Raw genomic sequence first — 144179 nt, 5'->3', positions numbered from 1 at the left:
TGGGTACGCGACACACGGGGGCAACCACAGTTGGAAAATACGTGTGCGACTCACCGTCTGCCTGGAAAAAGAACATGAAAAAGACGCGCTTGTGCACATTGGCAACACCCCCGCCAAAAGAAGAATTGAACGCTGCCTGAGTAAACAGGGAGTACGAACTGGAACCGTTGTGAAGTTATCGCGTGTGAACTGACAAGAAGTACAAGAATCACCCGCACGCTCTCCACAAAAAGCACGTACAAGAAAATGGCGTCCTACGCGTACCTTTCAAGCCAGCCCACACGTGCAACGTCACTTACGCGTGTATGCGCTAAGGCCCTTTCCTCCAATGCAGTCACACCCGGACGTACAGTTTTTGCACGTGTACAATCAACATGCACCCGTGTTGAGGGAAATGCCCTTGCGCATCACGTCACAGATGTGCTTATGCGCTAAGGGCCTTCCCTCGAATTACACGCTGACGTGCAGTTTTTTCACATGCCAACTCACTCCGTATCAAGCTGGCCAGGCAACAACACATGGAAGACCACGCTCAAGCCCAGAAGGACATTTTACTGCCCCCCAGAACCCTGAGCACGCTCCCACCTGCCATCTGCTGCTGCCTGCCTGCCTGCTGCCCACGTGCCCTGCTATTTGGTGCCTGCACGTCAGCCATCTGCAGGGGTGCAGTTGCTGTGACTACCCCTGCTGGAACTGAAGACTCCCGACTGGGATACCATCGCTCCACAGCCCAGCCCCAGGACCCAGTTGCCCACCAACACCTACCTCTGGGGTTGCCATGTCGGACACAAGACCATCTGGCACCACTGGCAACCCCCAGCCAGAGAGGCAGAGGGCTACCAGCTTCAGTGCCAGTGAAGTTGGTATCCTGGTGGAGCAAGTCCTGGGGCAGTATGACGCCCTCTTTGGAAGTTTGCGTGCCGACAATGAAGGACGGAAGAGGATCTGGATGGACATCGTGACTGCCATCAACGAGGAGGGGGTGGCAGTCCGCGACGTTCAACACGTCCAGAAGCGCTGGGAGAACTTCAGGTCCAGGACCCACAACAAGGCCCGGCGCCTCTTGAAGGCAGCGGATGCCAAGGGGTACCGGGTCCGCCTAACCAACAACCAAATGAGGGTCCTGGAACGTATGTGCCCAGCGCTCCACCTCCAGGTCCTTGAGAGGCAGACCCGTCTGGAGTCGAGCGGTAAGTGTATATGTGTACTGATTAGACGCTGTGCATGTTGTGGTGTGGCAGTAGTGTGCAGGTTGTACATATGTCTGTGTAGGGCCATGTATGCATGTGTATGAACAGGGAAATGAGCCAGCTGCATGTGAGTCCTCTCATGTGTGAGACACATCTATGGTGTATGTCTTGGTAAGCATGCTTGGCAAATGCAGGTGTGGTTGCACACATTTTTTAAATCCTGTGTATGTACTGTGGCATGGTTGTGGTGTCACACATGGATGCTGCTTCTACCTACATGTAACTACACTATGTACATTTGCATGTGTGTGTATTTGACAAGTGTGCAACTGTGATATACCATGGATGCATGCGACACTGACATGTAGGAGGCTGATTGCCAGATGTGATATGGATGGGGATGTTATCACAGCGACAGGTGGTGGAGATGTACAGATGCATGTATGTCTGGTGGCGTGTGTGCATGTGTTCTGCACTCCCTGTGTTGCATGTGATGTCAGGCTCACCTTCAGCAGCTCATGCTGTTGTTTGAGTATGGATGGTGCTGCCTGGTGCAACATTCCTTTCGATGTGCTAATGTGTGTGAGTTGAAATTACATGTGTGTTGGGGAGTGTGATGCCATGCTTGAAGTTTGACACTGCCACTCATGTACAACTGTAATGTGTGTATCAGACCATTGTACAGTGCCCTGATGCATGTGTTCTATCTCTCCCTGACTGCAGCGTCAACTGATGAAGAGGGCGGAGACGGTGCTGTGGAGCAAAGCGGCAGGGAGCGCACCGCCAGCCAGAAACTCAAGGCCCAGCTCCCCTCCCAGGTTGTCATCTCGTCGGGGAGTGAGGAGTCTGGTGCCGCATCCATGGCCGCTGCTGCCGAGGGTAGGTCCAAGAGGCGGAAGTTGGAGGTGGACTCCTCGGCAGCAGAAGGGGCAGCTGAGGCCCCACAGGGTCCGATGGAGGAAGATGGCACGGAGTCATCCAGTTTGGTGGGGGATTTGGTTGAGGAGGATGCCGTGGAAGGGACACACACAGGGTCTGGAGGGGGGGATTCCACTGGTGCTAGTGGTGCAGTCCAGGGGCAGGGACAGGAGGCAGCACAGGCCGCCGTGGAGGTGCCTGTGTGTAATCCTGTTCCCGATCCTGTGACTGCATCATCCTGCACCAGCAGGGATGCCTACGTCCAGACCCGTTTTCAGGGAGAGGATGAGTGCACAACAACTGGCCTTCCTCTCCCTGCGGACGTAGCAATCCGGGACCGGATTGAGCCTGTCCTGGCTGGGATGGCGTTGCGTCAACGGGGAATGCGAGGTGACCTGCACTGTTTTCGTGAAGACACTGCACGTCATCTCGGATGTCTCTTTGACCACGTTGACCTACTGGGACGGGTCACCAGGACTGGATTCCTCCATCTGCTGGACCTTTTTCCGACCCCCTCCTCCCCTGAACCCCCTATGCACCAGTCGTACTCCGTGCCATCTTCCGGCCCATGTATCACCTGGGTACCCTGTGGAGCTGCCTCTGACCCAGCGGCCAGGCTGGTGGAGGACACATCCCTGCCACAGTCAGGAGTCGGAGGTCCAGCAGGGGTGGCCACACCAACAACTGCACCCCAGGAGGAGGACATGCAGGCATCAAGAGCCAGGGCACAGGCACAGCAGCAGCAGGCTCAAGGTGGTGGCGATGATGGCTCGGGGCCATCAACATCAGAGGGGCAGGCATCGGCCAGAGGGCAGGAGAACCGTGTATTGGGAGTGTGTTCAGTGTGGCAGCGGTTGGGCCAGCACATAGATGCGGAGCGGTGGCGGGCGGAAGAGGCACGGCTCACTATGGTCAGGGTGGAGAACTCCATGCGCAGGCCACTGAGGCGGGCTGAGTGCCTCGAGGCAATTCGCAGGGAGTTGGAGTTGGACATGGCGACATCCCTGCGTAACCTCGGGGCCATGGAACAGGCCCCTCCTCCAGGACATAGAACAGGAGTTTGATGATGCCCTGGCCTGGGAAATCGGCAAGTGAGCCGTAGGACTTGCCCGCCGCCATTGTATATAGTTAGTTAGTGTTAGGTTTCATTTATGTTTTTCTTTCATTTGGGGTGCTTGGACTATGCCCCACCTTTTTGTAGATAGTTCTTCATTAGGTAGTATTTTTTGTAGGTTTAATTTCAATGGTTGCGCTCATGGACCCTGGATTTGTTATTTGTATATAGTTGAACAGTGGATTTATCATCATTTTTATTTTATTTTTCACCATGGAGCAATGGATTTTACTTAATTCTTTCCGTTTTGGATTTGCTTTGTTGGACAGTGACTTTGGACACATTTTCATTTGGATTTATTTGGATTCTGATTCCATATTTTTTTTCATTCTGGAACATGCTGCATTTTATTTATTATTTCCATTATTGTGTGATTTCATTTCATTCACTTCATTTTGTGTTGAATACATTTTTGTATCATACTTCAATGTGTGGTATTCTCTCATTGGTTTCATGCATGTCACGATGTGGGTTTTCACATTCACTGGCACCCATTGTGTGTGGGTGACGGACATGTGTTGATGTACATACATGCCATGTGAGTTGTTTCATGTAATGGGCATTTCAATGTGGGGTGGATGTAATACTTGGTTGGTTCTTTGGGCAGGGGTGGTGTGTTTTGGGATTTTGGTGGCCATGAGGGCCATAATTGTGGATCATGATGACGTGTTGGTGGGGCACATGAGTCGGGGCCTGCTGGCAGGTGCTCCTCACTGCCGGGTGGGTGGGGGTGCAGGAGGACATGAGTCGGGACCTGCTGGCAGGTGCCCCTCACTGCCGGGTGGATGGGAGTGCAGGGGGACATGAGTCGGGGAATGCTGGCAGGTGCCCCTCACTGCCAGGTGGGTGGAGGTGCAAGCGGACATGAGTGGGTGCTCACTGGTGCATAGTGACATGTGGGCTGGCTGGGGGGCATGCCCAGGGTGGATGGGCTACCTGCGGGGAATTCCCACGGTGGATGGTCTGCCTGCGGGGCATGGCCTGGGGTGCAGGGTAGTCCCCTGTGGTGTCGGCTGCCTCCAGGGCCTGGGGAGGGGGCAGAGGGCACACCTGGGAGGTCCCACACTGCCAATTCGCGTGTGATACTTCCTGCGTACCCCCAAGATACACGTACCCCGCTCGCCCAAGGCCTATCGCGTGTAATACTCTGCGCGCACCCCTCCGAATACACATACCCCGCTCGCCCAGCTTAATACGCGCACCCCCCAAATGCACTGTCCTGGCCCTGTGAACTGGTGCAGGGTTAGCGCAGCCCTTTGCGCTGAATTGGGGATTTCAATGCCTTATCCTTGTGCAAGGGGCGTTCTTAGGGGTGTAACTGGCGTTGCGGGATGTTCTCTGCGCCAGCGCTCAAAATGGCTTTGATGTTCTATGAATACGTGGTGCGCCAGAATGCTGTTTAGCGCACACGGCTGGCGCACGTTACCTCTCTGCGCTGCTAGTGTGTGCTGCCTCTGCGCTGAAATCTATGAATTACCCTGATAGTGTCATCCTCCATTTAAGGGTCCAATGCTGTTGTTTTGTTATACACATATATACCCCGACAAACAGGACATGCAGGTCCCCACAGGTAGTGCTGCGCAAGAGAAGTACTGCAAACAGGCCAGGGTCACTTTCTATTTACTTTCAGGGCCAACACAAAATAAAACCAAAAAACAAAACCTGTCAAAGTTACATGAAGAGGCCCAATTTTCCACGTCCATTGGCACAACGCGACACAGCACCAGCAAGATCTGGACGCTTTAGGACCCATAACTAGTCAATTTGTTGGGTTTTGTTGTTTTGCGTTCCATCACTAAAAGTATTTTCACTGAATTTCATTTATTCTTGGAAAGGTAAACTTAACCATAGCATCCCTTTAATATATTTATTTGCACTGAATATGCATGTTCAGTGAAACATGTTTGGTTAAAGGGGCGTTTGGGGTGCACTGCAAAAGATGAAAAACCTCCCAACTTTGCCAGGTATGGGTCCTAAAGGCACAATGACTTCGCAGCGCTGTGCTCTGCTCATGACGTCTCGGGTGTGCCCATTGATGCGGCTCTTCACAATAATCCAGGGAGTCCACTTGGGCTTCTTTTGCATTTGCCCTGAAATTAAATTAAAGGGGAGCATAACCGGCCTGGGGTCTCCCTGCTTTTCCTCGGCTCTTTTTGTTCCTATTTCCTGCAGGAACTGTGGACACTTGGATGTCATGTGTGATGTCGTGTGGTGCTATGAGCAGTGCATGGAAGAGGCTGCATTATGTATGATTTATAATTGTGAGGTTTGCTTTTTTGTGGTGCAACCATACGGCCCTTTAAACCGTTCTTTTTCACTGAATTGCAAAGTTTTTTTTTTAGAAAACAAACGAAATCAGCACATCCCCTCAACCAAATGTCCATAGATTGTGTTTAAAATAAGCACTAACATACCACACTGCCAAGTGGCTACTTTGCCCTGGGCTATACCCCACTACCCCCAAGACACCACATTTGCATAGAGAGGCATGGCCTGCAGCCATTTTGAATAGACATAATGCCTCCGACATGGCCTTCGCTCCAGCCCCTAGGCTCTTCCAAGTGCCACAGTGTGCACAATCGGTACTGTGTGTGGCCACTTTATACAGGGGCCACACTAATGCCCCGATGTGGTCAATATGAATGAACTGCAGCCATTCCCAGTGTCCACTTTGACCAGGCCATGGTCACCCCCAAGCCACCCATTGCATGGAGAGGCATGGCCTTTGGCCAATCTGAATGGACATTATGCCTGCGACATGGCCTTCGCTCCGGCCCCAGGCGCCTCCCAGAGCCACAATGTGCACACTAGGTAGATATGCGGCCACTTTACCCAGGGTCCACACTAATGCCCCGATGTGGCCAATATGAATGAACTGCAGCCATTCCCAGTGTCCACTTTGACCAGGTCATGGTCATCTCCAATCAACCCATGGTATCCACTTGGCAGTGCCTTTGGCAAGTGCCAGTGGAAACTATGACCTTCAACCCTGTCATGGGCTCCTCTAAAAGCCTCAATGAGCACACTTGGCAGTGGCAACTCTGCCCAGGCACCTCATGGCACATGCTACGGCCTGTGACCATGACAGGCCTGGGGCCTATCACTAGCCCTGTGGACCAGGACTGCAGGTTAGAGCCAGGTTTGTGGGTTTGAGCGAATCGACCATTCTGACCTGGTCATAATGCATCCTTCTATGAACCCTAGCCCCTGTCTAGTGTTGGGGTGAGCTCGAGAGACAGAAATAAGCCCCTTTTAAACGTCCACAGGACCCAAGAAAAATGCGTGGGGCAGAATTGGGGGGCGATTAGAAAAGTGTACCAGCCCCTGCTAATCGCAATGGCTGGCTTGGTTTCCCTCCCCAAATATTCACAAGCCTAGTTCATGTCGGTGAACGTGAAAATGGTCAATCAAGGACCCAAAACGTGATTGTGGGCCCGCAGTTCGTCTCAGGCTAGTTTTGGACAAAATAAATAAAACACTGGATGGATTTTCTCCAGACCAAGTGAAAAGTGTGCTGGGGACCAGTCTCCAGCTTTTCACAAAGGAGTGGGGCAAATCTGTCCAGTATTTATTCTGTACGTGGGGGCAATGGGAAATGCAAGCTTGGGACACCCCTTACCATACAACTTTGATCCCCAACGAAACTTCACAAAACTTTCCAAAAGAGTACCGAATATATTATAGGGCCTCGGTAGCAAGTTTATAGTTCGGGATGCAGTCCACTTTCCATAGGAAAATAAGAGTGCTCTTTGCTCTCTAACGTATGACCTCATCCACGAATGTTCATTACATTTGGCAAGTAACCTGGCTACATCAGACCCACCTACAGAATTTGGCGAAGTTTCATGGATGCTTTCATGTAAAAATAAAATGTTGAACTATAGGTGTTTTTGGCTTGAGGTTTTCCATAGACAAAATAACACACTTTCAGACACACATCTTAAAATTGCCCATTTCTAATTTCTAGATGTTTGTCACACACCTGACTCTTACCTGGAACTGGTGCATGCCACAAAAGTTTTGAAAACCAATCATTCAACATCGAGATACTCCTGTTTGAACCTCTGAAAATGTATCTATATATTTGGACATGTGCTGCAACTCCAGCATAACATTATCCATCTCATCTCTCTACTGTTACCAAATCAAAGAGAAGGAGAGCAAATGTCAACATAGCTATACATCCAGAGGTACCATTTATCATCCGCAAATCACCTGCCTCATTCACTAGCACATCAAATGTAGCATTATGTAATGACTGACAATTAGTCATCTGCACATCACCCGGCTCATTCACTGGTAGCACATCAAAGAGAAGTAGAGCATGTAAGATTACATCTGGTATGAATATTCACCATCTGCACATCACCCGGCTCATTCACTGCTAGCACATCAAAGAGAAGAAGAGCATTTAACATTATATCTGGTATGAACATTTCATCATCTGTCTCATCCACTGCTAGCACATTAAAAAGGAGGACAAACATAAACATAGCATTATGCCGGGAATGACCATTCAGTGTCTCCTGTGATAGATCAGATAGGTAGATAAATGCATTCATAGATAGAACATAGATGCACACATAGCTGCACAGCTACATATATAGAACATTCGAAATACAGATTGGTGTAGGCAGACAGACACGTACGGTTATAGACTGAAAGGTGCAGAGAAAGCCAGGCACATGTGCAGACAGGTAAAGCTGCAGACATACGCATGGACATAATCAGATGGTACAGAGGCGTAAAGGCACAGAGTCATGCAAGCACACAGCAATGCAGTTATAGAGTGTAACGGGTACACATAAAAGGGAGGGCACATGCACAGAGACAGATAGGTACACAGCGTGACAAAGTCAGCTCCTCGACATTGTCTCAAATCCATGAGGGGAATCTGCAGCCCAGGAAAGCCAGCCTACTCAGATATTGCCAGAGCTCTACGCTACCTGGAGGCATTACAGGGTGTGAGCTGCAGAGTCCCCTTCCAACCTGTGGCCAGTTCTGGGTCTCATCAATGGTATCACCGAACATGGGGGCTTGGAGCATAGCAACCAACCTGTACTGTGCGGTTCATGCCGGTCTCTAAGGCCTATGTAAACATGTATGGAAAGAAGATCCCTTGGCTTCTACATGGGCCACAGGTACCCAAAAACCTGAAATGGGCAATGGCCGAATAGACTGGACAGCATTTTCTACGATGATTTTAATATGACGAGCATCCTGCCTGGCCTCGAATGTCTGAAAGGGTATGGAGGAAGAAGAGCCAGGCAGACAATGTGACTGCTGGTGCTCGTGGATCTCTGATTGTGAATGGGAATTGCTGTGAGCCTTGCCCAAGGAGTGCAGAGAATTAACACTGCAGTGTTGCACCGCAGTAGAAGTGGGCAGAGAGGGGTGACTTGGAGCCGAGTCTTGACGGATAGGAGCAACAAAGAGCCAAGGCAGGACTTCCGCCTGACAATAAGATGGCGGCCAGGCCTGTCAAACAACCAGGCTACCAAGGACCTGCTAAAGGCAGGGCAAAGCCCGAATGTTAACCATTTAACTAATCCAAAACCTCAAACGAGAGAAGTCTGACAGCAAGCCAACCAAAACAGTGAGACCGGAAGGTTATGAGGAGGAGGACTTTTCAAAACTAGTTGTGACTTCCAGAGACGAGGAAGCGGAAGCACAGTCAGCACAGAAGAAAGAGGAGGTCAGAAGGGAGCAGGAAGAACAGGAGCAGGAATAGCTGTCTGGGTAGAAACAGGACAGACTTGTTACCTTGTACTTTTGCATTGTTACCAGTGTGACCCATGGCAGTCTAAGCGCTCTATCAAAAACGAAAGAAGAGATAGAATCTGGATTTAAAATAGTGCAGTTTTGATTTTTCTCAGAAAGGAAAGTAAACCAGCAGCGGAAAATCAAAGGAAAGTAAGATCCAATGTTTGACTGTATGAATAGAGCATTCCCAACCCAGTCCACGGGCCCGCTGAACCGAGGGGTATGAAGAAATAAAGGGGAGCCCGATCTAAGGACCCCGAGAGGAATATACTTTAACAGTCCGTTCCTAATGCACAAAGGACCATTACCACAGGAACCTTTATATGCTCATGGGAAACATGTAAATACAATACTAGCCCTGACCGTGAGTCCGTGTACTTTCTTCCTAGGAGGAGTGATGTCTAAGTGATGAGAGTTTTGGATATAGTGCGGGACGCAGTGTTTTGCAGGACCTACAGAGATTTGTTTGCAGACTTGAAGGACCCCGTATAGAATGCGCTGCTTTCATCTAATTTAGAGCCTAGCGATGGTTGCACAGTGACACTCCGATAGTAACGGTTAAAGTTGTCTTAACAACATTAAGTACTATTTTGACAGCATTTATCTGGGCAGAGTGGAGTGAAAAATGACTCTCAACGTCTTAACTTTCTGCTGGATAGCTATTTTGAAACAGAAATGCTGACGTTAGAAAACCTAGCAAGAGTTTACTTCAAGACACAAGCAATAACTCTTTCTTGTTAGGGTTTAACCCTAAAATGTTGTCACACATCAATTTTTCTATTTGATGTAAAATATTCTGAATTGTAATAATATTAGCCTGCTGATCTTTACCAAGATTAAATACAAGATGAGTGTCATCTGCAGAATTCTGGAAAATTATATCAAAATGAAGCAGAGTGTCATGGAGAGGCTTTATGTAGATATTCCAAAGCAGGGGTGATATACAGGAGTCTTGGGGAACATCCCAACCAGCAGTTTCTTCCTGTCACGGCTTTGGCCCTATCTCGACTCTGGAGGATCTATTTGTGATCAATGAGGCTGATTACTGTGCGGATTCATCAGTAACATGATCTACATCTTTAACTCGATCGATTAGTAATGTGTGACCCAAAGTATGAAAACCTGAGCATGATGTCAACTGCATTAGGAGACCTGACTCCCTGATCAATTTTGAGTTTCATGTATTTTCTATCAATATGGGCCAATTCTGTAGTTCTGGCCAGTCTAGTGCCCGTTTGACAGTACCCAAGGAGATTATTATGTTCAGGAAATGTACTCATTTGGCTAGTGGCCACTTTCTTTAACACTTTCGGCAAAAGAGGCACATTGATGATGGGACGGTAGCTAGAGCATGCTGTTGGATCTAAATGATATGAAGCAATGGGAACCATTGCCTAATGAATGCATCTATTAATGGACTCAAGTGTCACCACTGTCCTTGATAATTGCTGAAGGGCATGGGTCATTTGGGCTGCAGGTTGGTTTAAGGCTAGTTAGGATAGATCTAGTCTACTGACAAGACTATAGCAGAACTGTATCTAGGACCCAATGGAAGGGGATGAACAATGGCTTGAACTGAAACTGAGGGTTGTCGAGTATGTATAGCAGTATGGACAACATATGTGCTTGTAGAGGAAGGGTGAATATCCTTAGATCGGATATTAATTACTAAGACTGAATGGTATTGCACCATTTCTCTGAGAGGTCTTATGGAATATTCAAGCACTTAGTCTTAGAGAATTTAAGATGTTAAATATTTATTTAATAGAGTTTAAGGCTTGCTCAATCTGGGTAGCATAATATGTACACTTGGTTTCTGTCACTGCATGCATGTATACAAAGTGATTTAGCTTTTATTTTATAGTATCCTCCTTGTAAGGGTTTTTCCTCCATTTCCTATCAGAGCTTCGAAGGGACAGTTTGAGGAACCCTATGTTAGCAGATTACCAGTTCCTATTGGCTCTGCAATAGCATCGATGATGTCAGCGATAGATTTATTGTACAAGGCAACAATACAGTCAGGGTCTAAATTACTGTCGAATGACTCATAAAACGTAGTAATGTATGCTGTGAGAGACCGATCAGTAAGACGATATGTATTCCTATATGAGACCACAGATTTGCTCAATTTAGACGCACTGGGAATAGAAAGTCTTGGTACGTTAAATTTAATGGCACAATACTCTGACCGTAACAGGTTCATAAGAGTGGGATTTTCAGGAAATATGTTCCTAGTTATTACCCAATCAATAGTCCTGCCCTTATTATGAATAGCCTCTGTGGTCAAAAATACAAAGCAAAGAATAAAGAATAATCCTTTTATGAGGACAGAATAACGATATCTAGGAACATGCCATTGAATGTTGAAGTCACCTAGAATTAGGAGATGGCTGTTAGGTTTCCTAAAAGACAAGATTGCTTCAGATAACTGATAATTGTGTGGTGAGGAGGACCATAAATGACTACAATTGGTAATAGAGTCTAAAGAACACTTAATAAAGGGGTAGTTTTCACATTCGATGATAGCTGAAAGTTGGGTGGAGAACAGGCGAGAAGAAGATCAGAAGAGGATAAGAGAAGCCTATGCCCTTGGAGCCAGCAGCATCCACCCCAGTGAAAGCCAGAGACCAGGAGCTAGGCACCAGAGCCAGAGACTGAAACAGACCTATTGAGAGAAGCCTTTGTGAGGTTACCATTCAGCCGGGGAGGCCAACCCGACAGCTGTGCCAAGGACTCAGCAGTCCTAGGACATTGATCAATGTGGCCGGCTGAGGGGGAGCACACTGATTTCTGGAGAGAAGAGCAAAATATCACTGAGAGTGATAGGGAACTGAGAGTGATGGGAATCATATCCTACATTCAAAGGGCGAGAAGGGCACCATATAACTTTTTAAGAGTGAAAGTGCACCCTTACTAGTGACCTAGGATAATATCACCCGGATCAGAAAGAAGTAGCCCAGGCACTACGCAAGGTGGTTCTGCCCTTGTCTTGAGATGGAGAATGTTGCCTTATCTGTTCTCCTCCAAAATACAATCTGTAGGCAATAGGAGAGGGGCACCCACCTTTTCACGCACATGCACTCTTTGTGGGTTCTAGGGGTGGTCCTCGGAAGGCTTAAACCATGTACAGATACCATGCTTGCGATGTAGTGCCTCCACCGGTTTGGGTATGTTTGACTGAATTTGTTTTGACTGCAGCAAACTGACCGCAATTTATTTGCTCGAGGGCCAATATAAGCGCTCATGCGTTTTTTTTCCCCGCCTCCAATTGTAAGGAAGTGGGAGACACCCCTGCACGCCCAAAATTGCAAAATATCAAACATGGGTAGCGGGGAACACCAGGGTTGGTATTTTGCAATATATGTGACCAAATTGCCCGGAAGGCCACATACCTCATGCAGAATTCGACCAAATTGGTCATTAGGTCAATTGTTTTAGGGCAAATAGTCTAATACCTCTCCACAAGGAGTAGGATAGGGGCTAACTCCCGCAACCCACACCTACTGAAATTAAAAGTCACACTCGTAAAAAAAATGGGGATTAGTGCAGTTGAAATCAACAGACACAATGAACCCCAAGGTACACAAGTCCTATGTGTGAACCCACCAAGGGCAGCCTTTATATAAGAATGTGCATGAGTAGCTAGTAAGTAAATGCATAACTGAATGAATACATGAATGAAGGCAAGAGGTGAGAAATTAGCAAACATATGGTCCTATAAATAACTATTATACAGCATTAGTATGACCAGCGGAACAATTCATTCACAGGGGCCTTAATCAGCCATTCATTGCCTCTTGTGCATTGCACACACTGGTATAAAGACTATTCCAGTGGCTAGAAGACAGGGTGAAGAATATGCGCCATTCCTTTGGATCCTAAAGAGAGTCTCAATGTCCTTTGGTAACTTATCTAGTTAGCCTGGGATGATTCTTTCTCCTTACACTTGATTGTATCCACTGGCGAACTAACCTGGAGTTCTACCCGCACCCCATTACCAGGCTATTTGAATTCGCCTCTGTCTTCCTGCACTGGAATGTTCCTGGTGCCTGTATATTATTACTGTATATATTATTATTTCATATTCCCCTCAAGAATACCTGCACCTGTAAAACTTTGTTTCTGGACCTAGATCCGGCCTTGTATCTATCCGCCTACTGTAAATTGTATGATGACCCTGCACTGTTCCTACTTAACATGTACCTGTAACTAAGTTGAGCACATTCATGTCTTGTGCGCCCTGATGCCCCAGGGTATGGCGCGCCCTATAAATAATAAACTAAACTAAACTAAACTAAGTGCGTCCTATGCGAGTGTTAATGTTCCCTACCTAGATAGCAAATTAAAAAAAAAGGGTAGTAGCAGTCTACCACAGTGACAATTTATCTGCCACTGACCGGTCAAAAATAAAAACAACGGGGGCCCCCAATACAAAACATATTTGCTAAGCCGGCCTACGTGCCCCAGTAGAGAACTTGCTCCTGTGCGCAGGACCGCGGTGGACTCAGCTAGGCAGGGCTGTTCAAGCACGAAAGGTAGAATTCTCATGTCGCTGAGTTATGGCGGCTCGGCTGTGCTTGAGGTGTTTTCTACAGAATGAAACTGGTTCTTCACGTGCCAATGGGCCTGTAGGGTGAATGTAGACAGACCTTCGAGGTAGTGTTCGGTATAATAGGTGACCCCACAGAGGCAGTTCTTGGCCGCAGGAGTAAGTGGCAGCTATGACACCAGCTTGGTTTTGAGGCAGGACTCGGATACATGGAGGTACAGCTTGGCTCTCTGTAAAGACTGGTAGGGGGTGTCTGTACTTCCGCTCTCTATATGGTAAAGGAGAGGCACAGAGGACCCCAGCCAAGATTCTCTATTATTGGTAACGTAGTCGAGCAATCAAGGCCTAGCTTCTCAGGAGGTGATGCAGGCTGGTTCTTAAGTACAGGGTAGTCCCCGAACCCCCACAAAGGAATGTCCACACACTGTATTCCTGAAAACACAGTCTTTATATAATTACTATTCAAAGGTATGTACACGATCACAAGAACGCACTTTGTACTTGGAAGTCAATAATGGTAATTATATACAATTCTAAAGTGGTACCACCAATGTTATCGAATCTCATTAAAGTGCATCAACTGTACGGTTAAAATGTCACACAGATCAATAACGAGGAAACCAGCAATAGAGATAGGAAGGAACGTAAGATGGTTGAAACAATAGGCAGAATGCTGACCCCTACCGCTAGGCACAGTTCTGTGTGGAGATCCCCCCACCTGGGCAACCTGTAAAATAAAGATATATAGCACAAGCCCAGTCCATATATGTTCAATAGTCTTATTTCCTCCTACTAAGGTTTTACCCCCTCAATGTACCTGGTGGAGTAGAGTTCTCTGAAGATGCGCCGACCAATCCTTCTTGAGTGACTCCCTTTAAAGCAGGAGCCACGGATCGTCGAGAGGCGTCGAGGAACTCAGCGTTCGGTGTCGGGGAATCAACGGTCCTTCTTGAGTGCCCTCCCTTTAAGGCAGGAGTCACGGGTCGTCGAACGTCCGACAGTGAACAAGTTGAACTACGGCCGTGAAGTGGCAGCTTCGTTCATAGCGGTGCTCGTCGATGACAGAGCGTTGGCGTCCTGCAAGGAAGAGGCGTGCGGGCCACCTCGGTGACGATAGTTCTGGACCGCAAAGAGATGATGAAGAACTGTGGCCCAGCAAGGGCGTTGAGTCGTCGACGTCTCTGTGATCTTTAGGTGGTGGGAAACCCACCGGCGGATGCTCCTCGGCGCGTTGACTGTCGGGCCTTCTCCAGCAGGATAAAGCGGGCGACGATGCAGACGAGAGCGTCCGATGATCAAAATGAAGTTCTTAGGCAAACGGGAGCACGGCGGCTATGGTCGGCGACGGCGGTCGTCGACAGTGGCTGACAACAGTCCGGGTGCTTCTCTTTGAGATTCCGTGGCAATGCCCAACTCGGGTCGGCAGCCTGCCGAAGGTCTGTCTACCAGGGAGCCTTGGCAAAGATCAGCTGTGCACGATGGTCCCTCGTAGCTCGGGAAGGGGGCGCCTTACCAGGTCCTCTCTGGGTCAGTCCTTGGAGGCACAGCAGCTTTCAGATTGTGAAGGAGTGCAACAGCAATTCTTTTCGTCCAGCAGGGCTTCAAGGTCAAGCTTCATTTACTCCAGTTACTCGTCGTAGTGGACTTCAGCTTCTGAACACGATTCCTAGCAGTGAGAGGTCCCCAGATATACTGTTGATCTCCCATTCATTCTGCTGGGTCACACTCAAGTATCCAACACGACTAAGGACATTCATGCAGGCAGGCAGCCAATCAGGCACACGAGGTATTCAGGCCATTCACTTCTCTCCAGACACTCACAACAAGTTATGTGTATTGGGACAAGTACCAAGCCAGTCAACACTCCAAACTGCATTCATACCGGTTTCGGGCAGGGCTGTCTCAGTCATTGTGTCAACCACCAGATACTAGACATCCACAACACAGAATGCATATTCGTCACACACTCTATTCACCCAGGTCCCACCCACAGGAGGTACCCACAACATACATCACCGGGAAGGCTCCAGCTAGTCTGGCCGGGCCTTCACAACAACACCATATATGGCACTTCCATCCAACAGCCAGTCAGGGGGAAGGGACAGAGTCAGGGCTTCCCAGGGCTTTGGGAAAACAAGGTAATGGGTAATAGAAAGCAAGAGGCCGCAGGGGCCATTTTGTTTTCCATCCGGAATCAACTGATCCCAATGGCAGGGCCGGGGTATCCCAAAATGGAGGATACTCTGCGCACCTGTCAAATTCAGCATGGAGCTGCCACTAGCCCATACCCTGCTCTGTGGGCCACCCACAGGTGCCCAAACACATACACTTAGGGCACAGGGTTGCACCCCCCACCCATTGGTGCCATAAGGGCACCCCACAGGTCCGTTCACCAAACCAAAAGAGAGAGAGCTGCACCGCCAGGAGTCCCACATGGACTTCGCAGAAAACACAAAAGAACACACAATAACAAGCAGTAAAGGACAAGGATACGGAGGCCCTGTCCCTCCGATGCATTTCCAGCATCACACTCTCCTCGTGTGGCAATGATGCGCCTCAGTTAACAGTAACAGTGTGAAGGGGGGGCAGAATACTGGGCACAGCCTAGCTGTTTAGAAGCAGCTTTACAAAGCTGGGATAAAGGAACATTTGCTGGCAGGGATGGTATATACTGTAAGACTCATGTTCTTTCCCCAACAGAGTAGTTCTGGAAAAGGAGGATTTGCCCTTTCTCTTTCTGTGTCAAGCGCTACTATATCACAAAATGCACGCAAACTCTCTCCTAAATACAACACCAACAAGGGAACTATGAAAGACTGTCACATCCCCTCTGGCATCTTTTGCCATAAATATATCACTGAATGCAAACCAGGAGAACATTACCACTGACCTGCCGCAGATTATAAAAGTTCACTGAAGTAAACACTGCGAGCCCAGAGCTCACACAACGACATCCGAATCATGACACGCCCTAGATGTACTCCACATGAGCGCAGCAAGGCTTTACACTTTCTTTCTTTTCGTTTTTCTCATATTGGGTTGTTTAACATCTGGCCTGACGCTTTTAAGTGCTGAAAACCCACCCTCAGCACAGCGGTAATTTTGCACTGCGCAGCTGCTCGTGGTCTAAATGGGGCCCTTATCTAGTCTCCTGTACATGCTGACAGAAACGTATACAGCGGCAGGGGTGCCACACTTTTTCCTTTACAACTCACCCCCGATACCATGAGCACAATGCAGACTAATTGTTTGTGACGACTTACTCAGATTAATTGGCCAGACGAAATGAAATCACGCAGGGCTGGCCCACGCTAAGTTCTTTCCACACTATGAACAGAAGGCAGAAACCTACTCGCTCTAGCTACGGGACGGACTATAGATCACCTAGGCAGGGCCGCTAATTAAGCCGCCTGATTTATCGGCCCAGGCTCTGTAGTAAACCACTCTCCCTTCTCTGCACCTTTGGGTGGGGGATGTGGTGTGTGACCCCCACAAGTGTTGCCCCTTTACCAGAATGTATCCCTCCCCTTGTGTATTGCCCTTTTAACACGGGCCATGACTGTGTCGTGGCCCAAGCCAATAAAAGGAGTTTCTGCAGACCCGCCCAACAGAACGGCTGCAGACTCCCGAAGAGGAGCGACTGAGCCCTGTCTCCTTTCTTGTGGGAGGCACAGGCCTGCATGCCCCTATGCCGTGGGACCATCATGCCAGCACCGTGGCAGAGGCCCGCACTGTCAGGTGCATGGCTGGCTGTGCCCCCACCCTCATTGGTGCTGATTTACTGTAGTACCAAGGGGGCCCGCCGGATGACCAGGGCACGTCCCAAACCCCACAGGCACTGGGCCTGTAGAGTGCCGGTGACCATGGCACTCAGGGGGCCTGCCTCATGTGCAAACATGGGTTGTAGAACTGCTGTAACCTCGGCTCAATCTCCAGAGTCCAGGAGGTAGTCCTTGAGGCGAGCAGGCAGTCTGCGGTCACGTCGCGCGGGATACCGCGGGGTACTTAAGGGAACTACGCTGGGACCCTCTGCTAGCGGAACTGCATCCCGCACTGCGTCCTACACTGGATTCTCTTGGACGGTTTCGGAGGAAGTGCCCTCGCCAGGATCAATCGCATCAGTTGAAGTGTCCACCTTCTTACAGAAGGACCTATTGCGAGTGACAGTCCCTCTTGCACATGCCGCCGTGACCATTGTTCCCTTCACATGCGTGACTGTCCACGGGTGAGGTTCATAGGGAAGGGACAGTTTGCCTTCTGGTCAGCGGTTCCGTACTAGCATGGAATCGCCTATGGCTACTTCCTTGTCTTGTAGACCCCTTCTTTCGCTCTCCCTCTGGTTGCGTGCTGCTCGCTCTTCCCTTACTTTCTCATTGTCAATGACCCCAGGTCCCTGGCCTTCTATTTTGGGTATCATTCCGCGGGGGTGAAGAGCGATTCAGCGGGGGTGACACCATGTTGACTGATGAGGCGTGGTCCTAGACTCTCTCAGGAACTCCACTAGCTTCTTCTGTAGGTCCTCCCCTCCACTTGCAGATATCCTCAGCACCTTGTTCAAAGTGTGGATGAGCCTCTCGGCTTCCCCATTTGCACGAGGCCATAAAGGCGACACCCTCCTGTGCTGGATGCCCCTCTCTGTTAGGTACTGAGCGAATTGGCTGCCCATAATAGTAGTTCGGGGAAGCCATGTGTTGCGAACATTCTGTCCAGGGCCCTGGTGGTGTACACAGTAGCCGTGCCTTCCACTACCTCCACCTCGGGATATCTTGACCATTGCTCTACCACCGCCAAAAAATACATGCCTCGCCCCGTCGATCCAAAATCCACATGGACAGTTCCCCAGGGCTTTTCGCTCCGTTCCATCAAGCTAATAAGTGGAGCTCTCTCCCCCGGACTCGCTGCTTGGCACGTTAAGCACCTTCTCACAAAGAGCTCAACCATCCCTTCTAGGTCGGGGAACCAAACCTTGGGTCGGAGTCTCGCCTTGGTCTTGGCGACCCCTTGATGCCCTATGTGGGCTAGTTCCATTACACGATTTCTCAGTACCTGCGGGATCACAATTTTCCTCCCTCTCAGCAGTAGTCCGTCGTCTGAAATGGACAGTTTGTCCCTCACCCTCCAAGGTGCCTGAAGATCTCTTTGGGCATCTGCCTGCCGCCTGGAATTGTTCTGAAGCACCTCTCTCCAATCACCGCTTCTTACCGCCGTTCTGATAATGTGAAACACTTCATCCTTGGACGATTCTGTCGCTATGGTGAGCCTGCACAGTGCCACCGGCAACGCACCCTCCACCACGTGACACAGCAGCCCTTGACAGTCAGATGCCTCCTTGGTCTGTTCCGCCTTCTCATGGTTTGGGTGGCGAGACAGATAGTCTGCCGGATTATTGGTCCCCGGTCTGTACACAAGCTTGACCCCATATTCCATAAGAGCCAACATCAATCGTTCTATTCTGGGCGATGGCTTTGATGACACCCCCACCAGGATGGGCAGCAGGGGCTTGTGATCAGTCACGACCATGACAGGCTTGCCCAAGATGTATAGACGAAAATGACGACAACCCCAAAGAATCGCCAAGGCCTCTCGTTCTATTTGCGAATATCGCCTTTCCGTGTCCGTGAGCGCTGTGCTCGCGTAAGCGATGGGTCGCATATCCCCTCTGTTGTCCGCTTGCATCAGGACCTCCCCGACACCCACCGGGCTGGCGTCAACAACAATCTCGGACTCTGCGGTGGGGTCAAAGTACGCCATGGTATCCCCATCCGACAGGGCATTTCTGATGACCTGAAAGGCCTCCTGCTCCTTCCTGTCCCACACCCACACAGCGTCATTCTTGGTTAGCGCCCTGAAGGGTTCCGACAAGGAAGCCAGACCCCTAATAAAATGCCCACAGTAGTTGACCACCCCCAAGAAACTCCTTACCTCCATGGGGGATTGGGGTGCTGCGGCCTCACAAATGTCCTTGACCTTTGCAGGATCTGGTGACACGCCGCTGGCATGAAAGATGAAACCAAAGAAACCAATTTTGTCCTTGAAAAACACACACTTTTCATGGTGCAGGGTAAGACCCAACTCCTCCAGTCTCTTCAGGGTGAGCTCTAATCTTCTCATGTGTTCTGCCTCAGATTCGGCAAAGACCAAGATGTCATTGCTCATATTTAATACACCTTTCTGTCCTGCTAGCGCCCCCCTGATTGTATTTTGGAAAAGTTCCACAGCAGATGAAATGCCGAAGCTCAGTTGTTTTAACTGATAGAGGCCATCATGCGTCGTAAAAGTTGTGGTATAACGTGAATCTGGGTGGAGCTCAAGCTGGTGGTAGCCCGACCTCAGATCCAACTTTGAGAACACTCTTGCCCCTTGCAGCTCTCCTATAATGTCATCAAGAGTGGGTGTTATATGTCTCTCCCTTTTGATAGCCGCATTCGGGAGGCGCTTATCAGCACAAATGCGCACCGCTCCCGGCTGTTTAGGCTTGGGGGTGACCACTGTGGGCGAGACCCAGGGCGTCGGACCCTCCACCCTTTCAATGATGTCCATTTGGATCAGTGAACGGAGTTCTTCCTCCACCTGCTCCCGGAGATGAAACAGGATCCGTCGATATTTGACAGCCGTAGGCCTGATGGTACCGTCAATGTGCAGACCTACAGGAGGAGCTTTCAACTTCCCCACTCCTTTTAAAAATGCCTGAGAATCTGGCCAACAACTTCTCAATATCTACTTGACAACTGAGCAGAGAGTGAGGGCTAACGTCAGTGATGAAAAACCAGGCTTTTATGGTCCTGTCGCCCTTGGAAACAGGTGCCACGAACACGCCCTGAATGGGGAGTGGTGTGTCTCCGCCAAAAGTGAAAATCTTCGCCTTGGAAGTGTCCAATGGAGGTGGCCCCAGGATTGACTGATAGTGATCGGTGGCAAGTACGCACACCCAGGCTCCCGTGTCTATCAGCACTTGTGTCGGCACCCCTTGAATGTCCATGACACACTTGGGCTGCCTCTTTCTCTTTGCCCCTGTCGCTATGTTCGAAATAAAGAACACCTCATCTTCCTCCTCTTCTTCCTCTGCAATGTTTAGCTTTTGCACATCTGTTCCAATGTCGCAATGCTCCTTTGCCTCCTTCAACCGGTGCCCATCAACCTGGCCGGTCCCCTTTGTATAGCGATTGGTGCTGGAGCACGACACATTCGGGCATAGTGTCCTGGTCCGTTGCACCTGCCACAGGATCTCGATTTGGCGGGACAGTCCTCAGAGTGTGGTAAATCATACCCGCAGTACTGACATATGGACGCAGCCCCTTGCGTTGGACCCACCTCTTGGCGTTTCTGGCTCCACCCTGCCTTCGACGACGACTGTTTCCCGATTGCCTATGCCTCTTCTGACCTGCCGGGACGCACCGCTGCGTCCATTTTGGCACCCCTTGATTCAGCCAGTTCATATGTTCTCCCACTGTCCCGGATCTGTACAAGAGTCCAGACCCGGCTCCCTCAACACCTGTCTGCGGAGCTTGCCTGAGCTGCAACCTTGGATCACTTGATTTCTGATCATGGCCTCATCGTTGTCCCATCTACAGGTCGTGGCCATTTGTCATAGGCGCGTGCAGAATTGGTCAAGTGACTCCTCTTCCCGCTGTTTTTCAACACAGAAAAGGAACCTCTCGTAGTCTCCATTGGACAATGGAATGAAATGATTTTTTAAGGCAGTTTTGACTGCATCATAGGTTACCACTTGTAGGTTAAGAGACTCATAAATGCGCAGGACGTCCATACCAGCAGAGAATAGCAGAGTCGTCCTTTTTGCATCGTCGTTGGTTTCTCCCGTCGCAGTAAAGTACATGTCCAAATTTTTTTATCCGCAACAACCATTTTGGGCCCAACTTTGAGGGGGGACCCGATGTGTCAAATCTTGCATGGGTAACAAAGACCCCTGTTGTCTCCGCACCACCATCTGCGCTGCCTCTGTTTCTCCTTCACTTTCTGCCATGTTCGCAGGTCGCACAGGCACCTCCTACCGGGGTCAGAGGCCGCAAACCTGACTTGGACAGACAAATAGACGTACCTCAACCCACTGCACCGTGAGGAGTAACGTAGCCGTAGGACCTTCCAGTTGTTGGGCGTTCCTCTATGCTTCTGTGTCCATCTTGTCACCACTCATGCTGTGGTCACTGATTAAAGTGCAGTCCTCTTGGATGCTGAAGACTGTCAGGGTTCCAAAAATTGGTGTGGTGCTGTTCCTTTAAAATGTGGGCAGCGCACAAGCACCTTTCCAGGCTGCTACTGCCACACACCTTTCATGGAAACACATCCGCTTTGCTTGTGTTGGATTCAGGGAACGCAACGGTGTAACGTTGCAATGGTTGAAACGTAGCGTTGTGTCAATGAAACGCTCCGTTCGCGTCTCGCCTTGTCGCCAGATGTTGTGGGCGAGCCCGTGCCTCGGGCCGCCCCGTACTAGCACACACGCACTCACATTCATACAAGGAGACACGGGACATGTGTGTGTGTCTTCCGGAGTCCCGGCTGCAACTGCTGCACGGACGTTCTTTATTCCGAACGCACATGCACGACCCGGAGCGAGGTTCGCGCATGCGTCATTCGTGATTGCGACATCACAGTGGGTCCCCACAACAGTGGAGAATATAAATCACAGGAGTGAAAGGCCACCATGCCTGGGATGGCCTGCGCCAACTGACACACTCACACAAGAAGGACGGAGAGCCTTCCCTTTCTACAGCCCGCTCAGATCTTCCTTTGCGAATAAAACACAGCCTGTCTTCTCTTACCAGAGCCATTCCATTGAGTGACCCAGAGAGGGGGAAGACAGCTGTCAAAGTTACTTTATCTCAGATTCTTCTTGCCAGGGATACAGATGCCCCCCCTGCACACGGCGCCACCAAATACTTCCATTTTCAGCGCCGCCCCCAGACAGGGAACTGTAGATAGCACAAAATGACGATGTTTCTTTACTTCTCTTTTCTTGTGAAATGACAACGCAGATTCCATTCACCACATAACTCAGCAAAGTTGCATGGAACATACCTGACACAAGTATATTATCAGGCGAGTATGACGATCCTAGGCACAGGAAAACATGTTACACTTGCCCACATTTAACTATAGATGCCATAGATTTTTGACGTAAATAAATGTCAAAAGTCACTTTAAATTGGTCATGACATTTTTCTCTAGTAAGCATTCATTAAATGTTACCTTCTGCTCACAGTCAAACCCAGAATGTATGACTGGGTTACACCTATCCATCTTGCTGAATTCAAAAAGAGACCTGGGAACTGTAACCCCTGTGAAGAGGATCCATGGCAAAGAAGCAGCTGGGAGCGCTATCCCTGGGACGGTAACCAGAGTGGAGAAGTGGCTGGATGCTACACCACTGCACCTGCGATTCTGAACCAGGAAGCAGCTGTATGCTACACCCCTGCGCCTGTGATTCTGAACCAGGAAGCGGCTGGATGCTACACCCCTGCGCCTGTGATTCTGAACCAGGAAGCGGCTGGATGCTACACCCCTGCGCCTGTGATTCTGAACCAAGAAGCGTCTAGATGCTACACCCCTGCGCCTGTGATGCTGAACCAAGAAGCGGCTGGATGCTACACCCCTGCGCCTGTGATTCTGAACCAAGAAGCGGCTGGATGCTACACCCCTGCACCTGCGATTCTGAACCAGGAAACGGCTGGATGCAACACCCCTGCCCTTGCGATTCTGAACAAGGAAGCGGCTGGATACTACACCCCTGCAATTCTGAACCAAGAAGCGGCTGGATTCTACACCCCTGCGCCTGTGATTCTGATCCAGGAAGCCGCTGGATGCAACACCCCTGTGCCTGCGATTCTGAACCAGGAAGTGGCTGGATGCTACACCCCTGCGCCTGTGATTCTGAACCAGGAAGCGGCTGGATGCTACACCCCTGCTCCTGTGATTCTGAACCAGGAAGCGGCTGGATGCTGCACCCCTGCGCCTGTGATTCTGAACCAACAAGCGTCTAGATGCTACACCCCTGCGCCTGTGATGCTGAACCAAGAAGCGGCTGGATGCTACACCCCTGCGCCTGTGATTCTGAGCCAAGAAGCGGCTAGATGCTACACCCCTGCGCCTGTGATTCTGAACCAAGAAGCGGCTGGATGCTACACCCCTGCGCCTGTGATGCTGAAACAAGAAACGGCTAGATACTACACCCCTGCGCCTGTGATTCTGAACCAGGAAGCGGCTGGATGCTACACCCCTGCGCCTGTGATTCTGAACCAAGAAGCGGCTAGATGCTACACCCCTGCGCCTGTGATGCTGAACCAAGAAGCGGCTGGATGCTACACCACTACGCCAACCCCTGCGCCTGTGATGCTGAACCAAGAAGTGGCTGGATGCTAAACCCCTGCGCCTGTGATTCTGAACCGGGAAGCGACTGGATGCTACACCCCGGCGCCTGCGATTCTGAACCAAGAAGCGGCTAGATGTTACACCCTGCGCCTGATGCTATACCCTGCACCTGCGATTCTGAACCAGGAAGCGGCTGGATGCTACACCCCTGCACCTGCGATTCTGAAACATGAAACGGCTGGATGCAACACCCCTAAACTTGCGATTCTGAACCAGGAAGCGGCTGGATGCTACACCCCTGTGATTCTGATCCAGGAAGCAGCTGGATGCAACACCCCTCTGCCTGCAATTCTGAACCAGGAAGTGGCTGGATGCAACACCCCTGTGCCTGCGATTCTGAACCAAGAACCGTCTGGATGCTACACCCCTCCACCTGCGATTCTGAACCAAGAAGCGGCTGGATGTTACACCCCTGCGCCTGTGATTCTGAACCAAGAAGCGGCTGGATGCTACACCCTGCGCCTGTGATTCTGAACCAAGAAGCGTCTAGATGCTACACCACTGCGCCTGTGATACTGAACCAAGAAGTCGCTAGATTCTACACCCCTGCGCCTCTGTGATGCTGAACCAAGAAGCAGCTAGATGCTACTCCCCTGCGCCAAGAAGTGGCTGGATGCTACACCCCTGCACCTGCGATTCTGAAACAGGAAGTGGCTGGATGCAACACCCCTGTGCCTGCGATTCTGAACCAAGAAGTGGCTGGATGCTACACCCCTCCACCTGCGATTCTGAACCAAGAAGCGGCTGGATGCTACACCCCTGCGCCTCTCTGATGCTGAAACAAGAAGCGGCTCGATGCTGCACCCCTGTGCCTGTGATTCTGAACTAGGAAGCGGCTGGATGCTACACCCCAGCGCCTGTGATTCTGAACCAGGAAGCGGCTGGATGCTACACCCCTGCGCCTGCGATTCTGAACCAAGAAGCGGCTGGATGCTACACCCCTCCACCTGCGATTCTGAACCAAGAAGCGGCTGGATGCTACACCCCTGCGCCTCTGTGATGCTGAACCAAGAAGCGGCTAGATGCTACACCCCTCCATCTGCGATTCTGAACCAAGAAGCGGCTGGATGCTACACCCCTGCGCCTCTGTGATGCTGAACCAAGAAGCGGCTAGATGCTACACCCCTGCGCCTTTGTGATGTTGAACCAAGAACCGGCTAGATGCTACACCCCTGTGCCAAGAAGTGGCTAGATGCTACACCCCTGCGCCTGCGATTCTGAACCAAGAAGCGGCTGCACACTGTATCCATGAGACCACATGCTGAGTTTGAAGAACCTGGGGAGACCAGTACATACAAGAGAGAGCTTCTCTTGACAGTAAGATTTGCCCCAACATGGCACCACTTTTTTTAAACTTAAGAATATGCCTGAGCAGACTGCTTGCTAAATTGGAAAATATATATGAACACTTGACCCATAGATGTTTCTTCAAAAGCCATTTCCCTCTTGTTGCTAGGAAGAACAAACTAGATATTCCAGGGCAAGGTGACCTTCAAGGAGACAGACATATTCCCACTGTATCAAGGAATGATGGAATCATCTGGTGAAGCGTATGGAGACTGCATTAGTTGACCCATCCTGGTCCTGGTGGTTTCGTGTATTCTTAGAGAAGCCCCACCAGCTACCTTCTACACTCTGTAGGCATTTCTCCCAAGCGGTCCAAGAAGGCAGTTTAGATTGACAAGCATACACATAACCACGCTCACACCACCAAACCAGACCCCTCCCCCCCCCCCGCGTCCGCGCGCTCACACACACAACTTTCAAGTATTGGCAACACATACACACTCTGAGGGGCACACCCACACATACAGAAATAATGCCGGGCACAAAAAGACAACAAAAGAAAACCAGTGCTGAAAATGGGTTTTTAAAATATGAACCTTTCCTACTAACTTCACAATACTCACCTTACACTGCACTATTACTTCAGCATAATTGCTGTAAATAAAGGGTATCTTCCATCATTGCTATAGTTAAAGTGAGTGTGAAGTGGTGGTGGGGTGTGAGTTTAGGTTTAATTTGTAGTGTGAAGGGCTTTCTTTGTTTTAGGCAAATCCTTCATTTGCCTTGGGTGTTTGTACAATGTCTTCGGCATTTCCATCGGGTGTAGCCTTCTGCATTTTATTTGTAGTAACTTAAGGCTTTTTATCAATTTTTTTTTTCCACTGATTGTTTGTTACAGCGGCCAAGCTAGCACTTCTCTGCAGTTATGGTTCCTTTCAAATCAGAATCCAGGGCTGTGATTGGTGGGGATCAGGCTGAACACATTGATGCTGTCATGCCCAAACACAATGTCCCAGGCAATGCCAGTAGATGTATGGCACTGCTGGCCTTCGACACATATTGAGAGGCATATTATTAAAATGACACACACATACACTGAAAAAAAGCTTAATAAATCCGCCCCAAATTATGTTAGATGTCACCCTAGACTGGAGTGTTATGGTTTATTTTGTAAACCTTATACACCAATTGTTAAAGTTTCAAAATGGAGACCAAAGCCAAGAATAGAAAAAGCAGGACAGGAGTGGGCATCCATTCGTTTAAAGTATTTGTCCGGTGTTGTGGTGTTCACTTGCTTGCTCAAAATTGTAATATACATACGTCCCAAAATTAAACGTAAATGTTCTTATGTTCCCAGTTTACTCATAATATAAAACAAGATGTTTAGGTGTTTCTAAAGTATCGCGCTTTTTACCAAGTCTACAGTTCCCAGCAGCACCAGCGGGGCCTAGTCTAACCCCTTTGCATTCTAACGTTGGGAGCAGGTTCAGTTTGAACCTAATATTTGTGTTTGACGGATTCCCAAATCAATGACTTGTGCATGTTCCTTTTGCCATTGATCGTGTGGTCAAAGACTTTGGCTTTGGAAACCCCGTAGCTGCTTTCTCCATCCTTGTTTAAAGTATAACTGGTGCCCGCCTCATCCCTATAGTGGGAAAATGTACTGCTATAGGAGGCCCTGCATCCATGCTACGGTTGAGGGTTGGTTGTGATGGAAGAAGGGTTCATTGAGGGTCTGTCGCTTGACATTTGAGTGGCTGTTGGTTGACATACTAGGTTCTGTTGAGACATTTTGAGTCTGTTAACGTTTGCGGGTCAGCCATATCTGAGGGTCTGTTCAGTACTTTGTCGCTGAGTGAGGGTCTATTAGGAGTTATGGGACCAGCTGTTGAAGGTTGTTTGGGGTAATGTGACTAGACACTGCAGGCAGTGAGGGGAATTACACACTGTGCTTATATAAAACCAAGGTCATAAGTGCACCCTATGGTGCTTTTTAAAGCCTCATTCTTGAATGATGCCCTCAAAATAAGAGAATGATTTTTTTCGAGAAATTCGTGGTGTTCCCAGGTCATTTTCATCTTAAATTGTGCATATGGAGTAGAATGAGCCTTTTCTATTTAAATTTTTTAACATTTGTATTTGTATATAGTTATAAAAAACCTTTTACAAAAGTAAAAAAGCCTATGTAAAAATAAAAGAAAAAAGGAAAAGAAAGCTATAACTGCATACAAAGTAAAAAGACAACTGATATTTCTGCTGACAAATAGTCGAAAAACACAAATAACTTTAAGAGGAAATTAAGAACCATAACAACAATTTAGATTAATAAGAAAAGAAAAAATAAAGAGAACCATTTTCCAATCATTAGCCAAACAAAAACAAACATGAGACCCCCGAATTTTTTAGAATGTAGAATGAGCCTTTTCTATTGGACACCGTGTTGTGCAAACCACCAGAGTTCTGGATTACGGTATGATCCAGAATGCAGCCTTCCTAGATTACTACTGAATGGCCCAAGAGCCTGACCTTGGATCGCCTAAGTACCCTGGCTAAGTGACACGGAAAAGCAACTTTTACAATTAGGTTTGCAAAATTGGTACACACATGGCAGGCACTTTCCACAAACTACTAAGGGCCGAATTACCAGAGCATTTTCCTATGGGATTGCACCATTATAAAACACTTGTGTGAATTAGACCCTCCCATCAAAGTGAATACGGCAACATATTGCCCAGAATGCAAGAGAATAATGGGGGACACTAAGGCAACAGCGAGTTCACTTTGTCTAACGCTTTACCACGATACTTTACCACGATACTTTGGGTGACGAGCTAAAATAACAGGGCATTATTGTCCAGATTGCACCTTGTTAAATTGACATTAAAGATTTTAACAACTGTCTGTGAAGCTTAGAATGATTCCAGACCTGCATATTTTCAGTAAGCGTTTGAAGACAATTCTGTTTAAATAAAGTAATTTTCTTTTCCTATGATCTGTTTGCCATTGAGCAAATCTTTTTGCGCCCTGATGCCTGTGGGGTCTGACGCATTATAAAAATAAAAATAAATAAATAAGTGGAGTTCAGGAAGGCCCAAGTGATGACTATGCCACTGCGATTTAGGTGTAGAGGAATCGTTGCTGCGTATCTTCTTCCCCGCCTTATCAACTTCAGTTCGGAGGCACACCATGACTCCATTGCTGAAGGACCGTGGTTGGGTGCAGTGCAGGCCTGCTCTGTACCTGTTAATGTTAATTTCGGAACTCGCTGCCTGTTCCCTAATAGCTCAGCAGATGCTGACATTGCCAATATGTTTTTAATGTTGAATTTGATGTATGGAGAAGGTGATTTGAATCTGTGTCATTGGACTCTTGCTTCCTCCCTGCAGACTCTCAACCGGGTCCTCCTCCGAATGGTCATGTTTGGGGTGCTGGTGGTCTCCATGCTGAGCGAGAGGAAGAAGGGGTGCAGCATCTCCAAGATCCTGCAGCACTACAGGGTGGTGGTCTACGATGAGCTGCAGTACCTGGTGAGTGCCGCAGATGGGGATCATAGCTGGGTGCGTGGGGTGTTTGGCTACCGGTTGGCCCCTCAGGGATAGCTGCATGGCACCCCACTCCCTGTGGAGTTTTGAGGGATGGGTACATGGCAGGGTTGTTTGAGCAGCTCCCTTCAGCTGGTGAGTGACCATGGATGGGGAATTGAGATTGTGAGAGGGTTGTCCAGGCTTGTTGTTTTCTTTACGTTCTGGGACTTGTAGTCTGGGCTTTGTAATTATAAACTACACGTCCCAGAATGCCAAGGAAACAAATCGGACTGGTCAACATCCCCCCCAATGGAATGGGGCATACATGCCTTGGAGTTCCAGGAGCTAGAGAGGGCTCAGCAATGGGGTGCAGTGGTGGTGTATGAGGGGCTGCAATACCTGTTAAGTGTGCAGGATGTGCATTAGGTATGGCAAGGATTTATTTTTACAGGAACTCTAGTGCCTGGTGAGTACCTAGGGTAGCTGCTCCCCTTAGCTTCCCATTTTCAACCCCCGGGGCCCGTCCTTGCAATCCCTGGGTCTTTGGTCGCAGGGGCAGGGCTAGGGGATGAGATCTATGCTCCATCCGAAGAAGGGGTTGTATACTAATTGACCTTTTAACAATTGACCTCGGGAGAATTGACCTAATTTAGAAGGTCAATTAGGACATATATGCGGGGGGAAACCCCCGTAACCTCCACCCAATGCATAAAAACCATAAGCCCCACCCAATACCCTTATATTATTTATAATCCAAAACCATCCCAATACATATTTAAAATAACTAAAATAATATAAAGGTCAATTGTGCAAGAAGGTCAATTAGGACCACTATAATTAGGTCAATTGTGCAAAAGGTCAATTGTAAAAGGTCAATTTGGGTAATAGAGAAGAAGGCTGTGGCACACTGGGCTCAAAGAAGCCACTGCCTTTCTTCAGTTGAAGCACAGAGCTCTGTGGGACAGGAGGGGTTGGTCTGACTGTGCAGCCCACATGCACTTCTCCCCAGACTCAGAATGTCCTCGTGGAGGGCTCAGCACAGCTAGCAACATGATTAGAGGGCAGAGGATGGACCTGGACGAGTGCCGGCAACTACCGCTGCATCTATGCGCGACACCTCCAGTGAGCTTCTGGGCCTAGAGAAAGACCCTGGGCCTCTCCAGTGGCACCAGATGTTGTTGCTTGTGCATTAGGCGATCTGACCCAGCTCTGTCCGACATACACCATGGGCCTTGCAGGTGGATGGCAGGTATTGTAATACATCTGTTATATTATGTTAAGTTCACTTATGCCGTGCACTGTTACCATTTGCATGGTCTCCAGGGGCTCAAAGGGCACTGTAGGACAGAGGGTTTGGTAGGCTAGTGAGGGAAGAGGGGATATGGTAGAGATTGTGCTCTTCTGTTGGTGCTTGTAGAACCAGGAGCAACTGCTGTCTACGTGTCGGTTTTCTGGATTGTGCGCATTGGGGTTATTGTATCCGGAAGGGCAGCATCCAGTGACTGGGTTGTTCGTTTGGGGCAGTTGATTCCTGTAGTGAATGTGTGTTTATGTGAGGTGGGCCTGGCCTGTTAGTTTGTATGAGGTATGTGTGGGTATGCTGGAGAGGAGCAAGGAGCAGGGATGGTTAAGAATAATTTTTATTGGCATTTCAGAATTAAATCACAAACTGGTACCCTCCCTTCCTTTTTTTTTTTAAACAATTTTTATTATTTTAACAAACAACACACCAAACATTGGAACCTTTTGTGTTCATAATCAATATCAAAACATCATATTATACGGTGTTATTCTCTGTCATCCCTCCCACACTCGAGCCTTTCTATCCGTGCCACCTGCATGATCATTTTCAGGAATCTCAGTGCTTGTCGACTCTTCTGAGTCTTCTGTTTCATGATTGACCTGGTTGGGGTTCGCCATTGTGGTCACCAGTTGCCTCCAGGCTATCAGTGGGCCCACTTCCTCCTCGCCCCCCCTCGTGACAGCTTCAAACCATACCACAGTTTCTGCTTCTGCCCATCTCAAGAGGTCCGTCCACCATATTTCCACTCTAGGCCTATGGGCCGCTTTCCAAAACATTGCAATTCTACGTTTGGCTAATATATAGGCCAGGTCCTTCATCTTGCTGATATGCTTGGAGTGACGTGGCCTGGGAAAAATCCCAAGCATACATGCCCAAGCAGACCCAACGTCAAGCACCACTCCCCCACTGGCCATTCTCATTTTTATTTCTTCCCAGCCTCTGCACCTCAGGGCAAGCCCAGAACATGTGCAGCAGCCCTGTCTCCTCCTCCCCGCACCTGGGGCATTTCTGTATAGCCGAGCCTCCAAACCTGGCTATTATTCCGGGGGTCAAATAGACTCTGTGGGTAACATACAGCTGGATCTGCTTGAGTCTTGCATTCCGGGACACCTTTATATGGTACCTTTAGGCCCTGTCTCACTGTCCCTCTGTCATGGGTTCTCCCACCTCCTCCTCCCAGTCATACCTCAGTTGGAGCAGCTCCCTCCCTGCTTTCGCCCTCAGGAGCTCATATATCCTAGATATTTCATGCCCACCCTCCGAGACATCATACATCATCTCCAGGGTGGCATCAGGTTCTTCCGCTAGCACCGTCTCAGGCCACCTCCCCCTCTGCCCATTTCATGAGCCTGGTATAAGTAATGTACTGGCCTCTATGCAGCCCAGTCTCCTCTTGTAACCTCTGAAATTCCAATGCCTCCCTTCCTGCCATATATCTCCGAGGGTGGCTAGGCCCACCGATTCCCAGTATCTGCGGACCCCCTTGAACAGTTGGGAGTCATCCCCGCATAACACCACCAGCGGGACCTGCTGAGAAAGCGGGTCTGGGTCGCCCACAGTTCTCCATGCTCTGTGCCAAACTTCCCAGCCCACCTCCAATAGTCTCCCCATCCCATACTGGCCTCTATGCAGCCCAGTCTCCTCTTGTAACCTCTGAAATTCCAATGCCTCCCTTCCTGCCATAAATCTCCGAGGGTGGCTAGGCCCACCGATTCCCAGTATCTGCGGACCCCCTTGAACAGTTGGGAGTCATCCCCGCATAACACCACCAGCGGGACCTGCTGAGAAAGCGGGTCTGGGTCGGCCACAGTTCTCCATGCTCTGTGCCAAACTTCCCAGCCCACCTCCAATAGTCTCCCCATCCCCGCCATTTTAGTTTTATGCAGCCACACTATCTCTCTCAGGAAGTATGAAGCTGCATCACCTTGCAAAAGCCTGGCTTCTGCCGAGTCCTCTGCGGACAACCACCTAGCCACATACAACAGCTGTCCTGCTAAGTAATACAGCTCGAAATTCGCCAGGTTTATGCCCCCCTTATCACATGTGTTCTGTAGTTTCCACAGGGCCACCCTATTCCTGGAGTTGCCCCATATGAAGCCCCTGCACATGCCATGAAGCCTCACGAAAAAGTGTCTGGGGATCAGGTATGGGACATTCACAAAAAAATACAAGAGACTGGGCAGGACCACCATTCTGAGCGGGGCCGCCCTTACCATCATGGCTAGGGGTAATCGGGACCAGAACACCATGCTATTTTTGATTCCCTCAATCGCTTTCTCTGTATTGTTTTTGTGCTCTGTCTCTATCCTATGGTATATGTTTACACCCAGGTACCTAAATGTCACGGGCTGCCAGGGTATCTGCAGAGTGGGCAGTCTCTCCAATGGGGTACACTTATACCTTCCCAAGGGGAACAAGCTGGACTTCCCAGGGTTCACCGATATGCCCGAGAGAGTGGCATACCGATCCATCACCTCCAGCACATATTGCAGGTTCTCCTCCGGGTAGCGCAAGTAGAGGAGCATATCATCTGCGTATAGTGATATTAGGTGTGTGCCTCCTGTCGTACGTATCCCCACCTCCCCATATTGTTGTCGCAGGCAAATTGCCAGTGGGTCTAATGCCAAATATATAGCATGATTGACCAGGGGCATCCCTGTCTGGTCCCCTGCTGAGCTGCCATTTCTCTGAGATTGTGGTTCCCGTTTTAACTCTCGCCATTGGGGAGCTATATAGCATCTGGATCCATCTGATATATCCTGGCCCCATCCCCTATCCTTGCAGGGTCGCCTTCAACCATGGCCACCGCACTGAGTCAAAGGCTTTAACCGCGTCCAACGACACGATAGCCAGCTCGCCCGAGTCTCCCTCGGCTTGATCTATGATATGATGCAAACTCCTATGGTTGTCCGTGATGTTTCTACCGGGGACATAACCTGTTTGATCCGGGTGTATCAACTTGCCAATTACCCTCTTTAGTCTATTGGCCAGCACTGCCGTGAGTATTTTGCTGTCCTGATTCAGCATAGACATGGACCTATAAGACCCACACTCCACGTCTGGCTTGCCTGGTTTCAGGAGCGGGATGATCACTGCCTCACAGAGAGACGCCAGCAGTTCCCCCTGCTCATATGCTTGATTAAACATGGCGAGCAGCGGCTGAAGTAGCTCCTGCTTATACATTTTATAAAACTCACTGGGTAACCTATCCGACCCCGGCGCCTTACTGGTGGGTAAGTGTTGGATCACCATCTCCAGCTCGTCCGCGGTGATGGGGGCATTCAAATCTGCGCGTTCTAGATCATCTGGGGTGACCAATTGACAAGATTGCCCCGGAAAAACCATTCACCCCATCACAAAGAAGAGCAATGGCAAAATGGTTCACCCTACTAATAAGCACCATGAAAAAGGACAACAAGAAGATGGAACTGGAATGAAGGAAAGAATACAACCCAGACAAAAAAATATTGTTCCGGAAACAAATGCGCATACAAGATGGAAGTACAAAATGCGAAGAGAAGGCATTATGATGTCAGAATCACCAATGCCACCAACACACAAAAAGAAATGTTCAACATCATTAAAGAAATGAGAAACCCACCAGGCTGCGATAACACCCCAACCCCCACAGAGAAACTTTGCAACGACCTGGCAGACAACTTAAGAACAAAATCAACGGCATCCGACAAATCATATAAAACAGACCAACCAACCACAACATTCAACCAACCGAACCAAACACAGAGCCACAGCATGAACTCCAAAAACATTCCTGAAATATCAGCAGAGGCATTTGTCTTGTTGGTAAAACACAGCAAGAAAGCAGGATCACCCATGGATACCTGCCCCCCTGTCATCTACAAATCAATCCTCGCACAAGGAACTGTACCAAGAGTCTTCAAATCAGCATATATCAAACCGCTTTTAAAAAACACAAGTGGCGATGTAGAAGACCTCTCCAACTACATGCCGTTTTCAAACATTCCCTACCCAGCAAAACTCCTTGAAACCTATGTATACAAAATTAACCCAAGAACACGTAGAAAAACACCACCTGCTAGACCAAGCACAAGTCGGTTTCAGACCCACAAGAGGAACACAAACAGCACTACTATGGGATGATCTAAAAACAAACGCGGATTCAGCCCTGATTCTGCTTGACCTCTCCTCAGCCTTCAACACAATTAGCATGACACCCTAACCAAAAGACTAGAAGACATAGGCATAACGGACATAGCACTACTCTGGATTAAATCATTCCTACCAGGCAGACCAGAAACCGTACGGATAAAACCCTTCAAATCTACCCCACGAGTTAGAGGTAACGACTGTGGAGTACCACAAGGGTCCTCACTATCACCACTGTACTTCAACATCTACCAGACTCCAGTAATCAGAATCTTCAAAAAATACATTACATGCTACAACTACGCAGATGACACTCAAATCATCTACAAAATTGAAGACACTCAAGCCGATCACTCAACCCTAATCGAGTGTCTAAAAGAAGTCTTTAACTGGATGAATGCCAACAACTTGAAAATCAACCCAGGAAAGACAGAAATCATGATTATATCCCAAAACCAAGAGAACAACACCTACATTTCATGGCCAACGGAAATGGGAACTGCACCATCACCATCTAAGGTAGTAAAAAATCTGGGTGTCCTGATGGACAACACCCTAACCTTAGAACCACAAATGAATGCAATCATCAAGGAATGCTTTTTCTTCCTCCACACGGCAAGAAGAAAATCCTACCTTTCCTCTCCTTCACCTACAAAACACTCACAATCGTTGCCCTCATCATGTCAAGAATCAACTATGCAAACAGCCTCTATCTTGGAATACCAGAAAACCTCCTGAAGAAACTACAACAGATCCAAAATACAGCAGCCAGAATGCTCCTCAAACTATCCAGAAGAGACCACATCACACCAGCTCTACTAACACTGCACTGGCTCCCAGTCAAACATCGCATCACCTTCAAAACAATGTGCATAACACAGGGCAATCAGCGGACAAGGGGCTGAATTCCTACAAAAGAAAATAACAATCTACAAGCCAACTAGACTCCTCAGATCAAGCAACAAAATCCACCTGGAACAAAAACCATACCTTAAGAAAAAACGTGGGGGCTCCTCCTTCTCTCACTTAGCCACAAAAACATGGAACAACATCCCGAAAGAAATAAGACCACCTACAATTCAGAAAATTATTAAAAACATGTCTCTTCAACACCACAGATTCAAACTGAAAAACCAAAACAACCAAATGGGAAACACAAAGAAAAGGATGACTAAATTTAGGATGACACTGACAATACCCAGAACCGACCAGAGAAACTCTTACTACAACAAGAGAGACAATGCTAAGTCGAATAGGACTCAAGCGACACCCAAGAGGACAGAAATCATCATCCCGAGCCATCTCCAGCCAACAACCTCACCAGCCCCATAATTGCTACCAGGTATCATACTTGTATAGAGTTGTGTGATTGTTAGCACATGCCACACTCGAACTAAGTTGTGGACATTGTCATGGGCATTGACTGTATGGGCTTGTGAGTGAAGGCAGGTGCCGCCCCTGGACATAAATGCAAGTGTTGGCATGTGCCACACTTCGAAGGGACCGGGAGTGATAGAGTGCATAAAGAATTGAATAAGATAATGAATGCCAACCACCCGCCACATATGGATGGAGTAGCCTTGGCTAGTCAATGCCGTGCTCCGACTGGATTGGGAATGCTCTCTGGGCCAGATTTGAAGGGACGCACAAACGCCTGCCTGCCCCACATAAAAACAAGTGTCACGTAGGTGGCTGAGGCCAAACTTGTGTACGGTTATGAATGTGAGTGGATGCCATGTGTGAAAGGGACTCTTAGTATCGGACGGCCCAGATCAGGACAGAGACGCAGAGATGCTCCTGCACCCCACCTGGAGAGAATACGGAAATTCAGCGCCTTACAGACAGAATTACCAACTAACCAATCCACTAACAATTTCACCCCTCTGCATACACCTCTCAACCTCTAATCGAACACAACCACAACCTTACAACACAATAATCTGCACAAAATTCACTACACTGCAACAACAAAACAAACCACACATAGACTCGCACAACAGCACACAACGACTACCGACCGTAAAACACCCCAAGCCCAGCCAACGGACTCACCGGGCTGAGGCTGCCAACAGCACATCACTGCTCTCCTGCACTTTTCCAGCTTATTCCCACTAACTCACACCCTCTTTCCCTTTTATTTCAGAGCCGCCACAGCGCATGGGGACCACTCCGGTGGTGATAGTGTGCGGTACAAATATCCTTTAACATTAACATTAACATAAATGTTGAAGAGGATTGGGGAGAGGCTTGAACCTTGTGGTACACCTCAGGAGATGTCTTTGGTGTTAGAAGTAAATGGTGGTAAGTAAGTTCTTTCAGTTCGGTTAGTGAGGAAAGACTTTAGCCATTGTAAAGTAGAATCTTATATTCCACATTCCTCCAGTCTCTCAATTAGTGTTGTCTGTCTGATTGTGTTGAACGCGGCAGATATGTGCAGAAGTATGAGGTCAGATCATATATTGTTGGGTGCATTTACTTTTAGGTCGTCCCATATGGATAGAAGTGCTGATTCTGTACCTTTCATGGGTCGGTAGCCGACTTGTGAGTGGGTGAGTATTCTGTTAGTTCTCCAGTAGCTTTGTCGGGTAGGGCATATTTGATATAGGTCTGTAGTTGGTGGAATCCCCTGCGCTTCCTGTTTGGTTTTTTAGGAGTAGCTTGCTGTAAACTGATTTGAACGATTTAGATACTATTCCTGCGTTTGCGCATAGGTTTTTCAGTATCCGGAAGTAAGATACTGGGGTGTTGTGGTTGAGTATTTCTTTGTAGATCCTGGGGGACATGGATCCTTAGGCAATCCTGCGAGGTTGGTGCCATTTATTAATGTGATGAAAGCTTCTTCATATATGGGTTCAAATTGGTCGAGTGCTGCTGCAGTTGTTTGTGCGTTGTTTGTTGGTTGTTCCATAATTGTACGTAGGTTTATTGTTGTGTGACTTGCTTCAATGATCTGTTGAATTGATTCTATTTTTGTTCTTAGGTGGTTAGTGATGTCACATAGTGATGGTATGACTCCGTGGTTGCAGGATGGTGGGTTTTTGATTTTGTTGATGATTTTGAAAAGATTTTGTGGTTTTGTTGCAGATTGGATTCTTTTGGCTTAGTATTTTCTTTTGCTTTATGGACTGCTGACTTGTTGTTGTAAAATTTTATTTGGCACAGGGCTATGAAAAGTATACACAAATATAAAAACACAATTTCATCATGCAATGTGCATTCCAAAATCATTGTGTATATATAAATACTTATGACTTGATGTACAATTTGGTCCTTGGTTGAGAACATCATAGCCCCAGAATAGTAGAAGAGCAAGTACGAGGGGGAGAGATACTCATAGCCTCCACATCTAGGCTTTCCATTATCGAACACATTGCCCCCCTTAAATTGCAGCATGTTTTCACTTGTTAAATTGTATCCAGGCTTACTCTCTGGGCCCTAGTAGCCAAGCACGATGGATACATTTGTCTACTCTATGTAAAGTTTCTATATCATCAGCTCGTCTGTGAAAGGGACTCTTAGTATCGGACGGCCCAGATCAGGACAGAGACGCAGAGATGCTCCCGCACCCCACCTGGAGAGAATACGGAAATTCAGCGCCTCACTTCCAGACAGAATTGTCAACTAACCAATCCACTAACAATTTCACCCCTCTGCATACACCTCTCAACCTCTAATCGAACATAACCACAACCTTACAACACAATAATCTGCACAAAGTTCACTACACTGCAACAACAAAACAAACCACACATAGACTTGCACAACAGCACATGACGACTACCGACCGTAAAACACCCCAAGCCCAGCCAACGGACTCACCGGGCTGAGGCTGCCAACAGCACATCACTGCTCCCCTGCACTTTTCCAGCTTATTCCCACTAACTCACACCCTCTTTCCCTTTTATTTCAGAGCCAACACAGCGCATGGGGACCACTCCGGTGGTGATAGTGCGCGGTACAAATATCCTTTAACATTAACATTAAGATAAATGTTGAAGAGGATTGGGGAGAGGCTTGAACCTTGTGGTACACCACAGGAGATGTCTTTGGTGTTAGAAGTAAATGGTGGTAGGTAAGTTCTTTCAGTTCGGTTAGTGAGGAAAGACTTTAGCCATTGTAAAGTAGAGTCTTATATTCCACATTCCTCCAGTCTCTCAATTAGTGTTGTGTGTCTGATTGTGTTGAACGCGGCAGATATGTGCAGAAGTATGAGGTCAGATCATATACTGTTGGGTGCATTTACTTTTAGGTCATCCCATATGGATAGAAGTGCTGATTCCGTACCTTTCATGGGTCGGTAGCCGACTTGTGAGTGGGTGAGTATTCTGTTAGTTCTCCAGTAGCTTTGTCGGGTAGGGCATATTTGATATAGGTCTGTAGTTGGTGGAATCCCCTGCGCTTCCTGTTTGGTTTTTTAGGAGTAGCTTGCTGTAAACTGATTTGAACGATTTAGATACTATTCCTGCGTTTGCGCATAGGTTTTTCAGTATCCGGAAGTAAGATACTGGGGTATTGTGGTTGAGTATTTCTTTGTAGATCCTGGGGGGCATGGATCCCTAGGCAATCCCGCGAGGTTGGTGCCATTAATTAATGTGATGAAAGCTTCTTCATATATGGGTTCAAATTGGTCGAGTGCTGCTGCAGTTGTTTGTGCGTTGTTTGTTGGTTGTTCCATAATTGTACGTAGGTTTATTGTTGTGTGACTTGCTTCAATGATCTGTTGAATTGATTCTATTTTTGTTCTTAGGTGGTTAGTGCTGTCACATAGTGATGGTATGACTCCGTGGTTGCAGGATGGTGGGTTTTTGATTTTGTTGATGATTTTGAAATGATTTTGTGGTTTTGTTGCAGATTGGATTCTTTTGGCTTAGTATTTTCTTTTGCTTTATGGACTGCTGACTTGTTGTTGTAAAATTATATTTGGCACAGGGCCATGAAAAGTATACACAAATATAAAAACACAATTTCATCATGCAATGTGCATTCCAAAATCATTGTGTATATATAAATACTTATGACTTGATGTACAATTTGGTTCTTGGTTGAGAACATCATACCCCCAGAATAGTAGAAGAGCAAGTACGAGGGGGAGAGATACTCATAGCCTCCACATCTAGGCTTTCCATTATCGAAAACATTGCCTCCCTTAAATTGCAGCATGTTTTCACTTGTTAAGTTGTATCCAGGCTTACTCTCTGGGCCCTAGTAGCCAAGCACGATGGATACATTTGTCTACGCTATGTACAGTTTCCATATCATCAGCTCGTCTACAAAGTTCCAGGGCATCATAGGTGGTACATATTCATATAAATCTCAAAAGTGGTTTAAGATAAAGTTCTCTCAAATCCCTTGTCTGAGGGCAGAAGAACAAAATGTGTGTTATTGTCTCCTCACGGATACAGAAGAGGGGACATTTACCTGAACCCTGTTCCTCCATGTCCTTGTAAAGGAGGCCATCTTGAGTGTGCTCAATCTGAAGTTAATGAATAAGGCACGAGCAAATGGTGGATTGAGATAATCTAGATATTTCTCAAAACCAAATGCATGTTTGGTCCCTAAATAACTAGTGGACAACTTCAGGTTACAGCACACATCCATCATGTTCTTCCTATAATAAGCCAAAAGTGACTTACATTTAATTCTAACAGATGTGGCTTTGTTAATCTGCGTAGGGTGCAGCCACAGGTCATGTTCATTCAGATCATACAGGCTTTCTATCACATGAAAAACCCAAGACAAATTCATTACCTCCCCTAGACTCATTACATGGATCAACTCGTTCCTAAAAGCTTCAAGCTCCAGGGATGCCATAATCGTAGCCATTATACAATTGGCTTAAATGAGGCCAGAATATCAATGGGGCACAAGTTTGTTTCTAAGTGGATTAAGGCATTGGCATACCATGTCATAACGAGAGAAGATTCTTTAAGAACTTATTTTCTACAACACACAGACTCTTAGTATCTACATACCCCCAGAGTTCAGCCCCAAAAAGAGCAGATGTAGTGGTCTGTTTTGTATAAACACGTGTATTGCCCCCTCTCATATCTGTTGAAGAATTAACTGACCCGTGTCCTGTTTAAGAAGGAACAGTTCTATGTGAATTTTCAGCTTTTTGAAGGCCCACATAAAAAAAGACAATTTTTTTTTCGGGTCAATTATGTGCGGTCTTCAAAAAGCCGAAAAAGCACATATCTGAGGGGTTTTTTTTTTATCTGGGGGAGTTTTAGCCTCCAAGACGCCCTTTCCTTCTTGCTCGCCCCTCCCCCACCACATACACACTCAAACATGCAACCAGTTTAATTTCTCCCTGTTATATATACACACACACACACACACGCATGCACGCACGCACGAACGCACGCACGCGCGCACGCGCACGCGCATACACACACATACACACACACACACATACACCTGACACTCCTGCGGCTCCTCCTCTGGGTCTTGACGTGCTTGTCAGCCCCTGCATGCTCTCGTGTGCATCGCGTACCCAATTTAGAAGTGTACCCAATTGTATTTAGAAGTTGTGACCAATAGCCTCTCTGAGAAAAGCTGAATTTAGAAGTGTACCCAACTGCATTTAGAAGTGTACCCAATTGCACTTAGAAGTTGCGCCCAATAGCCTCTCTGAGAAAAGTTGAATTTAGAAGTGTACCCAATTGCATTTAGAAGTTGTGACCAATAGCCACTCTGAGAAAAGCTGAATTTAGAAGTGTACCCAATTGCATTTAGAAGTTGTGACCAATAGCCTCTCTGAGAAAAGCTGAATTTATAAGTGTACCCAATTGCATTTAAAAGTTGTGACCAATAGCCTCTCTGAGAAAAGCTGAATTTAGAAGTGCACCCAATTGCATTTAGAAGTGTACCCACTAGCGTGCCCTACTCAATAAAGTTGCGCCCAGTAGTCCCTCTGAGAAGGTTGCATTTAGACGTGTCCCCCATTACATTTAGAAGCTGTGACCAATAGCCTCTCTGAGGAAAGTTGAATTTAGATTCATGCCTAATACCCTCCCTGTATAAGCAAATTGAATCTAGAGGCTAATGTAGAATCTAAAACGGCGACTAATAATCTAATACAAAGTTGATTTAGATTCATGCCTAATACCCTCCCGGTATAAAGGTGAAGTCCACCCACTAGCGTGCCCTACTCAACCCTACTAGTATAACTAACAGTATAGCTGTGTAATGTAGAATCGAAAACGGTAACTAATAATCTAATACCCCCTCTAAGCAAATTGAATCTAGAGGCTGACCGAATATCTTCTCGGTGTACAGGTGAACTTAGAAGTGTACCTAATAAACTAATATCATCTCTGTCTAGAAAGCACCAAATAGTCTTTGACCAGTTGAACCTGGAAGTGTTCCTAAAAGCGTGAGCCACCGATCTTAGAACTACAATCAGAAAACCCTCCTAAATCAACCTAAAGCTCGCACCAATCATGAGCGCACCCACTCCACCAGAGTCTGTCAGAAACGACCCCCGTGGACCACCCCCACTCTCAGATCTGCCTTCCCTCCCGCACCCCCCTCCCAAATCACCCCACCCTCCTCCGCACTCCCTGCCATTCCCCTCTCCAAACACCAAGCCAGGGGGGCACGATGGCGAGCCACTCACCCTAACACCACTCATCCCCTGAACCCCACCCCCGACCCGCCAGCATTGCCCATACCCGCTCCCCTCACTATCATACGTGGCACACCCCACCCTGCAATCACCCACCCCCGCCTTGCCCTCATACCCCTGCCACCTTCCCCCCCGACCGCACCCTTTCCCCTCCCTAAAAACTGCGCGCCTAGCCCTAGCAAGAACCGAAGCTGCTTCCCTCTCCCCCTCAGACCCCCCTACCCTCTCTCACACACCAGTCGCAGAAAAGAAACTAAAGAGGAAACATTCCTGGTCCCCCTCAATCTCTCAGCACTCCTCGCCTCCCCTGTCTCGACCCACCACCTCTCTCCCACAATCTCCTCCTTCCCCCGTGGCCTCTCCCTTTCTGAAACCCCTCTCCCTCGATTTCTCTTCAACTGCAACTGAAACTCCCAACCGCCCACACCCCATCCTCAAACCCCCCAACCCAAACCTGATCATCCTATCACACGCAGCCACCCAACCCCGCCCGAAGCCTGCCAAGATTTCTGCTCGCCCACTATTCCCTAGCATCACCAACCTTACCCCTCTCCCTCCATTCTCTCCGCCACCGCCCCATCCCGCTCCAGCACCAAAACCAACCTTGCCTGCCGATGTGAACTGTATCCTATTTAACGCCCGATCTGTAGCAAAAAACAGACATTGCATCTTTGACCTCCTCGCCTCTGTCAAACCAGACCTAGTTTTTATCACTGAAACCTGGTTCTCTGATGACTTCGGCTCAATCATGGACAACCAACCCTCCATTCCATCCTGCAAATCTCTCCTCGTTAAACTATCCCTCTCCCCGTCGCTCTCACCCAGCTTCCTAATAATCTACAGGCCCCCTGGCTACGATAGACAATTCTCAAACAACCTTTGCAATTCTATCGCCACCCTCCAACTAAACCATCCCAACCTCACCCTTCTTGGAGACTTCAACATATGGGTCGACATCCCCACCAACCCTATGACACACGCCCTGGTTGACGGTTTAGATGCAATTAATCTCCAACCCCACATAAACGGCCCAACTCACTATAAAGGACACACTCTTGATGCCATCTTTAGCTCCAACACCCTGATTCATTTAAAGCCCCCCACCCCTATCATCTGGTCCGATCACTTCATTCTCTCGTTCGCCATCCACTCACCCGGCCCCCTTCCCGTACTCGCATCTGAACCCCCGAACCTACGCAAATGCTGGAAAAAACTAATAATCACCACGGACCTAGCCGAGGAACTCCTCCAGTCTCCACCACCTACCTGCTGTCCCAACAACTAACTAACCCCTGAGGCCTTTGACTCATGGCTCAACGCATCTCTGATGCAACTCACCCCCCTGTGCAAACCATCAACCCGCCGTGGCCCTTTCCCCAGATGGTTCACTCCTGAGTTGAAGACCACTAAACGACATTACAAATACCTAGAACGCAATTGGCAAAAAGAGAAAACCCACGAGAGCAGGACCACCTTGGCCCGTCACCTATATCGGTACAAGGCCGAAATCCGGAAAGCAAAAAAAGCCCACTACAACACCGAATCCTAAACTGCAAAAACCCAAGCAAAGAACTCCACAAAATCATCTCCGAATTCACCAATCCAGCTTGTAATACAACCGTCCCGACCCCGTCACAATCACTGTGCGACTCACTCTCCCTCCACTTTTACACCACGGCTATTGAAAGGACAAAAACTCTAAACACCAAACTGGCTCTCTTACAGCCACTTGACAATCCCCCGCCCGTACCGGCCAGCCCATCAGCTGCAACTTCTACGCAACCAACGTTTGAATCCTTTAGTCCAATATCACCAGAACAATTTCTCAAACTTCTACCTGCCCGCAAACCATCTGGATCACTACTGGACCCTTGCCCAGCCACAACCCTTAAAGACATTTTTGCTTCCACCTGTGCAGGAGAACACGCACGATCTATCATAAATGCCTCCCTTTCTTCCGGTATCTTTCCCGAAGCATTCAAAATGGTGCATGTCAAACCTCTAATTAAAAACCTTCGCTCGACCCTCTCGAGCCCAAAAACTACCGCCCAATCTCAAACACCAGGTTCCTTGCCAAACTCATTGACCGAACCGTCTACTCTCAACTAAATGCCTTTGTCGAAGCCAACAATCTCCTAGACCCCACCCAATCAGGTTTCAGAATACGTCACAGAACTGAAACCACCCTAACCTCGATCTGGGACAACCTTAAAATGACAGCAGACTCTGCGGGATGCGCCGCACTAATCCTTCTCGACCTATCGGATGCCTTTGACACGATCAATCACTCAATCCTCCTAGACCGGCTCCACTCCCTAGGAATTAGTGGAACCGCGCTTAAATGGATAGCTTCATTCCTCAAAGACAGGCACCAAATAACGACACTCTCCAGCTTTACCTCCCAAGCTCGACCAGTCGACACAGGAGTCCCTCAAGGAGCATGTCTATCCGCCCTCCTGTTCAATCTCTACCTGATCACCCTCCCACCAATAATTCGTTCACACAACATCCTATGTTACAACTACGCTGACGACACTCAACTAATTCTAAAATTCCTGAACTCGAAACCCAACTCCCGACCTGAGCTGGTATCCTGCCTCCTTAACATAGAACTCTGGATGACCCAAAGCCACCTCTTGTTAAACCCCTCCAAAACAGAAATCGTGGTTTGCGGCAACTCCGATCTTCTTCCGCACCCACTACCCTGGCCACCCGCCATGGGCAACTCACCGACACCCTCCCACACAGTGAAAAATCTTGGATGCACCCTGGACTCCGACCTAACACTCTCGCGCCAAGTCAACAATGTCTCAAAGTCCTGCCACTACCACCTGAAAACCCTTAGGCGCATCTTTCCATACCTCTCATTTCCCAACAGAGTCTCCGCGGTCCAATCAATCGTTATATCCAGACTGGACTAGGGAAACCCCCTATACCTCGGAATCCATGCCTACCAACTGAATAAACTCCAAAGAGCACAAAACGCGGCAGCCAAAATGCTACTTGCGCTCGGTCCAGCAGACCACGTATCCCCAGCCCTTAAGACACTGCACTGGCTTCCAGTAGCCCGTAGGGTGGCTTTCAAAACCTTATGCCTCTCCCATCGAGCACTGCATAAAACTGGACCTCAATATCTTCAAGACAAACTAATACCTTATCATCCCACTCGCACCCTAAGATCAAGCTCAGCCGGCCTCCTAGTAATTCCTAAGACAAACTCAGGCAGGTTAGGTGGATCATCATTCTCAGCCCTGGCCCCAACCCTGTGGAACTCGCTGCCACCCCACATCCGCCTAACTGAGGACTTAACGTCCTTCCGCAAACTACTGAAAACCTGGCTCTTCCCATAAAACCAACGGGTTTGCAAACTAGCATCATCAGAATAACACCGACCCAACAAACTACCTGAAGTGAGAAATTGACAGCTAAATAAACTCGAATGTAAACTAGAAAGACAAACAGAGCTAAACGAGTAAAGTAGATCAAAACAGTGAAGTGGATAATAGGAATAAATCATTGGGAAACTAAGGAGATCTGAACCGATGAAATGGACATAATGAATGAGGAGGGAACATAGTGAATGACATAGATGAAATAGTTAGAATGGATGAAGCGTATAGAACAGATGAATACACTAAGTGGAAGGGTGCATGAGTGGAAGAACAGACGACTAGAAAGATCAAATGAGTATGGAGATCGGATGAAATAGATGAACATACTAAAGCCAATGAGTATGTAGAGTGGTTGGGTGTGTAGAGCGGTTGAGCGTGTAGAGTTGATGAGTACGAGTAGAGTTGACGAGTATGCAAATACAGAGAAGCGAACAGAACGCAGGAGGGCGTAGTACTGATGACTATACTGAACGGACGAACGTATAGACTGGATGAACGTTTGGCCAGACAAACGTGTGAGAGCGAACAAGCATGTCGAGAGGATGAGCGTGGGGATCGGATGAGCGTGGAGAGCAGATGAATGTGGAGAGCGGATGAGTGCGGAGAGCGGATGAGTGCAGAGAGCGTATGAGTGCGGAGAGCGTATGAATGTGGAGAGCGTATGAGTGTGGAGAGCGTATGAGTGTGGAGAACGTATGAGTGTGGAGAGCATATGAGTGTGGAGAGCGTGTGAGTGTGGAGAGCGTGTGAGTGTGGAGAGCAGACGAGTGTGGAGAGCGGATGAGTGTGGAGAGCGGATGAGTGTGGAAGAGCGGATGAGTGTGGAAGAGCAGATGAGTGTGGAGAGTGGACGAGTGTGGAGAGCGGACGACTGCGGAGAGCGGACGACTGTGGAGGGCGGACGAGTGTGGAGGGCGGATGAGTGTGGAGAGCGGATGAGTGTGGAGAGCAGATGAGTGCGGAGAGCGGATGAGTGTGGAGAGCGGATGAGTGTGGAGAGCGGTTGAGTGTGGGGAGCGGAGGAGCGTGGAGAGCGGATGAGTGTGGAGAGCGGATGAGTGTGGAGAGCGGATGAATGTGGAGAGCGGATGAGTGTGGAGAGCGGATGAGTGTGGAGAGCGGATGAGTGTTATGGAACGGACGAGTACGTAGAGCGGACGAGTACATGGAGCAGACGTATGTGTGGAGCGGATGAGTAGGTGGAGCAGATGATTGTGCGGAAAAGGTGAGTCTGTGGTGCGGATGAATGTGTGGAGCGGATGAGTGTGTGGTGCGGATGAATGTGTGGAGCGGATGACTGTGTGAAGCGGATGAATGTGTAGTGTGGATGAGTGTTTGGAACAGATGAATGGGTGGAGCGGATAAATACATAGAGCGGATGAATGTGTGGAACGGATGGATACGTAGAGCAGACGAGTAGTATTGTCAAGCGGACGAGTAGTATGTTGTGCCGACGAGTAGGTGGACCGGATGAGTGTTGTGGACTGGACGAGTGTGTAGACTGGACGAGTGTGTAGATTGGACAAGTGTGCGTACTGGACGAATGTGTGGAGCCGATGAGTGTGTGGAACGGACGAGTGTGTGGAGCAGACAAGAGGGTGGAGCAGACAAATGTGTGGAACGGACGAGTATATGTGGAGCTGACGAGTGTGTGGAACGGATGAGTGTGTATGGAGCGAATGAGTGTATGTGGAGTGAATGAGTGTATATGGAGGGGATGAATGTATGTGGTGCTGATGAGTGTGTGGAGCGGATGAGTGTGCGGAGCAGATGAGTGTGTGGAGCGGATGAACGCATGGAGCGGATGGATTTGTAGAGCGGATGAGTATGCTGAACGGAGGAGTATGCTGAATGGATGAGTACGTAGAGCGGATGAATAGTATGCTGAGCGGATTAGTGTGTAGACCGGATGAGTTTGTGGACCAGAGGAGTGTGTAGATCAGATGAGCGTACTGAGCAGATGAGCGTACAGAACGGATGTGTATACAGAGCGGACGAGTATACAGAGCGGATGAGTGCGTAGGCAGACAGGAGCACATGCGCGGGGTAGACTGGAGTGCATGCGCGAGAAGGACAGGAGTGCATGCGTATGGAACACATGAGAGCATGCGTGGGGCACACTGGAGAATGAAGGATAGACTAGAGCACGCAAGGTGAACCAGAGTGCGTGAGTATGTCGAGCAGACATGAATGTGTAGGACAATCTTGAATGCCTGAAATGAACAAAAATGCATAGAACGGACCTGTCCACACGGAATTGCGTGACGTACATAATATGCCTTGGAATGCAGAGAACATTTGAAAAAGCATACATCATACCACACCCCACGCTTACTCTCCCCTTTACACCACCACTCAACTAGAACACAGAGATACTATGACACCATTCGGTATAACTGTTCTCATATCAACATCTCCCGCTCACTCCCCATCACTCTAAGTAAACGTTGCTGGTTTCACACCCCCCAGCTAGGCGTTCTCCTCAGGCCTAACGCAGCTACACTCGGTCTGGATAATTCCAGCCAGAGCGAACACATACTCCTGATCTCTCAACCACCACACCTACTGCTAAGAAGCAGCTACCACATGAATTCTGCACCAGCTGCACACATACCTGGTGCGCACACGCACTTTTTGGACTCTCTCTACTGACCCGAACTTCGGTTCCCAAGGGCGTTCAACCTACCAGCGCCTTCAGACCATACCAATGGTATATAAGGCGTTATATAAATGCAAAATAACATAACATAACATAACATAAACCTAACAACATCAAGATTTGCGTCCGTTGGAAAGTGGCAAGTACCTACCCTGCCCGCTGGGACCTAGTTAGAGAATAGTAGGCATTCGGAAACCCAGCCATTAAATATTGGGAACAGTGGTGTAGAGAGCGCACACTGGCAGCAAAGTCGCACCCAGGGAATTATCAAATATTTAGTGATGAGACTTGATCACTCAAAATTGCAAGATGATTTTCCCCTAGGTCGATGTGAGCGGGAACTCACAGGTACAGAGTTTTAAATGACTTTTATTTTTACTGTTAAATTCCACTACTTTTTACAACCATTTTCACCATTCTGGAATTGTTCTTTTTGATGTTAAAGCATTTCTCTCATAATTCCGCCCTATAGCAGCGACCACTAAACTAAAATCTGTTTGAATGTACTTTCAGGAAGACTGGTTGACATCTCAGCCTGGATGGACTCTATGTGCATTCATCTAGGGTTGGGGAAGATGGAGAGGTCACTTCTTCAGGCACCTCATGTCCAGCATTTTTTTAAAACAGAGTCCTGTTGCTATCAGGTTAAATGCTCAGTAGGAGCCTTAGTAACTGGGCGTGAAGACTTTTGTAAAGCACTTCAATGAAGCTTATTTGCAGACTCCAGGTGCCACAAAACTGATTGGTTTTGCATATAGGAAAAGTGATCCTGTCCAAGCTGCTCACAGGAAGCTGTGATCCTTACAATCTTTCAGAGGCATCCAGGGGGCGGCTCACGACTACCTTAAGGATAACATTGTAGGGTATATCCCAGGATAGTACCTTTGGCCCATTGGGGATCAGACTAGCCATCCCTGGGGAACTCTCAGACCGGGGGTGATAAGACGTTCAGTCTTGGGACGCAGGCGTGAATTAAATTACTAAATTGTATGTATGACAGTGCTGGTTTTTGTAGTTTCAGCCCTCTGTTCAAGCAGCATCAGCTCAGGTAGGTTTTAGATGTGGGTTTCAGCGGAGTTAAGATCAGGGAGTAGAGGTGATTGATTTCGCAAATGCGATATATAAATGTTCCCTCTGACTGACCAACTGAGAGACAAAAATGAAAACTCAGTGGACCGCCTTCTTTTGCTTTCTTCGCCCAATTGGCTGTCAACCTGCCCCAGCCACAACCCCTTGACACGTGCGGCTCCCTGCTCCAGCGTAACCCATCCCACACCACGGCACCTCCAGGTAGATTATAGTGGCTCCAGTTTTATGTTCTCATAACTGTGCCAGATACATGTCTTTCACAGCGCGATACAGTGGCTTGCCCATGATCTAGCCGTGTCGGTGATGTGGGGGAAGTCGAGATTGGAATCCAGGTCTCCTGGCTCCATATTATACATGTCCTCCCACAACATTTTGACACAATAGCAAATGACCAAAACGAGCATAATGAACTCCATCCCTCCCAATCAGATGTATTTACTGTACAGCAGGTGAATATGATTGAAAGTACTGTCCTTGTTTGGCCTGTGGACAGGCTGTCCCGCGACTTCTTTGCATTGTTGTTATCTTTTGAAGACTCTGGCCCTAGAGAAGCTCTCCCACCGGCCAAAGCTATAGTCTATGATTTGATTGGCTTTCCTGTGAAAGCGGAAAACCACAACTCACAAGCGATTATTTCATTGGTGAACTAGTGCACAATTCAGTCGGTAGTGTCTGCACTATAAATGGTCACTGCTCCACCAGCAACTGGTAAACGGTCAGGGATGCGTAACATAACTTTAGGGTAGGGTTGGATGAGGAGTTACACTTCTTGGTGGAACCTGTGGGCTGGGGCATGTTGAGGATATACAATGACCCCTACAACATTACGGGGATTTTAGATTGAGGGTACAGCATGGGCGTATGAGGAGCTCCACTCCCTGCTGACCGCGACAGGCTGTCACCAGGGGGACTGGAGATTGAAGGTACAGCATGGGTGTATGAGAAGCTCCACTCCCTGCTGACCGCGACAGGCTGTCACCAGGGGGACTGGAGATTGAAGGTACAGCATGGGTGTATGAGAAGCTCCACTCCCTGCTGACCGCGACAGGCTGTCACCAGGGGGACTGGAGATTGAAGGTACAGCATGGGTGTATGAGGAGCTCCACTCCCTGCTGACCGCGACAGGCTGTCACCACACGGACTTGAGATTGAGGGTACAGCATGGGTGTATGAGGAGCTCCACTCCCTGCTGACCGCGACAGGCTGTCACCACAGGGACTTGAGATTGAGGGTACAGCATGGGTGTATGAGGAGCTCCACTCCCTGCTGACCGCGACAGGCTGTCACCACAGGGACTTGAGATTGAGGGTACAGCATGGGTGTATGAGGAGCTCCACTCCCTGCTGACCGCGACAGGCTGTCACCACAGGGACTTGAGGGTACAGCATGGGCGTATGAGGAGCTCCACTCCCTGCTGACCGCGATAGGCTGTCATGAAGGCAGTGGTGCATTAGGAGCTCTCCAGTGGTGCATTAGGAGCTCTGCCAGTGCTTTAAGTAGAATACACTAAATCACAGGGGTCTCTAACGCAATATTTAGCAGTGGGCCCAGAGAAGTGTCTGGCATGCCCCCAAGAAGTGTAAGTAACTAAGAATCCTTTAAATGTGGTGTGGCCCATGTAAGCAGCGAAGAGGTGACTTAACAGACACGGACACGTTCCCAATCTATTGACAAAATATTCCTGACAAGAAAGGGAGAAGGATCTATTCAACACAAGTAGTAATCAAGCAAAAGTACCAAAATAAAAAAATAAGATCCAATCTATCAAATAGCTCAGGGTGTTACAGGGTCTGTAAACCGCAGAACAATATTTCCCATCCCAATACATAGCTCAAGAGGTTAACATGCCTACTGCAGAGATTGGTGTGTAATATGTGGGGCACAGATCCATCCACCAAGACAACAGAAGGACCGTGGCCCAAATATCACTCTTCAAAAGTCTAGAAAGTGATGCAATGTAAGTGGTCTTGTGCAGTGCTCTTCTATCATTTTGGTGGCTCTTGGTGCATTGTTATGGAGGGTGCAGCTGAGTAGGGGGTTTGTGTGTGCGTTTAGGGAAAGGGAGGTGCGAAACATGAGGTATTGATCAGTGTACCCCAGATGTGCTTGAGTCCTGGGTGCTGGTAGACTTGGTGGCGTGTGGAGGTGACACTTGGCTGTCTGTCTATCCAGAGGAATGAACCCAAGAGCGATTATCTCTCAGAATTGGGCCACTATTTGGGTGTTTGTTTGGCTGGGCGAGGGGATGATGTGTGATAGGGCTAAAGAGCGCTCCCATTGGCTGTGCAGTCTGGATGTATGTGTGCATGCATTCAAACCTAGATGGGAAGCAACAGAGCGCTGCACAAAGAGGATGCCCCCAGGGGTAACAAATATGATGCCGGGGTAGCAGAGGAGCTAGGATGGGTAGGAGGAGCAAGGCAGGGAGGAACTCCAGAGTGGGAGGAAGGGCTAAGTGGACCAATCAGTGATTGGAAAGATATTCTTTGAACAATGAGTCTTCAGGGCCTTGCTGAATTGCACGATGTAAGGGGGCAATGTTTTGGTAACTGGTTCCAAAGACAAGGTGCTTAGGAGGAAAAGGGCTGTTTCTTGTTTATTTCCTTCTTGTAGTTTCTTTGTTTCCAGCCTGACGATGTTGGGGCCTCTGGCGGGGCACTGGCCTACAGAGATGCTGAATTCTTCAGCCCAGTAGAGTGGTATTTCGGTTGTGACAGCTTTGTAGTTGATGGAAGCATTCTTGAACATATGCATGCTCGAAGAAGTACCTTGTTCAGCTTCTTGAGAATGTTGGTGATGTTAAATATTCATAGTCCTGCGATGAGGCATGCTGAAGCATGTTGGGGGGCGGCTTTAAGATTGGTCAAGGTGGCATCTGGGACTTTTGTGAGTAGGGCGTTGTCACTGCCTATGACTGGGAAGGCTGTTTTGGAACGCAGGAGAGGTACAAAAGGCTTGACTTTGCGTAGGGGTGCAAGTTGGTTCCATGTCTCTTGGCCCTTCTTGGGGATGTGTGTTTTGAATGAAAGATCACAGTTGACAGACTGTGATTTTTGCACTGGATGAGAGATGAGGCGTGAGACGGTCTTTTAAGGGTTGAGCTTCAGGTAGGTGCTTGGCATTTAGGCAGGTACAGACAGGTTCGCTGGATGTTGTTGATGCATTTGATCTCTAGGTAAAGCTGTGTGTTATCTGCATATTGGTGTATCTTGATGTTGGGGCTGACAAGGAGTTCCCCAAGAGGATCCCTGTTGAAGTTAAACATGATAGGGGAGATGATGGAGCCTTTGGGAGCCCCACGCGTTGCTGGGTGGACTTGTGATTTGTTTGGGCCCTTCTGGGCAAGTTGGTGTCTGTTGGAGAGGTTTGTGGTGATCCTCTACAGGACTGTTCCCTTGAAGTTCATGTGTGAGGCGAGGATGATGAGGTGAGCTTCATGGTCAATGATATCAGAGGCAGCAGTTGAGAAGAACAAGTAAGGAGGTGTCCTCTCACTCCAGGATGTGTAGATTGTGATTGATAACGTTTATGGTGGCAGCCTCTGTGCTGCATTGTGGTCAGAAACCAGATTGGAAGTCCTGTAGGAGATTGAGAAGACTTTCCAGTTGCACAAAAGGATCACACTGCACAATCACGTTGCAGAGGAAGGGTAGATGTGTGATGGGGCAATATTTAAGCAATAAGCCCTGAGTGGGGGGGCATTACCACTTCAGATAATACCCGCCTTAACTCAGGAGGTGGGAAGAGGGGAGGAAGGGAATCTGCCTAGGAACAACATATGTGGTCCCTGGGCATATGATCTTCCAGCTTCGGCTCTTGGAAAACCCAGGTGGAGAAAAGAGCCCTGACCCTTAAGCAGACTATGGGGGATTCTTCTCTTCAGCTGCCATTTTTCGGTGCACTCAGTCACCCCTTTGTCATAGGCCCCAAGGTAGCAGGAGCACTGCACCCTGGGGGACCTGGGGCTTTGCTGAATGCCAAATTCAACAAAGGGCTGAGAATGTATTCTTAAAATCCTTTAAGATCCTCTTCGCAGTCTCCTCGATTTTTATCTTTGAAGTGTTGGAAGTAAGACCTCTTTTGCAACAAGCTGGCTTTAAAAACCTGGGCCTTCTGGCTTACAATAAGGGCTTTCCAGGGGGTGTTCAACCAACCTGTGACAATCTGCAATGGTTCAGAGCCATCAGACAGGGCCTGGACAAGCTGGACTTGGACGACTTGTGGGACTTACTAGAGCACATCTCTAAATCCTGACCTGCTCGATCCGAAGGGGAGATATTTGGAATTGAAGAACACAATCTTACTTGAGAATGTCGCCAAAAAATTGGGGAGGTGGATGAGTGATAGTCTTTGAGCTTGCCGAGACTCGATTGAAACTATTTCCATTTTTTATGTATGTGCCTATTTTATCCTCATCTTGGGAGCAAAAGCCTGAATCCTCTATTTGAGGAGACCAGTGAGGTGGCTGTGTGTGTGGTTGTCCAACATATATTTAGTGCAAGGGCCATCAGAAAACCAGGGCTGGTTTTCCTTTAGACACCACAGGAATGTTGGAAGAAAATCTACCAATTTCGGAAGACTGAAGGATAGTGTTGAGTCAGCCTCTTGTCTACCTGAAGTTGTAATCTGATTTCATCTTATAATATCTTATTTAATTGTGCTTTTATTGCTTACTTGTGATTGTATTATTTGCCAAAGTACTTTTCTGCTCAAATACATTTTCACTTGACGATAATAAAGCAAACACATAATAGAAAGAGCTCTGATGGGGAAGAGCGCAGAGAAGCAGAAGAAAATGCAGCACACTTCAGAAATGTCCTCTTTTCATTTACAGAAAAACTTGACTGGAGCTGTGAAAAGCAAAGGCCGTGTGAGAGGGAACGCGGGGCCCCCCTGCTGGGCACAGAAGGTATGGCCTTTCATCGCCCTACACACAAGTGGAATAAAGCATACACTGGCACACATAGTCGCTTGAGCATGACAACACAACCAAACACTCAACAACACATCCACACAGAAGACACTATGGTCACAATCATGAATGACAGGCCGTTCACCCTCTGGAGCCTCTTCTGTATGTGCACGAAGTAGTCGCAGCAAGGAGATTGATAAAGGGTGCCAAACACCCTGGATTCAAAACAACTTTTGAATATTCAGATGACAAACATATAGGCGCATCACTACTGAATAGGAAAAGGTTTTTCTCACCTAGGAGGGAAAGCATAGTGCCTCCAAACGGAAACAGTCGCAAAAAGCACTGCTGATCATCACAATGATTTGTTCCTTTGTGAGCTATATTGTAATTTTTAGAAAATCCAAATTTGTAAGGTCTCTACTCCTGTCGGCCTCATTATTCACTGAATTCTCCAGTGTCTCAGAGGGCAAAAGGAGAACATCTGGTATCGGGGGTGGGTGGGAGTGGGGAGGTTGCTCGTAACTGAAAAATAACCTGAAGACTCAGAATGTCTAAGATGGGGATTAGGGGTTGCGGGGGTGTCCCCCGTTCCCCTTCTTTGAAATTAAGGGAATTTAGTGGTTGCAGGAGTGTCATCCCCTTCCATAACAAGGACAGCGGGGGAGGAAGAAAGATTTTAAAAAAACATCTTGTGTAGACCACATTCTACCTTACATTGCATAAAGGACTGTCCACATCGGTACAGGAGTATCCCAGCTTTGAACAATACAAACTACCTCCTCTTCCATCATGTGATGTTTTCTCTCTAAATCTAGAAGTAAATGCTAGATTATGAAACGGGGGATGTACACGGGTGTACACGGGAAAGAAAAGGATGATAAACAAGGGTCAACAAGGGATCCCCAGAAATCTAAACAAATCTTTTCTTGGGAGTCAGGGGAGTTTCCACATGTACAGCCCAGCTACTGGCTGTTCCATGTGGCCCCGGTGGTGCTTGCTGTCAGTTTGTGTTTCCATTCTGCCAGGGTCCATAGCTGAGCTACCGGAAATTACTTATGTATGGAGACCATCCCTCCCCAGTCTTCTTAACAAGACCTTCCTGCTCAGTCTAGGCTTTTTTGCACCGTAGATACAATGAAGCAGACCACACTGGAGCTTAGATATTATAGATTTGGGAATTGCTTACACTTTATAAATCACATACATACATTAATTTAAGGATGGGACCAGCATGACCTGCAAGATTTGAACAATGTCCATTGGGATGGCCATTTTGTAAATTGCGATTCTTTCCAACCAAGAAATGTATACATTGTTCATTTCAATGATTTTGTGTTTTCTGAACTCTAAGGGCCTCATTACGACCCAGGCGGTAAGTTACCGCCTGGGCCGTCACTTTACCACCATGGCGTAAACTATGTTTACGCCATGGTGGTTGGCGGACTTACCGCCCCATTCCGACCTTGGCGGGGCGGTAAGTCCCCAATCCCCATTTACCCTTCCCCATTCCCATTTTTGCCCCATAGGGCATAATGGGAGTGGGGAAGGCGTTAATTACGCCACCGTAAATTACGGTGGCGTAATTAACTCCATGGTCCCTTAGCGCCATGGATTTTAACACCCGCTAAAAGCGGGTGTTAAAAGCTCCATGGCGCTAAGGGACCTCGTAATTGGCGGTAAGGGGTCGGCGCAGCTAACGCTGGCGTAAACCCCTTGCCGCCAGGGTCGTAATGAGGCCCTAAAGGTTTTAGGTAATTGGCTGTATCTATACTAGTGGTCATCTTGTAATGGCTATCCCTAAATATTTAATAGATGTATTTATTTGGTTAATTATGACCTTTAACACAAAAGAAAACATATACGTCAAAATATAAAATACAGAGTAAAATATCTAAGTTATACATACAATTATTTCCAAAATTTATCAAAATTTCACTTTTCAATATTCAAAATGAACAGTACAATTAATTTAATATTATTTTCTTAAGAATTTCTTGCCACATATAACAAATTGTATAATTCATAACTACATTATCTCCAGCATAAATCTAGGCCCAAAACTGATCACTAGGAATAAAATACAAATCATGCACTCATTTCTAGCCTTTTTCATATAAATCTGTACGGGCATTACAGTCCATTAATAAATGTGTAGGAGTCTCAATTTGCATGTTACATATTTTTCATTTTCAGTCCACAGTTAAAATGCCCTGCAAGGCACCAGTTCTTGATAGTGCAGGAAGTTGGTTCAATCTAAGGCACATTACAAAACGTCTCACTTTAGTATTTCGAAAGTTCTTTATATAAATACACAGTGTGTCCACTGGAAAAGATTGCATGGAGTAATTTGAATAAATTGATTTGCTAAATAATTTTGCGGATCAGAAGTTTTGATCCAAAACTGCAGCTTTTTCTTTAATTTTGTTAAATGTAGAGGCTAAATTATCTGAAGAAGTGCATATGCATCCTATATCATTAAAAAACATTATTAATCTTATTAATCTGTGGTTTTAAAAGTTGGTGAGATCCATTAGAATCAACTGTCTTTATAAAATATGAATACATAGAATTATGATTATTCTGATTCATTAAAATGTTCACATGAAAGTTACAAGTGGATATCGTTTTCCGCGTAGTAAGAGAAATCAGTCCCAATTCATTACAATAGGAACTAACTTAGAAAGGCCTAGAGGCATAGGCCACAATTTTCCTTACAAAACACCCAACCAGGCAGTTTCTTTTGCACTGTACACTTCGAGACCATATAAAATGCATTTAACAATGCTTGTTTTATACAATTGCAACAACCCATCTATAAAATCGCCTCCAGTTTTCTGAAGAAAGAATCTAATAGCCTTAAATTTGACACAATCCTTTCCATAATGGTTTTTGAGATAATCTCCCTGTCCATGGAATATGGAATTAATATATCAAGATAAATGTAACTTGATACCTCTTGCAATAAAGTGTTTTTAATTGTCCAAGTGTATTTCTTAATGTTTATTCTATTTGACTTAAAAGTCATAATTTTTGTTTTATTTAGATTTATGATTAAACCATGATTAGCTGAGTATTGTCCCAATACTATAAGACTACGTTTGAGTCCCATTGCAGTTTCATCTAAGATCACAATGTCATCTGCATATGACAACCAGGCAACTAGGCAATTGGATGTTGTTCAATGTGGGTGGATAGTTTTTGCTATTCTTCAAGGCTACATCTAGATCTGCTATATAGATATTAAACAAAACAGATGCCAGTGTGCAACCTTGTTTTAACCCATGATTAACCAGAAAATGTTTGCTAATAATGCCTTCCTGATTGATTCTGATTAAATCTTAGTGTCTGTATAGAAAGCTTTCACAAAATGTAAAATTTGGGGATGCAAGTCCCAATCCTCCATCTTTTCCAAAGAATGTGCCAATTTACCATATCGGAAGCTTAGTACAATCAATATAGCAAATTTAGCAAATATAGCAAATATACAAAGTTTTAGTCCTAGACACCAAGTTGTTCGAACAAAATACGTTAAGGTCCAGAGATTTGAAAATGTACTGAATCCCTTTCTAAACCCTGACTGTTGACTACTAAAAAAAATCCTTATTCACCCACTCATTAATATAGTGAAAGAGCAACTGGGAAAATATGTTTGAGCTTCAGTTGATCATGGCTAATAAATGATAATTATCAAGGGGATTCTAGTCCACCCTTTTTGTAAATAGGTATTAGCAGAGATTGATTCAAGCTCTCGAGTATAAAACCAGTTTCAACAATTTCCTAAAAGATAATATCCAATATACGAGCACACATTCTAGGATTTTTCTTGAATAATATATTAAGAAGTCCACCTGGACCAGGGGCTCGTGATGGTTTTAGTCCTTTTATCACAATCTCAATGTCTTCCTCAGTAAATATTAAAAAGCTTCTATCATAAATATCTTTGATAGTTATTAGCCATATCTAATGAGCTCTTTTGATAATATAAATTCAATATATGACATTTCCAAATATCATTAGAGATGGGATTTATTTCACGCTTACCCATTTGTCTCGTATTGTACTTATTGAAAATGTACCAGAATTTACGCCTGTCTTTACCCTTCAGTACTCTATATATAATCTTCCACTGAGCTGATGCAACAGTACCTTTGTGCACTCTAATCCACTTTTAAACCGCAACCTCAATTTCGTTGTTACCTTGTTGTGTCAAGAAATCTTTAACATGTTTTTGGGTCCAACTGATATCTTTTTGCCACAGTTTTTTTTTTGTATTTGCAATGACATAGTCATAAACCTTATTATGTTTTTTAATGCTTGAGGTAATCTTCTTTTGAGCAATTTCAGTATTTTCTATAAAAGTATGTATGGCGTAGTAACAGCGTGGTAATAGTCCCCTATGTTTTTACATTTAGGCAGATGTTCACTTATTAATATGTTCAAAAGAGAATCATTACATTAATGGAGACTATCACCAGACTATGTTATTCTGTTTCCCGCATTGTTCTGTAATAGATCACCCATTATCCGTTCTTGGGGATGATGCGGACCGCTGTCAAGAGAAAACAATTCAATTGGTAGGGATACGCGCAAAGTTTTTGACAATTACGAAATCAGAATCATTAGTTAATACACAATCAATCCAGGAAAATTGAGTACCATAAGACCATGTGCAATATAAATCATGTATTCCCACATTAATCATTTGCATCAGTTGTTGTGAATAAACAAATTCAACCATGGGCTTGAATCACTGACCATCTCACCCTCCTCACATTTAATAGTCTACACATCATGATTGTTTTTTATATAAAAATAATCCGGAGAAATTGAAACCTTATTAGGGAAAAATGGATGTTGATTATTTAAATGGACTACTATAAAGTATTCACAATTCAAATGCATACCTAATCCTTAGCAACAATTCTATGTGGGTAATTATCAATTCAGATTTTCCATTGCCCAGTGTATCGTATACATTTATCAATTAAATTTTTGTAGGGAAAAATGGACGTTGATTATTTAAATGGACTACTATAAAGTATTCACAATTCAAATGCATACCAAATGTGCTCGGTGGAGTGTTTGAGGATATGAAGGCTTCCACAAAAGATCTGGGTCAGTAGCTCCTCCTACGGGCAGTAGATACTAGAAACGGACCGCCATATGCACGTGTAATCACCACAGGAAACCACTTGCCTCGCCACTTCCCAATAGATGCATTGGCCTACTGAAATGAGAATAAGTACTTAACATGTTCCCCTTCTTGTGCCATGAACTATAAATATGCAAATCCAGACTTAGTGGTGTTTACCTTGATACCCGAAACCCTGGGGAAGTGCTGAGCATGCAAACCACGACTGATCTGGATGGACCACATTGAGAAGGACTTATTCCAGGCGACCCATCGGTATACCTGTCTGAATCTTGACATCGAAATGTGTTTTGACTGTAGGCCAATGGGAAACCCAATGTCTAGGGTCCTTCTCTGGATTGGATATTAGTGGAAATGGGATTCCTCCACTGGCAGCACAGACATTCCCTTTTCCCTGAATGAGTGAAGGAGATCTGCCAGGGGTAGAGCCAACATTGCATTATTTCTCTTGTAAAATAGGGCAGCAAAAATGTCTTGTTCCGAGCTATTGTTCCATTTTAGTTTGGATATTGCCAATAGGACCTGCACTTTGGTGATCTTTGGTGATTGGGAGGTCAAGAGCCTGCATTTTCTATTGTTTTTTATTATTTGTTATTTGTAAATGGGCACTTTCTTCCTTGAAGGGACACTGTGCTACTGAACGACTTATAATATCTACTTTTGTTTAAAAGAGCAGAAAAACATATAGCACAGCTTGTAGAAGGATCAGGGAGGTTTTGAGCTGTTTCTGAAACATTTAATGTTTTCCCTATTCTAAAGGGCCAAAGGAGCAGGGTTCCCACGGGTAGATGTCAGGTGGCGAAAGATCACATCTACCATTCCATGTAGTTATCTTTGGGAATCTGAATACATTTTGTTGGGAAGAAGTGGGATGGCAACCAGTACCATTCTGCCTGAATGATTAAACTTGATGTGAAGTGCCACGTGTGGCAAGAGCGGGTGAGCTATGTGGAAGCCTCGGAAGCCTGAGTGGGACCCTGGCAGTGCCATTCTTAACATAAGCACATTTCTTCATGTCAGAAAGTTTCAAGTAAATGGATCTCCAAAAATATATGCTTTTGCTAAGATGACTTAATATGGGAAAGAGAATGGTGAAGCAGCTTTCTTGGCTGCTGTGCCTGTGCAAAACACAGACCAACAATATTGTCATACATTGCATTGTATTCCTATAATATGAACAGCTCAAAACTCCAAGCCAGGCCACATCAGCCAGTAGCCTTGTATGAAACATTCCTGCTAGCTTTGACAGACACATTTCAGAAATGTGCATTCCAACGATTGACTTTGCCAGTATTCGCATCACAAGCACAATCTTGATTTGCTTTAATGAGAGTCTGGTCACTTTATCAGTATTGTTGTTGCATTGAGCACAACATATTGCAAGTACAATTTTTAAAACATGAGCTGCAAAGAGCACAATAATTCACAAACATATGCAATATTTGAAACACGATAAAGAACTGAAATCATTATCTGTTATAATGTGATTAACAACAGGATACAGGGGTATGGTATGCTATGGTATGGTCCAACACTTATTAAGCGCAAAACATTTCACCTCAGCCAAGAGGAATCATGGCCCTGAAACAAGTGTGCCAAGCAAAACCCCAACAGCCAGAAAAACAAAAGACTCACCCCCCTTGCACACGGTCTTCTAACTCATGGAGGGAATAAGAATATCTGTAGTTTAGGGCGGAAGCCTGGATCCTCTTCAATCCCCCACAAATTTGTTGGGAGAGAATCCTATTACCATGCTGTCTGAACGGAGAAAGAGTGATCATCCCCATTTCACCCATCTAAAGGAGGGCACTGAAAGTAGATTGGAGGGGGCAGAGTGCAAAGACCTCCCTGGAGCATAGCCGAGGAGTTTAGAATGAATGAAGATGGCCAATTGATCAGACAGCAAACAATGCACAGCGTCATGAACTTTATTCACATTTCCACCTACAGCCAGTGAAGAGCACACAAGATTGGAAAGATATGCTCTCTCCAACCAGCTTTCACCAGCACCCTGGCCACCGCTTTTAGTATTCTTTGTAGGTGACCAACAGCCACCTTTGGCAGGCCGAGGTATAGAGCATTGCGGTAGTCAAGCCAGCTAGAGATAAAGGCATTTACTATTTAAATTTTGTGCGTAAATCCCCCAAACTCCAAAAGAATTTTCCGATACCTCAGATGAAAGAAACATGCACTAGAAACTTGAGATATCTGTCTCTCCGAAGATAAAGGGGAGTCAAGTCAGAAACCCAAATTCTTAACTTTTTGCAGAGGCCATGGGCAGTTTCCCAAGGAAGAAGGCCAAAATTGGGACACTCACCTAGATGCTTCAGCTGACCCAAAAATATCAGGGCGTGGGCTAACTGTATTTGCTGGACAAGTCAGCACCTCCGTCTTCTGAACATTAAACATGATTTCAACCTATTTCCAACCTGCACATCATCCTCGTCAAGCTGAAAAATTAGATTAGTATCATCAGCGTAAATGTAAAAATGGACTCCAGCCGACCTCATTTTATGAGCCAGTGGTCGCATGTACAGATTGAAAAGAAGCAGGCTTAAAGAAGAGACCTGTGGGACCCCACAGGAAATCGGTTTGCACTGGATTCAAAAGGTGGACAGGCCACCACCCGTGATCTCTCAGATAAAAAAGAGATCTACGTGATCCGACCGCAGCTGATTTTGCTGCGGCCGGAAAGTTTGCATGAGAAAGGTGCGAACCACCAAAAGTTTGCACCTTTCTCATGCAAACACACGTACATACCCGCACCCCCCACACCCATGACACACACCCCCACCCACACCCTCAAACACCCCCACCCACACCCCCAACACACCCCCACCCACACCCCCAACATAACCAAACCCCACTTACCTTTTTCTTCACGCTGAGTCCCTGCTGCGCCAGTTCCCTTTCACTTCCGTGATCGGGAACCGGCACCACAGGTTCCTTTTCTTATTTTTTTCTTTTACGGGGGCTGTAGGGGTTTCCCCCGCAGCCCCCGTTCACTATACTATAAAGTATAGTGAGCGGGATGTTGCGGGTGACACACCCGCAGCCCCGTTTTTTTTCTTTTTTTGCGGGTGTGCTGCAGGGGTGCCCCCCGCAACAACCCGCTCACTATACCAGACAGTATAGTGAGAGGGGTGTTGCGGGAGACACCCCCACAGTCTTTTTTTTTACTTGCCTGCAATGCTACCACCAAAGGTTCGAACTTTTGGTGTTCGAACCTTTGGTGGCAGCATATTTCGAACTTTTTGTTCATGCGACCGTTTAGATACAGTCTTTTTGAACAATACCTAAAAAAGAGGCAAGCCACTTAAGGGTGCTATCTCTCACTCAAAGCTACTCAATCTGCACAGAAAATATTGTGATCTACTGTGTCCAATGTTGCAGATAGGTCTAATAAATTGAGTACCCCGGCACGATCACAATCAATGCCCATTTTAGGTAGTCTACTGATGCCAATACCAATTCTATACTATAGCCAGGTCTAAAACCTGCATGCGCTATATCCAGCCATCGCTGCGACTCCGCGTGTGCTTGTAGTTTATCTGCAGCAAGACTTTCCATTAGCTTTCCAACATAAGGAAGAAGTGAAATGGGTCTTTAATTCGCACAGCAGAAATGGTCTAAAGAAGGGTCTTTCCACAAAGGAGTCACAGCAGCCTTTTCTGGAATGGCTGGAACTATGCCAGACTCAGAGGAGCTATTGATGATTTGACAATCACCTCACTGACTGGTTTTAAAATCCTTGCTGGACAGAGATCATAGATCAAAGTTGAAGGTCTGCATTTGCCATCACCTCCAAAAGGTGTGCTCGGCTAATCTGAGAAAAGGCTGTAAATAGATCCCACACCACAGGAAAGTCCATGATCCCCTCTAATGTATCCCGAAACTGAGGCTCGGATTTAATTGCTGAAATTCCTCTTGGATCTTATTTATTTTATCCAAGAAGAACTCACTCAGTTCTGCATAGAAATGTTGTGAGGACCTCAATCTTTTTGATTGCTGCCGGCTCATGCAATTCATTTAGCACTTAAAAAATGTCCTAGGCTATATTAGGACTTGAAGAATTCAGATTGGAGTAGTAACTCCTCTTAGCTTTCCTGATCATTTTTCTTTGGAGAGTTTCTCATAAAACGTCTCCAGTAATACACTGAGTTCTGCTGGGGTGCCAACCTGATTTACATCATTAAAAAATGCTGTAAGCTTATCGGTGTCAATACTAACCCAATTGTGGAATTCATACACCTCCCCTCCATGCTGTTTAGGTGCAGGGTGAAACTCTATTTGTATTGTGAAAGAAATCCCAGTATGGCAAGACCATAAGATCGGCCTAGGAGGAGTCACCACTACCAAATGTGAGTAGTTAAAAATATGGTCCAGGGTATGGCTAGCTGAATGAGTTGGCCCATCTTCCAAATGGACCACCCCAAGCATTATAAAGGAGTCCAGTAAAGCCTGGGCTTGCACATTTTCCGCATCCTCTAACCAATACTTATAGTCTCCAGCACAATCAGTCGCGAACAGAGTGGAATTGCTTGAGCCACCACATCCGCCAACTCCGTAAGGAACTGATTATCTGGCTTGAGTGGATGATATACCAATAAGAGGTCCACCGAAGAGGAAGCAGTGACCAGACATTTGGCATGTAAAGGTTCAGAAATCTTTATACTTATAATCTTCTTATCCAACATTTTAAAACTTACTCTAAAAATAATTGCAACACCCCCATCCAAACCTGATGGGCAGTCTACAACAATTGCAGAATATCCCTGGGGCACTATGTCATTTAGGGCCACTAAAGTATGGTCCCTAGACCACGTTCCTGTAATACAAAGAACATCCAAATCCAGATCTTCAATCAAATCATGTAGCAAAAAGCATTGTTTTACTGCTGACCGTGCATTTAACAGAAATACCCGAATCGCTCCTGGTGAAGTGGCTTTCTGCTCACTGGGAAAGGCGGGACAGGATGCCTGGACTTGTGGTCCTTGCCATTTAGACCTGTCCTCGCAAGGGTCCTCTAATACCCCCTCGCAGGCTTCCTCCCTGGCCGTACCCTTTGGTAAACCTTTATCCAGAGCGAGAGAAACACTTGAATGAAAAGGCAGATTATCCCCTTCCCTAATACAAAGTTCACCCCCATAGACCCCTCCCCTACTGCCCACAGAAATGGGCCATTCCACATTTCTTAAACCCTCCTCAACTACCGGTCTCTGGGTGGAGGATTTCATGTCTTCAGCTGCCATAAGCAAATATTTATCCATAAGCTTCCTTACCCTCTTGTCCAGTACCATTATTTGCAGTGACCCAACACCAGCACTCAAGGTACACAGCAGCTGCCATCTCCCTGGTCACATGAGCAGAGTAACGTACCCCCAGAGCGCCAGACCTAACATGCAAAACAGGTTTTACGTTAGCACTTTGTGCTGACGTGAGCCTTATAAACCCAACATCCCCAGGCGATCGCCTCACTAGCAAGCGACACGCACAGGCTGCACAGGAAATGAAGTTCCCAAGTGGTGCGCTCAAAAATGATTAATAGCAGCTAACTAGCGGGAAAATGGTAAAAGACTGTGGCCCTCATTACGACCCTGGCGGAAAGCGACTGACCGGAGCGCCACAGCGTAAATAGCGTTTCCGCCATTGCACGAAGGAGCAAAGTGCGGCCCATTCCGACCCATCGGGCACGAGCACCACGGCATGGCGGAAGTGCAAAGTCCGCGATGGCGGAAATGACCCCAAAACGGCCCACACCGCCGCCGTACGGCGCCCCAGGTGCAATACCGCCACCCCTCTTAGCGGTCACCGCAGTGTGCGCCTACCGGAAAGTACGGTGGCCGGAAATATACGGAAACGGAAGTTAAAACATGGGCCCGGAACGGGAAACAACCCGGCGTACACCTATAAATACACTAAAACCACACAACCACTAAAATCACTACCCTGAAACACACCCCAACCCGTCAACCACCCTAGCGAAACCAAGAATAATGGGAAAAGCAGCGAAGAAAGCGTGCGACCGCAAGCGGCAGGTCCACTTCTCCCGTGAGGAACTCACCGTGCTAACAGAGACCCTCCAGGAGAATGCTGCCGTCGTCTTCTGCACGCAAATGACCAGGACGGCACTTGCAAACAAGAAGGCCATATGGGCTCTGGTGGCACAGCGGGTAAGTGCGGTGGGGACCGCACCCCGCACCCCACAGCAATGCCGCAAGCGATGGGACGACCTGCGGATACGCGTCCGCAGCATACTCTCTGCCAACCGCAACATTGCCACAGCCACCGGGGGAGGTCCTGAATCACCCATCAAGTTGACCCCCTGGGAAGAAATCTGTGCCTCCACCATCGGAATGGAGAGCATAGAGGGAGTCGGAGGGATGGAGAAAGGAGTGCAGACATCCGAAGATTCAGGTAGTTGGGCCAGATAAAACAATGCCAAATCCACACAGTCCATCCATGTGAAGTACCATGCGTCCACATAGTGCAACAGAAACACATGTCCAGGAGAACGTCCACACACATCGGCCTGATAGCGCACGTTAAAACCCACAATAAATACATAAATAATTAAAAACCCCTAATACACGCACTACACGTGCAGCAGGCACACCCTAACTGCAGGCTGCCAAACAACTGCACCCTCACTCCACACACAAATCAAAGCACCTCCAAGGCCCCGACCCAAATCACCCTCAGGTACCACCCCAATGCATGTGATACAATGCCATTCCAATTCCCACAGACCCATCAATAACCCTCGCCCTCCTCTACTCCACCACAGGGTCCGATCCAAACGACGAGCTACAGGACACCCCTACCAGCACACCTGCAAAGAGGGCCAAGACCAACGGCCAGAGACCCTCCACCTCAGCTGCACGCATCAAGACACGGCAGCAGCACAAATCAGGTGGCAGCACAGAGGAGGGAACATCAACAGGCACCCCAGCAGCCAGCATGCCCACAACACCACCACCACAGGTCCCCCCAATGGATGCCACAGAAGGCACTGCCTCCGGTGGCAGCAGCACCATAGGTGACACCCCATTGATGGCAGCATGCTCCGACACAGAAAACGGGGATGCCGAAGTCAGATCCATCCATGACCTGTCCCAATCCCCCTGTCTGTCCCATCCCGTACAACATGAGGATACCACGCAGGGGCACCCACAAGACGACGACTGGCCATCCCCCACAAGCCCTGTGGCAATGCAACATGAGGACAACAGCCCCTCTGTGACACCCCCGCAAATGGCCTTGGCCCAGCAGAGGCAACAGTCCCTCGACCAGTTGATCGAACAACAGCAGCAACTGGCCACGCTCCTCAAGGACCATGCTGATGAATGTGGGGGCACTAAGGCAGACATAGAAATATCAACTGAGACACTTAGGGCACAAATCGAGAGTAGCACCGAGAGCCTGAGAGTCCAAATGGAGAGTAGCACCGAGAGCCTGAGAGTCCAAATGGAGAGAAGCACCGAGAGCCTCAGGGGGGAACTGCATGCGACGGCCAAGGACGTATGTGCCGAACTTGCCGCAGTGCGCCGTGTGCTCACTGAGCTCTCGCAAACCCTTAGGGACATGCATGGACGTGAGCAGGCAGACACATCATCCGTTGCAAGCTCCGTCCAGGGCAGCCCCCAACGTAGATCTGGAAGGAACCTGCGCTCCACAGGCAGGGGTGCCCCTGATACCCACAGAGGGGGCTTGCAATAGCGACAGCCCACTGACAATGAGCATCTTTGGACACTGGTGTTCGGGGGGGAGGTAGGGGGGTGGAGGGGGTGTGTTGGGCTCACTTGGGTGGCGGGTCGATAGGGTGTTCAACATGACATCACATATGCCATAAAAGTGCACGATCAACCAATGAGATGTGTGGACATTGATCTTTGTGTACTAGGCCATCATAGGCGTACAGTCCATATTGTGCATGTCCCAGACACACGCAGTGCCACGAGTCCCGTGTCCATGCATCAGCCACCAGGCGTGAGTGCTAGAAGCATACATCAATGAGATGCTGACGAATGTCACGGGCCTCCGGTGCCTCGCAGACTCCATGAGGTGCTGCCACATCCCCACTCTCATCATGACCATCATCAGGTGCTTGCAGTTCTGCGTCAGGGGGCATGGGCACATTTCTACGTACGCACATGTTGTGGAGCATGACACATGCCATCACCATCTTTGCAACCTTCTCATGGCGGTACAGGAGTGCCCCGCCAGACCTGCTGAGGCAGCGGAAACGGCCCTTCAGTAGGCCGAATGCCTATTCTATGACTACACGGGTACGTGAGTGGGCATGGTTGTAGTCCTCCTCATGCTGGTCCCGTGGGTTCCGGACTGGTGTGAGGAGCCATCTCTTCAGTGGATATCCAGCATCACCTGTATGTGGACGAGAAACGTATGATGTGGAATGCCATTGATACGTACGCACACCCCCCCCCCTTCCTGCCAGGTCATTGCCAATTCACATACCCCACATCATCATGCATGTAATGAGACTCACCGAGTAGCCAGGATCTGTTCCCTGCGTGTCGCTCCATGTAGCGTGGTATTGTAGAGTTCCTCAAGACCATAGAATCATGGGTTGATCCAGGGAATCGGGCACAACAATGTGTAATGATCCTGTTGGAGTCACACACCATTTGTACATTCAGGGAATGGAATTGTTTTCGGTTGCGGTACTGGGCCTCCATGGCATGTGGGACGACCAATTCCACATGGGTGCAGTCGATGGCACCAATGCAACCCGGTATGCCGGCAAGTGCATGGAATCCCACTTTTGTGTTGGTTATTTCCTGCTCCGAGCGTGGTAGGGAGATGTAGTCGTCTGCGTGCTGCAGGAGGGCATCGAGCACTTGCAATAGTGTCCGTGAGAACAGTGGCTGAGAAATGCCATGCAACTGTCCGACTGTGTGCTGGTAGGTGCCTGTGGCCAGGAAGTGTAGTACAGACACCACCTTCAGTAGGGGTGGGATGGCGGTTGGGCTATCTATCATGCTGACAAGGTCAGCCTGTGTCATGTCCACAATGGCGGCTATGGTGTCCCGGTCCAAACGGTAGAGGGTGTGGATCTGCTCATCAGTGAGGTTGAACGGATGTGCTCGGAGGCGTGGGATTGCGGGCTGCCTGCGTGGTGGTAGTGGCTGTGCTGGTGGGCCTTGCTGGCCCTGCCTTGCCCTCCTCCTCCTCCTGCGTCTCCTCCGTGCGGCCGGTTGTAGTTGGTGTTCGTCTTCCTCTTGGAGTTGGAGCACTTGCAGTGCTATCAGGTCCCCCAGGGCCAACATCGCGAGTCCTGCCGGTAGCATTTCGGTGTGGTTGTGGGAGGAGACTGGCTGTGCAATTCATGTGTTTTCAGGCTGTATGGCCTCCACCTGTGGTGATTCATTCCACCTGTGCAAACTGCTCTCCCCTTTGGCCGAGCACGTCACGCGCACAACGCTGCAATTCGGGGAATGGTATCTTGCTATTGCTATCATGTATTTGTACCCGATGGGCGTTTTGGATTGGTTGTTATGTTCATTCGGCTATGGTCCCATTGTTTCCCATTCTATCTGTGCAGTCGCGAACAGACTTGTGAAGGGTCAGTGGAACGTAGTACTCGAGTAACGGTGGGCCCTCATGCATCACTGTACCGAGTTGCAACGATGGGCGGGGCGTCCCATTCGTGGGTGAAGGCAGTTGCCATTTTCACACACAGCCGCACTCGATGGAATAATTAGTGATTTCAAACGGCCACAGATGCCTTCTCGACGTGATGTTGCAAATGAGGAATTCGAAGGGCGGCGCTTTCGGTTATCAGCTGGCGGCGAGGAGATGCCCACAGGTCTGACTGCAAATATAACGTTCTATTGTTCAATGTCCTTGAGACAGGGCCCATGGCGAGGGAGCAATGACTGATATGAATAGTTTGGGATGCGCATTAGCTACGTGGCCGATGAGGCCGGCCGTTCCCAAATACATGTTACTTCACAACACTTGAATTACGGGCTGGGGCACTGTGGATTTTGCAGGCTGCATAACGCACAGACTCAATGGATGTTTCTAATGTCATGTGAGTAAATATTCAGGCGTTTTGATCCCGGGATGAGGGAATGATGAATGGATGCATGGGCAGGTGATTTGATACAGAGTTTGCCATGTACAGGGCTTCTTGGGATCTATCCGCCTCCCCTACGCTATGTGATGCAGGGCTGCCATAGTGGGACCATCGTCTATCTGGCCTTGTTGAGCCCTCCCTGTCTCGAGGCGCCCTCAGACACTTGTGTCCATGCACGTTGACATTCCCATCTGATGGATTCTGTTTTGACAGACGCATGCACAGGTACACTCGTTTGTGATGGTGTTTGCACCTCGATATAGATGGTTATGAGTCGCAAGTGGTTTTGGGGTGGTGATGATCCTTTTGAGTGGGCTAGCATGCATATGGCTGTGGATTTCGTGTGATCATTGAAGTGAGTTGTTCGAATGTAGTTCTGATGGCCATTCTGTTCTTTTTCTTTTCTTTTGGTTGACAGGTATCTCCTCCCCTTTTGCCACTGCCATCTGTATGCCACTCCTGCAGATGGATTTTACTCCTGACACCTGCTGCTTCGTGTTAATCGGTGGAGCAGCATTACGATCTTATGGGACGATCGCCAATGGCCCACATGCCCTTACGCAGTACTGGTGTCTCGGAGCAACATTTCGGCCTTTCAGCTGGACTAGTGCCTCCCCATTGGGACAGCCCTGCGGTTCTGTGCGCTTCCATGTTGCCTTTTCGTACGTGAATGTGGCTCTGTGTACCATGGGGGTACAGGGCGACACACAAGTAGTGGCTGGTCATTTCTTGCGGATGCAGCCCACAATGGTGATTAGTGTTTTGGAGTTCATGGCCTGATGGCTGTATGGGCTTGGTGTCTTTGATGTGCATAAATTGCTATTCTGATTTGGCCCGTGTAGCGTTTTTCTTTGCAAGTGATGTGGCATATGCCTATTTGGGGGGCGATGTATTGTGAGGAGATCTGCATTGGGTTCCAGCTTCGGGGTTTAGTTGCGTGGTACTGTACTGGGCGCGTTTGCCTACTAAGCCCGTGAGGTCAGGGATGGGGGCTGCCTATATGACAGTTTGAATGTTGTCATGCTCAGGGGCGGGGGATTGGGTTTTGTGTAACAGATGCCGGTCAGCCAGGTGGACTGGTGGAATGATGTGATTTTCGGAATGTTGCTGGGCACAGGTGCCTGTGTTTGCGTGCGTTTCTTGGTGGGGGACTGTGGTCATGTCCATTGGGATGGCTTCTGTATTCGTGCCATCTGTGACCTGCAGCTCCCATTGGCCCCTCTTGTGTTGCTTTTGTTCGTTGGCATGCATGGGTGCTTTGTACATTTCGATGGTTGCATTGTGACTTCATTGCACCTACCGGGAGTTGTACTTTGTGGGCAGGGAGCGGTGTACAGGCACTCAGTGGGGCCGTTTACGGTTGATTCGCGATGCCGTACTTCTCGCCATGGCGGAATGGTACATTCCGCCATGCCTGATGGCGTTAGGTACATGTCCGCTAGGGTCGGAATTGGCGTACCGTTGCACCATGGTGGTGTTTGCGGTTTGGCATGGCGCGCGCGCGCGTGCTTGGTGCAGTTAGCGTTGGCGTTCACTACGGTGTCGCTAATGGCTTCGTACTTTGCGGTGACGGGTCATAGTCGCACCGAGCGCTATTCGATGGCGGTATTGCATTTCCGCCATCGTTTTTCGATTTCCGCCAGGGTCGTAATGAGGGCCTGTGTATTGTTTCAAAAGGTTCCATAAAGCAATTTAAAAGCAAGCTAAAAAACATTTTTCATCAAACAAAGTCAATGACATTTAAAAACTAAATGTGCAGTTAAATCACAGCAGTCTTCAGTGGGTGGGACTTAGCCTTTATAAAGAAGCTTTTTAGCAGCCTTGAGGAGTTCCTAAAATATCTCTGAAGGCTACACCATGCTGAACCACAATGTGTCAGGGTATGAAGGACACCACTGGGCCACAATATCTTGAACTACTGCGTGTAATAAAAGCAGAATTAATGAGTAGGCCACAACTCTAACGCTAGTCTTTGGGCCTAAAAATGGCACTTTGAAAATTTTCCCAAATTCCTATTTTTAATGTTTCTTTCCATAAATTGGAGGCAAAACCAATTTACAAAGTTGAGCTACATTGGAAACAAGCAGAAAACAAATTTCAGATACGGTCACCCTGAGACACTAAACTGCTAAAGGGTTTAAAAATTGATGCTTTGCCAATTTTTTTAAATTCCAATTTTTTGACTGTTTCAAAGTTGTTGGGGCTAAAATAAGCCATTTTGTAAACATATATTTTTCTTTTCCATGGTTGAACCATTAGGAGACAGCATGATACATTTTTGTTAGGTTAGCCTGGGGGCACACTGAGTTGAGGTTGGTACTGAATTTTGACACAGTGTTCATATATAACATGTGTTGCCTCTCATACTTCTTTGGCCAGGATAAGTGGATCCATCAAAACACACAGGAAGGGTGAGAGGAATCTTCTGCAGAGGGATTTGATATTTTTTACCTGTGCTCTTTTTGATCTATGACTCAAGATCAGTTTTAAGCTGTTCTTAGTTAACTATCAATAGAAGCTATTGCGCTTTTGACAGAGTTTTGAACCCTTTCTACCTATTGGGTTATCAGCAGGTGGGCCTGCATGATCACACCAGTTCTCTGGGTTTCTGTTCCACAGCATCACAATTGTGAGTATGATTTTAGGTTAGCTACATAAACATCTGTGATTTGGTCATGGGGGATAGCTCAGGAGCAACGCACGCGTCTTGGCAGCAAGACAAACGCAGAGCAACACAGGTTTGATCCCCGGGTCCGCGCTTAGAAACCTATGGGTATTAACCACGTTATAAATAACCAATTATAGGGTTAATAGTTCTAGTTCTAACATTTTACTTCATTGCTATTATTAGGAACTGTATGTTAATTTACTATCCTATTTTTAATACTCACATATTATGTGAGCAGTCAGAAATGAGAGGCGGACACAAAGTGGTAGTATTTTCAACATCAAACATCTTTGTTAAAGGAAAGGGGTTGGATAAAGGCCTCTCTGTCCATATCCTAAAGAGAGTTTCCCTACTTAGGAAACTAAAACTAAACTAAAAGAACAGTCTGTGTATTGTCGTCAAAATTATATGAACTGTCCTAAGAAGTGTGAGGAAAAATGTCTCTGATTTAGGTTTAGCCCAAAGGGTGTTGAAATGTAAAGCGAATAGAGAAAAGTCTAACAAAAACAGTTTCTTCCAATGAAACATCCTTAGAAACAGAGGGTTATTCCCTTCCCCTGTATTAATTCAAGAAAGATGATGAAAATGTCTTTTGCCAAACAATGATTCCTTAAGAAGGGCAAGCACATCTCTTCCATATAACAATTTCTCCAGGCTGGCAAAAGTGTTTGTTTTCCACACCTATTGTTTCAAGGATGCTCTTTTACACAACTGTTTCACAGATACCAAAGTGTCTCTTTTACACAGCTGCTTCAAGGATGGCAAAGTGTCTCTTTTACAAACTGCTCCAAGGATGGCAAATTGTCTCTTTTACACAGCTGTTTCAAGGATGGCAAAGTATTTCTTTTACTCAGCTACTTCAAGGATGGCAAAGTGTCTCTTTTACAAACTGCTTCAAGGATGGCAAATTGTCTCTTTTACACAGCTGTTTCAAGGATGACAAAGTGTTTCTTTTACACAGCTGTTTCAAGGATGGCAAAGTGTTTCTTTTACACAGCTGCTTCAAGGATGGCAAAGTGTCTCTTTTACAAACTGCTTCAAGGATGGCAAATTGTCTCTTTTACACAGCTGTTTCAATGATGACAAAGTGTTTCTTTTACACAGCTGTTTCAAGGATGGCAAAGTGTTTCTTTTACACAGCTACTTCAAGGATGGCAAAGTGTCTCTTTTACACAGCTGCTTCAAGGATGGCAAAGTGTCTCTTTTACAAACTGCTTCAAGGATGGCAAATTGTCTCTTTTACACAGCTGTTTCAAGGATGGCAAAGTGTTTCTTTTACACAGCTACTTCAAGGATGGCAAAGTGTCTCTTTTACACAGCTGCTTCAAGGATGGTATAGTGTCTCTTTTACACAACCGTTTCACAGTTTCACAGATGACACCCTGGTATACTCCCCTGCCAGGAATTCTTCAATAGATTCTTTAGATCACCCTGCATACTCTCCTCCCAGGTGTCTCTTTGCAATGTTCTTTTCTTTATATACTTTAAGTGGATTCCCTGGTGCACTCCTTTGCCAGGAATACCATTTTGGGGTTTATAGATCCCCTGGTGTACTCTCTTGCCAGGTATCTTACTCCCCAAAAGGCACTGTTCCAGATATATCTCATTTATCAGGACTTCTTACAATGTTCTCTTTGTTTCCCAGTATAGCACCGTTATACTCCTGCACTGTCTATACGTCATTTGCTTTGGATACTTTGTGTCCCATGCTTCCCCATATGAGCATCCGACATATAAAGACTTGTTCAAGTTCTGTCTGTTAACTTCTTTATCAGTGTTTATTTGCTTATTGCAATGGTTGCTCAACGTTCCCCATATGAACCTCTTGTATATGGAGACTTGTGCAAATCATGTCTTTCAGCTTCTTCCTTAACATTCATCTGCTCATAGTTACATGTGCTCCAACTTTCCCCATAATGAAATTGCAAGCATGAGGAATTGTGCAAATTCTGACTTTGCATTTTACTGGGTTGGTATTCAGAATGCACTATCAATTGGCCCTACGGTTCCCCAATTCACTGGTGTTTCATTGTGTTTCCGACTCGTGGCACAATGCAGCGGTGAAGTCTTAGCTCAGGAATGGCATCTCCTGCTTAGCAGAACCTCTTCCAGCTCCCCCGCTAGCCTCACACTTACTTGCCAGAAAAGTTGCTGGTGTTTGGTAGACCCACGTCCTTGACAGCCTTGTTGCGGTTGCTGGTACCTTTGCTGCTGTTCCCCGTAGTCTGCCACACTCCCCCTGGGCCTCTTGCTTCTCCGGTAATCTGTGCTGACAAGCGGCAGCTTGAGAACCCCTGCCTTTTTCAATTCCCAGGTGTCTGCCTTCACCTGTGGCCCTCTTCCCGCTTTGCCCACGTTGCTTTTCTTCACTCTGCTTCCATTTGAAAGTGAAAACCATCTTTAAATGCAGGTGATCCACATTGCAACAACTAATCTGCATGTTTAGTTTAGGGTTTCCTGTACTCCATGTTGACTCTGTGTCCCTCTTCTTTGTGTCAGTATTTGAGGCAATATGGAAGTAGGAGTCCATAGGATTAATAGGTCATCCAAAGTGATTTTGTTTGAGATTTGTATTTATTTAAAGCCATCACAGACCGGAGATGTTATGTGAGTGGTATGTACATATGAGGTGTGAATGGTATTCAACATATGATATTGTTTAGGTATTATAGGGTCTTCATCATTTATAAGGGAAGGATACCACGTCTCTCCCAATGGGGCCACCCCATCTTTCAGACAGCCATCTCCTCCCTCATAATACTACCCCCAGGTTCAGGATCAGGTAGCGGCTGCCATTCCCTGGCCACACAGGAAGGGATTCCAAGTCTGGGATCAGTGATGACTCAATTATCTCTACAAGACAATAAATATAGGTAAATGCTAAACAAGAGAATGAGAGCATTATTCATGTGTTTCGATTTATGAGTAGAAAAGACGCCATATTGGAATTGCAAACAGATTTTGCCTTAGTGATAAAACTGTGTGGGGAAGATATTGATAACATCTAAGGTTTATCATTGAAGGTTGAAAGGCATTAATACATAGATTCACCCAGAAGGTACACCCATAACAATATTACTGTCCAACAGTAAGCCTGCCAGGTGCTCAAGGGTAGGGTTTTTTCTTGAGCAAAAGCGCAGAAACACAACCTTCTCCAGAGCCTTGCTTTGGGTACAGAATTACTCTTTGCCACAAAACCTGCCATTGCCCCAGGGGGGCATTTAGACCACCTTTGGGGTGGGGGGTTATCCTCCCTCATGAAGGGTATGATGAAAATCATGTCAATCTTATTCACTTGTGGTGTTGCAGTTAACTTTCTATCAAGGCATACACTGAGATTGTGGACTTGATCAGCAGGTTCCGGAGGGGATGCTAAACACGCATGCCACATACTGCCATTCCAGATGCATGGCCACATCATGATCTTGGTTGCAGCTGCATTGCATTTTAAATATCTTTTATCTACACAGATGCTGACCGAACACATATAGCGATTCAAGTTAGATAAAGTGGAAGGTCCCTTATAAACTAAACACAGAAGGGTTTGTGTGTGGTTTGCATACACAAACAAGGTAATTCCATAGAAATGAAGCAATTTAGCCCAGGGCTATAAATATAAGTTATGCTTTTTTTCTTCCCAATTTTTCAATTTGATTCATTCCATTTGTTTTCATTATTTACCTATGTTTGAAAAATGCAGATTCATTTTCATTCAAATTTGTTACTTTTTGAAGAAAAAAGATTATCCTTTGTTTACATTCAATATTGTGGTTAGTTGTTTAGGCTAACACCCTCTGTAGTCAGTTATTTGAGCTAGATGTTCTGAGATTCTCAAAGGCCTTACAGTGCTGCCTATGTAGATCTTGGAACATATGCATATGACAGCATATATTGTGAAGCTCGTATTGCAGTTCATGAAATCCATGATTGTGCATACTTTACCATTGGGTAATCTGATTTCTTTTTTGCTGTTTTCTGCGAATTTGCAATAGTTACATTGTCCACTGCAAATGAACTGCAATACGAGCTACACAATATATGCTGTCATATGCATATGTTCCAAGATCTACATAGGCAGCTCTGTAAGGCCTTTGAAAATCAGAATCTCAGAACATCTACGCACCATTAGAAACAGAGACATAAGATAGCCGCTTGAGAAACACTTTGCATCTGAACATCCAGATAACAACATAGAGGGTATTAGATTTTTCGGGATTGAACATGTCAAGATAAGCCAGAGAGGAGGAAACAGGGAGAAAAAACTCAGTCAGCATGAAGCGAAATGGATATGCATTCTAGACTGTTGCAATCACGGATCAAATTTTGACACAGAAATAGGCCACTTTTTCTAGACCAAGTGTGCAACCAAAAGTTATTTCTATGATGGAACATGTAATGACCGGTTTATCTTAATTTGTATGTGTATTTTTATTATTATTTTTATTTCTTTCACATATTTTTTTCACCATATATTAGCGTGCAAGACTGACCAGCACAAATATGACATAGGACCTAACCTTAGGATTCTAAAATATTTTTCCATTAAGCTAATATAAATTAGTCCGTACCTAGATTCGGGCCAAATTAAGCCCTTCTCATCCAGCAATCCATATAAATGAAAATACAGAGAATTCTCGTATTAGGGTTCACAAAATCACAATCAACAACATCCACCCGATCCAAAATGGCAACCGGGAGGCGTACGCAGCGTCTGGAGCGTCGTGACGTCATCACGCAGTGTCGCAACGCTCCAGACGCAACATTTAGAGCGGCTATTTTGGGGGATGCATCGGACAATCAAATACGATGCATCTCCCCAAAATCGTGCCAGAATTGAGCAGGATAAAAGCCGTAAGGAACTAAGGTGAGCCCAACAATGCCAATGCAATACAGGAAAATTAGCTAGAGAAATGCTACTTACATTTTTTACACAAAAGATTTTCATTTTTGCTACTTTATAGAGCATGAGTGGTGAATTGCCAAACCGGCAACTCTTGACTATGCAGGCAACAAAGGAATGCACCTAGGAAACGTATCACATTTTCAAGCATATCACAAGTAAGTAGCATTGTCTATGTAATTATTCAATGACATTGGACATTTAATGAAAGCAGGGCTTACACAAACCATGGTCATAGACAACCCTTTTCTTTCTCTTGTTCCCTTTTTCCGTAGAACTGCATTAATGGCAACACAGACAGTGTTCTCATAAATAAAAGCTACCTAAACCCCTCCTGAAGAACCATGCAAAACATAGCATGGTGAAACACGTGTAGAGGGTGTCAGCTCAAATAACCGACTACAGAGGGTGTTAGCCTAAACAACTAACCACAATATTGAATGTAAACAAAGGATCATCTTTCATTCCGCAGACCACTATGGACAATACAGTAGACATATTTACACTAGCAGTGGAAAAAGATCTAAGAAAAGTCTACACACAGAATCAACAAGACAAAAGGAAGCACAATAACCTCACCAAGAAAGAAAAAATTGCAATTTCGAATCTCAGTAAAAATGACAACATTACAATAAAAGAGGCCGACATAGGAGGTAAATTAGTCGTTTTGAATACCCAGGATTATATAAAAATGGTGGAAAAACATCTGAATGACACAACTTGCTATAATAAACTTAAAGATAACCCTCTACCTACGATCATGGCAGAATGGAACCAGATGATTACAGACTGGTATTAGAATGGACTTCTCTCAGAAGAAGAATTAGACTTTCTGAAGACCAAACACCCGGTACTTGCCACAATCTACTTCTTACCTAAAATACATAAAAGTTACCTAACAATACCTTCTAGCAGACTGATAATTAATGGCATAGGCTCAGTTACAGAACCCATTTCAGCATATATCGATCGTTTTCTACAACCGCTGGCAGCAAATCTAGCATCATTCGTACAGGACATAAAACATATCATACAACAGTTGGAACTCATAAATTGGGAAGAAAATTACAGACTAGTCACCTTTGATGTTACATCTCTGTACACCAGCATACTGCATTTGAAGGGCATGGAAACAACAGATACTTTCTAAAAGCACGATCCATCTCATATCTAGAACAGAACAACATGATACTCGAAATGTTGAATTTCGTTCTACACAGCAATATATTTCTGTTCAATAACATCATTTATAAGCAATGCCAAGCACCGCCATGGGAGCCAAATTCGCACTTCCCTATGCGAACCTGTACATGGGCAGCTTTGAACTAAAACATGCCTTGCTGCACAAAGCATTCACAGATGATCACAACATTGTATTTTGGGGCAGGTACTTAGACGACATTTAGGTAATATGGAATGGCAATCAAGCAACCCTGCTAGACTACCACAAATATCTCAATAACAACAATTATAATATTAAACTCACCATGGAAGAAAGCATTAATCGGATTCATTTCCTGGATTTGGAATTATACATTGAGAACAACAAAATTCAAACAACACTCTACACAAAACCAGCCGCAGGTAACAGCATTCTTCATGCCCACAGTAATCATCCACCACACACAATCAAAAATATACCCTATGGAGAATTCATCAGAATCAAACGCAACTGTACCCAAGAGAATGAAATGAATAAACACATGGAGACAGCAACCCTGAAATTTCAAAAAAGAGGATACAACAAGAATCAATTGAAAGCAGCATCAACCAAAGCGAAACAACGCAATCGCAAAGATCTTTTACAGAACAAAACTAAAGATGGGCAAACAGACGAACAAGAAAATAAAATTAGATTCGTTACCACTGACAGTACGGACAACAAGATATTGAGGAAGATACTCAATAAACATTGCAATATACTCAAACTGGACATTGATCTTAAGAATTTTGTTGAAGACTATCCCCTCATTACTTACCGGAAAGCCCAAAATCTAAAACAAATCTTATGCCCATCACACTTCACATCAGGTGTATGGTCAAAAGGCAAAACCCAACTATGGTCACAAGACAAGCTAAAAGGTTTTTTCAAGTGTGGACAATGTAACTATTGCAAATTCGCAGAAAACAGCAAAAAAGAAATCAGATTACCCAATGGTAAAGTATACACAATCATGGATTTCATGAACTCCAATACGAGCTACACAATATATGCTGTCATATGCATATGTTCCAAGATCTACATAGGCAGCACTGTAAGGCCTTTGAAGAATCTCAGAACATCTACGCACCATTAGATACAGAGACATAAGATACCCACTTGGGAAACACTTTGCATCTGAACATCCAGATAACAACATAGATGGTATTAGATTTTTCGGGATTGAACATGTCAAGATAAGCCAGAGAGGAGGAAACAGGGAGAAAAAACTCTGTCAGCATGAAGCGAAATGGATATGCATTCCAGACTGTTGCAATCACGGATTAAATTTTGACACAGAAATGGGCCACTTTTTCTAGACCAAGTGTGCAACCAAAGTTATTTCTATGATGGAACATGTAATGACCGGTTTATCTTAATTTGTATGTGTATTTTTATTATTATTTTTATTTCTTTCACATATTTTTTTCACCATATATTAGTGCACAAGACTGACCAGCACAAATATGACATAGGACCTAACATTAGGATTCTAAAATATGTTTCCATTAAGCTAATATAAATTAGTCCGTACCTAGATTCGGGCCAAATTAAGCCCTTCTCATCCAGCAATCCATATACATGAAAATACAGAGAATTCTCGTATTAGGGTTCACAAAATCACAATCAACAACGTCCACCCGATCCAAAATGGCAACCGGGAGGCGTACGCAGCGTATGGAGCATCGTGACATCATCACCCAGCGTCGCAACGCTCCAGACGCAACATTTAGAGCGGCCATTTTGGGGGATGCATCGGACAATCGAATCCGATGCATCTCCCCATAATCATGCCAGAATTGAGCAGGATAACAGCCGTAAGGAACTCAGGTGAGCCCAACAATGCCAATGCAATACAGGAAAATTAGCTAGAGAAATGCTACTTACATTTTTTACACAAAAGATTTTCGTTTTTGCTACTTTATAGAGCACGAGTGATGAGTTGCCAAACCGGCAACTCTTCACTATGCAGGCAACAAAGGAATGCACCTAGGAAACATCATTTTCAAGCATATCACAAGTAAGTAGCATTGTCTATGTAATTAATCAATGACATTGGACATTTAATGAAAGCAGGGCTTACACAAACCATGGTCATAGACAACCCTTTTCTTTCTCTTGTTCCCTTTTTCCGTAGAACTGCATTAATGGCAACACAGACAGTGTTCTCATAAATAAAAGCTACCTAAATCCCTCCTGAAGAACCATGCAAAACATAGCATGGTGAAACACGTGTAGAGGGTGTCAGCTCAAATAACCGACTACAGAGGGTGTTGGCCTAAACAACTAACCACAATATTGAATGTAAACAAAGGATAATCTTTTTTCTTCAAAAAGTAACAAATGTGAATGAAAATGAATCTGCATTTTTCAAACATTGGTAAATAATGAAAACAAATGGAATTAATCAAATTGAAAAATTGGGAAGAAAAAAAGCATAAGAAAATTGAATGAAGTAATTCTGTATAATTTTCTTTTTGAATACAATTCTGATTTGGAGCGCAACAAGTGGAGTCTTTGTGGTTCTTCCTTCTTTACATACCACTCCTGACATTGGTCAGTCGCAATGTCCTAAGCTCCACATGCAGCAAACAAATAGTTCAACAAAAGCACCGACATTATCTCAGAATACCAAGGTAACTCGCTACAGTTGCAAACAGGCTGAACCAATTTCCCAATTACCTTGTATAAATATAAGTTAAACAATATTTCAGATATATTTGCATCTTTAGGGACTGCACACAGACTCTAATGAAGAGAGGATTCAAAACCTCCTAGTGAACCATCAACTATCCATCTGATGTCATCAGACACCAAAGCCAAGACCCTCTTGGTGCTCATCCCTCGGTGGGAGTTTACTTGATTAGGCTATAGTTTGAGCACAAGTTGAATTTTTTAATCAAACACGCCAGAGTTCTAAACTAGATATTGAAAAGCTAAGGAGAGTAAAATCTCTGGAGGACAGCATACAGTATCTGGAGGGATGTGAACTAACCCAAATTCACCTTAAAGGAGCAGTTTTGTGGCTGGTAACTGTTTTATTGTCATTCCCTGGGTTCCCATCAGAGTATGGAGGTGGGTTAGGAGAATGGAGTGTTTGACAGTACCGTACACCACTGATAGATCAAATAAGATCAATCTACCTGGCTGGGTCACCTCTAGTGAGATCGGTCGAAGACAGAGGATGTGGAACGTAGACACGGGAGCCGCGCATGCAAGAGAGCACACGACTACAACTAAGATATGGATACAAGCTAAGGAGACCGATGAACAGAGGAGATCTCCAACTTTGGGTACACCCAGTGTGATAGGAAAAGATTATCTGCCAGCCTGGAAATCTGGAGCAAAGAATCATACAAACAGAACTACCGACACCCCATTTGCAGATCTGAGCAGCACATGATGCTGCACGAATTCTGGCCTTATTTTGCAAAGACAACAGAGCTTTGAATTTTAACTTTGATCTTCCCGTTCCGGAATGGCCCACAGACTTTGGGATTCAGTTACCGACTCCTGTGAAATATAGCCGGGTCTACCAACAGGACGCCCTGAAGAAGGTGGTTGTAAATGTTTTACATAACCCACCGAAACTTGAGTACACTAAAGGAAACGTTGAAGACAAATCTGGTTTAGACGCCAGTTTCCACATAGTGTGAGACTTTGACCTTAACACATAGGCAATACAAAGATATCTTGTAAGTCCAAGACCCAGACTCCATATATCATATGGACTAGGAGGGTAGTTTAGATACCCCTGGTAAAAACATAAAGGACTTGTGACTTTGGGAAGGTGCGCATTTTAGAAGCACATGTCAGTATGTAAAATGGTTTCTTCTCTTGCTTCCTGAAATAATAAGTCGCACAATAAGTTACAGTTGATATGATTTGGGAGATTTTTTGATCTGAATACCATAAGATGAATGTGATTTCTTGTTTACACTTTATGTGTGTGTTACTGTGAATAATTGGTGTTGCAATATATGCCTTTCTTGATTGAGATCTGAATATTAGAAGATGAATGTGATTTTTTTGTTTACATTTTACGTATATGTTATTGTGAATAATTGTTGTTGTACTATATGTTTTTTTCTGATTGATTTTTACCTTATAAAACATATATAATTGTATGTCTGGCTTAAGCTTGTCTTTTTTCATTATATGGCTTAGGCAAAATGAGTATAAGAAGTGTGAAAAGTTCACTTATAGTTCCCTTGTCCTCAATTGCCTGACGCTAGAAGCAAGGACAAGGAAGGAACAACATTGTGCACTCATTGAGTATTGGAGTGGCACAACTGAGTGATTCACTTATGAAGTGTACAAACACGGATAGGTGACATTCTTTTGGTTTGGGTCACCACTAATGGCTTAAGGGTGTCCTCCTTATTGTCCACCAGGGAGGATTTGGCTCATCTGGCCATCACAATATTGATGGTCGATGATGGTCGATTCAGAATGCTGGTCATTTCATATACAATTCTGAAGTTGTGTTTCAATTCTTTTTATGATGTTTCAAATAAAAGATAATGTGGTGATTGATCTGAAATTGGTTACATTTACAGTGTCAGAAATGGCTTTTTTCCACGATTTAGTGATTGTGGCAGATCTTACAGAGAGAGGGGGCTCTTCAAACTCCAATAGTAGGTTTGTCATTTAGTAATACTGAGATGATGATTTCTTTGAGCCCTTTGGTTAGATGGGCTGAAGATGAGTGACCTTGGGCTTTAAGGTTTTCATTTTGTTTACCCATTTGGTATGGTCTTCCCAAGATATGGGAGACATCTCTGTGAATATTTGTGAGGGTTCATTGTTTATTTGTTTGTTTGTTTATTTATTTGATATAGCGCGCAAAACCCAGAGGTAACAGGGCGCAACAGAGAACAGAGGAGTAAGTATACCTAAAGACTTGGTTACAGGGTAGGAAACAGTTTGGTGAGGAGAGCATTACATTACTTACAGGGTCTGTTAAGTAGGCATATATACAAATATACATACAGTATTGTACATTTAGCAGGTCAGTTTATATACATATATACAGTGAGGTAGGCTAGGTGCAGGGGAATTGTTCAGTCATGGGATCGTTGGAGGGTAACCAGGTGAGGGTGTTTCGCCTAAAACTGTAATAGGATTGGTCAGTTCTGATGTTGAGAGGGAGGGCATTCCAGTGTTGGGCTGCCATGACAGGGAAGCTGCTACTGCCTGTTTTTTTCTGTCTGAATTTGGGTACCTGTAGGCAGTAAGCGTTGGTCATCCTCGTGGGTCTGGTGGAGGTTCTTTTTACTATTCTGGTTGCCAGGTAGGGGGGGGGGCAGCGTTGTTTAAGCATTTGAAGGTGAGTGATGCTGTTTTGAGTGAGATGCGGTCGCAGATTTTGAGCCATTTGTGTTCTCTTCTTTTGTTGGATATGTGTTCCTTGTGTGGTAGGTTAAGGGCTGTCATTGAAAAGGCTGGGAGAGTTATTACAAAGAGGAACATTCTGCTTAATGGATTCCCCCTCATTCCTCAAGTGCTGCACTGTGATTTCTATGTGAAGTAAGGGAGACAACCTCTTGAGTGGCATTAGATAGTTCTACTTAAATCCAGAAGGTATGAGGTTGAAGGTTTGAGCTGTTTTGTTGGGGGCCTCCTGTTTTCTGGCATGGAAGAATGTCTTTGTTCTACTAAATAGTCTTTGTATAACCTGTGGCATGGATAGCACACACCAGTCTCTCATATTAGAGGTCCATTTATTTCAGCTATGTTCTAGTGTCTTGCTTATCCCTTAAACTCAGCAAATGTACCATCACGCCATTTAATTGACACCTTCCTGTCTGCTCTGGGTTATTTTTGGCAATGTGGGGAGCATCTAAGCTGTTGAAAATTCCACTGTGGAAAGCTTTCTAGTTCAGACATTTATGATTCTTGCAAATAAAGGTCAGCAAAAACGATGGATTTATGCCTCCTCGGTGACCCTCCTTTATGGTCTGAACAGGACCCTCTATTTGTGTTGTTTTCTTCATGTTTTGGATAGTAAGAGGAGTGTGTTAACGTCTCTGTGGGTAATCAATGGTCTATCCAAAAGAGGTTTTAATTTCTGAAATATGAACAATGAGTGGGAGCAATACATCCAAAATGTGTCCAAACTTGTGAGTGGACCCATTTATCAGTTGGGTAAACCCAAATCCAACATATTGATCCACAGTACAGATTCTGATGTATTGTCTTTATTGTCGATTTATAGGTTTATTTTATTTATTTTAATGTTATTAATCATTTGTAAGGTGCTTTATACAACAGAATTGTGTTTGAAAGCGCCACAAGACTAAATGGGAGGGGAACAATGGAAATAAAACAGTGGCAAGAAAACAAAAAAGTAACAATAATATATATACAGTCGTGGTCCTACTAGGCCTTGTGGCATTTGGCCGTGCAAGTGCATTGAAGAGAAGTGCAAGGCAGGGGAATGGGAAGGGGAAGCTTAGGAGTGGACAAGTGCTGGAGGAGGGCAAGGAGGAGCACCTAATGCTAGGTGAGGTAGCCTAGACCCACAGGTCGGTTCATAGCATTGGATAGTGATGATTTGAGGTTTCACCAGTCTTCAATTAAGGAGACATGGTGCGCTGGTGGTCTATATACTACCACCACCGAGATGGCTATGCTAGCACTGAGCATGTATTTGATGACTATGTTTTTACTCCAGTAGGAAGCTTCACTTCTTAGAATATTAAATGTGTTGTCTGCAGGCCAGGCCTAGGAGACTCTCCCTCCTGGTATAATAATCCTGTAAAGGTAATGGATTTCTAAGCCTTACAGGACTAGAGAGGATGAAGTTTTCAAAGAGGTTGTGAGTAAACCAGGTGTAGGTGATGGCTTGGAAGTTAATGGTGCGCCTTGCTAGCTATTGAGGATGTTTGATGCATTTTCCGGTGCTGAACCACTATTTATCATTCCAGTGGCATCTGTGTTAAACGTTTGGTAGTTATTCAGGTTTTGATTTCTTGCCCTGATTGTAGTTTCATACTTGGTGGAAGGAGTCTGGTCTGGATAATCAATCCCAATGTGGAATTTGTGACAGATGAATTTGGTTTCAAAGAGTGGGGGATTGGTGATCCATGCATGCAATGTACATCGCTTAGGTTATTTGGTGTTGGTTGGTTTAGGTTTGGCAATTAGTCAAGGGCTTGGGACATTCTGATGATGGTCATTTAGGATTCCTGATGTGAGGTGGTGGAGTAAGTTGGGGTTATCATATTTTCATCATCAGGATCATGATTTTTATGTAAGCATTGACCTCACAGTCTGTAGAGCTTACGACATTAAAGGGAGCTTGTGGTATTGTAGGCGCTATTCAAACCGTAGAGGGATTCATTTGGAGGACAGATTGGTTCAAAATATAAACCTTTGTTTGATAGCATTGCATGAATTAAGCACTTGGCAAAAGATCTAAGTGTTTTGGCTATGGCATGGACTTTTACCAGCACTCATCCACTAACCCTGGAGTCAGGATATTGGACATCCTGTAACTATCCTGGCTACTCCTGGAACAGTCTTCAGTGACCTTATTTCCTGATTTGTGAGGCATGTGGCGAGATACGTCCATCAAGACTCAGAAACACAGAGTGAAGAGGGGAGGCAAGGGCTGGGTTCCAATGGACAGTGAGTGGTCAGGATACTGAACTTGGATGAGTAGGTGGGTTGAATTTTACAAGTGCCAAGTAGAATATATAGCCAGACTGGTGAGAGGTGTGAGGGGGTCTGGCCTAGGTCTAAGAGGGCAGGATGAGCAGCTATAGATTACAAAATATATGCTTTTTAAGATGGGAGTAGGCTGTTATGCTTAGTGTTTAAGTGCTACTTTCTGGGAGACAAGTCTGGTATGGACTTGAGCAGTACAGGGTGGGTTTTAAAGACTTGAGGACACCGTGGTGTTGGGTATTCTACTGAAGTCTAAGACTAGAATCATGTTATGTATTATGTTCATTCCCTGTGACACGCACAATATGACTCAATCCTCTCTATGCACAGCCCCTATAAGGAGACTCCTGGCCAGATTATGTGTACTATGTTGGGCATTACTATTTCTTTTGGTCTAGTGGTAGGTTAGAAGGGGGCACATTTTGAATCTGATCACATAAAAGTTAGGTTTTGAAGCACATATTTTGGAGAGATTTACTTTTGCAGTGGTTTGCACACATTATACATGCACCTCTATATACTACACCACTGAGTCACAGGTGGCAGAGGAGTCAAAGAACCTAGATTACAGAATGTGCCCCTGGCCCCAGAGGCTGTGCTTACTTTCCCCTTATCTCTTCCTCTGGACACTGGGCTAGGTCCATGGCATAGCCCAGGACTAGAAGGGATTAAGACACAGGCATGCCCTCTATTATGTTTCAAAACCCTGCTCGGACAATGATAAACCATCCCCACCACTTTGCACTAACACTGCTCTACAAAGGTGCAAGAAAAAGTACTTGTAGTAAAAATTAGTACTGTCAGAAATTCTGTACAGGTCATCACATGTGATCAAAGAAATGGTGCTAATCTTTAGAAAATGTATGTACAGTTTGTGTGCTCCTCCCTCCCCCCCTGGGAGAAGACAGTGAGGGTAGATGAGAAATCGGGAGAGGAATCAGGATGAGTTGGATATCGAGGAGGACAGGTGGCAGTGGCCAGTTATATTGGGGCCTGACACAGAGATTCCAGGGAAGGAGATGACTACGCTGCACCCCACAGAATCTGCCACAAGGCTTCCTAAGTGTCCATTCTTCTCTCTTCAGTACATTTGCCTGCAGAGGCCAACATTGAAGTGATAGTTGCAATGAAGGAGAGATAGGGGAGGACTGCTGTTTCAGGTACCCTCTCTCTACCTCACCCTAATTTCTGTAGAAACACGTGGAAGAACCAAAGAAAGTAGCGCATAGTGCTTTGGATGGCAGGTGGGTGCTTATTTATTTATTTATTTTCTTATTAGTACAACTCCAGGCACATCACATAGTTTGCTCCAGGAGGCCCTGCAAAAGAGAGGTAGTAAGCAAACTGCTTACTAAGCACTAGAGAAAATATGAGTTTTATGAGATTTCTAAAAGCAAGGTGATTGGAGGTTGAGTGTAAGTTACTTGGCAGTCGTTTGAAGAGGGAGGCTTCAAGTTCAGAGGGGATGCATGATAGAAGGCTAGATGATCGTAAGGCCTAGAAGAAGGTCCGGTGTAGGAAAATCATCTGTGGTTGAGAGGAGAGGGGTACGCACATCATTTGCTTTTGACGAAGTTTGGGAATGTGCCATTTAGGGATTTTTGGTTTCGGCAAAGGAGTGTGAATTGTGAGCATTGCATTATGGGAAGCCTCTGGAGGGACTTGACACTTGGCTTGAGGCGGTGCTGTCTGGGCCACCTAAATATAGATCTGGCCATGCGTCTTTGGATGACTTGTTATTTCTGTATCAAATAATTGGGCTGACCAACAAAGATAGCATTGCAATAATGTAGAGTAGCCAAAATAGCAGAACAGTGGCAACGTTTTGAGAAAATACAGGTTGTATTGTTCTGATGACTCTCAGCTTGAAGATGGAGTAAGCAGGAATTTTGTAGATGTACGTTGCTAGAGATGGGTAACTGTTGAAGACAACTTCCTATTATTGGTCGGTTGAGGAGAATCACCTAAATGTGTGTACCAAGGTACGGTTGGAGGGCGAGATGATTGCCCAGAGAGAAGATTTTTTTGTTTAGAGTCATTCAGGCAGAATGATTTGCATAACATGCAGGTGTTTATAATGTTGAGTTGCTAAGGAACTCTACGGAATTCCTCAAAGGTTTGGTCTACCCTAAAATAAACACGGATGTCATCTGCATAGGATTGAAAGCAAAGGATAAAGCGTTTGATTAAGCTGGCAAGTGGTTTTGACATAAATGTTGAAAAGAAGCAGAGAAAAAGGCAGAGCCATTGGAACGCAACGAGATAATGTGGACGTAGAGGAAGAACAATTTGGCAGTATGTTATTGATCTGCTCTCAAGGAAAATATGGGTTTTATTCCTAATCTCTGAGATTGAGGAGAGCCTCCAAATCAGGTTGTGGTGATGTACTGTGGCAAATGCGGCAGAGAGGTGAAGGAGGATCCTAGTAGCGGACTGCTGGTTTTCTTAAGTCTGGTTCTTAAGAGATCCTCACAGATGTAGATGAGGGTAGTTCCAGTACCTCTAACTAGGTGGAAGCCAGACTGTTGGTTATCCCGGATAGTATCAAATTCTAGATGGTGCTGCATTTTTCCATGAATGTTGCCAGTGTGGGAAGGTTGGCAGTGGATCTGTAGATTGCAGGATTCTTGGCATCAGATTGTACTTTTTTAGGTAGAGGCCTGATAATTGCCTTCTTGAGGCAAACACAAGCATTTGAGTAGTTAGCCAGGAGCTGACCAGCAATGAGTTGTCCAGGAGTAGAAATGTGACATGTGCTTTGATAAAAGAAAATCAAGACAGAAATCAAGTGAAGGAAAGGAGGCTTTGGGGCTCCTGATGACTTTGAGGATATCTTTGCCTGAGACCTTCGATAAGGATGGAGCTGCAATCAGGAGGATGTCCTGGTGGAGGAGGTTTGCCAGGCTATTGCTCCTGATTTTGCAAACCTGATCTTTGGAGGATTTGTGAATAATGTCACAGATGCATTGGGAGTGATGGTCAGTGGAGGAGAGGGGATTGTATGATGTTTGTTTGAGAAGTCTGATGAGCTCAGCAGGACTATTCAGTGGTTCCAGCGTTTTCAGCAGAGATATTTATTTCTTATAAATTGTGGCGTGAAGGAGCTACTTTGCCGCCTTTGGATAGATATTTTGTCTCCTTTGTGCTTTACATATGTGGTATGTTTGTACCCTTGGTCTAACAGTCCTCTTCTCCTCTCCTAGGAGCTACGGATCCTGACCTCGCTCTACTCTCTGAGCCTCTCCTTGGCCTGCGAGGTGAACAGGACGGCGCCCCACCGCCTGGAGAGGGCTGTGTACCAGGTGGCCCTCAACATTGGCACTCTGCTCACCAGTAATTGCCAGATGATGGAGCAGGTAAGAACACACCTATCACTTCAATGTAACAATCCCTCCCAAAATGATATGTCATCAACACGTGGAAAGACAGGCCAGGTTATGATGTAACTCTAGCCCCAGTTAAAACATCAGGCTCCGATTGTAACAAATTCTGTCAGTGAAACAAATTACCATAACAATAAATCTGATTTTTTAGGCCAACTGGGCACTGACTCTAAAATGTTGAAAATGCAAAGGAAGAGTCACATTCATCTAAAGCCTGACATATGATTAACTCTTCGTTGGCCATTCCATCCTTTCAGAAAATGGCCTGGTGTGTGACTAACAGTAAGCCAGGGACACTGTACTCTAGTCCTGGGCTGCACTTTCACTTTGATTTAGTTCATTGAAGTGAACCAAGGCTAAAGGGCCCCTAATGCAGACGATGGTGAAATGAAATCCCAGGATTTGGGCCCAGAGTCAGCACATGGAGACATCTAGTAGTGTTAAAATAACTCTGCCCTAGGCCATTCAACAATCCAGGGGAGAATATGACATGTGTCGGACTCTGCCCTAGCCCAATCAACAATCCAAGGGGGATTTGACATGTGTCGGACTCTGCCCTAGCACAATCAACAATTCAGGGGAGAATAAGACATGTAACTGACTCTGCCCTAGGCCAATAAAAAATTAAGGGGGCAATATGACATGTGACTGACTCTGCCCTATACGATTCAACAACCCAGAGGGGAATGTGACACGTGTCTGACTCTGCCCTAGCCCAATCAACAATGCAGGGGAGAATATGAGGTTTAGTGGTGTTTGATCGTCTGATAATTAATTGCGGCAAATTGTCCGAAAAGAAACTGCCTGCATGCGATCAATTATCAGAGGATCAAACCTCAAACCAAATGCGCTCACCCCAATTCCCACCCCCACCCCTATTTACCTGTTTGCTCGCCGCCAGGTCCCCTTCGCTCCTGCAGCATCAGATCTGTCCCTCTAACGTAGGTCGGATCTGACACCGCAAGGTCCCTTTTTCTTCTTTTTTGTTTTGTTTTGTTTTCGTTGGTCCCCCCTTCCCATGTTGAGTAAGCAGGGGACACCCCTGCTACCACCCAAGGCAAATACATACAGATCATGGGGAGCGGGGGGCAACCCCACAACCCCCACTCTACATGTTCGATATGTATTAGCCTAATTGTTTGTTTTTAATCCATCAAATGGTACTGACCGAATTCGGTCAAATGTACCACTCAATCAATTGAAAACGAACAATTATGCCAGTACCGAATATGACAAGTGACTGACTCTGCCCTAGCCCAATTAACAATCAAGAGGAGAATATGACATGTGACTGACTCTGCCCTATCCCAATCAACAATCTAGGGGAGAATATGGCATGTGACTGACTCTGCCCTATCCCAATTAACAATCAAGGGGAGAATATGACATGTGACTGACTCTGCCCTAGACCAATCAACAATCCGGGAGAATATGATATGTGACTGACTCTGCCCTTCCCCTAGTGGACAACCAGAGAAGTGGTTACATCTGCACTAGCCCTGGTGGTACAGCGTGCATTTGTCTTGCATCAACGTGTAGTTAGCTCCAATTCTTTGGAGACCTGCCTTTTTTCCAAGGTGTTTTTTCACCATCTCTTCTTCCGGGAGGTGCGAATGGCAGACAGAAATAGTTGTCAGAAGCACCTGCCTAGCATTGCTCTCCTTAGCAGAGCAATATCAACAGGACCGCTGGTTGCTGATTCTGGTCAGAAGCTGTTCTCACCTTGAGCACTGGGCGGAGAAACACTCCCCTCCCCCTTATTCAAGGGGATTCAGAATAATGGCCACTTCCCAGTCATACATTAAGGGCCTCATTACACGGTAGGCGGTAGGGGTTTACTGGTACCGGTGCCCTTACCGGTACCGGTAAACCCCTACCGCCTTACTAGGAGTTCCCTTTGCGGGACCCGACTTTAACGGCTGGTTTTACCAGCCGTTAAAGTAGGGTGCCGCAAAGGGACCTCAGAGCTAATTACGGTACCGCAATTTGCGGTACCGTAATTAGCACCTTCCCCATTCCCATTATGCCCTATGGGGGCAAAAATGGGAATGGGGAAGAGCCTTGGTGAATGGGGAATTACCGCCCCGCTCACCTTGGAGTAGGGCGGTAATTCCACCATCCACCAAGGCGGATACGGTAAAATACCGGCAGCAACCATGGCGCTATTAGCGCCATGGTTACCGCCTACTGTGTAATGAGGCCCTAAGAGTCTAAATTGAGTCCGCGGATCTTATGCGGTATTAACCGCTCAGTGTGATTATTTGTGAGCAGGGCTACATGGAGGTATACTCAATAATAATGAGATGTTATTTATATAGCGCCTTCGCCAAAGTGCCTTACCTAGAACATATGTACATATAATATAACCCAACCGAAGCTGGTCCTCATTTATAGACCCTGGAAAGATGAAAGGCTGAGTTGGCCTTGCCGGGATTCGAACTTGGGAACTGCAGATCACACACAGATCACCTCAGGGAGCGCTCAACCCACCTGAGCTATCTTACCAGTTTAAGAATAAACAATTTTACAATTAAAAGAGACTGGGGGATTTGTCAGATGTACTCCTTGCAGCGACTGTCCCGAGGAAGGTTGTGACGAAGGTTCCGGGAAACATTATTAACATTTTTAGGGGTCTTCGTAAGCCACTGCGTAAAGCAAAGCCTCGAGGCTTAGTGCAACCATTTTGCCACATCGTTTTCAGAGTTTTGGTCTGTTCACGTGCTGGTGCATTTTACCGTAACAATTTTTAGATACATAATACATTCCTAGATTCTAGGTGAGAGTGTATTTTTTTTAATTGTTATTATCAATAAGCTCCATCGAATTTGTCCATGTTTGGCCAGCTTGTTTTTTTTCTCTTTCTCCTTTATCGGAGTGATGTCCGGGATTACGCCACTCCCAACTGCACTCCCTCCTACCCTCACCCCTAATTGCTTTTGAACCCTTTTACCCTCTGCCTAACATGTTTTTTAGCTGGTCGATATGTTGACAAAGTTATGAAACGCCCTTACCCTGCTATGTAGAAGGCCGAAACTAGTTCTTCACGCCAATTAAAGTGGCATGTGATCTGCGTCACTTCCATCTTCCCTCTAGAATTCTACGGTTTATTTAAAGTTAGTTCCGCTCAGGTTGGTATCACCCACTTTTGCTGAATGGTAGTTTCATCGATATTTTTTTGCCTTATTTTTTGCTGCTTTTCTTACAACATAAAATGGAGATGGTAAATTGGGGTAAGGTATATCGTAAAGGGTAGTGGGCAAGGGCGTTGCTAGGGGGGGCTAAAGGGGCTACAGCCCCTGATCTTTTGGTTGTAGCTCCGGATAGAATCTCAGGAGCTACAGCCAAAAGACTAGTTAGCCCCCAGTCCCAACAGTACTGACATCAGCTTAGCCCCGGGTCTTTTCCAGACCTAGCAACTCCCGTGGTAGTGGGGCTGGAAGAACGGGTGCGCGGGGTGTCTCGACCTACCCCCGCTGTTTGTGGTTTATAAAAGAGGCAACATCGGCCCAAAATAATTTGGAAGAATTGCCATTTGGCAAAATAAATTCGGTAATCGTTACAGATCCCTGAGACTCCAGTGGGAATGGGGCGTGGGCCCCTGCCGCCATCTTCTTTGCATTTGGAATCTAGTCTTCTGCTGCACATGCTCAGGGGGTCGGTGTGCCTTGAATTTGCCAAGTCTGTGTCAGAATCAGACCTGACAAAGGCAAGGTTAATGGGGACCTCGCATGGCCATGCCCCCTTCTTGAAACTTAGTAAACTCACTTACTGACTCTAGAACTTTCCAGCCTTAAAGAAGCAATCCTACAACTGTGTTGGCTAGGCCACCCCAAGTCTAAGGGGGATAGCTCAGGGGCAACGTGATTGCCATGGAAGCAAGACGATGGTGAGCACCACGGGTTTGATCCCTGGTCCGTGCTTAGAAACCTCTGGGTATTAAGCGCGTTACAAATAACCAATTGCAATTACTCTGTCCTCTGTGGAGGCGAAGGCCACACTCTTCAAGTGCTTTAACTCATGCTAGGGGGAACATTTAAAAGCGTGTTCCTTTATATACGAATGTCTTTGTAGTGGTTGGGGTCATTCTCAACCAAGAGGCACAGGGAGGGGATGACGCTGTGTTTTCAGCTCCCCAGGAGGGTCTACTTTCTGTGTCTCTGAGGGCTTTTTAGAAAAGCAGACGAGAAGGTACTGTGGCCAAAATCTTAACAATGACTGTGCTGGGGTGCTACCTGTAATCACTGGAAGAGCCAGTGAAATGTGGGCACGCCCCCCAAAGAAAAGGAAGCTGGGACTTTCTCTTACTCTTCTCATTGTGTGTTCTTTGGTGATTTTTTTCAGCAACACAGGAAAGAGAAGAATTCTGGGTGTAAAACACTGAAAGTAAAATCAAAAGCATCGAGCGAGGTGCCCACACCACTGAGAAGGAACCGGAAGCGTCAGCGGAGGAGGATTGCGCAAGCTATTGAGAACATTACAGGCTGCTGGGAAAGGCTGTACCACCTGCACTGTACAGGCTGTGCGCGGCATAGCACCTAGCAGCGCCCTCTACTCAGCCCGATGGACTCACCTGAGTGAGCGCCTCCCAGTGTGCCCATGCGCAAAGGGCATTGTGGGAATGTTATACCAGTGCAAGGTGGACCTCTAGTCAAGGGAATAATGTATGTTTCTGTACTCATAACATGCCCCACCTTACTTTGCTTTTCGGTTTTGGGGGCTTGGCCTTGTGGCTACTGTGTGACTGATTTTGGTGAGAGTGGGGAGTGATTCATTGTAGACCCCATCGGACCATGTTCTGATCCCAGAGTGCAGGGAGAAGGGACCCTGCGGTGGGGCGAGAGGCCAGGTCCAGGAAGAACGACTACATGGCACTCATGGGCTAAATAAGGGACTTGTACTGCCCAATCGAACGAGCTGAGTGGAGTGCTTCCAAGGACTTTGGGAAAACAAGGTAACAGGTAATAGAAACCAACAGGCCACGGGTGCCATTTTGCCTCCTATCAGGAAAACTCCTCCATGATCCTACAGCTAAGAGGGCTGGTCCTCTCTAAGAGGGTCACTTGGAAGCTCTGTGGTCACCATATTATGCACTATGCAGGGAATATGGAAGACATTTAGTAGTCATCCGGACAGGGGGTCTGCAACATTTGGCTCTCCAGACATTTTGTACTACAACTCCCATCAGCTCTAGCCAGCATGGTCAATGGTTTGAGATCATGGAAGTCCGAGTCCAAAACACCTGGAGAGTAGCAGGTTGAAGACCCTGCATAAGTGGGGCTGTTGGGTCGTTGGTGGTAGGAAGGGCACCCCGATTGGCTTCAGCAGTGCTTAAGATGTTCGATGTCACCATGAAACATACAAGGGGTTGGCATCAGCTACACTGAGGTTGTAAGAGGTCAGACTACACCAAGTCCAAGAGAGCGTTGGTGTTGAAGAGTAGGTCTGTACATCAGCGCGGAAGGTCCCAAGGATGGCGAATTAGGTGAGCTTGTAAAATATAAAGTCATGCAGTGATTTCTAGGTAGGTACAAACATGCACCACCCAACGACAGAGTATCGAACACAACTGCCAGCCTCTTTTGTTAAACTTCAAATCCTGTTGATGGGTGTCAATTCGCAGAGCACTGTTGAATGCAAGTGTGAAAGAATCTTGCAGTCTGCATTGTTTAGAAATAAACAGTGTGGATGTTGCTGCTTTGTGAAACAATGGGAAAGTCCCCTTCCACGGAAGAAGAGAGCACGATGGTTGGTTGGGAAACCAGTCCTCAGATGATGACAGCGTGGTGGCTATCATGACCCAGTGGCTCTGAGTTTACCCACTTCATTGGTCTTCTTTTAGCTGTAGTCAGTGCTTTAAGTGGAATACAGAATCTGGGGGGGTGCTCTTACAGGGGCTATGGCCTGCAGGGGGCATGGCCTAACAGGCCGCATGCAGCATAGGTAAGTGCAGGTAAGTGCAGCCTCCTGCCTCTCCATTGTGTCATATGGGGCTGCAATCGTCCTCATCGTGGCACCGATCCTCGCCAGGCATCCCTTTGCAGCGATCATCACCCTCTCTCCCTGGGTTGCATCTCTTAGTTAAAAGGGTGCAGGGCAGAGGTCGATGCTACAATTGCGGAAGAAAAAGAGAGGCGGTATAAGCCAAGGCCTCTTTTTTAAATGAACTCTCGCTTATGCGCCAGAGCTCTAGGCTTCAGAAAAAATGGGGAACACATCAAAAACCCCAGGATATGCCAAATCACCAACAGCACACAGGAGCACATTTTCATGATGGTTGTGTACAAAGAAAAAAAGTATGCCTGTCTCAACAATATATGCCAGCATTGCTTTCTAAATACATTTTCATGCTTCGAGTGACCAATAATATGCGTCCGCATTACCCTGTAAAAGACTTAGGCGTGGAGCCATGAGTGGTGCGAAAAACGATGGTGTCTAAATCTTCTGCTTGTTTTTCCCCCTCAACATCTATGTCACCTTTATTCCACGGCTATTGCCTAATTTGTCTTGCTCTTGTCTATTGAGAGCCCAGTGATGTGTGGCGGGACCATGCAGGCATGTACATGGGTCCATCTTCTCTACTAGCCCACCGGCAATATCGTGAGTCAGAAGGACCCTGGTCTGGGGATAGGTTTACAGTGACTTCCTACTGCCTGAGCCACTCCCCTTGGGGAATGGTTCTCCTCTTCCATGCCCCATCAGGGGCTCTTAAAAGGGGAGTTTGTGGCCTTTTTCTAAAGCTTTGCCACTGCAGATTAACAAACTGTTAACGGACTCCCTCCATTAGTCCCACTCTCTTGCTGGGCCACTTTAGTCTGGTTTCTGTTTCTATTTTACCTTGGACTCTTGCGGTTTGAATGGACTCATAAGCTTCTATTATTGCTGTTCCCATCACTTTATGCTTTCATATTTATATTGTATCCAGTTTATTACAACTTCTTTCAAGTCCCATGATAACCAGTCTAGGGCACATGTATGTTCTACAAAAAATAAAATACAAAAACAATACATACAGTCTATGCTTAATATATGCTAGCATGCCAATGTAAAAACACAATGTAATGCTGGCTCCTACCAATACAATTGAAACTGCCAAGGTAAAAAAACACATTTTCATGTAGGATTATGCTCATGATATGACAATATTGCCAATGCAAACACGAATTTTCATTTTGGTTGTGCCCACTATATGCTGGCATGTCATTGTATGCAACATTTCATTGTTAGCTATGCCTCTATATGCTGGCAGAACACCCTAGGAACCCATTTTCAGGCTGGCTGTGTCCATTACAGAACACTATTTCCACTCTAAGCACCGAGTTCCATGCCGACTGTATACAATATATGCCAGCATGCTGCTGTAAAACACATTTTCATGCAAAAAAAAAGTGTGTTGGAAATTGAAAAGATGTACTCTGAGACCGTCAGCCCATTGTGCGAGGTTTTTTGGGGGGTTTGGAGGGGTTGGGGAGGGCAGGAAGGGGGTGCCAAGAGTGATGTGGGTGGCACTGAGGGGAGGATCCCCAGCCAGGGTTGAGAAGTGCCCCATCTCTACAAGGAACCTAATCTTGGTGATTTGCATACAAATAAAGAGCATTTTGGGGACATAGGAACAACCACAGACTTTTATATTGGAAATATGCCTATAATAGAGATTCATGTATGAAACTGTTTTCAGCAAGTAATGCACACTGTGTGCTCTTTTTATCTGTCTCAAAGCCCATCCTAACATAAAAATGTCTGTAAATCATAAGACACATATGCTTATTTGGTCATGCCGTTTTTGCACAGAGCTTGTGAATGAATCTGTTTCTTATGCGAGTCGCCAAAAGTGCAAAAGTGCTGCTTATGGGCACTAGTTCATGATTCCTTTTACAGTGAATAACTTAAGTTCAGATCCCGAAAAGAGTCCTGGATGCTGGACGAATTTTATTTCCTCCAGAGTCAAATTCTGCATCATCTCTGCTTGGACGCTCAAGCAATGTCATTACCCAGCGTCCCCGGCTGTGCAGCCTTCATATTAATGACCTGGCAAACATATTTATTTTGTTAACAGTATATCAGCATAGCCTCATGCGTGATGGGACATGTCTGACTGAATAGCCACGCGCAGCTCTCATTACATAGCAAATCTGTGCCTGCTTCCAAGGCATGAAAGTGAGCAACACAAGAAAGCTCCCCTGTAAGGACTAGTTTATACCCACGATATCTAATTGCTTGACATGCAAAACATGTCATGTTCTTAATGTCATGCATAACACCGAGCTGAACGTTTGTGGGAAAGAATCACTCTTTCCGAGCGACTTCATCACACATTTCCTTGATTGTGTGTCATTAAGTGCAGTGGCATTAAGCATTCCATTGTTTAAGCTTTCATTATTCTGGATTCTGGAACTTCCTGTTTTCCATTCAGGGTGTGGGCAATACAGCTACAACGAGATTCCTTGGCATGACATATGATTCGCATGTTGTCAGTTTGTTTTGGTAAGCAACTTGTGTATTTTGCCAGCAAACTCTAAACAACAGTGTCATTGTAGGCCTTGAAATCCAAAAATAAAATATTTGTATACAGGAAACCTTGGAAGGCCCTAAGTTGTAGAGCAGGTTCAAATCCTCGCTTGACTGTTTAACCAAAGTGTGTGATCGCAGGACCATTATTTAATTTCGCTGTGACTTAACAGGAAACATTGGAGTACTTAGGACTGGTTACTCACACAGTTTGTAAAAACAGGACAGATTTCATGATTTTCATGATTTTAGGTACAAAATGGTCCTCCGTTAGTGGCCCCCGAGTCAGTCACCGAGAATTGCATTATTGTTTTACTGACCCTTCCTCAGTCCTATTTGGCACCACCCTGCCTCATCATGAACTAAAATAAAGTCTAGCATGACATGTCATTGAACAGATTCTTAATAATAACCTTTTCGACATCAAGGTACCAAGCCTTTTTAATGTGATCCCCATTCCCTTACATTCTGTGTCCAATTACATTCACCTTTATACACTGTGTGGTAGGTCAGAAGGAGAAGACAGACCAATGGGGGCCATGTTTCAACTAGGTTTATTATAAAATAATAAAGAAAACACCTAACTTCCCTTATCCTAAGAGTTTCTCGACCTAACACAACTAAACTAGGGTGCTCATCGTCAATAGGAAAAGTCTGTAATCAAAAGTCTGTCCTCTATCCCAAAAAGCTAACCTGCTCCACTATATGCTCCGCGTTTTATTGATGCCGATGATGGAAACGTGCAGGTTCATGTCCACTCATGATGATTTGGAGAGTATTCTTGGTAAATGTAAGGAGATTTTGGGACCTTTTCCAAATCATTTTGTTACAGTCATCCACTTGAGGTTGACAGTTTGTGACATCTCCCACCTAGTATGTTGTTTAGGGACTTGATTCCCATTACCCACACTATAACAGAAACTGAGAGGTGGATTTCTTCTGCATTATACATCACAAGGTTGTCATTCAGGGGAGGATTTATTTGGTGCCCAGCAGGACACTTATAAGATGTCTACAATTATTGACATCAACTATTTATTTGATATTTATAAAATACACTGCTCTGTTTACTTTTAGAAACTGAGCTTCTTGTCCATTTGTGTCATTTTGAGTGGGGGATCTATTCATTACACTATCCCTCACCTGATCGACACTAAGGTGAGGACTTATTTTGTGCCCAGTTGGACAGTTTACAGATGACAACGATTATCGACACTATAAACTAATTTGATGCTTACCAAGTATACCATTTTGTTTACATTTTTAGAAACTGAGTTTCTTATCCATTGAGTGCCCTACAATACAATGTGACACCTATCAATCTTTTTTAGACTCCACGACCAGAGTGGTCGTAAGAGTATATTTCAATTTTCGAATAACAGATACCCTTTTCCAGTTACACCTAATATTGAATGTGATCATTTTTTGGTTCTCCATTTATGTTTCCCTTATGGTTGATCCCTTCAAGGAGTGCTCAAGTGGTAGCTCATGATTGTACACAGATATCCATTGGACCCTAACACATGTGAGGAGATTTATGAAGCTTATGGTGCACTAGAAACTACATGTAACTCATGAATTGGAACAAACATTTACGTACGTCTTTTTTCTTATTAAATTACAGCATTTACAAAGAACAGGATCCCCGATGAAGAGATCATCTAGAAACTCATTGGGTTTTATACTAAATCACATTACAAGAGTGCACTTGGAAACTCGTGGGACTAGCAGTCTCTCGACATTCCTATTGTTGGCTGCTTGTTTCACTCAGCTTTTGCCGCCGTGCAACCCAGCACATTCCCTGAGTCACTGACTTTCTACAGCCAGCTTGTTTGAAAGTCCCGGGTCTTTCTCCTCGGATTCCCTGACTCCTCCCACTTGTATCAGGCAATGCTGTGGCTTCCTCAGCTAGTAAGCATAGTCCTTTCTTTGTGTCGGACCTGCGTTCTTTATTACTCCATGTGGTTTCTTCGTCACAGTATTTGATAGACGGATATTGTTCATTACTCCTGTGATCTTACTCTTCACAGTACCACACTGACCTCTTTCTTTAGTAATTACATTACAATAAAACATACAAGAGGAGTCTTGGTGTCTGTCATTTGCTAGAAGTGGATTGGGTATTTGAGGACAATTAAAAGGTAGTTCCTCATGCGATAGGGAGTCCTTATCGCCAAAAGAAGAGTCTCTCCCTGAGGCCCCGCTTTCCACCACCCCTTCACAAAAGCACAACCCTGCTAGAATTCATATTCTCTCTCTCTGTCTCTCTGTCTCTCTGTCTCTCTCTCTCTTTCTCTCTTCATCCACACAACAGTAGCAATGTACCTGCTCAATATGAGAGTTATAAAGCCCCCCAAAGCTAATCATGCAGGCAAATCACTTTCCTCACCTAACTAAAATCACCAGTAGCGGGTGGTGAATTTTTTGATTGGGTGGCAAAAACATTTCCTAGGAATATGCAGGAGCAAATGAGCATAGCAGGTAAGTCTGAACCACCCAAGCAGGGTTAGATGGGGGTTCTCCCCACTGGGAAATATTTTTCAGGAATGGATTAAAACGGTGCATTTTACAGCACACTTTCTCTTACAAATTGGGTAAAACCAACCATAGGGGTTGATTAATGGAATTTGTGCGCTGAAAAATGGGGATTTGTGCGCCATTTTGCCCGCAAATCCCTGTTTAACAAATGAGGATTTGCGGGCAGAATGGCACACAAATCCCTGTTTTTCGGCGCACATATTCCATGAATTAGCCCCATAGAGTTTACCACTGGATTTGTAGGGTAGCACATGAAAAAATCGAATATATTCCAAGTCATCAATAGTGCACAGGAACAGTTCGCAACACATTCTGATTATGCCTTTACCACAACATATGACAGTATTCTGCCGGTGTAAAAACATGTTCATGCTGGCTGCACCAATACATGCCAGTATTCAAACAAAAGAACATATTTATATTTTTCCATAATGCCAATAATGATACTATAAGAAAACATGTTCATGCTTCCCCTATAGCCACATAGCCAATATAGCCACATAGTATAACTGGGCAGTATAGCCACATAGGGACATGCATATTGAGTGCCAGTAAAACATGACATGCCACTGTAAGAAAAAAGTCCATAATGGCTGAACATATATTGGTCAGTATTCCACGTAAGAACTTTATTCATGTTGGCTTTGCTCATAATGGCAATAAAATATTCCATGGCACAGTGAGGAAATGTCCATACTGATTGCCCCGATGTTATACCCCCTAGTAGGAACACTCAAGTTGGCTGTGTCCATAATGGCAGTAAAACATGACATGCGATTGTAAAAACATTCCATTCTGTCTGCTCCACTGCCCTCCTCCTCCACAGCCAGCACACACACAGACACACAGACAGACACACACACACACACACACACCCACCCATTTGCACACCGTCCTGCACCACACCATACACACTTCTTTCTCATTCACACACACACCAACAAAACATTCACACTGCATTCTTTTTCACATGCACACTAATTCACACCCTAAACAACATTCATAGTGCACTCTCATTCATAGGTGTACTTATACAGGCACAGCCTTGCACATGCACAGACACATACATACATATGCACCTTGCCATGCACCCATACACATTCAACCATATTATTTGCTTATCTGTTTCTCCTAATCTGAACCCAACATCACTTCTAAGCAGTTCTTCTGGTCCTCTGGGTCCTGCGCACCATGCAGTCAGGATCCAAGAAGCACGTGAAGGCCCTCCATGTTCTTGACATGTGGTGGAGGTGGAACAGAAGAAACTGCTACCTTAGGAGACTGCGATATGAGCAGAAATGCAGGAGCATCCCCTACTCACATTTGGACCTGTAGCTCCCCAGCCTGCTTGCCCAATGGGCCATGCAAGGCTGAGGAAGCAACGGTGCACATCCTTGCATGGCCCATTGGGCAGGTAAACTTGGGAATTGCAAAATGTGAAGCAAATTATGTTTCCTTGCTTTTACTGGTTCATTCCTCAGAAGTGATGGGACTGCGTGCCTACAGTAGCCATCCATGCAGGGAGATCCTATTCAGAAGGTACAAGAATGTGGTTTGGCGGAGCCAGAGATTCTGGTCTTGCCGCAGCTTCAAGGGAGTCTTGCCACTTTAATCCAGAACCACAGAGAGCTCCATTAACCAGAGAAACCCTTTGATCCACATCAGGCAGGAAGATGGGTGGGGCTTAGTATTACATTTTTTCACCCCTTTACCCTTCCTGTTGTAAAGCACTCTGAATATGACCTCATGCCAATCTCTGTGGTCCATTTCACTTAAGAGGGCCAAGCCCCTCTTTTGGCCAGATCATCTGAAGATCATGCAAGGAGTAACAAGAAGAACTCAGCATTGGACCCTGGCTGAAGGTACAGTCTGCCTTACATCTTCCACCAGTGAAGGAAGTCCAGGACCTCCAAGAGGCAAGCAAGATCCCTCCCCTAAACATCTCCTGGGAACAGAGAGAGATATTGAATCCAGAAGACCCTCCAGCAGCTCCAGAACCAGTACCCAGCCAGCACACAGTGTGCCCTGCTAGGCTCTGTATCAAGCTTCCTAGGTGGGAAGTGCCAGAGAGTCTCTGATCCAAACCAAGGATGAGGCAGCTGCCTGCAACACTCTCCTCAGCTTTTGGCCCATCTGCCTTAAAGGATGACACAATCCCAGTGAATAAGCTAGGAGGAGTGCATTAAAAAGCATCTACGGACATCCACCTTAAAGGACATTTTCAAGCCTGTCGAGCTCCTCGAGCTGCAACTGACTGCACCGCTGACTGTTGTTACACCGCAGTCACTAAAGCCACCCGAGACACATCCACCAGTGATTCAGAAACACCAGCCAGCACTGAGACACTGATTACTGACCTCAAGCCGCTGTGTAGGCCAGCCTGCAGCCGTCTGTTCAGCTTCGCTCGCCGAAATGTCTGTCGCCTGATACCCACAGCTGTCTCCCGTCTTGAACTCTGTTGCAGAAGATGCAAAGCACCCGGAAACTGACTCAACCCTTTGAGCACCAAGAACTCTTACAGGACAAGGTACATTCTGGTTCTGTCTCCCTGGTCCTTCTCCGGAGGCCCCTAGTGACATGTTATGAGCCATTGCTCCCTTTGTGTTGAAACCAAGTATCCTTGGAACTATTGTGATTAATTACTATACCGACTACCCTCCTGTGAGTATCCAGAGTGCATCCCTTTTTCTTCTTTGAAACTGCCTGTCCTCTGCATCCCTTTACAGGGTGGTTTGCATTTTGTAGTGTGCTAGAACTGTCTGTTGTGATAATAATAAAGTAGATATTTTTATAAAACCTTGGCTGGACAGTCCTTTTTATCATCGGGTAATCATTTTATTTTTGCTTTGTTGCAGCTAATCGCCGATCCACGACCTTTCAGAGATAAGCCTGCCCTTCCATCCACGTTACCAAAATTGGACAAGGAGGTTTATAATTTGCTTGTGTTTCCAATCTGTTTCGATCCCTTCTGGTGTACTAGAGGTGTGGGGCTGATTGATGGTTTAGAAAGCAATATTCATCCCTGGACCAGTGGTGCCCCGTAAGTTGATTTGTCACATTGGTGGCAGTGATTGGATCTAGTTGGAGCCTTGCGCATAGCTTAATCACCCAACGATAAAAGCACTGTTGCAGGCCACATTTAGAGCACTGCTGTGTATTTGTAATCATTATGGATCTTGACGTAGAGATTTTGAAAGGCATGAGCAAAGATGTCCTGCGTGTCCTATGTCAAGAGAGGGGTCTTCCCCACAACAACAAGGTTAATAGGTTTATAGTTAATAGTTATAAGATTTCTGTAATCTGTATTTGTTCGCACTCTGTAAGTATGTAATTTGCTGTATATATCAATGCTTAGCTTGTAAACACACCCTTGTAACACTTCCAACTTTTTATCCTGCCACTGTACCTTCTGTAACCTTCTATGTAAGAAATGCACCCAGATGCCTCTGGGCTTGGTGCGCTATACAAATAAACAAAACAAACAAACAAAGAATACACCTGAGTTGCTGACCAGCCTCGAAGCATGGGTAGAAGCAAGGGCAGTTGGGGAGAAGACCCCAGGGGATGGGTTAGATCCCTGTGTACCCGAATGAAGAAGACATTCCGGGACGGCTAGTGGAAGATGACGAGGAAGACAGTATGAGCAGTGTTTAACACCAACCATACCGCCTCGGGCAAGCATTGTTTCTCAACACTCTAGAGTGTCAAGGCGGTCAGGGGCTAGTGAGGCATCCTGCAGGTCCCAGGCCTCGACACAGTCTATAAGTGGCCCAGCTTGCCCCAGCTGTTAAAGATGCAGCGACTAGAAAGCTCCTGTTGGAGGAGAGCAGATTAGTGCTGGACGAAGAAAAACAGCGGGACACGGTTGCAATGGAGTTTGACGGGGTATTAAAACCACATGATGGGTGGAGGAACTAACCTGTTCCCGTGTAGTGGAGTCCACTGGTTGGTAGCGAGTGGACGTGGAACTGTTCCTCATTGCTTCCTATGAGCCCTGTAGTGATAAAGGGGCAACAGAGGAAACTGCAAGGGGCGAGCCCCTGAAATTGGAAAAATCCCAATGAAGGGGGAAAAGCCCACAGATCTTAGAAGTAGCTGGTGATCGGTGTCCAGATGATGTCAGGATGAGGAGGATGTAGCAGGTATAACGTAGATTGAACACAGCTTTCCTCAGAAGTGGTCGGAGCCGCAAAGCTTTTCTCTCAGAGGTGGACATGAACAAAACGCTGAGAGAACCGCACTAAGCAGACGGAAAACGGCACAGCTGCTCCAGTGTCGGAAGGTAAGTATAATCGTTAGTGAGCTCATGGGTATTGAAATGAAGGCAAAAAACGAGTAGCAGAGCTGCAAGGTAGACAAGGAGCGGAATAGCCACGTGGGAAGAAAGCAGAATGGCAGAGCAGCATGGAAGGAGACTGCAGCAAGCCGTAAGGGACAGCACGGGAAGAGCAGCTGCGAAGGAAGGGAGAGGTCCCAAGGAGCAGAAAGGCAATCACAGATAGGGAAATGAGGCTGAGTCGGTAGCTTGAAGGAAGAAGTTAACTGGAAGGAAAGCAATAGGAACAAGCATCAGGCTTCAGGAAGAAAGAAGCAACACAGTTTGCTTACCGATGCTGAGTCCTTAAGTAAAGGAGTGACGATGAAGCATCAGCAAACACAGGCACCATCTTGGGGGAAAACTAGAGCGCTGCTGACAGTGCTGGAAAGAGAACCAACTTGTGGCCATCTTGGGCGTTCAGCAACACCATGTGGATGATTCCTTCTCCATTGAGGCCAAATGGACTGGCACTTGGTCATGGACCTAACAGTATGCCCCCTTCGAGGGTTCCATGGACCCGGCTTCCAGTGATGTAGTCTATGAAAACATTAGAGACGTCTGGGAGCATGGACTGAGGAGGCCGGTTCCCAGGTCCGTTCACCCGAAAAGAAGAGCAAAGGTACCCCTAACACTGGCCCACCTGCATTCTTACCACCCAAAGGTTGTTTCGTGTGTAAGGAACTGGGCCATAGGAAAGGGGATCCTGCTTGCAAGGGCTTACCCAAGCAAGCCATAGTGAATGTTGGACTCATAGAGGAGGCCATCATCAGTGTGGGCGTCCTAGAGGAGGACTTCCCACTAGGCCATGGAGTGGCCGAATGTGGATTGGTTGCACTGAGTGGGAATGATAGCGGGTCTCCAAAAGAGATCCCAGTTCCCAATAATACTCACATCTATCTAGAACATGTATATATGTTTATGTTCATTAGGTTTATAAAGCGCTTTACAATATAACAACAAGGTACAATAAAGAAAGAAGCATATATACAATCATGAAGCAAACTAGTGAGACAATATGAAGAACAATTTACTTAGGTGGAGGGGGTGAGGGAAGGGAGAAGGGAAAGGGAGAGGAGGTAGTTAGGGAAGGTTACAAATAACTGATTTGAGATCAATGGGTGCGAGGATAGGGGAAGCGAGGGAAAGGCGATAGGAAGGGAACAGGGGAGTTGGAGAGGGGAGAAGCTAGGGAAGGAAAGTGGACACCTATCAATGGACACAAAACTCCTGAGGTCTGAGTCACCACAACTAGCCTCACTGCTGTCACCCGGAAGTGGGTACAGCCAGGCCAGTATATTGATGGGCCTGATTATAGCGGCAGTGGGTTTGACAGAAACAGTAAGTGCCCCTTGGCGATCGTAGAGTTCAGCTGGCGAGGTGGAACAACCCAGCGCCTTGCAGCAGTGAAAGACTCTATCCCCGTCCCATGTCTGTTGGGTAATGATCTACTTGATCCTGATATAGTCACAGCGGCTACCTGATCGAGGGCCAAAGAGATCACCAGATTTAACACTCTCAGAGCCTTAGAGCCTGGAGTACTTCCGGAGGGCTTTTTGGAGGGGCCGGTGTGGCCTGTAGCCCCTGGCCTAGTTCCACAGACTGCTGAGTCTCCTATTCCTGTGGGAGAATGGCCAAGAGCCACTGAGGACTGGACTTTGGTAGCAGGGGACTCAGTGACTTCAGAGATGCCTGGCGCACTGCAGGAACCTGAGTTGGAGGACCAGGTGAGCACAAATTTGAAGGGTCTTCCCAACCTGGATGTGTTTGCATCAGCTGGGGGCCCAGATCAGACTGACTTCTTCAAAGCCCAGAAAGAGTGCCCCACTCTGGCGTGTCTGTGGAAGCAGGCAGAGGAGTAGGTTAAGGGTGAGGCCTCTGGACTGTTCAAAGTGTACTGGGATGACGGACTCCTGTACAGTGAGCCAAAAGACTGAGGGTGAAGGCACCAGAAGGTTGGCGATTCCCCAAAGCCACAGAAATTTCTTTTGGATTTGGCTCCCCAAATTCCTTTAGCGGTTAACTTGGGAGTGACTAAGACATCAGACCAGTTCTCAGTACACTTTTACTGGACGCAGTACGGCATAAAAATTAAGGAATTTATCTGGTCCTGCCGTCTTGTCAGGCTTTTGGCAAGTCAGGTGTGGCCACAAAGGCCCCCTAAATTCCACTACACGTAGTTACCGCCCTTTCGAGAGAATAGGCATGGATATTGTGGGTCCTTTGGCTCCTCAAACCAGCTCAGGGAACAAATACATCTTGATGGTGGAAGACCATGCCACAAGGTATCCTGAGGCTGTCCCTCTGAGGAGCATCAAAGCCCCCATGGTTGCGAAGGCTCTGATTGGGATATTCTCCAATGTTGGATTCCCCAAAGAAGTTGTTTCTGACAGGGATCAAAATTAATATCAGCGTATATGAAAGTTATATGGGAATAGTGTGGAGTCACCCACCGTTTCCATGCCTCCTTCCATCCACAAACCAATGGGCGTGTTGAGCAGTTCAACAAGACCCTGAAAGGCATGATAGGTGGCTTGGAAAAGCACCTGTGGAGAAAATGGGATATTCTCATGCAATGCCTTCTGTCCGCATACAGGGAGATGCCATGGAACGGGGTAGGGTTTAGCACCTTCGAGGTTCTGTTTGGACACCCTGTACGAGGTCCCCTCAGTCTAGTGAAAGAGGGACGGGAGGGCAACCTCTCATCCCCTTTGTGAGAGGTGGTGGACTGTGTGCTTGGCCTTCGGTCTAGAATGGCAAAGTACATGGAACAGTTGACGCAAAACCTAAAGGCCAGTCAAGAGCTGATGAAGCACTGGCACGACCATAAGGCCACAGTGACAGTCTATACTCCAGGCCAGTGGGTATGGATTATGGAGTCTGTCATACCCAGTGCCCTTCAGGACATGTGGACTGGGCCTTACTGTGTGCTGGAACAAGTCAGTGAGGTGAATTATCTCATTGACGTGAAAGAACCTAAACAGATGTGCAGGGTCTTTCATGCCGACTGGCTAAAACCTCATTACACCTGGGATGAGTTGGTCATGGCATTAGTGATTCACGGAGAGACTGAGGAGGAGGCCAATCTCCTCCCATACCTCCTGCACACTGAAGCCACATATGGGTCAGTTGAAGGTGTCAACCTAGCAACAGGCCTGTCAGAAAAGAAACTGACAGACTGTCGCCATTTACTGAGACAGTTTGCTGGTCTGTTTTCGCTCACTCGCGGTCACGCAGATTGGTACACCCATGATGTGGATACGAGAGACAGTAAGCCGGTAAAGAGTAGGATTCACTGGATGTCTGCTAAGGCGAGGGACGCCATCAAGGAGGACGTTTCCAAGATGTTGTCCCTAGTAGTGATAGAGCCGTCCCACAGCCCTGTGTGGAGCTCTTCGATAGTTTAAAAACCAATATTCATCCCTGGACCACTGGTGCCCTGGAAGTTGATTTGTCACAGCTGCTTATAGGGGGCAGGATGAAAAAGGTTGAGTGATGGGTAGGGTGACCAGATTTTCAAAATAAGAAACTGGGATGGGCCGCAAACATAAAAGTACGACCGTACCTCCCCTAAACTGAGAAATCTCCCCCGCCCCATGGGATACCACAATATTTCCAGCACTGCTCCTGCATATAAATTGGGCCGCTTCGGCTGTGAATGCAAGCATGTTAATAGCAAAGGAGCTTTTGCTCTGATGGAGATGTCAGGCCCCGCAATGTATTAATTTCACACACAGTCTCTGTGGCAGAATCAGCTAATGCATGTGGTAGGTACAGGAAAGGTTGCGGGTTTGAGATCATCTGCAATTCCAGAAATCTGGCTTACGTGATACTGCAAAATTCTGAAACTAAAATAACATTTCTTTGTTTTATCATTTTTCGGATTGTGAAGATTTAATTATTCCCTGCAGTCGAGTTGGGATTCTGCCAGAGGTAACCCTCCTTTTGTCCAAAATGCAGACAGGGTTTTTAAATATAAAACATCTAGGGACGGTGTGAACAGAGGGCCCAATTCTGGGACAGTCCTGGCAAGAACAGGACACCCGTTCACCTTAGTGATGGGAAAAAAAAAGGGGACAGAAGGAGCGAGAGAGACATAGTACTGGAGAAAAGAAGGAAGAGACGAAATGTCAGAATATAATAGAAGTGCGATGAGAAGAGTAGGAAACAGAAAAAGGAGAGACAGAATGGGAGTGAGAGAAGAGGATGAGATCGGGCGGGTGGGGAGCAGAGAGAAAGAGGCAGAGCACAATGGAGAGAGAAACAAGAAATAGTGAGACAGCCAGAATGATAGAGGATGGGGAGACTGAATAAGGAGAGATAAATAGAGAAACAGAGAGGCTAGGGAGAGAACTGTAAGGAGGGATAAAGAGGGGACAAGAGCAAAATTCTGCCGTGCTCTGAAGACTAGACTTTCCTCTTTGTGTCACCTCTCTATTTGCCTTCCTGGTCCGCTTCATGACTCTTTTATGTTCCATAATCTGATGGTATTTGTTTGAACATGTCCTGTATTGTATGTTGTGTTCCTTGTGTGCCCAGATGCCCAATGGTTATAGAGTGTGTTATAAATTAATAAATAAATAAATAAATAAAAGATGGAGAAAGGAGTGGAAGGAGAGTGACAGAAGAGACAGAACAGGAGAGAAACTAAAAGAAGTAACAGAGCAGAATGGGAGGAGCGAATGGGATGGGTAGAAGAGAGACAACATGAGGGATAGAAATAGAGGAGACAGACCGAGAGTAATAAAGAGCCAAGTGACAGAACAGGAAGTGAACAGAGCCAAGAAAATGAATGAGAGCATAGAGAGAAGAGACAACAAGAAGGGAGGGCAGAACGGAGAGAGAAATGAGAGTCAGGCCAGAAGGAAGAAAAGAGACACCAAAGGGTGCAACGAAGAGAGAGAAGAGACTGCATCTTTGGGGTTCAGAAAGAAGAGAGAGTGCGAGAGCGAAGGGGAGAGAACAGGTGAAAGAGTGAAGGAGTAATGATGGATGAAGAAGAATGCAGACAAACCAGGAGGATGACAAGGATCGGAAAGAACAGGAAGACAGAGTGAATAATGCAAGGCCCGTGGCAGGAAGGAGGGCGAGACAGAGAGCAGTGACAGAGGCGAGGCAGTGACAATAATGAATTAAAAACACAAAACATAAGAGAATGATAAGAGGGAGCCTATGGCTGCTCCACGCTGCGTACACCCCAAACATTACAGGCGTCTACAACCCGGGCCCCTCCCTTCCACAATGAAACAATCTGGGATGTGGGGTTTCTGCCTCTGCCTCAACCTCCTGGTCCTCCACCCCCTGCACCCCACATAAGGGAACCACTCAGCACTTCCTCGTGTGGGTGCCGTCCCTCTTCCCAGACTAACGTTACTCTTCAACAGACCGGATGCCTTATATTGACGTCAACGGAACCACCGTCAGAAACCCTCTAATGCCCCTCTCCTTGGAGAGTTGACAGGTGGGGAGATATACTCCCAGTTTCCAGGAGCCCCACCTTATAATGGGTCGATCTTCTCTGACAGCTGCGGCCTCCATACTTCGCGGACGAGGGGGGCCTGACTTCAAAACACGTTTCCCCAGGGTGCACGGATCTCTTTGCATTCATGACGATTCTAGGCACCCACCTTGTCACCCCCAACTGCCCTTTCCTTAGCGCTCTGAGGAGGCCCCGGCACAACATGCAGCACTTTACAAACATCGTAAAATAAATTCATACGAATAATACTGTTAATAACTACTTCAGAGGTGGCCACAGGCCACCATGGTTGAGTGGGGCGTGTCTTCTGGGACATGCAGTGCCCTTCTGGGGAGTAGGGTACAGGCCGTCACGGTTGAATGGGGCGAGTCTTCTGGGACATGCAGTGCCCTTCTGGGGAGTAGGCTACAGGCCGTCACGGTTGAGTGGGGCGTGTCTTCTGGGACATACAGTGTCCTTCTGAGGAGTAGGGTACAGGCCGTCACGGTGGGGAGCAGGGCACAGGCCGTCACGGTTGAGTGTGGCGTGTCTTCTGCGACATGCAGTGTCTTTCTGGGGAGTAGCGCACAGGCCGTTACGGTTGAGTGTGGTATGTCTTCTGGGACATACAATGTCCTTATGGGGAGTAGGGTACAGCCGTCACGGTTGAGTGGGGCGTTTCTTCTGGGACATACAGTGCCCTCATGGGGAGTAGGGCACAGGCCGTCACGGTTGAGTGGGGCATTTCTTCTGGGACATACAGTGCCCTCATGGGGAATAGGGCACAGGCCGCCACAGTTGAGAGTGGTATGTCTCCTGGACATGCAGTGCCCTCATGGGGAGTAGGGCACAGGCAGTCACGGTTGAGTGTGGTGTTTCTTCTGGGACATGCAGTGTCTTTCTGTGGAGTAGGGTACAGGCCGTCACGGTTGAGTGTGGCGTGTCTTCTGGGACATACAGTGCCCTCATGCGGAGTAGGGCACAGGCCGCCACGGTTGAGAGTGGCATGTCTTCTGGGACATGCAGTGTCCTTCTGGGGAGTAGGGTATAGGCCGTCACGGTTGAGTGTGGCGTGTCTTCTGGGACATGCAGTGTCCTTCTGAGGAGTAGGGCACAGGCCGTCACGGTTGAGTGTGACGTGTCTTTGGGACATGCAGTGTCCTTCTGAGGAGTAGGGCACTGTGGGCACAGGCCGTCACGGTTGAGTGCGGCGTGTCTTCTGGGACATGCAATGTCCTTCTGGGGAGTAGGGCACAGGCCGTCACGGTTGAGTGTGGCGTGTCTTCTGCGACATGCAGTGTCTTTCTGGGGAGTAGCGCACAGGCCGTTACGGTTGAGTGTGGTATGTCTTCTGGGACATACAGTGTCCTTATGGGGAGTAGGGTACAGGCCATCACGGTTGAGTGGGGCGTTTCTTCTGGGACATACAGTGCCCTCATGGGGAGTAGGGCACAGGCCGCCATGGTTGAAAGTGGCGTGTCTTCTGGGACATGCAGTGCCCTTCTGCGGGGTAGGGCACACGCCGCCACGGTTGAGAGTGGCGTGTCTTCTGGGACATGCAGTGTCCTTCTGGGGAGTAAGGTACAGGCTGTCACGGTGGAGTGGGGCGTTTCTTCTGGGACATACAGTGCTCTCATGGGGAGTAGGGCACAGGCCGTCACGGTTGAGTGGGGCGTTTCTTCTGGGACATACAGTGCCCTCATGGGGAATAGGGCACAGGCCGCCACGGTTGAGAGTGGTATGTCTTCTGGGACATGCAGTGCCCTCATGGGGAGTAGGGCACAGGCCATCACGGTTGCGTGTGGTGTTAATTCTGGGACATGCAGTGTCATTCTGGGGAGTAGGGCACAGGCCGCCATGGTTGAAAGTGGCGTGTCTTCTGGGACATGCAGTGCCCTTCTGCGGGGTAGGGCACACGCCGCCACGGTTGAGAGTGGCGTGTCTTCTGGGACATGCAGTGTCCTTCTGGGGAGTAAGGTACAGGCTGTCACGGTGGAGTGGGGCGTTTCTTCTGGGACATACAGTGCTCTCATGGGGAGTAGGGCACAGGCCGTCACGGTTGAGTGGGGCGTTTCTTCTGGGACATACAGTGCCCTCATGGGGAATAGGGCACAGGCCGCCACGGTTGAGAGTGGTATGTCTTCTGGGACATGCAGTGCCCTCATGGGGAGTAGGGCACAGGCCATCACGGTTGCGTGTGGTGTTAATTCTGGGACATGCAGTGTCATTCTGGGGAGTAGGGTACAGGCCGTCACGGTTGAGTGTGGCGTGTCTTCTGGGACATACAGTGCCCCCATGCGGAGTAGGGCACAGGCCGTCACGGTTGAGTGTGGCGTGTCTTCTGGGACATGCAGTGTCCTTCTGAGGAGTAGGGCACAGGCCGTCACGGTTGAGTGTGGCGTGTCTTCTGGGACATGCAATGTCCTTCTGGGGAGTAGGGCACAGGCCGTCATGGTTGAGTGTGGCGTGTCGTCTGCGACATGCAGTGTCTTTCTGGGGAGTAGCGCACAGGCCGTTACGGTTGAGTGTGGTATGTCTTCTGGGACATACAGTGTTCTTATGGGGAGTGGGGTACAGGCCGTCACGGTTGAGTGGGGCATTTCTTCTGGGACATACAGTGCCCTCATGGGGAGTAGGGCACAGGCCGCCATGGTTGAGAGTGCCGTGTCTTCTGGGACATGCAGTGTCCTTCTGGGGGGTAGGGCACAGGCCGCCACGGTTGAGAGTGGGGTGTCTTCTGGGACATGCAGTATCCTTCTGGGGATTAGGGTACAGGCCGTCACGGTTGAGTGGGGTGTTTCTTCTGGGACATACAGTGCCCTCATGGGGAGTAGGGCACAGGCGTCATGGTTGAGTGGGGCGTTTCTTCTGGGACATACAGTGCCCTCATGGGGAATAGGGCACAGGCCGCCGCGGTTGAGAGTGGCGTGTATTCTGCGACATGCAGTGTCTTTCTGGGGAGTAGCGCACAGGCCGTTACGGTTGAGTGTGGTATGTCTTCTGGGACATACAGTGTCCTTATGGGGAGTAGGCTACAGCCGTCACGGTTGAGTGTGGCGTTTCTTCTGGGACATACAGTGCCCTCATGGGGAGTAGGGCACAGGCCGCCATGGTTGAAAGTGGCGTGTCTTCTGGGACATGCAGTGTCTTTCTGGGGAGTAAGGTACAGGCCGTCACGGTTGAGTGGGGCGTTTCTTCTGGGACATACAGTGCCCTCATGGGGAGTAGGGCACAGGCCGTCACAGTTGAGTGGGGCGTTTCTTCTGGGACATACAGTGCCCTCATGGGGAATAGGGCACAGGCCGCCACGGTTGAGAGTGGTATGTCTTCTGGGACATGCAGTGCCCTCATGGGGAGTAGGGCACAGGCCGTCACGGTTGAGTGTAGTGTTTCTTCTGGGACATGCAGTGTCTTTCTGGGGAGTAGGGTGCAGGCCGTCACGGTTGAGTGTGGCGTGTCTTCTGGGACATACAGTGCCCTCATGCGGAGTAGGGCACAGGCCGCCATGGTTGAGAGTGGCATGTCTTCTGGGACATGCAGTGTCCTTCTGGGGAGTAGGGTATAGGCTGTCACGGTTGAGTGTGGCCTGTCTTCTGGGACATGCAGTGTCCTTCTGAGGAGTAGGGCACAGGCCGTCACGGTTGAGTGTGACGTGTCTTCTGGGACAAGCAGTGTCCTTCTGAGGAGTAGGGCACTGTGGGCACAGGCCGTCACGGTTGAGTGCGGCGTGTCTTCTGGGACATGCAATGTCCTTCTGGGGAGTAGGGCACTGGCCGTCACGGTTGAGTGTGGCGTGTCTTCTGCGACATGCAGTGTCTTTCTGGGGAGTAGCGCACAGGCCGTTACGGTTGAGTGTGGTATGTCTTCTGGGACATACAGTGTCCTTATGGGGAGTAGGGTACAGGCCGTCACGGTTGAGTGGGGCGTTTCTTCTGGGACGTACAGTGCCCTCATGGGGAGTAGGGCACAGGCCGCCATGGTTGAAAGTGGCGTGTCTTCTGGGACATGCAGTGCCCTTCTGGGGGGTAGGGCACAGGCCGCCACGGTTGAGAGTGGCGTGACTTCTGGGACATGCAGTGTCCTTTTGGGGAGTAAGGTACAGGCCGTCACGGTAGAGTGTGGCGTGTCTTCTGCGACATGCAGTGTCTTTCTGGGGAGTAGCGCACAGGCCATTACGGTTGAGTGTGGTATGTCTTCTGGGACATACAGTGTCCTTATGGGGAGTAGCGCACAGGCCGTTACGGTTGAGTGTGGTATGTCTTCTGGGACATACAGTGTCCTTATGGGGAGTAGGGTACAGGCCGTCACGGTTGAGTGGGGCGTTTCTTCTGGGACATACAGTGCCCTCATGGGGAGTAGGGCACTTGCCGCCATGGTTGAAAGTGGCGTGTCTTCTGGGACATGCAGTGCCTTCTGGGGGGTAGGGCACAGGCTGCCACGCTTGAGAGTGGCGTGTCTTCTGGGACATGCAGTGTCCTTCTGGGGAGTAAGGTACAGGCCATCACGGTTGAGTGGGGCATTTCTTCTGGGACATACAGTGCCCTCATGGGGAGTAGGGCACAGGCCGTCACGGTTGAGTGGGGCGTTTCTTCTCGGACATACAGTGCCCTCATGGGGAATAGGGCACAGGCCGCCACGGTTGAGAGTGATATGTCTTCTGGGACATGCAGTGCCCTCATGGGGATTAGGGCACAGGCCATCACGGTTGAGTGTGGTGTTACTTCTGGGACATGCAGTGTCTTTCTGGGGAGTAGGGTACAGGCCGTCACGGTTGAGTGTGGCGTGTCTTCTGGGACATACAGTGCCCCCATGCGGAGTAGGGCACAGGCCGCCACGGTTGAGAGTGGCATGTCTTCTGGGTTGAGAGTGGCATGTCTTCTGGGACATGCAGTGTCCTTCTGGGGAGTAGGGTATAGGCCGTCACGGTTGAGTGTGGCGTGTCTTCTGGGACATGCAGTGTCCTTCTGAGGAGTAGGGCACAGGCCGTCACGGTTGAGTGTGGCGTGTCTTCTGGGACATGCAATGTCCTTCTGGGGAGTAGGGCACAGGCCGTCATGGTTGAGTGTGGCGTGTCGTCTTCGACATGCAGTGTCTTTCTGGGGAGTAGCGCACAGGCCGTTACGGTTGGGTGTGGTATGTCTTCTGGGACATACAGTGTTCTTATGGGGAGTAGGGTACAGCCCGTCACGGTTGAGTGGGGCGTTTCTTCTGGGACATACAGTGCCCTCATGGGGAGTAGGGCACAGCCCGCCATGGTTGAGAGTGGCGTGTCTTCTGGGACATGTAGTGTCCTTCTGGGGGGTAGGGCACAGGCCGCCACGGTTGAGAGTGGGGTGTCTTCTGGGACATGCAGTATCCTTCTGGGGAGTAGGGTACAGGCCGTCACGGTTCAGTGGGGCGTTTCTTCTGGGACATACAGTGCCCTCATGGGGAGTAGGGCACAGGCGTCACGGTTGAGTGGGGCATTTCTTCTGGGACATACAGTGCCCTCATGGGGAATAGGGCATAGGCCACCGCGGTTGAGAGTGGTATGTCTTCTGGGACATGCAGTGCCCTCATGGGGAGTAGGGCACAGGCCGTCACGGTTGAGTGTGGTGTTTCTTCTGGGACATGCAGTGTCTTTCTGGGGAGTAGGGTACAGGCCGTCACGGTTGAGTGTGGCGTGTCTTCTGGGACATACAGTGCCCTCATGCGGAGTAGCACACAGGCCGCCACTGTTGAGAGTGGCATGTCTTCTGGGACATGCAGTGTCCTTCTGGGAAGTAAGGCACAGGCCGCCATGGTTGAGAGTGGCGTGTCTTCTGGGACATGCAGTGTCCTTCTGGGGAGTAGGGTCTCGGGGAATCCGTTTAGTCGACGCATATTGAATTACTCTGACGTGGAAAGAGGCTGTAGAAGACTGACATCAGTTGGTCGTCTTTATGTTTGGTGACAATGAGTGGGGTGGCTACGTTGACGACCGTGAGTGGGCTTGTATGTGGTATCCGGTGGTGGCGACGAATGATCTGATTACTTTCTTAGATCCACTCTGGCTGGCTGAATCTCTGGCATAACAGCCTGAGCCAGGAGTGAGCTCCATTCAGGGGGACTATCCTGGAAGCCAGGGGTGGAGGAACAAACCTCTCTTCAGGTTTTCTGGGTTAGTTCTCCACATTACCTGAGCCTCAGGTGCTGAGGGAATCAGAGGGAGAGCTTTGCGGCTGCAGGACTCGGGTGAACAATGCTGACGCAGGTGTAACAGAAGGGATTTGAGCTTGAGATGCAGAGGGGTCCAGCGGGACGACAGCGGGTTCAGGGTGCCAAACCTTCCAGCAGGTCACTAGAGGTTTCTTGACTCGGCTTCTTAGTTTCAGGATAGTTGGATCCTATCCTTCGTTCAGCGAGAACTCCAGAGATCGACATGGCATGGGTTTTTGGAGCCTTCTCTTTTCCAGAATCTCCTTCGCGCCAAAACGAAGAGGTCTCAATGGGAGATCTGCTCACATACAAGCACACCATATGTGGACCAATAACAAACCATGGTGGTCCCAGGCATTCATAGTACAGGAGACTCTCTGGCACCCAGGATGTGTATTGGAACTAGACAGTCCAACCCACATCCTGGAAGCACAGACACAAGGTATGCAGAAGCCTGTGAAAGCTTGGCGTTTCGTGGGAAAATGCATGCCCAAATAAGGACTGACCCAGGTCGGCTCGACCCTGGGAAGGTGAAGGGGCTAGATGGCCAAAGGACAGGACAAAGAACCTAGTGGCATGGCCATTTTGGAGCCAGGCCACCTATTCGTGCCAAACACGGTTTACCTGGCAGGAAAGGGTTAAAAATATATGAAAATATTAGCTGCCACCAGCACTGTCCATGGTACATCTGCACTTCTCCCAAAAAATGCTTCGTTGTCTGGGGCCTTTAGAAATGACAGGAAGCCCCAAGTGCACTGTACTGCAAGGTACATTGTGCACTTGCAACATGTTGCAGAAAAGTTGCAACATTGACATGGAATAAGGGAAACAAAGTCTCCCAGTACTGACTGTCTTTATGGGCATGTCAGTTTCCCCATAATAAAAGTGAGCGAAAAGCCCAGGGGAGTGCAGAAGAAGGCTGGGCTCCACTGGCAAAGGGTTCACAACTGCAGGGAAAACTTCACACAAATGGGAATCTTTCCTAAAAATGTGTACCTTCCTTATTGCTTCCAATCTGTCTTTTGTATCTATGCTTCAGCACTTGCCCATTCTGTGAGGCTGCACATGTGCGTTCTGTATCTATGTTGGGGTAGGTGAACCTTTTTCCTATGCTACTGATCTGTACCTTGCATTAACCTCTGGGTAGTAAGCGAGTTATAAATAACCAATTACAATTACAATTACAATACTCAAGCTTTTTTAACTTTCACATGGCTTCTTTTGATAAACTGAGTCATACCCTAGAATAGAAATACCCACATTGTGAGCTACTAATGTTGAACTTGAAAAGCTATTTCTTTATTATTCTGAATACAGCATGGATAAAGGGGGTTAGGAGGCTTCAAGGGAGTTCCCATGCCTATTTTGATTGCCGAAACAGCAGTCTATCAAGGTATGTGTTGTGCCTTGGATAAAGAGGAGGGGCCAAACCTTCATTTCTTTGGTTTGATAGGGTGAAGTTTGCTGGAAGCCAGCCTTAAATTCTTAGGATGGTATCGGAGCTATGTCCAGTCTGGAGAAAAGCGCCACTGTTCTGCAGAAAGAGGGATCAGTGCAGCCACAAGCGTTAGGGCATTTCAGTCTTTTCATTTGAAATGTTCGCTTGACTCCGAGCATGGCTGTGGATGTTTTTTTACCATGCCATGCACTTTACAGGCCCAGCCTTGAGTGTAAAAGCTGCAAAGTTAAACAATAAACAACTGTGGGAATTTCATTTTACAATTGCAGTCCCAGGAAATAAACTGTGATCCCTCTAGTGTGTGTCCATGTAACATACATGTTAAAAAGTACCAATGCTTCCAGGCTCACACATGGCCCTGCATGGTTGTTGCCGGCCAGTGCTGTGCCGGTGCAAAACCAACAGTCACATCATCAATCGAGTGACTGCCGTCACATTCGCAGATGGTAAGTACATTAGTTGCTAGTAAAACCCCCTCTGACTTCAATCAGAGACCCTAGAACCGGGAGGGTGTGTGCGTACATCTACGGCTTGTGTGTCGCACAGCCCAGTGTTAGCCCTTTCGGCTGCCTTTTTTGCTGCAGGTCCCTTGGGTTCCACCATTACAAACCCTCTTTCGGGCCTTTAACTCTGGTCCCAGGCCGTTATCACCTGTTTCAGCCCGTGGAACGGGTGATAACATAACAGGTGTATTTGTAGAGCACACTTTCCCCCACAGGGGGGAATCCTAGTGCTATTGGCAGATAACAGATGTTTTATTGTCACCCTATTTAATGGTACTGATTAATTATTGCTATAGTAGCACATACAGAGTTTGTGCATTCAGCTACCAGAGGACGTGGTGAGTGTCTAGTATGTTGCACACTGGGAGCTGCACTGCCTCTTGGCACTAGGCAGATTTGGCGCCATGAAGGTACTGCATGGGAGCGATCTGCAGCGCAAGCTCTAGCAGTTATGTTTTTGTGAGTAGCTTTTTGGTAAGGAAAGCCTTTCAGTGAAGAATATTGTGCAAACCTCGATTTGCAAGCACTACATAAGGGATTGAAATAAGAGATGGATCCAAGGTGATGGGCAGGGAAAGGGGATATGTAATTGAGGAAATCATCTGTAGAACTTTCCATGCAGGGTGGCACTTTGTGTGCCTAAAGCCGACCCCAGTGAGTCAGAGGGGAGCTTGGACTCTATTCCGATTCAATCCTTGCTGGCCTCTCTGCTGATTGACCCATGTTGTGGCAAGTATGGCAGTGTTTTGTGGAAAAATTATTTGGAAAATGGCAAGAGACACACTCCTGCGACTTCTGGTGGTAGCCCTGTTAAACGGGAAATCATATCGTGCCTCCTTCTGATTTATATTGGCCTAAGCCTAGTCGCTCTGCAAAGAAAACTGTGTTGCAAAGTTCCGATTTTGGATCAACTTCGCTGCTTTTTAGAATCGTCCGCCATTTTGATTTCTGTTCGTATGTGAATTCTCTGTTCTAAAATGGTGGACTATGTTTAACTTGCAACCAAGCCTTCCTACCTTTAAATCTTGTTAATGGTTAGACTGTCCGAGGGCCGACTGTTTAGACTAGGTAATGAGACCTTGCCCTAAGCATGACTTGTTGTCCCAGGATTGTCTGCACTAACAAGCTTCATCCATGAATACACATTGAGGACAATGTAATGTAAATGTCGAGCGTGGACACTGGCAGAAGTACATTGTGAAGGGATCTGTACTAAGGCTCACTGCTAAATCCAGGAATACATTTAGCTATTGTAACTTGTTGGAAACACAAACCTATGTAATCCATGTGCATATTATTGTATGAGCTATATGTGAACCCGACACGAACTCTAGACCGCAGATTATTAACCTGTAGAGGGGCTGAACAAAAATTGTAGGAAATGTATAAAAATGTAGATGTTTAGATGTCCAGTACCTCTCCATCCTCACTCTGACGGGCTGGTACTCATTGCGGGGTGTCGAGAGCCAGATATCTGTTACAGATCTGTGTTTCTTTGTAACTATGCAGTATTAAAGATCTGTGAATCTTTATAGCCCGTGTTTGGTGTATTTCCTTTTGTGGTACTCAGCCTCGATATTTCCTTGCTTTTACAGATGGCGCCCGAATAGGGACCCTCAAGATTCATGCCATCTCGTTGATGTTTTGACACGGCTATTGGACCGGGATCGGATGGTGAAAAAGGGGGCCCCTTCTTGGATGAGACGTGATACCTCAACAGTACTGCACAACCCGATCCCTGGACGGTGAGCCCGCGGACCGAGACGGCATCTTGACGAGGGTCCATATATCGAGGCGGGCAGTTTTCCCGAAATCACCAATTACGAGGGACCTTTGTTGTCCTTTGTAATCCGATCGGACCTCCTTTAGTTCTTTGATCATGTGAGTCATGACCCGATTCTTAAGTATCCTGATAATTTGATTTGGCGTATTGTACTCGCAAGCACAATTATTGACCAGGTAACACCAGGAATCTGATATGCCTGAGAAATTGTCTGCCTGTTTCAGGGCATTATTCCACAGAGACAGACAATCTTTGGAATTTGGCCATCCGGCGCCACAGGAGGGGTCACCGGCGTGTACTATGTACTCTGTAGGCACAGAATCGGTAGTATAGTGTTTAATGATATTTGGCACAGTCAAACTAGACATGCTTCTGAACTTCAGTGGCCAATCGATGGTAGCTTTGAGATTCCTCGTATAGAATATTTAGAGTCTATATTATTGAAGAAAAATGCGAGACCTGCAGCATTTGATGTATTACAAAATTGGAAGAAAGAAGCTATGCAGCAACTTAAAAGTAGAGAGAAACATGCGCGCTGACATATGTCTAACGCAGAGAAAGTGTTATTGTATGATCAAAGTAAACAATCAGAGTCAGTTAGAAATATGGATAGGGCTTTTCAACTTGGAATTTAGAAAATATATCAGTCTAAAGATTTTCGTGTGTCTGATGAATTTATTGATAAGCTTCTAATCGAACGAAGGCCTGGTGCCACTGCGCCACCTCCGTATGGTCCTATTCCTGTTGCTTTACCTCTTCCTGCTGTTGTTCCTCCTCCCGTAGTAATTCCTGCTCCTCCTATCGTTCCTCCTATTGCTCCTCTTCCTCCGGTTATTGTTCTTCCTCCTATCGCTGCTCCTCCACCTGTACCTCAGCCTTTTCCTATTGTTACAGGTCTTGTAGATTTGTCTTCTGCACCAGTGATAGCACCTTTGTTACCGATTGTACAAGATTCTTCTACTCTCTCTTTTCCAAGTGGTTCTGTTCTGCTTGAAGTTGATAAGGGAGCGGAATCAAAGATTGTAACTCGCAATACTGTGTCTAAAGAGAGAAAGCGTGATTTGAGTGCATGGAGAAGGGTGAACAATCTGATGTTTTTGCCACACTCTCTAATCTAAAAAGTTTTTCAGAGAAAAAAGTTTTTATCGAAGGACTGGGAATTCATTTATCGGTAATGTGGAACAGACTGAATGATGTAGATCTCCCACAAGGGTTGAGGTATTTTAATGTTTTAGCATATTGAAGAGATACTGCAGAGAAAGCATATGAGCATGTAGAGAGGGTTTTTGAGTATAGAATGGAGTTAGAAACGTTACGAATGAAGAAACTGATGGTGATAGTTTGAGCGCTATTTATGTATAGAAAAGGTTCCTTCTTCTTTTTATGATGATGAGTGAAGAAACACGAATTTGCACAAAAGATGCAAATAGATGGATTTCAGACATGTCGATATCTCCCATAGAAATATATGACACGTATAGTCAGTATACGCCAGAAATACAGAGGAAAGTGATATAGGTTATGGTAGAATACCTACAGGGTGAATGTATAAAAAGAAAGATTTGTTGTTCTGTAGAATTATTGAATATCTAAAAGAGAGCTTTTTTTCGTCTGACACTCCTTCAGCTGCTTTAGCGCTCGATTTAGCTCTGTTGCTCAGTAAGCATTCGGAGTTTCCTATCTCTCAGTTGCCTATGAGAGAGGTTCCTCCGACATTTGTCCCAAAGGTTCAGGTTCCAGCTATTGCCGCAGCAGGTACTGCTGCTTACGACATTCCTGCACATTATGTATCACAGTTTGTTCACATCCCGTTTTCGAGACAGAGGGCCTCATCACGAGTTGGGCGGTAACGCCGGTGCTAGTACCGCCAGCGCTATTAGCCCTACCGCCAAACCCCCTGGTGCAGAGCGGTTAGTGCCCATTCCCCATTGGACCCATTCGGGAATTCTTCATTCCCCATTGGGCCCAATGAGGAAAATTTGCACTATTACCGCTGGCAGATTTCCCGCCGGTGGTAATAACGCCTAAAATCGGCAAATTTGCCACGGATTTCCCCCCAGCTAGAGCTGGGGTGAATTCCGCCAAGGCCATGATCCGGTGGACCCTTAAATGCAGCGGTAATAGCGCCACCGCCGCATTTAAGGGTTACCACCAGACTCGTGATGAGGCCCAGAAAGAGAACACTATTAGACAATCCATCCCAGATATTAGAAAAAATCCAACAGGGTTCTATAAAGAGATTAAATCTATCTTGCAGTCATCAGTATTTACTCTGAGTGATATGGATTTGTTATTTCCCATGCTTCTACCCATTGATTTGTGGAAACAGATTAGGACAGTAGATGATGCAGCAGGGTTAGGCGAAACATGGGATAATATGGTTAGACAAGATAGAGATAGACCAGCTGGCGAGAGACCACCACAGCTAATACTGACTTTGCCTGATAGAATAGTGACACAACTGAAAGCCTCAATTCCTGAGAGAAGGATTGTCTGGCACAAACTTACTGCTTGTGTCCAAGGAAAGTCTGAGGGTGCTACCGAATTCTTTAATCGGTTTGAACAAGTGTTTTCAGATTTCAGTGGACAAGATTTGAGCACAGAATCTGGAAAACGACTATTTGTAGACAGATTTGTGTGTGGATTGTTACCTGACATACAGTCACAAATTATGACTTCTGAGAGCACTTGGCAAGCTAAGTCTCAGTCTGAAGTATTACACATGGCACAGTATTATGAAAACCGAGTCAATAATGAAAAAGAGAGGACCAAAAAGAGAAAGGGAGACCTGAAAACGAAGGTTTTGTTGCAACAGATTGTTAGTGGTCCTAGAGGGGGTAGTACACAGTTTAGGGAACAGTATGTCCCACAGGGTACTGCGCCGTTGGGTCCTGTACATGTGAACCAATGTGCTTATTGCAGACAAGAGGGTCATTGGTGAGCACAATGCCCGATCCTCCAGCAGAGGTCGAATAACACATTTGGTACTATGGGTAGATGATCCAGAGGCCGCCCTGGGGCAAGGGGTCCTGGTAGAAGTCAGTTTTCCCAGAATTTACAGCCTTTTTCACAAGCCAGTCAGTCACTGAGTGTGGGTAATAGAAACATTTTTGATCATCCTTCGACTGCATATCTCTCTGAAGACCTTTCCTTTGACGATACATTGTTTCGTTAGGATTGCCCAAAGCAGGGTTTGGAACCAATGCCTATTCAGTTAATCAGAAAGGTCCCTACGTTGAAATGATAGTGGGAAATAGGAAACATCTATTCTTGATAGATACAGGAGCGCAGAAGTGCTCCATTGACCATTCACGGGTTCCAAACATTCCCCTGTCAGGGCAAACCAATGTTTCTGTAGGGTTTTCTAGTACACCAGTGGTTAGTCCGGTTTCTTTGCCGGTAACGATTACACTGGGTCCATTCACGGATCACTGTCTGTTTCTTTTGACAACGAACTGTGGATAGAATTTGTTGGGGTTGAATCTGTTGAAGCAATTAAATGCTGTAATTAATTATTCTTCGAATGGACTGCGTTTGATGATTTCACCACAGCACCATTCTGCCTCACAGTTCCTGACTAGACCTTTGCCACTGGAATTTAGTGATGTTCCGGAGTGTTTATGGGCTACTGATGACAATGATGTCGGTGTTCTACAAATTGAGCCTGTTAAAATCCTTTTGAAACCTGCAGTAAAGTTTCCACGTATTCCTCAGTATAAGATTTTGGTTGATGGTGAGCAAGCATTGAAGTGTATAGTTTCCGATTTTGTACACCGTGGGGTAATTGAAGAAATTGCAGGTAGTTTGTGCAATAGTCCGATTTTGCCTGTGTATAAGAAAGGAGATAATGCATTTCCTTTTCGTTTTATCATTGATTTACGCGCTATCAACAAGATTGTTGCTCCACAATTTCCTATTGTGCCTGATGTAATGACGATATTAACTATGATCCCAGCTTCTGCTACTCATTTTAGTGTCGTAGATCTTAAGAATGCTTTCTTTAGTATTCCTATACACAAAGATATCAGATACCTGTTCACGTTCACCTTAGGGGGACGCTTGTTTACATTCACCCGTGCGCCACAAGGATACACAGAAAGTCTGAGCATTTATAGTAGGGCTTTGAAAGAGCAGCTTGACACACTTGAGATGCCTACCACTTGCACATTGCTTCAATACGTAGATGACCCTCTTGTGGCTGCTGATTCAAAAAGTGCCTGTAAGGAGGGCACTGTGTTGTTGCTTATTCACCTAGCAAAGCATGGACATAAAGCTTCACTGAAAAAGGTTCAATATTATCGACAGGAGGTCGCCTATTTAGGCTATCTCCTGTCAAAGGAGGGAAGAAGATTGACGCCTGAACGGATTAAAATCATTCTAGCATGTCTGTCCCAAATACACAGAAGGAAGTCAGAGCCTTGATAGGAATGGTGTCTTACTGTAGGCAGTGGATCCCAAACTTCTCACTATTGATTAAACCAATTTTGCCTTTGTCAAAGAAGGGCATTTCTTTGCCATTGTAGTGGAAGTTGGAACACCAGAAAGCGTTTGATCTGCTCAAGACTACACTGTGTTCCACACCAGTTTTGGGCACACCAAATTATGAAAAGGCCTTCGAGTTGTATGTGCATGAACGTGATGGATGTGCTTTGGCTGTATTAACGCAGGAACATGGAGGGAAGAATAGGCCATGCGTTTACTTTTCTTCCGCCCTTGATCCTGTTGCATGCGCTTTGCCAAGATGTTTGAGAGCTGTCGCTGCTGCTGCTGCATTTGTAAAACAGAGTGAGGGTATGGTCCTAGGCCATGCTTTAACATTGTTGGTACCTCACTCTGTAGATGTTCTACTAAATAGAACACAAACACAGCACCTCACCTCCGCACGATTAACGAGATATGAATTGATCTTGTTTGCACCGCATATAAAAATAAAGAGGTGTTGTGCATTGAATCCGGCTGAATTATTACCTTTCCCGCAAGATAATGCTTGCAGTGATGAAGTGTCACATGACTGCCTTTACACCACAGAACAAGAGACTAAAGGCAGGATTGACTTGAAAGATACACCTTTGAACGACCCACAAGGGGAGCTGTTTTGCAATGGCTCTTGCTTCAAACTTCCGGATGGTACATCCACGGCTGCTTATGCCATCACCACACTAAGCACGATTGTGGAAACCAAAAGAATTTCGCATAACTCCGCGCAGGCTGCAGAGATTATTGCATTGACTCGAGCTTGTGAACTTTCCGAAGGGCTTAGAATCAACATATATACTGATAGTCAGTATGCTTTTGGGGTAGTTCACAACTTCGGCAAACTTTGGGCAGAACAAGGTTTCTTGACCTCACATGGAACGAAGATTCAATATGGCTCCTTGATAGTGCAGTTACTTTCAGCGCTTGCACTTCCCACTCAGATAGTCATCATGAAATGCGCACGCATCATAAACTCATAAATGATGTAGGAAAAGGGAACGCTTTTGCTGACCAGATAGCCAAACAAACTGCTAGTGATCTCTATACAGATAGGTACACTACAAGGGAAGCCAAAAATGTTTGTACCATAGATGAAGGTATTGAATCTGTAAAGGATATCCAAGCCAATGACACTTTAGAAGAAACTAAGCAATGGGCTGAGGGTTTGGTGAGGTTAGATGATGATGGGTGTTGGGTGGATAAGTTAGAGGGAAACTGGATGTTGCCAGATGCGTACATTACTATGATGTCGCAATGGCTCATGGGCCCACCCACATCTGTGCCAGGAAGGTTTGCAAAATGTTAGAAAATGTCTGGGTGAACAATAACATCTCGAAGATAGCTGAGCGTTTTGTCCAGAGTTGCATGATCTGTCTACAGCACAATATGGGGAAGGGCACATCGACACCAAGGGGTAGTTTTGGTCCACCTTCTGTCCCCTTTGAAGTTATCCACTTTGATTTCATTGAAATGGAGCGTATTGGTTGTTATTTGCGCCTTTAGTAAATGGGTTGAAGCCTTTCCTGTAAAAGATGCCACAGCAATGACAATGACGAAAACCATGCTTAAGGAATATTTTCCTAGGTTTTGTTTGCCAATGGTCATCTGGTCGGACAATGGTCCACATTTTATCGCTGCTGTAATTCTGCAGATATGCGCGGGATTACAGATCGATAAACGGTTCCATTCAGCTAGACATGCTCAGAGTGCTGGATTGGTAGAGAGACACAATGGAATTTCGAAGAACAAGCTCGCTAAAATGTGTGCGGGCACCAAATTGAAATGGCCGGACTCCTTACCAATAGTGTTACTGTCAATGCCACCACCCCACAGACTAAGACTGGGCTCTCCCCATATGAAGTGGTCATGGGTAGGCCAGCTAACATTTGGAACCTCCCAAAACCCCGGTCCCTGAGGGACATTGAGCATGTACTTCTTTCTGATTACTGTGACCGGTTAACTAAAAATCTGTATTTGATTTACCAACAGGTGCGAGAAGCCCTTCCAGCAAAGTACGAGGGGCCAGGTCATAGTATCCGACCTGGGGAGTAGGTGCTCATCAAAGCATTTGAACGAGCATCCTGTCTCGCACCACAGTGGAAAGGGCCGCACCAGGTTCTCCTGGCCACACAGACGGCGATCCGGGTGGAAGGAAAGAGGCACTGGATACATGTGTCGCATGTCAAAAGGATTCCCTTCCCTTTGCCACATGATACAGAAGATACAGAGAAACCTACCTGCTCTGCCCCCAATGATCACTCAGCATTGAGCAGTACTGAGAGTGCTTCGGAGACACTCCCTGAGCCTGCGGGGCCTGGGGAAACTGTTGCTTTATCTCCACACTCTCCCACAGATCCTTTTGCATCTCCGTCTGGTTCTGCTGCAAATTCATCACTTCCATCAGGAAGCAACGACACGTTGTTCGCAGACCACACTCTAACAGGAGTCACAAGGTACAATCTGCATCCACAGAGCTAGACTTACTGCACGGTTCAGCTGTGCCACCAGGAAAATCATCATAGGGCTTGTCTTTTGCCCTGCCTTTTGCATACTAAGGAAAGTTGTTGGCTAGGGATAGGGAAGGACTAAGAAAACGTGCGATCAGGAGATCGCCAGCAAATGAACTACAAAGCTTTTCATTTCGAAGAAACAATGCCTGCTACCGCCTCCACCCGTAGGGAACAAATAAGTAATTGTGTGGCCAGTATAGGCAATGGACGATCAAATACATGGTCTCTTAAAACGTATTGTTTTCTTGTAATCATGTTAACCGGTTTCACAATAGTAATTACTTTGGGATTTTGGTACATGGAAGAAGTACGTTCTCGTGAAACGTTTTTGCCTACTGAAAATGTACCTACTGTATCTACACCTTTCGTGCGTCTGTACATTCTATCTCCTCGAGACTCTCAACACAGACAGAGTTACCACAATAACATATTACTGCTTATAATGAATGCAACACATGCCATTTTGAACAGGTCTAATTGTTGGGTCTGCTCTCATTTACCGCAACATGGAGACAAGGGGTTGGGCTGGTATATTCATCCTTTGCCTCTGACTACTGCATGTTATGCTTCTCTAAGGGCACTATTCTTTGGCCGATGGAATACTAGCATCTCGGGGAACTTTGAGGGTACGAATTTGAACGAGTTTGAGAGACAAGTTCTAATGCCCCTGGGATGCTCACTTTTCACAAATAGAAGCAAGCTTAATGTTGCTTCCATTAGGCCTTCTGTTAGATTGTCTCGACCTTTTTTCAATCTTTGATCTCCTTCAAGATGTCTCCTATAGGCAATAGGGTTGCCATGCCACCTTCCTATACTGTTAACCATAGCCCCGACTCAGTTTCTTTCTGCATACAGAGGAATGGCACTCAGTCAATGGGTGATTTCAAGGGTTGCACCAATGTTGCGAACTTGACCCGTAAGGACAGACCTTTGTATGTAGGCGAACCTGTCTACTTTGTTTGCGGTAATGAAGCTTTCCCATGGCTACCTAGGGATTGGCAGGGAACCTGTTATATAGGGATCATGTTGCCTGGGGTATTTATAGCTAGTACCACAGAAATCTCTAGGGCTCGTTCAAGGGGGGATGAGAATGGCGATACTTCGTCACAAGTTCTAGGTGACATAGTGAAATCTTTTTTACCTTTTTGGGGGCAAATACTAAATTCCGAGGATATTAGGAGACTAGCAAGAGTATTGGAGAGAACCATCAACGGACCACTGACAAACTCTATAACATGGCTCTAGAACAGAAAGCAATAAGGTTAGTGGCATTACAGAATCGGATGGCGTTAGATGTCATCCTGGCTGAGCGTGGTGGAGTATGCAAATTAGGGGGGTCCACTTGTTGCGTTTTCGTACCAGATTCCTCCCCAACCATCTTTGAGGCTATATAAAGTCTACACGTCCTTAGTTCAGAAGTGCACGTTCCCGAGGGAAATTGGGATCTTAGCGCTTGGTTCCGGGACTTCTTACGATCTTGGGGATGGAAGGTACTTTCAGTCTTACTAATTATTCTGGGTGTTCTGTTGTTTTGCTGTTGCTGTATACAATGTCTTCCTGCCATATTTTCAATGTTAGCGGGATGTTGTGCACAGACTATGGGAACATTAGGACAAAGGTACGCGCACTGGAAAGAATGAACAATCGATTTGTGTTGAAAGAAATTTCTGTTACAGACCTTATGACGATTGATATCTCTGATGATTTTGATTCGGGTTATATGGACATTGAGACGTGGAGTTACTCATAAAGTGACTAGTTGTAGTTTAGCGCTTGGCTTATGCCAAAAGGATGGTTTGTTAAATGGGAAATCATATTGTGCCTCCTTCTGATTTATATTGGCCTAAGCCTAGTCGCTCTGTGAAGACAACTGTATTGCAAAGTTCCGATTTTGGATCGACTTCGCCGCCATTTGAGAATCGTCCACCATTTAGATTTCTGTTCGAATATGAATTCTCTGTTCTAAAATTGTGGACTGTGTTTAACTTGCAACCAAGCCTTCCCGACCTTTGAATCTTGTTAATGGTTAGACTGTCCGAGGGCCGACTGTTTAGACTAGGTAATGAGACCTTGCCCTAAGCATGACTTGTTGTCCCAGGATTGTCTGCACTAAAAAGCTTCATCCACGAATACACATCGAAGACAATGTTATGTAAATGTCGAGCGTGGACACCGGCAGAATTACATTGTGAAGGGATATGTACTAAGGCTCACTGCTAAATCCAGGAATACACTTCGCTATTGTAACTTGTTGGAAACACAAACCTATGTAATCCATGTGCATATTATTGTATGAGCTGTATGTGAACTCAGCACGAACTCTAGACCGCAGATTATTAACCTGAAGAGGGGCTGGACAATATTGTAGGAAATGTATAAAAATGTAGATGTTTAGATGCCCAGTACCTCTCCCTCCTCACTCTGACGGGCTGGTACTCATTGTGGGGTGTTGAGAGCCTGATAGCTATCTGTATCAGATCTGTGTTTCTTTGTAACTGTGCAGTATTAAAGATCTGTGAATCTTTATAGCCCGTGTTTGGTGCATTTCCTTTTGTGGTACTCAGCCTCGATATTTCCCTGCTTTAATAGCCCCAGCCACATTCAAAGCGCACCAATTAGGGAGGAACCAGAATATCATATGATTAAAATTAGAGCAATTGGGTTGGACAAGAACAGGAAACCAAAAGCCCCCCTCCCCCGCATAGCCCCCAACTAAGAAGGACTAAATACATAAGTACAAGTCATGCAAACGACGCAAGGTAAAAGTGCAAACAGTACAAAAATAGCTAAAGCACCAGGGCAGTCAAATACAGTCTAAAATCATCATTCAAGATGTATGACCTGTTTGTTGCAATTTTATAGTGTGTCATGTTTAGAACATTGTTACATGGTTGAGAAGGATCACTCTATCGGTCCCCCACAATATTCTGCTGGTTGTGTTGGTGAGGCCGGTCTCACACTGGCCATGCTGGAGGAATATGAAATGCAGGGCTCTGACCGGGTGCCTGTTCTCTGACTTACTCTATTTATTCCTGTCCTCCAAAACTCAGATTTGTTGGGTGGCACTGGCCTATGGGTAGGAGGTTGCAGTGCAGTCCCCTCATACAGGTAAACCTATTATTACTGATGACAATGTTTCCCTTTGAAGAATTCAGTGTCTTTGAAACCCCTGCCTCATTTATCAGCCTCTTTGGGGGTTTCCTGCCCTGGCCCTTTTCTCAACACCCTGGGACCCTGTCCATTTATTTCAAGCCCTTTGGTTCCTGCTTTCCAAGTGTTGGACGTACCCACGTGTGGACTACAGCAGACCACTAGTTGGTTGGGTCATTTCTGATACGGGGTCTTCCTGAAGGGCTCTTCCTGATATTCTGGCTCTGGGAATAGATTTGCGATGGTGACCCTGTTATGCTGAAGTGAACACTGGTCCCCTGACCTGCCCTATTTGTTGCTTGGGGCTCCCTGGTTTAGAAGCCAGCCTGGGGATACCTTCTTCCCGGGTTTCCAGGGACTTCTGTGATTCTCTGGCAGTCCCTGGAATGTATTGTCCAGTATGAAGTGATTTTAACAAATACAAAATAAAGAATGAATTTTAAACGAAACAAAAACAATGAAAACATACTGAATTAAAAATATATATATATGTGGGTGTGGGGTAAGGGGTTACATCTGGTGGGGAGGGGTTTCGGCTGGGGTTTTAAACATTGGGAAATGGGGGCTTTGGGGGAGAACTCCACCCAAAAGAAGAAATAAAACAATATATTTTTCATTGTTTTTTTCCGTTAAAAATTCATTCTTTATTTTTGTATTCATAAAAATCACATAGAACCGTATTGTCCAGGATAATGACCATTGGCTTACCTAAAGTATTTCTTTTGAGCAGCCTGAATGCTTATCTATCCATAGCGGCTGCCTTCTTGGCCCTGCCCAGTTGGTCTAGGTGAGGGATGTCCTCCACACTCCCATTTCTTTCTTTGTGGGGGAATTGGGGGTTGAGGGGTTGCTTGTTAATCTCTTGGTCCAAGTACGAGCCGGTCCAACCTTGGGTCTGTGGCATAATACAATGAGGAAGCACAGTGATGAGGAAGAGGGTCGTGGATGTAATTCTCGGATCACTTACCAGTGATCTTCATTGCTTCTAGACCATCCCTGTCACGATACTGACAGCCACATCTCCCTGCCTGCTAGTAGGTTCGTCCCGTTTCCTTTGGGATAGACAAGAGGATTATGGTACACGTCATGCACTTTGTACTCCACGCTGTGGGGGGTGGTGGTCCTAAAAAAGGTTGTTGGGAAAGGGTTCTGTCGTAAGGTTCGCCTTTAATGAGTAAGCATTGTCACAAGCAAAAGTAGGACCAGGAGTAAAGATGGTTAAAGGTAAGTTATATATATATAAGCCTGTACACAGTTGGCATTGCTGGGTAAGTGTCACCCGCACACCACAACCTCTTAACTAGAACTGCCATGGATGGGCCACAGTCATTCACATATCAGACACATGGCACTGAATGAGTCTTAGTTCCATAGGGCTTTAATTGGACTGGGGCAGCGCCCCTGCAGGCTGCACAAATTGTTTCTGAGACAGTAACCTGCCAGGGCTCTCTAGAGTCCCCTGCTAACCCGAGCCCACCAGGCTGCTAGAAGGCAAGGCTTTTTTTCTAAAGCAAGAGCGTGTAAGCAAGAGCTTCACGCTTTAGGAAAAAAGTCTTGCATTTTCATTGTGTCACCTAAACCCCTACCAGGCACCCCTTTCATCCCTTTTCACCCCTGAAGTGCTTGCGTGCAAGTGAGAGCTTCAGGCTTTAGGAAAAAAGTCTTGCATTTTCATTGTGTCACCTAAACCCCTACCAGGCACCCCTTTCATCCCTTTTCACCCCTGAAGTGCTTGCGTGCAAGCGAGAGCTTCAGGCTTTAGGAAAAAAGTCTTGCATTTTCATTGTGTCACCTAAACCCCTACCAGGCACCCCTTTCATCCCTTTTCACCCCTGAAGTGCTTGCGTGCAAGCGAGAGCTTCAGGCTTTAGGAAAAAAGTCTTGCATTTTCATTGTGTCACCTAAACCCCTACCAGGCACCCCTTTCATCCCCTTTCACCCCTGAAGTGCTTGCGTGCAAGCGAGAGCTTCAGGCTTTTCCCCCCAATCAAACCTCACCTTTACACCCCAGGTGAGAGGGTGATGATCCCTGCATTTCCAGTGAAAGGGGTGCCTGCAGAGGGTCACCGCAGAAATTAAAAGACAGGCAACACTTACCCGACCTGAATGCTGGCAGTCAGGCCACGGCCCTGGCCCTTTTGGAAAATCAAGCAGGGGCTCTTACGGGGGCCTGGCCTAAAAGGCAACATTCAGGTGAGGTAAGTGATGCTTCATAATTGCGGCACCGAGCCCCTGCTATGCCATGCCACCGGCTCGAGTTTCAGGCCACTTAAGGTACTGGCAGTGCTGGTCATTGGGCCGGCTCTCGGTGGATCCGAGATCCGGCACCAGATGTGTAGCCGGATCTGGGGATCCGGCCAGTCAGCCGCCCAAGCCCATGAACCACGCTGGAACACAAAAAAAAGGAAAAAAAAGTGCCCGCTGTTTACCTTTGCTACTGGTGTGCAATGCACAATGCTCGCTACATGTACAACTGAAAGCAATCAGTTGTACATGTAGCGACCATTGTGCATTGCAAGCCGGCGATAAAAGGCAATCAGCCGTCGCGGGTGCTTTTTTCCTTTCTTTTTTTTAAGTAGTCATTTGATGGCCACTACCAACCCCGCCCCCTTTAGACCACGCCCCTTCTGGCACCGCTTCCCCCTCCCCCCAATCTCCTCCCCCACCTTGGCCCTTGTGGGATCCCCCCCACATTTTTTCCATTTCCACCACTGGGCACTGGTTTTCCATCATGCCCACTGGTCACCCCGAAGTAGTCAATCGGAAAAGTAGAGCTTCCCGATGAGTTAGTTCTGTCCGGGATCCCATCACGAACACAGCATTTGATTATTTGGTTCTATGTGCCCGTTCAGTACCATTATTGGCCACTGGAGGACAGCGCTACACCACTTTCCCCCGAATTCCTGATATTCTGAAGCTGGAGGACGGAAAACATTTGACCCTGTGCATAATAATGGCGAGCGCGCAAAAGATCTTGTAATACATGTTTCTCTTCCTGAGCTATGACAAAAAAAAACCGAGAAAGTGCTAAGGAAAGAATAGACGAGATTTTCTGTTTCGAGAATGCAAACGTTGATATATTATTAGGGGAATCAAGGTTTTGTCTCCCAAACAGATGTTAATATTACCCCCTCAGTGGCAGTCCTTCTGTCAACCCAGGAAGGAAACACGGCCTCATTCTAAATTTGCTGCTATCCTGGTGGTGTAGAGCAAGAGTGGATTTTCTGTCATTACCGGCAAAGCTTCTTTTTCCGGTAGGGCACCTGGTTAAACTCCAGCTGGCGGTAACCCGGGTGTCCCACCGGCAAACCCGTAGTCGGCCGGTCCAGTAAAGTGCCGGCATCCACGAATTCCTGCACTTTTTTACGGCACTGGCGACGTAGAATGAGGCCCAAAGGACAGAGTGCAGACTAGTGTGATTACAATTTGTATACTGGTGGTGGCGCAACATCCTGCAGAGCCAGCTTATCTGCAGATCGTAAAGTACATGTTATGGCCTTGATTCACAGACCATTTTCCAATGGGATTGCGCCATTATAAAATGCTCCTGTGAATCAGGCCCATATGTTGGGAAGTTTTATAAAGTGCGCGTTATCACGAAGCTGCATTGTAGCGCTACAGTCAAAACCAGCAGAGGGGCAGTCAGGAAATAGCAGATCATATAGTCTGGGAGAATAACCATGTTTGAAGCTTTTTCCCGAAGCATAGCAGGTCTGGCTCTTGTTTAAGTGCCTTGTGCAGGGAATTTCAACCTGGAGCTATGTGAGAAGAGACATGTGCCAAGGATCTGCCCCTGCTCTGGATTTGTGTATTCTTGGCGCCATCAGTATACTGTACATGTTTCACCTAAACTGCCTTGCAGGCTGATGCAATGCTATACACTCCATGTAACTGTTAGGATTAGTTCCATATAGTGTTCTGCTGCCGCGGTGGATGAATTTGTCAATCAGTGTATATGTTTCCCACAAATATGCGGGAGTGACAGCATAGCAAGGCAGCCCGAACCAACTAAGTTGCGGTTCAGTTTTTATTTTCCGATAGAACCTTTTCAAAAATAATGTTTTGAAAAGAAGCACCTTACGGCAAACTTGCTTTGAAAAAATGGGTACAAAGAACATTGTTTTCAATTGATTGTATTGGCTATCAGGTGAAAAGATCCAATAGAAGCAAGTCACCACCAGTCCGTAGGAGCATTTTCCAATGCATTTTCATGATGCCTTTTCCCACAATATATGCCAGTATAAAACACAATTTTCATGCTGGCTGTGCCTTTATATGTCCTTGCTGGCTGTACTAATATAGGCCAGGATTCCCATTTAAAAACATACACATGTTTTCTTTGCTTATACTTCACTAATTATACTATAAGAAAAGATGCCCATGCTGACACTGCCAATATATGTCAGTATGCCCATGAAAGAACATACTCCTCTTGGCTTTGCCAGTATGAAATGCCATGCCACAGTAAGAAACATGAAGCCAGTAAAAAAAGCCATGCCAAAGTAAGAAATCATACCCAGACTGGCTGCACCAATGTAGACACTCACAGCCATTTCAGAATACTCATCATGTTGGCTTTACACTTGATGCCCAGCAGAAATGCCATGCTTCTCCATGAGCGACAACCGGCAGAAATTGAACGAGAACAAGACTGAGGTCTTGATGGTGGCCCCCTGCCCCTCTGTCTCGTCCTTATGGACTCATTTATTTTGGCCCTCTTCTCTTGGTTCTTTCCCCTCACTGGTGTCTCTGGTGAAGGATTTCGGAATGAAGTCTCATGCTCCTGTCACTTGCAGCTCAGATAGCATTTGTATGTCATTTTGGACATTATAAACTTAGGGTTCTCCGTAAGGTGCTGGCTTTTATATCTCTGCAGTTTCACACTCCAGTGGTTGCACCTCTGGTACTTAGTGTGGCAGACTACTGCAACTCGCTCTACCTGGCCCATTCATTATGCTGCAGAGAGACTGGTGATACAAACCCCATTTTCTATGCACATTCACCCTGTCCTGCAGCAGTTGCACTGGCTCCCCCTTGTGCAAAGGGTTCAGTTTAAGTCTATGTGCATAGTGCATTGCCCCTTTTATGGCTGGGGGGCTGAGTACCTTCCGAGCAAATTTCACCCCTAGGTTCATAATTACCCCCTCCGCTCTTAGGAGTCATGCACCATCCAAGTCTCACGTGTGCGGCTCGCTCAGGTGGGTTTACAGGCCTTTTCTGGTGCCGCAGCGGCGTTCTGGGATATGCTTCCTTTCCATCTTCGGGCGACTGTGGACCATCTTTCCTTTAGTCGCTCCTTGAAAAGCTTTCTTTCTGTTTAGACCTTCTCAGTTTCGGTACTGCTCTGGATGACAGTTGCTGAATTAGCGCCACGATGCCTTCGGGCGTATGTGTGCTTTACAAGTGTTTTTAAGAAAAGATAAGATGCCATACAAGAAAATATGCCCAGACTGCCTGTACCAATGTAAGCCAGTCTGGTGAGGTAAGAACACTCATAATGCTCAGGTTAGCTACACCAATGTAGGTCAATACGGGCATGTAAGAATCATGTAATCATGTTGATTTGATCCTTGATGCAAAGTAAAAGAAATACCCTGTCCAAGTAAGAACATGTGCATAGACTGGCTGTCACTGCACAAATGGATCCCCCACCCCCAAATCGGGAGCTTGATCCTCAGCCCGGCACTCATGAATTCATACAGCATTAATTTCATTCACAGCCTCATTCACCAGCCGCGCAAATCTGCATTCACACACTCTCGTACACCTACACATCATACAACATACGCTCCCTCATTAGCCTGTGCACCCATACAACAACCACTCTCTCATTCACACATGCACCTATACAACATATGCACCCTAATTTACACACACAGCCTTACAGACCCAAACCCTCACTTTCACACATACACGCACACACACATACATGCTTTCTATTCTTTTACCTGCAGCCTTGGGCCATACTCCACACAACACTACATCACGCCGCTTGCAATGAAGGTCCTCTGGCTCCCGTGTGGCGCTCAACAGGAACCAGGAAGCAGGGAGAGCTTCCTGGCTCCTGCACATGTATGGTGGAGCTGTAGCACCTCCACGCTGCCTCGGAATGTGCAGGAAGGCACAAGTGTACCCCCTTTGGACATTTGGCCCTGCTGTACCACAGCCTGCATCTCCAACGGGGCATCTAAGGTCGGGGAAGCCAAACGCCGCCAGCCTTGCATGGTCCAGTGGGCATGCACATGTGGGGTACTGTGAAAGCCAGCCCAGGAACACCTCCCCAGTTGTAGCAAGCAGCCGGGGTTGCACTCAGTGTTTACACTGCGTTGGCGTGGTTCCTCCATAATGTGTGTCGGGGCGGTGCCCCACTGTCCGTTACAGACGAGCCGCCCCTGCTCTTATGTACCATGCACATAGCTGTGAACCTAATTCCCTTTTTACCAGGAGCCAATGTAGTGAGGCTAGACCCGGTGTTATGACTTGTATCAGCCTTCTTGCGGCAGCATTTGTCAAGCATTGTAGTCCACTGTGCAATCTGTCTGTTAACCCTAAATTGACACTAATACTGAAGTATAGTCATGACGACACAGACGCGTTTACCATCAGGATCTTATTTTTAAAAGACATTAGCGGAGTTTCCTTGTATGTAAAAAGCCTGACTTAACCCTTTGTGAAACTTGGGATTCCATGACTAGATTTTCATCAGTAGGGACCTGCATTTCGGTGCTGGATTCAGCCAGGGGCCAAATGATGAAGATTAAAACCATGAACCCCAAGGTTTCGGGGCAGCGTTCATAACTGGCACCTCTGTTTTTTCACTATTCTTTTTGAAAAACGGTTGATCCATCCAGGATTTAACCGAGCTTAAGCAATTTTTTAGGTGCTTTGAGTTACTTACTCTATTCCCACAAAGACTAACCATCATCTGAGTGTCATCAGCATCATTTCTAAATAGAAGAGGCAACAACTATCCTTGTGACACCTCTTGGTTGGTAGACCAATTCGCCCATTTGAATGATGTGGAGTCTATTAGTCCAAAAGGAAAGGAACCAGCTCAGAGCTTTCGTCTTAATGCCATACAAGCTATGAGGGTTTAGGAGAATGCCCTGACACGTCTAGTTTGATCAATGATGCTGCACTCCCATCACTTCCCTGCTTTCTGAAATGATCAAGCGCTGATATTACAAACCTCTCAGTGCCACATCCAAGTCGGGCATCAGCCACCAATTTATTGTATTCAGCCTATGAAATCAACTGTTTAGTTAGTGCATGTCCCACCTGCTTTCCCTGAAATGGACGGTATCAGGTCATAAAATCGAGGTAAAGGTGTACTCCATTGTACCATTTAAGGGTAGCAGGGGTTGCAGGGGTGTCCCCCGCTCCCCTTAAATGGTATAATGGGTATCAGTGGTCCTATTGATGTTTTTTTCAGTACCCTTGCTAGTCTTCTGATATCCTCGGAATTCATTTTCTGTCCGCAAAATGGCACAAAGGATTTTGCCACATCACCCATGACTTGTGAAGGAGTGTCACCATTCTCATCCCACCTTGGAGGAGCTCTAGAGACTTCAGTGGTGGTAGCCACATATACCCCTGGTAACAAGATACCTAAATAACAAGCACCCTGCCAATCTCTAGGTAACCAAGGCTAGGCCTCATTGCCACAAACAAATTAAACAGGGTCTCCTACATACAAACATCTGTCCTCACTGGTTAGATTTACAATGTTAGTAAAACCTTCAAATGTACCCATTGGCTGAGAACTTTCCCTTTGTATACAGAAGGAAACAGTTGGGGCTTTGATTAATAGTATAGGAAAGGGGTATGGCATCCCGTTTGCCTACGGGTGCCATCTTAAAGGAAATCATTGATTGAAAAGGTCTAAAGAGTCTATCGGAAGGCCTAATAGATGCACAATTGAGTTTGATTCTATTCACAAAGAGAGAACATCCCAAAGGTGTTAAGACTTGTTTTTGAATTTATTCAGATTAGTCCCATCGAAGTTCCCAGAAATACTATCATTCCAACGAACAAAGAATAGTGCCCTGAGCGAGGCATAGCATGCAGTATTTAAAGGAAGAGGATGAATATACAAGCCCAGTCCCTTTTCCCTGTGTTGTGGCAAGTGTGAACACACCCAGCAATTTGCTCTGTTCAGAATCGCATGGGTCGCATTCATGATCATTAGGAGAGTGTTATTATGGTAACCCTGTCTATGTTGGGAGTCTTGAGGAGGAAGAATGTGCAGATGCATGAAAGGTGGAGACGCAGTGGAGATGATTTCAGTGGGTAACAAAGTCTCAAGCGGATGCACTCTTTCCATGTACCAGAACCCAAGCGTAAATATAACTATGAAACAGACCAGTACTATCATTAAAAAACAGTGGGTCCTCAAGGACCATGATCTTCGATGAACAGAGTATTTATCAACCACAAGACCAATAGCTTACTCCGTACAAGGGGATTTAGGAAGGGACATTGTTTCTCAGAGTCTGTTTAGAAGCCGCTCCGCTAGGCTCTTTTAGTTCATCCGTTGGTGTCTCTTGATCATGTGGCTTATCTTACTAGAAGGTAACATTGCCGGTCTCTGCCTATTATTTATTTTTCAGCAAAAGAGAGTGACAAGGGACTGGCTCAACAATGATTCCTTGTGGGCACAGCCAATGCTGTGCTGTATGTCCAGTGTCTCGGATGCAGATCGTACCTCAAGACTCCAGGTACGGTGTGATCTGCGAACAGAGTGTCGTCGCTTCCTGACGGAAGTGATGAAGCAGAGGCAAGATTGCACAGCGGTGCAGAAAGATCCAAAGAAGCAATGCAGCAGTCTCCCCAGGCCCCACAGGCTCAGGAAGGATTTCGGTAGACAAAACAGGCTTGTGATGAGTATCAAAATGAACAATCTCCTTCTCTGCACCTTTATGGGGGGGCAGAGGAAAAGGTATGTTCTTGATGTATGTTGAGTGGATCCAGTGTAATTTCCTTTCCACTCGTACAGTGGTCTGCGTGGCCAATAGGACTTGCGAGACAGGAGGCTCTTTCAAACAATTTAATGAGCACCCAGTTGCCAGGTCGGAGTCGATGACCTGGACCCTCGTATTTTACTGGGAGGGCTTCTCGTACCTGTTGATAAATCAAATACAAGTTTTGAGTTAACTGGTCACAGTACTCAGAAAGGAGCAAATGCTCTAATTCTTTTAGCTGCTTGAGTTTGGGTACATTCCAAATATTGGCTGGTCTCCCCATGATTATCTCATAGGGAGAGAGCCCTGTCCTAGACTGTGTGGTCATCCACATCGAGAGTAGAGCTATTGGCAAGGCATCTGTCATTTCAAAATGCTATTTGCACAGATTTTTGCCATCTTATTCTTTAATATACCATTGTGGTGTTCTACAAGTCTGGCAATCTGAGCATGTCTGTTCGAATGGAACCATTTCTTGATCTGTAATCCCATGCATATTTGCAGCATAACAGCAGCGATAACATGTGGACCATTGTCCGACCAAATGACTCTCGGCAAACCAGACCTATGAAAATATTCTTTCAGCATGGTTTTTGCCATCGTCATTGCTGCGGCATCTTTTAGAGGAAAAGCTTCGACCCATTTACTGAAAGTGCAAATAACTACTAGAACATACTTATAATTCTGACAGCGCTCCATTTCAATAAAATCAAAGTATATAACCTCAAAAGGCATAGAGGGGGGACCAAAACTACCCCTCTGTGTCAATGTACCTTTCCCAACATTATGCTATAAGCATACCATGCAATTTCGAACAAAACGCTCAGCAGTTTTTGAAATATTTACATTAACCAAGACAGGTTCTTACAGTTTACAAATCTTTTTGGCACATATGCTAGTTGGACCATGAGCCATCGTAACCATAGCGGTGACATACGCATCGGGCAGCATCTATTTTTTATTTCATTATCTACCCAACAACCTTCATCGTCAAAATTGCTGAACCCTCAGCCCACTGTTTAAGTTCATCTGGATTGGCATCAGTCTGAATAACTTTTATGCAACTAATTCCTACGTCTGTTACATAAGTGTTAGTGACCTCTTTCGTTATCTACATCATGGAATGCAAATCGGTGGCAGTCTGTTTGGCTATTCTGTCAGCAAAAGCATTTCCTTTACCCACATCATCTGTTACTTTCTGGTGTGCTGCGCACTTCATTATTGCTAACTGGGTAGGAAGTGCAAGTGCTGAAAGTAGCCGAACTGTCAGGGTACCATGTTGTATCTTAGTTCCCTGCGAGGCCAAGAAACCTCTCTCTGCCCATAATCGACCGAAGTTGTAAACCTCTCCAAAGGCATACTGACTGTCCATAAATATATTCACACTAAGCCCTTCGGAAAGTCCACAAGCTTGAGTCAATGCAATAATCTCTGCGGCCTGCGCTGAGTTATGCAGAATTCTTTTGGTTTCCACAACAGTGCTTAATGTAGTGATTGCATAAGCAGCAGTGGATGTACCATCTGGAGATTTGAAGCAGGAGCCATTGCAAAACAGCTCCCCTTGTGGATCTTTTAAAGGTGTATCACTTAAATCAATTCTGCCTTTAGTCTCTTGTTCTGTGGTATGGAGGCAGTCATGTGACATCTTGTCACTGCAAGCAATTTCTTGCGGAAGAGGGAATAGTTTGGCTGGACTTAATGATTAACATCTCTTAATATGGATATGTGGTGCAAATAGAACAGATTGTATCTTGTTAATCGTGCTGATGTGAGATGTTGCGTTTGCGTTCTGTTTAATAGAATTTCTACAGAGTGTGGTACCATCACGGTGAAGGAGTGACCCAGAACCATACCCTCACTTTGTTTTACAGATGCAGAGGCAGCAACAACAACTCTCAAACATCTCGGCAAAGCGCATGGAACAAGGTCAAGAGTGGAGGAAAAATAACCACATGGTCTATTCTTTCCTCCATGCTCCTGCGTTAACACAGCCAAAGCGCATCCATCACATTCATGTACATACAAAATAAAGGCCTTGTCGTAATTTGGTGTACCCAAAACTGGTGCTGAACACAACGCAGCCTTTATCAGATCAAAAGCTTTCTGGCAATCCATGTTCCACGGTAAAGGCAAAGAAATGTCCTTCTTTGTCAATGCCAACATTGGTTCTATCATTAATGAAAAGTTAGGGATCCACTGTCTACTGCATAAAGCCATGCATATCAAGAAGGCTCTGACCTCTTTCTGTGTGTTTGGGACAGACATGCTAGAGATGCTTTGTATCCATTCAGGTGTCAGTCTTCTCCACTCCTTTGACAGGAGATTGCCTAAATAGGCGACCTCCTGTCGACAATATTGAAACTTTTTTAATGAAGCCTTATGCCCATGTTCTGCTAGATGGATAAGCAGCAACATGGTGCCCTCCTTGCAGGCAACTTCTGAATCTGCAGCTAAAATAGGATTGTCAACATACTGCAGCAACGTACAGGTGGAAGGCATCTCAAGTGTATCAAGTTGTTCCTTCAAAGCTCTACTATAAATGCTTGGACTCTCAGTGTACCCTTGTGGCACATGAGTAAATGTAAATGAGCGTCCCCCTAGGGTGAACGCCAACAAATACCTACAGTCAACATGTACAGGAATACTAAAGAAAGTCTTCTTTAGATCCACAACACTGAAATGAGTAGCTGAAGCTGGAATCATTGTTAATATAGTATTCACATCAGGCATAATCGGAAATTAAGGAGCAATGATCTCATTGATAGCGCATAAATCAATAATAAAACAGAAAGGAATTCCATTATCCACTTTCTTATACACCGGTAGAATCAGACTATTGCACAAACGTCCTGCAATTTCCTCAATCACTCCTCGATGTACAAAATCAGAAACTACACTCTTTAAAGCTTGTTCACCGTCAACTGAAATCTTATACTCTGCAATACGTGCCAATTTAACACCTGGTTTCAACACAATTTTAACAGGCTCAATGTGTAAAATACCAACATCATTATCATCAACCGCCCATAAACATGGCGGAACCTTATCCAATTCAGTCGGTAAAGGCCTAGTCAAGAATTGTGAAACAGAAGTTCGTTGAGGTGAAATCGTCAAATGCACTACATCCGGAGAACAGTAAATTACAGCGTTCAATTATTTCAACAGTTTCAACCCCAACGAATTTTCGCCACAATTCATCGTCAAAGGAAATGGACATGATCCAGTCAATGGCCCCAGTGAAATTGGTACCGGCTGAGAGACTGGACTTACCATTGGCGTACCATAGAACCCTACAGAAATGTTCTTCTGCCCTAACAGTGGAATATCTGGAACACGTGAAGGATGAAAGGAACACTTCTCCTTTCTGATCGACAGGAATAGTTTCTGGTTCCAGACTCTGCCTCAGGCTGTCCTAACGGAACAGTACATCATCAAATGCAAGATCCTCAGAAAAATAAACAGTCGAAGGATTGTCAAAAAATGTTCCCATTATTTGCACTATGCTGATGACTATCCTGTGAAAATGACTGTTGATTCTGAGAGAACTGACTTCTACCAGGATGCCCTATCCCAGGACAGCCTCTAGATCATCTACCCATGGTACCATATGGGTTATTCGATCTCTGCTGAAGGATAGGGCATTGTGCTCACCAATGACCTTCTTGTCTGCAATAAGCACATTGGTTCATGTGTACAGGACCCATTTGCACATTACTCTGTGGTGCAAATTGACCTCTAAACTGTGTATTCCCACCTCTGGTTCCTCTTACTATTTGCTGCCACAAAACCTTTGTTTTCAAGTCTCCCTTATTCTTTTCTATCTTCTCTTTTTCAGTATGAACCCTATTCTCATAATACTGTGCCATATGCAATACTTCAGACTGAGATTTAGCTTGTTAAGCACTTTGGGAAGTCATAATTTGTGGATATCAGGCAACAATCCACGCACAAATGTGTCTACAAACAGCCTTTTTCCTGACTCAGTACTTAAATCCTGACCGCTGAAATCTGAAAACACTTGTTCGAACCGATTAAAAAATTCAGTAGCACCCTCAGATTTCCCCTGTATGCAAGCTGTAAGCTTGTCCCAAACTATTCTTCTCTCTGGAACCAAAGTTTTCAATGTAGTTACTATTCTGTCTCGCAGTGTCAATATCACCTGTGGCGGTTTCTCACCAGCATTCCTTTCTCCATCTATCCGTACCAAGTTAACCCATGTGTCACCCAGCCCTATTTGATCATCTACAGTTCTAATCTTGCTTCCATAAATCAGCAGATCACAGGGAATAAGAAGTTTATATCACCCAGCGTAAAAACTGACGAATGCAAGCCAGATTAAATTTCTTTATACAATCCTGCTGGATTTTTCCTGATATCTGGAATCGTTTGTCTAATGGTATTCACTTCCTGTCTAGGAAATGGGACCTGAACAAACTGTGAGACATAATGAGCTTCAATAGTAGCGGCTGCTGCACCTATTGCAGCATTAGCTGGAATTTCTACTTTAGGAACAAATGTCAGAGGAACCTCCCTCACTGGCAATTGAGAAGTAGGCAATTCTGAACGTTCATTGAGCAACAAAGCTAAATCAAGTGACAAAAGAGCCAAAGCGGTATTGGGCGAAAATGCTCTCTTATAAATCACCATCAAATCTGCGGGACAGCAAACCTTTTTCTTCATAAAGTCATCCTGTAGGTACTCTACCATTACCTGTAGCACTTTCCTTTGCATAGCTGGAACATACTCACTAAACATGTCATATACTTCAATGGGAGAAATTGAACCATCCGAAATCCATCTAAGCACATCTCTTGTGCAAATACGCATCTCTTCACTCATTGGTTCACATGAAGGAAGACATTTCTTCTGCACATATGATGCTTCCACTCTATTACCATCTATGTCATCATTCTGTAACTGATGTAACTCCCTCTTAAACTCAACTACCCTCTCAACATGCTCATGTACTTTCCCGCAGTGTCCCTTGAGCGAGCTAGGACATTCAAATCCTTCAACTCCTATGGGACATTCATATCTGTCAAATCACTCCAAACATCAGCCAAATACATTCCCATCCCCTCTATCAAAATATTCTGTTTGGGAATACTTTCTTGGTCAGAAATCACAACTAAGACAGCAGATTTTTCACCTTCTTCTATATATTCCTTAGCCCATGCATACAATTCTCCTTTTCTAGCTTTAGATACTGTACTACGAGTCACTATTCTTGAATCAGCACTCACCCCTTCAATCGCTACAAGTGGAGCAGAACCACTTGGAAAAGAAAGTTTGGACAAATCTTATACAATAGGCAGTGGAGACACTACCGCTGGTGGTAAAAAGGGAATTAAAGCAATGGCAACTGTCGGTAAGGGCGAGGATGCAGAAAGGGAAACAACAACAGGAAGAGGAGCAACAACTGGA

At 46.4% G+C, this 144179-nt stretch overlaps 1 protein-coding gene across 1 annotated transcript; it reads left to right on the top strand.

Annotated features, from left to right (window-relative positions):
- Positions 1–25168: 25168 nt before the first annotated feature.
- On the top strand, positions 25169–93460 carry C3PH20orf204 (chromosome 3p C20orf204 homolog). The gene is made up of 5 exons (XM_069650114.1): positions 25169–25237; positions 28594–28734; positions 53764–53838; positions 88742–88894; positions 93263–93460. Exons 1-5 carry the CDS (start codon positions 25169–25171, stop codon positions 93458–93460), a joined length of 636 nt encoding a protein of 211 aa, XP_069506215.1.
- The last annotated feature ends 50719 nt before the right edge of the window (positions 93461–144179 follow it).

The sequence above is a fragment of the Ambystoma mexicanum genome, chromosome 3p (genome assembly GCF_040938575.1).
Source record: "Ambystoma mexicanum isolate Mex_15411 chromosome 3p, UKY_AmexF1_1, whole genome shotgun sequence".
Classification (NCBI taxonomy): domain Eukaryota; kingdom Metazoa; phylum Chordata; class Amphibia; order Caudata; family Ambystomatidae; genus Ambystoma; species Ambystoma mexicanum.
The sequence above is the reverse complement of the archived record's forward strand: the minus strand, read 5'-3'. Positions and strand labels throughout refer to the sequence as shown.

Coding starts and splice junctions, on each gene's coding strand:
- C3PH20orf204 (XM_069650114.1), top strand. CDS start 25,169: ATGAGACCACATGCTGAGTTTGAAGAACCTGGGGAGACCAGTACATAC. Junction 53,839..88,741: donor CCCCCTGCTGGGCACAGAAG/GTATGGCCTTTC, acceptor CTCCTCTCCTAG/GAGCTACGGATCCTGACCTC. Junction 88,895..93,262: donor ATTGCCAGATGATGGAGCAG/GTAAGAACACAC, acceptor GATTTTTTTCAG/CAACACAGGAAAGAGAAGAA.